Raw genomic sequence first — 117317 nt, 5'->3', positions numbered from 1 at the left:
GGGAGCGAGCGAGTGGGAACGCCGGGGGAATCTGGAAGTGGGAGGTTTGGTGCAGCTGCGGGGGCGGGGTGTGACCTGGGGCGGGGCCGGGGCGGAGCTCTTGGCCGGCACTCAAGCGGGTGGTGCCGCGGGGGACTCGGGTGTCAGCCCGGAGCTGGAGCAAGCTTGTCGGCTCCCAGAGGAGTTTGCGTGAAAGGGGAGACAAGCCAGCAGGTGATGCCCCTGCCTTTGCCAGGCCAGACGGGCGCTGCTCTCTGGTTTGTTGTCTTGGGAATGAGGCGCCCTGATCAGGGATGGTGCGGCCAGATCGATCGACCTTTGGGGACCTCTGTCTCCCTGTTCTTAAATCGAAGCTGGCTGAGGTCACTGCCAGCGCTGATCCTCGGGTGACCTCCTTCTCACAACCTCCACCGTGAGGACTGGACGAAGGGGGCTTGGCGTGGGTAGAGGCAGTAGGAGCTGCCAGGGACAGGGAGGAGAGACGATGCAGTCACTGCTGAAGTAAGTCAGGGTCTGAGAACCCAAACCCCAGATTAAAACAGATAACACAAATTAACAGAAAACAGGATAGGTTCAAGGAGAATCCTTAGAGACCGCTGGGCCAGGGCTTCTCCATGTCAACAGCCACAGCGGGGAGAGCTCTGAGGTTCAGGATATGGGAAAAGTGTCCACGAAATGCCAGCCTTCAGGTGACCCTAGAGGCTCCATGGGTCCACTTGGCCAATACTATGGGGGCCCTCAAGTCCTGGGCCTGCAGGGGAAAGCACAGCTTTCTATCAGCCATCTGGACTGAGTTGCTGCTTCTGGGCACAGTGACTCAGAGTCTGGGGGTCTGAGCACCTCTAAAGGCTGGGTTAATGGGTTCTGAAGATCTGCTTGGTGACGTGAATCAGGACAAGAACTGAAGGACGAAACAGGAGGACAAAAAAAGTACCCTGAGAGCGGTGCATGGAGCATGACATATGCTTGGGCTCCCACCTCTCTTAGAAGGCCACCCACTGAGCATACCCCATCCTCCCTAGGGGCCTCCTAGTGCTGGGCTGGTGAAAAGAGGGCAGAGAGGAGATGGGGCACGGGCACATCACTTCCTCTCTGGGCCTCAATTTCCCCATCTGAGACACATCAAACTCTAGGGAATCATAATGTCTTTTTCTAAGTTGTAATGTTGCACTGCAGAAACCTCCACCCATGGTTTTGCTTCTGTGGGTGTGACCAGCCTCACGTCATTCCCCACCCCAGGGACTCTTCATGTAGGAGGGGGCCCTCCAACACCCTCGTCTGCTCACACCACACTCAGCCACTTCAACAGGGCTGGCACAGCAAAGAGAACACCAAAGCAGCTCCAGCCCACCCAGGCTGGAGGCCTAGGGGACACCCTGTCATGCCGCACCTCCGAGTGCCTGAGTTCAACCCCCAAGGCCTCCACCTGAAGTCCTGGCTCCCACGCCCCGGAAGCATGAGGCATGAGCTGAGGGGACGCAGACTCATGATATCTTTAAAGGCACAGAGATTGCGTCCAAAAAAAGTGAAATGTGAGATTGTAAATGTGTCTGGAAAGCGCTGCAGGCCTTAATAGAGTTTCTTTCCATGGGGAGTGGAGCGTTCTCTTTTGGCCACTCAGCAAGTCCCAAAGAAAGAGGCAGCCAGCTGAGGTTCCAGCCAACAACTTGCGGGGCGGCACAGTTGGTGCACTGGGGGCTGGAAAGACAAGTGCCATCTGTGGAAGGGGAATGAGGGTTTTCATCCGGGGCTGCCAACTCATAGCAGCTTGGGGGGCTATCGCAGCCAGCCTGAGTGGCCCCAAAGCACCTGTTTTTGAGTGCTAAGCCTCCCCCACGTATCAGCAGGGACACCTTCAGTCCAGGGAATAGGAGGACCAGCTTTGCTAGGCTGTGCAACATGGGAGAAGGGTGAGGTGGGTAGCAGTGCCTGGTACATAGTAACACTGGGAATACACCTGAGGGTCTAGGTAGGGCCACGCCTGGAGTGATGGCAGCAACTGAGGTGGAGCCACCAGCTACCACTGCAGCTGGACCTGGGGGTACTGGCTGCCCCCCCAGGAGTCTCCCAGACCTTAGACGTCTCCATCAGGTCTGACCTCTTTGCCCTGCCCTTGCCTGCATTCATACCTCCGCCAGGACCATGCTGGGCCTTCCTGTACTGCAGACAAAAACCGAGGTGGCCCTGCTTACAGACCTCAAGGCACCCGGGCAGTCTAGACCTCTTCAGAGGGGGCCAGGTGCTTCCCACTTCTGTGTCCACGTCTCCTGCCTCCCTGCATGTAAGCCCCAGCCCACCTTTGCAGATTCTGGTCACCTGCAACACCTCCCCTAGCCATTCCGCATCGGCCTGGCCTCTCTGTGCCCAGTGTGGAGAATGAAGGTAAGTTAATGTGGAACAGTCATTAACAGACACGCATATGGTTTGATTGACACTGGATGGTAAACTGAGGCCCAGAGAACCCAGCAAATTAACCCAAAGGGCACAAAGCCACCTGGGGGTGGGAGAAGGAACACCTGACCCCAGTCTCATCCTTTTACCAGCTGAGCCACCTCACAGGTAATCTTGCTGGCCTCAGCACAGCATGAGAAGGCTGTGTTATCCCAGGAGGTCAGAGCTTTTTCTTGCAGCATAGCGTGCTCTGGCCAATGGCAAAGTGATCCCATATTTCTGTTGGAGAAGCCTGGGCTTGAGGCTTCCTTATTCCCCTGCCACAGCCACCTAGGTCTGCTTGGCACACTGTCTGGGAAAGGACATCCAGAGTACCAGGCAGAACAAGCTGTCACTAGTTCAGGGGCTGCAGTCACCCCGTGCAGCATGAGGGAGAGCACGGAGTGGTCCAGGCTGCCTGCATGGTCTCTGCCCTGTACATGTTCCTAACCAGAGTTATGGTCTCCAAGGGGCAGATGGGCACAGCTCCAAGAGGACCAGATCAGCACCAGGGCGGGTGTGTGCTCTGAAACAAAGCCCACCCCAGGAGGGGAAAAACAAGCTCTGAAGGCTCACTGACACTTTTGCAAACATCCAACTTCATGGAGACCCTAGCCCTGTGAACTTCCAGAATCACTCACAGCAATAGGTCCTGAGCACACTGATGCCCAGCTGGCAGAGGGGGCTGCCCAGGTCTCAGCACGACAGCAAACTCCTGCAAAGCTAGAGTGCTCACCGTGACCCCAGCCTGGGCAGCACGCCTTCCTGGGCCAGGCCCACCTGACATCTTCAAGGCCAGGTTTGGCTGCAGCAGCAAGGCCTCACTTGTCAACTCAGTGCCCTCCTCAGTCATCTCCTCCCAGGGCCAGAGCCAGAGAGAAGGGATAGAAGACAGGAGGAGGCCCACCTTCCCAGCTGATGCCCACCTACTCTCAGCCACTCTTCAGGCCTGAGTTGCTGAGCCGACAGCAAGATGAGAATGAGGTTTGGGGAGGATCCAGAGGGGCCAGGCTGGGGAGGTTTCACTGCCCAGAACCAGGGACAGTTCTCTCAGGTGGTCTGGAAGGAGTGGGTGAACAGCTGCTTATCAGAAAACATTACCTAATTGGGGTCTAACTGTGAAGGTTTATGGGGCCAGGCAGGGGGGCTCCCTGGGGGGCATGGTGAAAGCCGCTCATGAGTCATTTGAAACTGAGCCGGACAAAGAGCTTAAGGAGAAATGATCCCACCCAGTCTGCCAGCCATAGGTAGAATGAGCTCATGGACTCTGGGGCGCACATGAATGCGTGTGTGTGTGTGCGTGTGTGTGTGCGCGCGCGCGCGTGCGTGCGTGTGTGTGCATGAGAGAGGTGGCAAGAGGGAAGGGAGGGGAGAAAAAGAAGAGAAGAGAGAAAAAGCTGGTAGTCACATAGCTGGGACTCAGAAGCTGAGCTCCCCTCTCCACCAGGTTTGGAGCCGCCACTGTGGGCCGCGTTACTGCATGGGCAGACTGCCCCCTGCAGGTCGGCGAGGGAAGGGCCCAGTGTCTCAGTGGTTCAGCAATCCAGCCAGCATCCTGGTCTAGCATCCTCATCCAGCATCCCAGCCAGCTTCCTGGCCAGCATTCAGGCCAGCATGAACATACCTTCTCTGCGGTGCCCAGCATAGGACCTGTTCTGGGATATATGCCAAGTGGGCATGGAGTGTTTTCTCCAGTGGGACACCATCTGCTCACACCACTTCATCCTCTGTGAGATGTGTGTTGGAGATGGATGCATAATAAACATTTTTAACATGTTTATTCAAATGTTTAAAATTTATTTTGAAAGAATGGTAGATCCACATGCAACTGTGAAAAATAATAAAGAGACTTTTTGCACCCTTCACCTGGTTTCTCCCAATGATAACTTCTTGCAAACTATAGACAGTATGAGAATCCAGGAAACTGGCATTGACAAAATCCACTGACCTTGCTGCATGCACTCAGCTGTCTACATGTGTGTTTTGTTCTATGTACTTTTATCAAATGTGGAGGTTCACTTGTCTACCACAGTTACACTGAACATCTCCATCACTCCTGCCACACAGCCCCTGCTGCTGCTGCTAAGTCGCTTCAGTCGTGTCCGACTCTGTGTGGCCCCATAGATGGCAGCCCACCAGGCTCCCCCGTCCCTGGGATTCTCCAGGCAAGAACACTGGAGTGGGTTGCCATTTCCTTCTCCAATGCGCGAAAGTGAAAAGTGAAAGTGAAGTCGCTCAGTCGCGTCCGACTCCTAGCGACCCCATGGACTGCAGCCCACCAGGCACCTCCGTCCATGGGATTTTCCAGGCAAGAGTACTGGAATGGGTTGCCATTGCCTTCTCCGACACACCCCCTAGAATCTGCTGATCTGCTCTCCGTCTATCATTTTGTCCGCTCAGGAATGCTATATGCATGTAATCATACAGTATGTAACCTTTAAGGATTGGCTTTTGCGCTGAGAATAATTTCCTGGAGATCTGTCCATGTTGTCGAGTTTATCAATGTGCGTGCGCTCAGCCTCTCAGTTGTGTCCAACTCTTTGCAGCCCATGGACTATAGCCCACCAGGCTCTTCTTCCCATGGAATTTTCCAGGCAAGTATACTGGAGTGAGGTGCCATTTCCTCCTCCAGGGGATCTTTCTGACCCAGGGATGGAACCTGCTTCTCTCACATCTCCTGCATTGGCAGGCAGATTCTTTACCACGAGTACCACCTAGGAAATCCAAGTGTATCAATAGTTCCTTCCTCTGAGTTGCTTCCTAAGATTCGACTGTGTGGATATACCATTCGGTCATTGAAGAATACCTGGGCTGTGTCCAGCTTCTGGTTATTATGAATAAAACTGCTGTTAACATTTGTGTACAGGTTTTATGTGAACATAAGTTTTATTCGTCTGAGATGAATGCCTAGGAGAGCAATGGCTGCGTCATATGGGAGTTGCGTGTTTGGTTTTGTAAGAAACTGACAAACTATTTTCCAGAGTAGCTGCACTGTTCTATATTCCCACCAGCAATGCTCAAGAAATCCAGTGTTTTTACATCCCCGTCAGTATTTGGGGTTGTCACTGTTTTTTTATTTTAGTCATTCTAACAAGCATGCAGTGTCTCACTGAGGCTTTAATTTGCATCTCCCTAATGGCTAATAATGTTGAACATTCATGGATTTTATTGCCTCTTTGATAAAATGTCTGTTCATCTTCTGCCCGTGTTCTAATTGAATTTTTTAGTGTTGAGATTTGAATGCTCTTTGTATGTTACAGGTATGATTCTTTGGTCAGATGCTAGTTTGCAAATATTTTCTCCCAGACTGTAGTTTGTCATTTCATCTTCCTCACTTGTGCTTTTGCAAAGCAAAGCTTTTTAATATTTCCTTTTATTTTCATGCTTCGGGGGTTATGCCTGAGCTCTTTTCCTAGGCCAAGATTCTGAAGATTTTTTCTATTTTTTTAAAAATAAAAGTTTTATAGTCTTACAGTTTTAAGTCCATGATACATTTTGAGTTAATTTTTATATAAGGTGTAAGGTTGAGGTTGAGGTTCATTTTTCTGCCTATGGATGTCCAAGTGCTTTAGCACCATTTGTTATATAGGCTTTTTCCTCCACACAACTGCTTTTGTGCCTTATTCGTTAGAAATCAGTTGTGTATATTTGAGTGGAGCTATTCCTGGATTCACTGCGGTGTTCTGTTCGTGTGTGTGTCTATCCCTCTGTCTGATTTCTGGATCACACTGATTTCTGAAACAATATAGCAAGTCAACATTGCATAGGGTTATTCTTTCACTATAGTCTTCTTTTTTCAAGATTGTTTAGCTATTCAAAGGCTTGTACCTTTCCATAGTTTTAGAATAAGCTTGTCTGTGCCTACCAAAAAAAAAAAAAAAAAAAACTTACTGGGATTCTGGTAAGAATTATGCTAAACTTATAGATCAATTTGGAGAGAACTGACATCTTTGCTATGTTGGGTCTTCCAATTCATGAACACAAAATGTCTCTATTTATTTAGGTTTTCTTTGACTTTTAAAAATCATTTTGTAATTTCAGCATCTGCACATTTTGTCAAGTTCATAACTGAATATTTCATTTTCTTCAGAGTGATCATAAGTGGTACGGTATTTTACATTTCCACTTCCATGTGTTCATTGTAAGTGTATGGAAATGCAATTGATTTTTGTGTGTTGATCTTACACACAATCATGCAGAGCTTACTTAGTGCGGAAGGTTTGGATTTTATTCTTTTAAAAGGTTCATTGGGGGACTTCCCTGGTGGCTCAGTGGTAAAGAATCCAGGGGTCGAATCCCAAATGCAGGAGACATGGGTTCGACCCCTGGACCAAGAAGATCCCACATGCCTCATAGTAACTAAGCCCATGCACCTCAACTATTGAGCCCTTGCTCTGGAGCCCAGAAGCCCACAACTATTGAGCCCATGCGCTGCGACCACTGAAGCCCGAGAGCCCAGAGCCCATTCTGTGCAACAACAGAAGCCACTAGACAGAAGCCTACACAGCAACAAAGACCCAGCACAGCCAAAATATAAATAGAATTTTTTTTAAAAAAGAACAGCAACCAAAAAACATTCTTAAAAATAAAAATAAAAGGTTTATTGGGATGTCCTGCTATGTCATCTGCCAATAGGAATAGTTTTAGTTCTTCCTTTCCTATCTGTCTACCTTTCATTCCTTATCTTATTACATGGATTAGAACTTCCAATACTATGTTGAAAAACAGTGGTGAGAGCAGATATCATTGTCTTGTTTTCGAACAACAGAGGGAAAACTTTCATCTTTCACCATTAAGTGTGATGTTAGGGTTTTTTTTTTTTTTCAGATGTTATTTATCATGAAGGGAAATTCTCCTCAATTCCTAGTTTGATCGAGCTTTTTTTCATGAATGGATGGATTTTTTTCAAATGCTTTTTCTGTATTAGTATAAACATTTGATTTTTCTTCTTTAGCCAGTTGATGTGATAGATTACATTGATTGATTTTCAAGGATTGACCATTGACTCTCACTTGGCCATATTATATAATTCTTTTTATATATTTATAAGTTCATTTTTCTAATATTTTTACTGAGATTTTTTCCCCCTGAGTTCATAAGGAATATTAGTCTGCAGTTCTCTCTCTCTTTCTCTTTGGTACCGTCTTTCCTGGGTTTGGGTATCACGTGGGGTAAGAGTAACTTCCTAACATAAGCTGGGATATATTCCTGTCTCTTCTATGTCCTAGAAGAAATTGTATAAAATTGATGCTACTTCTTCTGAGCATGAGGATTTCTTTGGGGGAAAGGGGCTTTTATTTACACCAGTTTTTGAAATAGTTATAGGACTATTTAGGTAATTTATTTCATCTTGGTTGAGTTTTGGTAGTTTATAGTTTTTGAGGAATTTACTCATTTCTTCTAAGTTGTTGGGTTTATGAATGTAAAGTTGTTCCTAGCTTGCCTTATTATCTTTGTGATGTCCCAGGATCTGTAGTGATGTCCCTTGTTTCATCCTGATCTTGATGATTTGTGTCTTCTTTCTTTTTACATTCTTCAGTCTTACTAGAGTTTATAATGGTGAAGGCAATGGCACCCCCACTCCAGTACTCTTGCCTGGAAAATCCCATGGACGGAGGAGCCTGGAAGGCTGTAGTCCATGGGGTTGCTAAGGGTCAGACAGGACTGAGTGACTTCACTTTCCCTTTTCACTTTCACGCATTGGAGAAGGAAATGGCAACCCACTCCAGTGTTCTTGCCTGGAGAATCCCAGGGACGGGGGAGCCTCGTAGTGCTATCTATGGGGTCGCACAGAGTCGGACACGACTGAAGTGACTTAGCAGCAGCAGAGTTTATAAACGTTTTTTAGGGCTAGCTTTTAAAATTGATTTCTTAGAGACTTCCCTGGTGGTCTAGTGGTTAAGAATCTGCCTTGCAATTCAAGAGACACGGCTTCCATCCGTGGTTGGGGAACTAATATCCCACAGAGCAACTGAGCCCACCTGCCAGAACTACTAAGCCCGCACACTCTGGAGCCCATGCCCCACACTAGAGCATCCTGTCTGTGCACCACAAGGAGAGATCCCGTGTGCCACAACTAAGACCAGACAGTCGGATAAATAAATAAATATTTTTAAATGATTTCCTTATTGTTTTCCTGTTTAATTTCATTGATGACTGTTCTTAAATTATTATTTTTCTCCTGCCTTCTTTGGTTTTATTTTTCTCCTCTTTCTAGTCTCTTGAGACAGGAACTTAGAATATTAACTTGAGTCCTGCCCTCCTTTCTAGCATAAGCATTCAATGCTATAAATTTTACTTGCACTGCTTTAGCTGGATCCCACATACTGTGACATGTCACACTTTTATTATTTTAATTTCCACATATGTATGCATCAAACAACAGAGTCTCAAAATCCATGAATTGAAAACTGATAGCAGTGGGGGAGGAGCCAAGATGGTGGAGGAGTAGGATGGGGAGAACACTTTCTCCCCCACAAATTCATCAAAAGAGCATTTAAACGTCGAGTAAATTCCACAAAACAACTTCTGAATGCCGGCAGAGGACATCAGGCACCCAGAAAAGCAACCCAACTCTTCAAAAGGAGGTAGGAAAAAATATTAAAAACAAACAAAAAAAGAGACAAAAGAGGGAGGGACGGAGTTCCGTCCCAGGAAGGGAATCTTAAAAAGAGAGATGTTTCCAAACACCAGGAAACCTTCTCACTGCCGAATCTGTGCTGAGCTTTGGAAGCACAGAGGGCAACGTAACAGGGAGAAAAAATAAATAAACAATTAAAACTCGCAGATTGCGAGCCCTACGGTAACTCCCCCAGCGGAGAAGCAGCGCAGACGCCTGCATCCGCCATTAGCAAGCGGGGCTGGGCAGGGAGGTGCGGCTCGGGCTGCATCGCTGAGAGTAAGAATCTGGCCTGAATACCCTGAGCGCTATCTGAGCGAAATAATTTGGGCTAGCAAACCAGACTGTGGGATATCTACCACGCGAAAAGCCAGCCCTAACCTAAGACCGCCAGGCCCGCGCACGGAACAAAGGACTGAACAGAGATAGCCGGCTGCAGATCTTCCCCCTCCGGCGACAGGCAGCCAGAGCCGGAAGGGGGCAATCGCAGCCCCAGAGAGACATTATCTATAAAACTGTAAGCAGGCTTCTTTGCTAACTAAAACTTCTTGGGGGTCTGGACGGTCAACATCTGCCTGAGAAGGTGCGCCGGTTTTACACCCAGATAACCGAGTGGCGGGGAGGCGATAAGTCGCAGCATTGGTGCTCGCCAAACACCTCATCACCTGAGCTGCTCGGACCTGGGAAGAGCACAAAACGCAGGCCCAACTGAGTCTGCGCCTCTGAGGACTACCCGAGTGCCTGAACCTGAGCGGCTTGGACCTGGGAGGTGCATGCAGCCCAGGGCCAGCCTCGGATTGTTCCTGGCGGAACAACCTAGAGCCCGAGCAGTGTGGGCAGGGAGGCTACACGCGCCGTGAGCGGGGGCAGACCCAGGGTGGCTGAGGCACTGCGAGCCCACGCCAGTGTTATTTGTTTGCAGCATCCCTCCCTCCCTCCCCACAGCGCGACTGAACAAGTAAGCCTAAAAAAAAAAAAAAAAAAAAGTGTCCTCCACCGTGCCCTTTGTGTCAGGGCGGAAACCAGATACTGAAGAGACTAGCAAACAGAAGAAGATATAACAGAGGGAAACGCCTTGGAAGCTACAGGCAATAGATCAAAACCCTGTGGTTACTACGGACTACATAGGAAGGGGCATATAGATCTTGAGAAATATAAGTCTGACTAAGGAACTAGCCAAAAATGAACTGAACCCACAACACCCAAAAAAAAAAAAAAAAAAGCCCTAGATATATTTTTACTATTTTTACGATCATTCTTTCTTTTTTTTTTAATTAAAAAAAAAATTTTAAGTCCTCTATTGTTCCTTTAATTTTCACTTTTATAACCTATTACTTGGCAAAAAAAAAAAAAAAAGACCCTATTTTTTTTCTTCTTCAGCAAACTTCATAAATATATATTTTATAATTTTTTGACCTTGTTTTTGTTGTTGTTGTTGTTGTTTTTTGTTTTTGTTTTTTTCTTCTTTTCTTTAACATTGTATTTTTGAAATTCCAAACTCTACTCTAGATTTTTAATTTTCACTTTTTAGTATATGTTATCAATTTTGTACCTATAGTTTTTTTTTTAATATAATTTCTGTGACTTTTTTTTTCTTCTTCTCTGTTTCTTTCTCTTCTTCTTTTATATAACATTGTATATCTGAAATTCCAAACTTTACTCTAGATTTTTAATTTATGCTTTTTGGTATTTGATATCAATTTTGTACCTGTATTTTCTTTATAATTTTTGTGACATTGTTCGTATTTGTTTGTTTGTTTTCTCTCTTTATTTTTCTTCTTCTTCTTCTTTTTTTTTTTTTAACATTGTATTTTTGAAATTCCAAACTCTACTCTAGATTTTTAATTTTTGCTTTCTGGTATTAGTTATCAATTTTGTACCTGTACTTTCTTTATAATTTTTGCGACCTTGTTTGTTTTTGTTTGTTCGTTTTTTCTCTCTTTCTTTTCCTTCTTCTTTTCTTTAACATTGTATTTTTGAAATTCCAAACTCTACTCTAGATTTTTAATTTTTGCTTTCTGGTATTATCAATTTTGTACCTGTACTTTCTTTATAATTTTCGCGACCTTGTTTGTCTTTGTTTGTTCGTTTTTTCTCTCTTTCTTTTCCTTCTTCTTTTCTTTAACATCGTATTTTTGAAATTCCAAACTCTACTCTAGATTTTTAATTTTTGCTTTTATGTATTTGTTACCAATTTTGTACCTTTAAGGACCCAATCTTCAGGACCCATTTTTCACTAGGGAGTGAGATTACTGGCTTGACTGCTCTCTCTCCCTTTGGACTCTCCTTTTCCTCCACCAGGTAGCCTGTGTCTCCTCCCTAACCCCTCTCTACTCTACCCAACTCTGTGAATTTCTGTGTGTTCCAGACAGTGGAGAACACTTAGGGAACTGATTACTGGCTGGATCTGTCTCCCTCCTTTTCATTCCCCCTTTTATCCTTCTGGCCACCTCTGTTACCTTCCTCCTTCTTCTCTTCTCTGTATAACCCCGTGAACATCTCTGAGTGGTCCAGTTGTGGAGTGCACATAAGGAAGTGACTACTGGCTAGCCCACTCTCTCCACTATTGATTCACCTCATCTCATTTGGGTCACCTCTAACTCCCTCCTCCCTCTTCTCTTCTCCATGTAACCCTGTGAACCTCTCTGAGTGACCCTCACTGTAGAGAAACTTTTCATCTTTAATGTAGATGTTTTATCAATGGTGCTGTATAGAAGGAGAAGTTTTGAAACTACTGTAAAAATAAGACAGATAACCAGAAGCAGGAGACGTAAGTCCAAACCCTGACTCCAGGGAACTCCTGACTCCAAGGAACATTAATTGACAGGAGCTCATCAAATGCCTCCATACCGACACTGAAACCAAGCACCACACAAGGGCCAATAAGTTCCAGGGCAAGACATACCAAGCAAATTCTCCAGCAACAAAGGAACACAGCCCTGAGCTTCAAGATACAGGCTGCCCAAAGTCACCCCAAAACTATAGACATCTCATAACTCATTACTGGACATTTCATTGCACTCCAGAGAGAAGAAATACAGCTCCACCCACCAGAACACTGACACAAGCTTCCCTAACCAGGAAACCTTGACAAGCCACCTGTACAAACCCACACACAGTGAGGAAACGCCACAATAAAGAGAACTCCACAAACTGCCAGAATACAGAAAGGACACCCCAAACTCAGCAATTTAAACAAGATGAAGAGACAGAGGAATACTCAGCAGATAAAGGAACAGGATAAATGCCCACCAAACCAAACAAAAGAGGAAGAGATAGGGAATCTACCTGATAAAGAATTCCGAATAGTGATAGTGAAATTGATCCAAAATCTTGAAACTAAAATGGAATCACAGATAAATAGCCTGGAGACAAGGATTGAGAAGATGCAAGAAAGGTTTAACAAGGACCTAGAAGAAATAAAAAAGAGTCAATATATAATGAATAATGCAATAAGTGAAATTAAAAACACTCTGGAGGCAACAAATAGTAGGATAACAGAGGCAGAAGACAGGATTAGTGAATTAGAAGATAGAATGGTAGAAATAAATGAATCAGAGAGGATAAAAGAAAACCGAATTAAAAGAAATGAGGACAATCTCAGAGACCTCCAGGACAATATTAAACGCTACAACATTCGAATCATAGGGGTTCCAGAAGAAGAAGACAAAAAGAAAGACCATGAGAAAATACTTGAGGAGATAATAGTGGAAAACTTCCCTAAAATGGGGAAGGAAATAATCATCCAAGTACAAGAAACCCAGAGAGTCCCAAACAGGATAAACCCAAGGAGAAACACCCCAAGACACATATTAATCAAATTAACAAAGATCAAACACAAAGAACAAATATTAAAAGCAGCAAGGGAAAAACAACAAATAACACACAAGGGAATTCCCATAAGGATAACAGCTGATCTTTCAATAGAAACTCTTCAAGCCAGGAGGGAATGGCAAGACATACTTAAAATGATGAAAGAAAATAACCTACAGCCCAGATTATTGTACCCAGCAAGGATCTCATTCAAGTATGAAGGAGAAATCAAAAGCTTTTCAGACAAGCAAAAGCTGAGAGAATTCTGCACCACCAAACCAGCTCTCCAACAAATACTAAAGGATATTCTCTAGACAGGAAACACAAAAACGGTGTATAAACTCGAACCCAAAACAATAAAGTAAATGGCAACGGGATCATACTTATCAGTAATTACCTTAAACGTAAATGGGTTGAATGCCCCAACCAAAAGACAAAGACTGGCTGAATGGATACAAAAACAAGACCCCTACATATGTTGTCTACAAGAGACCCACCTCAAAACAGGGGACACATACAGACTGAAAGTGAAGGGCTGGAAAAAGATTTTCCATGCAAATAGGGACCAAAAGAAAGCAGGAGTAGCAATACTCATATCAGATAAAATAGACTTTAAAACAAAGGCTGTGAAAAGAGACAAAGAAGGTCACTACATAATGATCAAAGGATCAATCCAAGAAGAAGATATAACAATTATAAATATATATGCACCCAACACGGGAGCACCACAGTACGTAAGACAAATGCTAACAAGTATGAAAGGAGAAATTAACAATAACACAATAATAGTGGGAGACTTTAATACCCCACTCACACCTATGGATAGATCAACTAAACAGAAAATTAACAAGGAAACACAAACTTTAAATGATACAATAGACCAGTTAGACCTAATTGATATCTATAGGACATTTCATCCCAAAACAATGAATTTCACCTTTTTCTCAAGCGCACATGGAACCTTCTCCAGGATAGATCACATCCTGGGCCATAAAGCTAGTCTTGGTAAATTCAAAAAAATAGAAATCATTCCAAGCATTTTTTCTGACCACAATGCAGTAAGATTAGATCTCAATTACAGGAGAAAAACTATTAAAAATTCCAACATATGGAGGCTGAACAACACACTGCTGAATAACCAACAAATCACAGAAGAAATCAAAAAAGAAATCAAAATTTGCATAGAAACGAATGAAAATGAAAACACAACAACCCAAAACCTGTGGGACACGGTAAAAGCAGTCCTAAGGGGAAAGTTCATAGCAATACAGGCACACCTCAAGAAACAAGAAAAAAGTCAAATAAATAACCTAACTCTACACCTAAAGCAACTAGAAAAGGAAGAAATGAAGAACCCCAGGGTTAGTAGAAGGAAAGAAATCTTAAAAATTAGAGCAGAAATAAATGCAAAAGAAACAAAAGAGACCATAGCAAAAATCAACAAAACCAAAAGCTGGTTCTTTGAAAGGATAAATAAAATTGACAAACCATTAGCCAGACTCATCAAGAAACAAAGGGAGAAAAATCAAATCAATAAAATTAGAAACGAAAATGGAGAGATCACAACAGACAACACAGAAATACAAAGGACCCTAAGAGACTACTATCAACAATTATATGCCAATAAAATGGACAACGTGGAAGAAATGGACAAATTCTTAGAAAAGTACAACTTTCCAAAACTGGACCAGGAAGAAATAGAAAATCTTAACAGACCCATCACAAGCATGGAAATTGAAACTGTAATAAAAAATCTTCCAGCAAACAAAAGCCCCGGTCCAGACGGCTTCACAGCTGAATTCTACCAAAAATTTAGAGAAGAGCTAACACTTATCCTGCTCAAACTCTTCCAGAAAATTGCAGAGGAAGGTAAACTTCCAAACTCATTCTATGAGGCCACCATCACCCTAATACCAAAACCTGACAAAGATGCCACAAAAAAAGAAAACTACAGGCCAATATCACTGATGAACATAGATGCAAAAATCCTTAACAAAATTCTAGCAATCAGAATCCAACAACACATTAAAAAGATCATACACCATGATCAAGTGGGCTTTATCCCAGGGATGCAAGGATTCTTCAATATCCTCAAATCAATCAATGTAATACACCACATTAACAAATTGAAAAATAAAAACCATATGATTATCTCAATAGATGCAGAGAAAGCCTTTGACAAAATTCAACATCCATTTATGATAAAAACTCTCCAGAAAGCAGGAATAGAAGGAACATACCTCAACATAATAAAAGCTATATATGACAAACCCACAGCAAACATTATCCTCAATGGTGAAAAATTGAAAGCATTTCCTCTAAAGTCAGGAACAAGACAAGGGTGCCCACTTTCACCATTACTATTCAACATAGTTTTGGAAGTTTTGGCCACAGCAATCAGAGCAGAAAAAGAAATAAAAGGAATCCAAATTGGAAAAGAAGAAGTAAAACTCTCACTGTTTGCAGATGACATGATCCTTTACATAGAAAACCCTAAAGACTCCACCAGAAAATTGCTAGAACTAGTCAATGATTATAGTAAAGTTGCAGGATATAAAATCAACACACAAAAATCCCTTGCATTCCTATACACTAATAATGAGAAAACAGAAAGAGAAATTAAGGAAACAATTCCATTCACCATTGCAACGGAAAGAATAAAATACTTAGGAATATATCTACCTAAAGAAACTAAAGACCTATATATAGAAAACTATAAAACACTGGTGAAAGAAATCAAAGAGGACACTAATAGATGGAGAAATATACCATGTTGATGGATTGGAAGAATCAATATAGTGAAAATGAGTATACTACCCAAAGCAATTTATAGATTCAACGCAATCCCTATCAAGCTACCAACAGTATTCTTCACAGAGCTAGAACAAATAATTTCACAATTTGTATGGAAATACAAAAAACCTCGAATAGCCAAAGCGATCTTGAGAAAGAAGAATGGAACTGGAGGAATCAACCTACCTGACTTCAGGCTCTACTACAAAGCCACAGTTATCAAGACAGTATGGTACTGGCACAAAGACAGAAATATTGATCAATGGAATAAAATAGAAAGCCCAGAGATAAATCCACGCACATATGGACACCTTATCTTTGACAAAGGAGGCAAGAATATACAATGTAGAAAAGACAATCTCTTTAACAAGTGGTGCTGGGAAATCTGGTCAACCACTTGTAAAAGAATGAAACTGGACCACTTTCTAACACCATACACAAAAATAAACTCAAAATGGATTAAAGATCTAAACGTAAGACCAGAAACTATAAAACTCCTAGAGGAGAACATAGGCAAAACACTCTCCGACATACATCACAGCAGGATCCTCTATGACCCACCTCCCAGAATATTGGAAATAAAAGCAAAAATAAACAAATGGGACCTAATTAACCTTAAAAGCTTCTGCACATCAAAGGAAACTATTAGCAAGGTGAAAAGACAGCCTTCAGAATGGGAGAAAATAATAGCAAATGAAGCAACTGACAAACAACTAATCTCAAAAATATACAAGCAACTCCTACAGCTCAACTCCAGAAAAATAAATGACCCAATCAAAAAATGGGCCAAAGAACTAAATAGACATTTCTCCAAAGAAGACATACAGATGGCTAACAAACACATGAAAATATGCTCAACATCACTCATTATCAGAGAAATGCAAATCAAAACCACTATGAGGTACCATTTCACACCAGTCAGAATGGCTGCGATCCAAAAGTCTACAAATAATAAATGCTGGACAGGGTGTGGAGAAAAGGGAACCCTCTTACACTGTTGGTGGGAATGCAAACTAGTACAGCCACTATGGAGAACAATGTGGAGATTCCTTAAAAAACTGGAAATAGAACTGCCTTATGATCCAGCAACCCCACTGCTGGGCATACACACTGAGGAAACCAGAAGGGAAAGAGACACGTGTACCCCAATGTTCATCGCAGCACTGTTTATAATAGCCAAGACATGGAAGCAACCTAGATGTTCATCAGCAGATGAATGGATAAGAAAGCAGTGGTACATATACATAATGGAGTATTACTCAGCCATTAAAAAGAATACATTTGAATCAGTTCTAATGAGGTGGATGAAACTGGAGCCTATTATACAGAGTGAAGTAAGCCAGAAGGAAAAACATCAATACAGTATACTAATGCATATATATGGAATTTAGAAAGATGGTAACAATAACCCGGTGTACGAGACAGCAAAAGAGACACTGATGTATAGAACAGTCTTATGGACTCTGTGGGAGAGGGAGAGGGTGGGAAGATTTGGGAGAATGGCAATGAAACATGTAAAATATCATGTAGGAAACGAGTTGCTAGTCCAGGTTCGATGCACGATGCTGGATGCTTGGGGCTGGTGCACTGGGACGGCCCAGAGGGATGGTATGGGGAGGGAGGAGGGAGGAGGGTTTGGGATGGGGAACACATGTATACCTATGGCGGATTCATTTTGATATTTGGCAAAACTAATACGATTATGTAAAGTTTAAAAATAAAATAAAATTAGAAAAACAATAAATAAAATAAAAACATCAAAAAAAAAAAAAAAGAAAACTGATAGCAAGCTGAAAGGACATGTAGATAAATTCACAATTATAGTTGGAGACATCAACACCCCTTACTAGACAGAAAATCATCAAAAACATTTAAGAACTCAACAACCCATTGAGAAAGTTTTACATCACCTAACATGTATTCTTTCTAAATACCCATGGAACATTTGCTGAGATAGGTATCATATCTCATATGCAAAATAAACCCCAACAAATTTAAAAGAATTGAAATCATACATACAGAGTGTGTTCTCTAACCACAGTGGCATCAAACTAGAAATCAGCACCACAGAAGACACCTGAAGAGCTTCTAAACACTCTGAAACTAGACCACACGCTTATAAATAATCTATGGGTCAGAGAATCTCAAGGGAAAATTTTTAACATGTTTTTCAAATTTTTAGTTTTTAATTAAAGTGGAAGCAAACTATCCCTTGTTTGGAGAAAATACTTCACTTCTATAATCTACACCAAAGCAGTTTTCTGAATGGTCTCTTTTCTTCCCTTGGTTTATCCACAGCTCACAGGGACAATGTCACTCCAGAGACTCCCCGCATCTGTAGGGCCAGCGGAGAAAGTGGGCAGACACTCAGACCGAGACACCGTTCCACCGGGACCCGCAGACTGGGGCTTGGCAGAAAGGGTGCTGTTTGCACTTAGAGGTTATGCAGGAGTATGCTAGGTGCAGGCCGGCATCCCATTTTCAAAGTCCCAGCCTCATGGATGGGACTCCCTTTTGGGACTAAGGAGCACAAATCCTGCATCCAGACTCTTCCTGGCCCATTGAACCCATGCCTTCCTATCCTCCCAGGGAACAGCCTGGCTCCCCCAACCAGGCCTGGGTGGAGTTCTGACTCCATGACCACCATTTTCAGTCAGGTACTCAGACAAGAGGCCCCGGAAAGGTGTTCCTGTTCCATGGGGCTCACTGGCCTCCCCTAGTGGTCAGCACGTTCCCCAGTGGCTGGCCCCAGAGTTAGGGACTCACTCCAACATTTTCAGGTTCCTTTGAAGCCAGGAGGGACAGCTGTTAGGCTTAGCAACAGGGTCGAGTCTGCCAGCTGCCCTTCCTCTCTGGGAGCCCTGAGTGCCAAATCTCACTGCTGCTGAGTTGGAACCGCATTTCCTGTGGCTTCTTCCTGAAGACTCGGGCAGCCTGGACCGCGCCAGGAACATTTTGTGTGACATTTGGAAAAAGTAAGTGAAAGAGTGATATGCTTTTGTGCCCAAGAGGTGGATGCCAGACCTGCGATACCCTCTGTGGTCAGTGAGGCCACCCAGCTCATGCTGGGCCTCCTGGATTGGCTGGGATGTGCCTACCACAGTACAGAGGCCCACAGCGCCTCTTCTTAGGACACCTCCATCTGTTCCCATTCCTTCCTACCTACATGGACTTCCAAATGACCAGCTTCACAGAGGCACGCAAGTCAGCGCGGTGGCTGGTAAAGGTGCTATTTTAGTGTCAGTGAAGGGGGCTCTTCCTATCACAGCAGTGCCGCCAGGACACAATAGTCATCCTTTCAAGCTCAGGCTCAGAAGCTGGTCCCACCCTGTCTGTGTCCCTCCCAAGGACCAGGGCCAGCCCTAAGCCCAGTGTGAGGAGGGAAGGAAGCATAAATGTCCAGCAGGGTTGAAAACTGATTTAACAAGAACTAATGAACTAGTCATGTATGGATGTGAGAGTTAGACTGTGAAGAAAGCTGAGCGCCGAAGAATTGATGCTTTTGAACTGTGGTGTTGGAGAAGACTCTTGAGAGTCCCTTGGACTGCAAAGAGATCCAACCAGTCCATTCTGAAGGAGATCAGCCCTGGGTGTTCTTTGGAAGGAATGATGCTAAAGCTGAAACTCCAATACTTTGGCCACCTCATGCGAAGAGTTGACTCATTGGAAAAGACTCTGATGCTGGGAGGGATTGGGGGCAGGAGGACAAGGGGACGACAGAGGATGAGATGGCTGGATGGCATCACCAACTCGATGGATATGAGTTTGAGTGAACTCCAGAAGTTGGTGACGAACAGGGAGGCCTGGCGTGCTATGATTCATGGGGTCGCAAAGAGTCGGACATGACCGAGCAACTGAACTGAGCTGAAACTGAATGAACTATCTGAAAAAGAAAAAGAAAGTCACACCCAGACAGTGCGATCCATTCTCAAGTGACCATTATTCCTTCCCTCCAGTCCCTGTCTTGCCCCAACCCCACAAAGATGTTGGGAACCCCAATTGCTGACAGCACGCAGAGCTGCCCCTAATATCCCAAACCCTCTCAGAACTGCTAACACAACACCAAGCCCTTTAAAAGGCCCCACCTCCTCCCTAGGACACTTCAAGATTTCCCTTGGCACGAGGCCTCCCTGGCAAGTCAATGCACCCAATGTGGCTCCATTATGAGGGTGCCCCTGGTGGTCATCTACCAGACTTTATCAGCAGGTAGAATGAGCAGTTTGAATGTTCTGATCTTATCTTCTCCCACCTCCTAAATCTGCCTCTTGGACACAGAGATCAGTGATGGATCCCTTCTTTGATTCTCATATACGCAGATAAACTAATCCCAGGGCCATGCAAAAGCCATGCAGGGGGAGGATTAAACCCAGATTACATCTCTAAGCAGGTAGAGGCAACTTCTCCCAGTCCTGTGCTCCTTGAGTGTCAGGTGCCTTCCATGCCACCAGAGCACAGAATGACAGAAAGTGCAAATGGCTCACAGCAGCTTTTATGGGTCTGGGCCCTTTGTTCTGGAGCATCTTCTTAAAGCATCTTCCATATGTGCAAGCATTCTTTAAGCATCTTCTTAAAATCATGAATTGATCCAGAACAATACTGCCTTTGTTGCCCTTCACTTCCCTGGGATTAGTTTATCTATGGACATGAGAACCAAGGAATGAGATAAAGGCTACTGGACACCATTAACCATCTGAAGCAGAAGTAGCATGATGCTATTACCTAAGTCCATATAGTCACAGCTATGGTTTTCCCAGTAGTCATGTATGGATGTAAGAGTTGGACCATGAAGAAGGCTGCTGCTGCTGCTGCTGCTAAGTCACGTCAGTTGTGTCCAACTCTGTGTGACCCCATAGACAGCAGCCCACCAGGCTCCCGTCCCTGGGCTGAGCACTAAAGAAGTGATGCCTTCAATTTCTGGTGTTGGAAAAGACTCTTGAGAGTCCTTGAACTGCAAGATCAAACTAGTCAATCCTAAAGTAAATCAACTCTGAATATTTATTGGAAGGACTTATGTTAAAGCTGAAGCTCCAATACTTTGGCCACCTGATGAGAAGAGTCTACTCAATGGAAAAGACTCTGATGCTGGGAAAGATTGAAGGCAGGAGAAGAAGGTGGCAGAGGATATGATGGTTGGATAGCATCACTAACTCAATGGACATGAGTTTGAGCAAACTCTGGGAGATGGCGAAGGACAGGGAAGCCTGGCAAGCTGCAGTCCATGGGGTCTCAAAGAGTTGGACACAAGTCAGTGACTAAATAACAACAACCATGTTAACAAACCGTAGAATAAAAACCATATGATCATCTTAAGTCCTAGCCACAGTTATTAGAGAAGAAAAGGAAATAAATGGAATCCAAATTGGAAAAGAGGAAGTAAAACTGTCACTGTTTGCAGATACTATACATAGAAAATCCTAAAGAAGCCACCAGAAAACTCCTATTAATTGAGATCATCAATGAATTTGATAAAGTTGCATGATAAAAAAATTAATACACAGAAATCTCTTACATTCCTATACAGTAACAATGAAAGATCAGAAAGAGAGATTAAGGAAACAATTTCATTTGTCATTGCATCAAAAAGAATAAAATACCTAGGAATAAACCTACCTAAAGAGGCAAAAGACCTGCACTCAGAAAACCATAAGAAATGATGGAAGAAACAGAAAGTTACACAGACAGATGGAAAAATATACTATGCTCTTAGACTGGGAGAATCAGGATTGTCAAAATGACCATACTACACACAAAAAAATCTACAGATTCAATGCAATCCCTATTAAATTACCAATGGAGTTTTTCAGAGAATTAGAAAAAATTTGTACAACTCGTATGAAAACACAAAAGACCCAAAACAGCCAAAGAAATCTTGAGAAAGAAAAACAGAGCTTAAGGATTCAGGCTCTCTGACTTCAGACTATACTGCAAAGCTACAGCAATCAAAATAGCATGGTAATGGGACAAAAAGGGAAATATAACTTAATGGGATAGAATAGACAGTCCAGAGATAAACCTATGCACTTGTGGCTACCTAATCATGGCAAAGGAGACAAGAATACACAATGGAGAAAAGACAGCCTCTTCAATAAGCAGTGTGGGAAATCTGGTCAGGTATATGAAAAGAATGAAATTAGAATATACCCTAACATCATACACAAAAATAAACTTAAAATGAATTAAAGACCTAAATGTATGGCCTAATACATAGGGGCAGAACATAAGCAGAACACTCTTTGACATAAATTGCAGCAAGATCTTTTTTGATCCACCACTTACAGAAATGAAAATAAAAATAAGCAAATGAGACCTAAGTAAACTTAAAAAGCTTTTGCACAGCAAAGGAAAAATAAACAAAATGAAAAGACAGCTCTCAGAATAAGAAAAAATATTTTCAAACAAATCAACTGATATGGGATTAATCTCTAAAATACAGAAACAGGCTCATGCTGGTCAATACATTAAAAAAAAAAAAATACAATCCAATCCAAGAAAATGGAAAGAATATCTAAACATACATTTTTCCAAAGAAGGCACGCAGATGGCAAAAAGCACATGGATAAAGGCTGAACATTAGTTATTCAGTTCAGTTCAGTTGCTCAGTCGTGTCCGACTCTTTGTGACCCCATGAATCGCAGCATGTCAGGCCTCCTTTCCATCACCAACTTCTGAGTTCACCCAAACTCATGTGCATCAAGTCGGTGATGCCATTCAGCCATCTCATCCTCTGTCGTCCCCTTCTCCTCCTGCCCCCAATCCCTCCCAGCATCAGGGTTTTTTCCAATGAGTCAACTCCTCACATGAGGTAGCCAAAGTATTGGAGTTTCAGCCTCAGCATCAGTCCTTCCAATGAACACCCAGGACTTGCCTCCTTTAGGATGGACTGGTTGGATTTCCTTGCCGTCCAAGTGACTCTCAAGAGTCTTCTCCAACACCACAGTTCAAAAGCATCAATTCTTCAGCGCTCAGCTTTCTTTATAGTCCAACTCTCACATCCATACATGACTACTGGAAAAACCATAGCCTTGACTAAACGGACCTTTGTTGGCAAAGTAATGTCTCTGCTTTTCAATATGCTATTAGGTTGGTCATAACTTTTCTTCCAAGGAGTAAGCATCTTTTAATTTCGTGGCTGCAGTCATCATCTGCAGTGATTTTGGAGCCCCAAAAAATAAAGTCAGCCACTGTTTCCACTGTTTCCCCATCTATTTGCCATAAAGTGATGGGACTGGATGCCATGATCTTAGTTTTCTGAATGTTGAGCTTTAAGCCAACTTTTTCACTTTCCACTTTCACTTTCATCAAGAGGCTTTTGAGTTCCTCTTCACTTTCTGCCATAAGGGTGGTGTCATCTGCATATCTGAGGTTATTTCTCCCAGCAATCTTGATTCCAGCTTGTGCTTCTTCCAGTCCAGCGTTTCTCATGATGTACTCTGCATATAAGTTAAATAAGCAGGGTGACAATACAGAGCCTTGACGTACTCCTTTTCCTATTTGGAACCAGTCTGTTGTTCCATGTCCAGTTCTGACTGTTGCTTCCTGACCTGCATACAGGTTTCTCAAGAGGCAGGTCAGACCACCTGAACATTAGTTATTAAAGAAATGCAAATCAATGCTACAATGAGGTATCACCTCACACCAGTTAGAATGGCCATTATAAAAAAATCTACAAACATTGTTGGAGAGGACGTGGAGAAACGGGAACCCCCCTATACTGTTGGTGGGAATGTAAATTGGTAAAACCACTATGGAGAATAGTATGGAGGTTCCTTTTAGAACTAAAAATAGAGCTACAAGCTGATCCAGCTATCCACCTCCTGGGCATATATCCAGAGAAAACCTTAAGTTGAAAGGATGCATGCACCCTCACGTTCATTGCAGCACTATTTACAGTAGCCAGAACATGGAAAAAACCTAAATTCCCACAACAGAGGAATAGATAAAGAAGATGTGGTACACATATACAATGGAATATTGTCGATGTTGTTTAGTCAACAAGTCCTGTCCAACTCTTTGTGACCCCATGGACTGCAGCACACCAGGCTTCCCTGTCCCTCACCATCTCCCGGAGTTTGCCCAAGTACAATGGAATATTACTCAACCATAAAAAGGAATGAAATAATGCCATTTGCACCAACATGAATGAACCTAGAGATTGTCGTACAGAGTGAAATAAATCAGAAAAAGATAAATATCTTATGGTATCATTTATATGTGAAGACTAGAAAAATAGTACAGATGAATTTATTTGCAAAGCAGAAATACAGTCACAGATGTAGAAAACAAACTTATAGTTCTCATGAGGAGAAGGAGGTGGGATTAATATGGAGATTGTGATTGACATATATACACTACTATATATAAAATAGATAACTAATGAGAACCTACTGAGAGAATCTAAACAGAGAATGCTATTCAGTGCTCTGTGGTGACCTAAATGGGGAAAGAATCTTAAAAAGAGTGGATATATGTATATGTATAACTGGTTCACTTTGCAATGTAAAGCAGCTATACTCCAAGAAAAATTAATTAAAAGAATAAAAAACTTCTGTCTTCCTAAAGACAGTATTGAGAAAATAAAAATGCAAAGGATTAGACTGAAAGAAAAAATGTTCACAATTATATGTGTGTGTGTGTGTGTGTGTGTGTGTGTGTGTGTGTGACAAAGGTCTTACATCCAGGCTGTATAAAGATCTATTTAACTTACATGCAGAATACATCATGCAAAATGCTGGGCTGGATGAAGCACAAGCTGGAATGAAGATTGCCAGGATAAATATCAATAAACTCAGATATGCAGATGACACCCTAATGGCAGAAAGTGAAGAACTAAAGAGCCTCTTAATGAAAGTGAAAGAGGAGAGTGAAAAAGTTGGCTTAAAACTCAACATTCAGAAAACTAAAATCATGGCATCTGGTCCCATCACTTCATGGCAAATAGATGGGGAAACAATGGAAACAGTGACAGACTTTATTTTCTTGGGCTCCAAAATCACTGTGGGCAGTGACTACAGCCATGAAATTAAAAGATTCTTGCTCCTTGGAAGAAAAGCTATGACAAATGTAGACAGCATGTTAAAAAGCTGAGACATCACTTTGCTGACAAAGGTCCACATAGGCAAAGCTATGGTTTTTCCAGTAGTCATGTACAGATGTGAGAAATGGACAATAAAAAGGCTGAACGCTAATGAATTGATACTTTTGAACTCTGGTGTTGAAGACTTCTGAGAGTCCCTTGGGCAGCAAGGAGATCAAACCAGTCCATCCTAAAGGAAATCAGCCCTGAATATTCATTGGAAGGACTGATGCTGAAGCTGAAGCTCCAATACTTTGGCCACCTGATACAAAGAACTGACTCATTAGAAAAGACCCTGATGCTGGGAAAGACTGAAGGCAGGAGGAGAAGGGGATGACAGAGGACAAGATGATTGGATGGCATCACTGACTCAATGGACATGAGTTTGAGCAAACTCCAGGAGATGGTGAAGGACAGGGAAGCCTGGCGTGCTGCAGTCCGTGGGGTCGCAAAGAGCTGGCCACGACTGAGCAAGTAAACAACAAAACAACAAGTCAAAAGTAAAAAGACAATGATCTCAGTAAAACATGTTAAACACTCCAATAGATACGTCAAAGTGAAAAGATGGACAAATGTTGTTAGAAAAATGCAAATTAAAACCACAGTGAGCTATCACTTCACACCCACTAGCAGAACAAAAATTTAGATGAGTGAATAACATCAGGATTTTTGTTTCCAAGGGGTAACAGAGAATGGATTTACCTTCCGATCTAAAACAACAGCATCAAAGAATGGAAAAGAGAATAAATGGGTGAAATACGGAAAACAACAGATAGTGAGCATCCACACAGTGCAGGACAGTGATTCCTAAACAAGGGAAAGCAAGCAAGGTCATCTCCAGTGGGCTGTCTGGGGAGATTTCACATTGAGGCAAGGAGGAGGATCTTCCTGGTGTCTTCCAGAGCTGAGGATGCAAAGTCAGGCGTCTAAGGATCCAGACTGGATGGAGTTCACAGAACAGAGCACTGGAGAGGAGAGAGCTGCATGGAGAGGGTACCAAGACGTGCAGAGTGCTCCCTCAAGCCAACCATGAGTGCTGATCAGCACATGCGTGTGATGAAACCTCTGAAAGAATTAGAGAAATAGTCTCCATAGCTTACACAGGTCAGCAACAGTTTCTATTTCCAAGAGCCAGACTGGAAAAGCCTCATAATTCAGAGAACATCAAACAGCGTCATCAGAAGTACACGGCCTCGATGCCAGGGAAAAGTTAGCCCTAGACTAAATCCAGCTCAGGTCCTGACAAAGTTTAACAGAAAGCCTCAGAAGAAGTTTTCAAGTAATTTAGTTACATTCAGAATAAAGCTGAAGAATTTTTAAAAGAATGTAAAAGTAAGGTAAAATTCACAATGGCTAACTCTCAATTGAAAATTATCAGACCTGCAAGTAAGTAGAAAGAGGACCCATAGCGAAGAGAAAAAGCAGTCAAGCCACAGAAATAAGCACAGATGAGGCCGATGAGAAACGTAGCAGACAAGCACATCAGCACAATGACCACAGGGATCTCACGTATTTGTGAAGGTAGAGGGAAAACTAAACAGATGGTATTGTGACAAGGAGTATATTAAGGTGATGATACTTCTAAAGTTGAAGACCATGATATCTGAGGTGACACAGACACTGGATGTGCAGATCAGATACGGAAGAAAAGAATATTAGTGAACCAGAAGACAGAACACAGAAGAAAAGGATGAAAATATGAACAGAGAACTAGTGAGCTGTGGGAGAGCTTCAGGCAGACTAATACTTTTATAATTGGAGTCCTGGAAGGTAGGACACAGGTTTATTGTTAGGAACTGCTTATACATTTGTAGAGGCTGAGCACATCCACAAGCCACAGAAATTCAGGAAAAGATCACAGGCAGGTTCAAACCATGGGCTCTTTGAAAAGATCACTCTAGCCAGACTAATCAGGAAAAACAGAGAGAGACTGACAATATCAAGTGTTAGAAAGGTTACATCTCTACAGATAGTACAGATATTAAAAATAAAAAATATTTTTACCGAGCATGCATGCAGAGTTCATATATGTAGTTGAATAGCCAGGCAAAAATAAAAAAAATATATTTTTAACATTTATTGCCAATAAATTCTACAAGATCTATGAAATGGACAAGTTCCTTAAAAGACATAGACTAGCAAAGCTTATTCAATAAGAAATAGATAACCAAAATAGCCCTACATTTATTAAAGAAATTAAATGTATAGTTACCAATCTTCCTAGAGAAAAATTTTCTTCCTAAAAACACTTTAGGCCCAGATGGCTTCATTGGTAAGTTCTACGAGACATTCAAGGAAAAATGACAAAAATAATCCACAAACTCTTCTAGATAATTAAAATTGGAAACACTCATGAGTAGTGTATGAGGTCAGCATTATCCTGATGCCAAAATCAGACAAAGATATCAAAAGAGAAAATACCAGGCCAATATCCCTCATGAACATAAATGCAAAAATTCTTAACTAAGTTTTAGCCTATCCAATTCAACAGTATGTAAAGAAAACAATACATTATGACCAAGTGGGATTTATCCTGGAATGCCAGGTTGGTTTGACATTTGAACATCAATTCATATAATTCAGTATATTAACAGACTGAAAAATAAAAATCATATAATTGTCTCAATAGATGCAAAAGAATTAACAAATTCTGACATTTGGATAAAAACTTTCAGCAAACTAGGAACACAAGGGAACTTCCTCAACCCTTCAAAGGCATCTATGAAAAATCTACCAACATCATACTCGAATGCAACGCTGTGTGCCTGGTCCCCCTTATCAAGAACAAAGCAAGAATATCTACTTCACAACTTTTATTCAACATTGTCTTAGAGTTTCTAAGCCACTGTGACAGGCAAGAAAAAAAATGAAAGATATCTGGAATTGAAAGGAAGATTCAAAAATGTTTTTATTCATAGATAACACCAACATCTATGGAGAAAATCCTACAGAATCTATGGGGAAAAAAAAACTGCTATAACTAACAAGTGAGTTTAGGAAGGATACAGGATCAGTGTACTAAACTCAATAGTATTTCTACATACTAGTAATGGATAATGGAAATGGAAAATGAAAGAAATAATATCATTTAAAATAGCATCTATCTCGTAGACTAAAAAGAAACAGTTGGTCTAGAGGGCAAGTTGAAGGTTTAGGAGAAAGGAGAGATGATGGCTTAGCCTGGAGACAACGAGAACAAATGCTTGCTAAATCTTCTGGATGAAGTAGGTTGGTGGAAATTTCATCCTCCAAGGCAGGGAAGATGAAGGCCCCATAGCAGGTTGTACGGGGAAAGCTGATGGCATCAATTTCCTTGTAAAACCTGCTATACAACACGAGAGAAGGGGAATGGCTTTTGAAAGCAGGAAGAAGGAGCTGTGCTGGTAGGGGGAAGTGGGGATGCTAGGTGGAGAGTCTCAGCAGAGCAGGGAGACGGGGAGAAGCCTACCAAGAGGCTGATGGCCTCATAGGAAATACATTGTCAAGTCTCACTGGAGCCAGAGAATAGCAAAAGGGGAAGGGAGTGCTGATGAGGACCTTGGACAGCTTCAGCCCCTCTGCCCTCCCTACTCACATGCTTCTACGATCATGCCCCCACCCTTTCTGACCCGCGAACCCTGACTTGGAGGTATGTGCAGGCAACAGCCCAGCCTGTCTTGACCCAGGGAGATGGAGACCAATGGTAGCATGCTTCTCCCACCAACGCTGGTGGAGGTGCTGGAGATGATGCGGAGGGTTCAGTGCACCAAAGGAGAAGGCAATCTTGAGTGCAGAAGGAGTTGGAGGCTGAGTGACAGGCAGGCAGCAAGGATGCCACAGAGGAGGCATTCAGACCCTGAGTCTGACCCTCTGAATGCCAGCCCCATGGATCTTGCACTCAACTCCTCTGGGCCTCAGTTCTGACTCACATCCTGAGGAGAGTTGCATCGTGTCTCGAGTGGTTTTGGGATCAAGTGACTCTCACCACCTGCCTAACTCAGACCAGCCGGGACTGAGGTCACTGCCATTCCCAGGAGGAGGGTCAGCTGCACTCATTCTTGGGGGCGCCAAAGGCTGGGCAGGTGCTGAGGCTTGCTCCATCCACAGCTGAGCCCAAGCTGCACCGCCTACAGGAGATAGACCTACAAGCGGCCCCAAGCGTCCTACCCAGGCCGCCTCACTCGACATCTCCACAGGGTGGCAGTGCTGTCCCAGAAGAGGACTTCTGGCAGGCGGCTGCTCAAACACTAATGGCACCAGGGGAAGCGATCACACAAAACTTAGCACGTTAGAATGGCTGGGATAACATAACACCTTCACTTTACAAGTGAGCAAAGCCTCAGAGTCAGGCTTCTAGGCCTCACAGGAAGCCAAGATTCCGGGACAATTGATGCACAGATCCTAATGGTCACGATGAGCATCTAGGATTCCAGAGAGTCCATGGTGCTGATTTTAAAATTATTTTTTCTTATGGTTCTAAGACTCCACATGTGGCTCCCTGCTTTGAGAATCAAGTGATGCCAAGATCCGATGGCTCAGCTCTGGGCCCCATGATTCTGTGACTGAGTGATGCCAGCATTTCAAGAGTTCATTCATTCTGTTAAGCAGAATTCAGCATGTGGCTACTTGCCTGCATTCTAAGTCGATTCAGTTGTGTCCAGCTCTTTGCGATGCTATGCAATGGAGCCCTCCAGGCTCCTCTGTCCATTTAATTCTCCAGGCAAGAATACTGGAGTGGGTTGCCATACCCTCCTCCAAGGGATCTTCCCAATTCAGGGGTTGAACCTGTGTTTCTGAAGTCTCCTGTGTTGGCAAGCAGGTTCTTTACCATGTGGCTACTTAGGGAGTTAGAAAACTCAGTGGCCCTACTTTTTGACTCTTGGATTCCATCCTCCTCCTCCCGGCACCCCTCTGCAGAGATCCACAATTCCCACATCACTAGGTTGCCTCTGCCATTCAAGGAGGGCAAGCTCAAGGGTAATGCAGCCTGGGAATTCCCTGGAAATGCAATGGTTAGTACTCAGCACTTTCACTGCAGTGGCCCAGGTTCAGTCCCTGGGTCGGGGGTGGGGGGAACTAAGATTCTGCAAGCTGCATGGTGTGGTCAAAAAAGAAAGAGTACACCCTGCAACCAGAGCAGGCTCAGCCATATCTCCTGCACTCCCAGTCCTAAATGGAGGGGATGGAAAGTTAGGGTGCCGACAGAAAGACACAGGAGGTACGGCTGCACACAGAAGTCTGCATTACTGGGGATGTTTGCCAGCCTTTGACGATAGCTTTCCATGCAACATCCAGAGCCTTGGCTCTTGGTGATCCAGGAGCAGATGTCCTGAAAGGCATGAAGAATCCCTGGGGTGTGAGGTCTAGAAATCAGAATCCTTCTGCCCTCAGCCTCTGCCCCTTACCCTGAGCCTACTTTCTCTGAACAAGGAGGGAGCTGACCTAAGGTTCTGGTCACAAATCAGAGCCTCTGATCAAAATCAGAATGGAACTCTCAAATTGCTTCTTGGCCTTTTGGCTAAAATCAAGTGTAGAATGGAACTCTCAGGGGAATTTAGAAAAGGTAAGCATGTGAGGGGAGAGCCAGCTATGGGATGCTATCTTGAGACAGATGCATTTGTTCTCAAAGCGACTTCCTTAAACTTCTGCAAATGCTTTATCCAGGGACTCCAGAAGGCAGGGAACCAAGCCCACCAGGTACCTCACCCTTCATTCATAGGAATCAGCTCAGAGAGATGGACAGGCACAGACCAAGTTTGTTCTCCTGTGGACACACGCCCCCACGCGAGCCCTGTCCCTCCTGTGCCTGTGCACTCAGTGGCTTCAGGCGTGTCCGACTCTTTGTGACCCTGTGGACCGTAGCCCGCCAGGCCTTTCTGTCCATGGGATTCTCCAGGCAAGAATACTGGAGTGAGTTGCCATGCCCTCCTCCAGGGGATCTTCCTGAACCTGGGATTGAATCGGCATCTCCTGTGTCTCCTGCATTGCAGGCAGGTTCTTCACCTGCTGACCCACCACCCGGAACCCCCTCTCCATCCCAGCCATAAACTTTTCAGGCTTCTGCCATGCAGCCTTCAGAATTATGAGTCCCTCCATGAGGAATCAAATCTCGGAAGGACTTACATTGTCTACAGATATGCAAGTTTCAGAGAGACTGAGACCCCAGTCCTGCATTGACTCCTTCTGGGGATCTGGGGGGGGGCTATGTTATGAATGTCACCGAGCCTCCTTGCCTCCTTCAGAGACGGATGTTTCCAGGGGGCATGGATGAGACCACGGCCCCACAGCACTGGGCAGAGCCTGGGCACCCAGAGCATGTGGTGTTGTCACTGTCTTAAAGAGCATTTGGGAAGCCATCTCATCCGACTGCCTACCTTTACCGGGAGAATCTTCCAGAGGGACAAGAAGAGGTGAAAAATTCACTAGATTTGAACTGTAGAGGAGAGGTTCTTAGAACACTAACAAAACTACAAACTAACTTGAAAAGATGTGGGCCAATAGTAAGGACCAATGCACACACACATAGCAGGATTAGACACAAGGCAGGACACATGAAGAGGTGTACCTGCAGCCAGGAGAGCGATGGAGGAAGCAGAAAAGCCAGACGACTCATGCATCTCATGAGCGGCGCACTTAAGATTCATAGTTCCCAAAGTGCGTGCCGAGGCACCGTGGAGTGCCACAGCAAATTCCCAGGGCATTGCAGGATACTGCAAATGTTCAAGCAACAGGTAGCAATATGGTCATCTGGAGAACAGATACCTACTAGCTCCAGGTAATTCTGTCTCAGCTTGGATGGTGGCATCTTGCTTTGTGAAGCTCCGTTTCTGGCTTTTGCTGTGATTAGAAAGCAAGTACCAAGAGAAAACTGATGAAAAACAGGAAGCAAAGTGTCTCACCTGAGGCTGCAGCCACATGCTTCCCATGGGTAAGTGACTGCAGTTATGTGAGGATGAAATAAATATAGCATTTTTTTCCTTTTAACTTACATAAATTTCTTTTCCCAAGAGCTACTAACTAGTACATTATTTGGACCTATGCTATGCTATGCTAAGTCACTTCAGTCGTGTCCGACTCTGTGCAACCCCAGAGACGGCAGCCCACTAGGCTCCCCGTCCCTGGGATTCTCCAGGCAAGAACACTGGAGTGGGTTGCCATTTCCTTCTCCAATGCATGAAAATGAAAAGTGAAAGGGAAGTCGCTCAGTCATGTCCGACTCTTAGCGACCCCATGGACTGCAGCCTATCAGGCTCCTCCGCCCATGGGATTTTCCAGGCAAGAGCACTGGAGTGGGTTGCCATTTCCTTCTCCGATTTGGACCTAATAAAACTATACATAGCTAAACAAAACTATTATGCATTTTTTTGGCCTGAGGCAAAAAAGACAGAAAATGGACAAAAATTCTGCCTCTGAATATAAGCACCTCCCTCTGAAGAGCAGATGTCCCAGTAATGACAGCCCCACAGCAGGTCACGGAAGCTGCCAGAAAGAGCTTAGAACCAAATGGGCCTGGAGGTAAAAAGAGCACCCCTCCTCTGACTTTAGACTTTCACCCTTTCCTCTTGTAGTCCCTCCAAGGTCACAGCTGCAGGGCTTCTCAGCTACCCAAAGCCTCTCCTGTCTCCTCTCAACTTTAAAAAAAATTTTTTTGCCACTTTATTTTTTAATCCCTCAACTTTTTGAAAAAGAAGAAAGAGACTGATTAGTCATTTAGTGTCTGAAAGCCTGGCGGCCCTTTCCCCAGTACCGGAAGGATTTCTACCTGATACCTACCAGACTAGGATTCAAATGCTACCACGGACCAGGGTTCACTAGCTCAGAAAGCAAACTGCCCTCTCATCTGGGCTCCGGCCCCGACACTGGGTCCTTGCCCTCCCTTCCCCGTTTCCTAGCGGGGACCGCCAACGCTCCTGGGACCATACCTTCCTTCCCCTCTGGGACAACTCTGGAAGGAAGCAGCCCCAAGGGGCCTCTGGAAGATCTATGGTGAGGCAAAAAAAAAAAAGAAAAACTTTTCTCCAAGGGCATCCATAATTCTTCAGAATGTTGTATTAGACCTGAGACCATGGGCCAGTCCTAGAAGCTCCCATTGTGTGACAGCAGAGGGCGCTGCCAGGAAGGCCTCCTCCCCTTCACCTTCAGGGAAGGAACCCAGACTCCATGGCCAGCGTGAGCAGGGAGCAGCAGCGCAGATCAGACATGCCACACCACAAGGCTGACTCTGTCCTTAAGTCAGGCTGCAGAATTTCCAGCTGAACATCAGGGGGCAGGAAAGAATCCCATCGACTCAGCTATAATGGAAACATCCCCCTCCTGCCCCTGTACTTTTCACTACCCCAACCTGGGGACGGCCCCTATCCCCATGATCCTGGGCTACTCAAGGGGCTTCTATGATACCCAGAGAAGGCACTGGGATCCCCGTTTCTTCATGCCACAACCCCCATGAGAGCCTCACAGGGTCTGTGGAGGGCTGGTGGCCCTCGCCATCTGGACTCGGGTGGCACTGCTCTCCAGACTTTCCTCTGAGGTCCTGCCACCCAACTAGGGATCGCTGTTCCCCCTCTTCTCTACACTTACATGGGCTGTTTGAGGTCAAAGCCTCCAAAAAACTACAGAATGGCAGCAAAGGAAAAGTACCCTGCAAGATCAGGAATGTGGAAAGGGCCAGCTCGAGAAGCCCCCAGCGTGGCGCCACCATGCAACTTGCCCTGGCTACAGCTCGCCCAAAGGCGCACTGCCATGCACATTTTTCAGGGAACTCTAAAGACCTGGGAGTCTTCATGTGGGAGAGGAATCAGAGCAGTTATCTTTCTCTCTGTCTCTCCCTGCACCATAGGAGGCTGTCCAAGCTCAGGGTGCCCAGCCTCTCTCTTCCTCTCTACCACATAACTTAGGCAGAGAGCAGGGACCAAATGAATGGGCTGATTCATTTCCCAGTGGCTTAGAGGTAATGAATCCACCTGCAAAGGAGGAAACACGGGTTCGAGCCCCAGGTCAGGAAGATTCCCTGGAGAAGGAAATGGCAACTCACTCCATTGTCTTGTCTGAGAAATCCCATGGACAGAGGAGCCTGGTGGGCTACAGTCCACAGGGTCACAGGCAAGCCGGGACCAAATGAGAGAGAAGCAAGCAGCAAAGGAAGACTGGAGGGGCGTGGCAGATGAGGAGGCAGGAGGCAGGACTTCGGAGATAGCACCCACCAGCTCCGTCCTCCCGAGAGCCTGTCACAGTGGGACAGTCCACCGTTGGGTAGGACACAGCTATCCACTCCTCTTGTGTGTGAGCAGCCAGCAGCCTCTAATCCCAGGGCCCCACAGTTGGGGAGGGGGGTGGGAGCCTGCTGCATCAGGATTGGCCCCACCCTACGCCCACAGCCCAGGTCCCCAGTAATGCGATAATTGGGTGGGATTTTCACTGAGAGAGAGGGGAAGTCCAGAAGAGGACGAGCTAACTCCCCAATCTACCTCATTCCAAAACTCTTCCCTCCTTCCCTCTGCGGGTGAGGGGGCACGGTGACTCAGAGGAGGGGTAGAAGGACCAGGCATGCGTAGACTCAACTGGATCCCACTGGCAGTGCCTGGAAAAGGCAACACTCCTTGAAAGAGAATGGCTCTTGCTCCATATCTGCAGGACCCCACAAGCACCCACTACAGATGGGAAAACCAAGGTGGATGGGCCAGCATGTCATGGGGTATGGCCTGCCTCTAGTTCTCCAGCCCGTACTAAACCTGTAGGGTCACTAATTCACTCTCTGCCCTGAGAAGCAGCCACATGCCAGCCAGAGGCCTCTCGGTGGAGCCACACACTCTGCAGATCACATGGTGAGGCAAGGCTCAGGGCTCTGGAGAGGCAGATGGTTCACATGAAGAGACAATACAGAAGAGCCTGGAGTTGGGATTTTTATTCACAGTTCTCCTCTCAATTGCAAAACAGTAGCGTGGATTCCTGCCCCCCACCCCTTTATTCACAGTCATTGAGACTGACTGGGTCTCCTGCTAATACACAAAGTGGGGGAGAGAAGAGAAACTGGGAAGACCTCTTGACTTGGATCTTCCTATCCCCAAATAACTCTGGCTCCTGTCTCCCTGGGCTACAGATGAATATGCAAACAGAGCCTTGCAGTGGGCTAGGAGCTATAGAACTGGCTAGCCACTCTTTGTGACCTTGGATAAGTCACTTACCCTCTCTGGTCTTCCCTTTCCCCATCAGCAAAAATCATAAGGCTTACCCGAGTTGTCAGAAATCACTTCTGGCTGAAGAAGCCAGCAGCCCTGGGCAGACTGTGGTCCCAGAGCCTGGGCACCAATTGGCTACACTGTCCCTGGGGCCCAGAAGCGCCAGGACTGCTGTTCCCTTCCCTAGTGGTGTGTGGAGAGAACGTGTAGACCTCAACACCTGGACCCTAAACAGAGCTGGGCTGTTTCCCAATAGTGACCTTCAGAAACGTGGCTGCACCCTAGATGCCCACCCAGCAGCTGTCCCCAGGCAGGCCTCGCCTTGTCCTGGCTGCTCGCCATTGGCCCAGCTTCCAGCAGAGCCGCAAGGCGCAGCTCAAGGAGCCCAGCCTCGGACGAACGGGCCCCCAGTAAGGGGATGGACGAAATGGAGCGAACGGGCCCCCAGTAAGGGGATGGACGAAATGGAGCCGCAGCCCAAGCACCTGAGGGCGAGGGGCAGAGCGCGCGACGACACAGGAGCGGGATCGGCAGCGGGACAGCGCGTCCCACAGTGAGCGCAGGGAGCGCGGGGCTCCAAACCTCAGGAACCGTCCATGAGCCCCGAGGGGGCGCGGCCCGGGACCTCAGAGGGGTTACCTGCGGACTCTGTAACCTCTGTCCGGCCGCCGCCTGGCCAGCTGCCAGTCCGGCACAACGCAAACCTTGCAGCCGGCGCACCCGCGCACCCCCGCACACCCCTGGCACCCCCGCGCTCCTCGCGGCCACGGGAGGGGCGGGCGCCGCAGCCGCCTCCGAGCTAGCTCCCAGGGCCCCGCCCGCCCCCTGTCTGCCCCGCCCCGGCCCCGGCCCCGGCGGGCGCCCCCCGCGGCGCTGCCCCGCCCCCGCCGTCCCGCGCTGCCCCGGGCCCCGGCCCGCCGCCCGGCTGCCGGCCCACCTGGCTCAGCGCCGCCCTCGGAGCCCGCGCACCCGCGCTCACCCGCGCACCCCGCGCACCCCGCGGCCGCAGGAGGGCCCAGCGCCGCCGCCCGCGAGCTCCCAGGGCCCGGCCCGCTCCGGCGCCCGCGCTCTCGGGGCGGACTCCTGGCCCTCCGAGATCTCCCGCCCGGCGATGGCCCCGCTCGGATATTTCATATTCCTCTACGGCCTGAAGCAAGCGCTGGGCAACTACCCGATCTGGTGGTGAGTGAGCCTTCTTCACGTTCTCCCCGGCCTGTGTGCGTCCCCCAGTCACCGTCCCCTCGGGCAGGGCCCCGCGGTGGCCCGGAGCCCGCGCTCTGCCCTGCCCTCCTGTTCCGCGGGTGGTTTGTTTTCCTTGGCGGCCACTTTCGACCTGTTCGGGCCGGGGCTGGGACGCGGGTGGCGGAGTTTCCGGGGACATTGATCTCTCGGGCATAGAGGAGCTCCCGGCGTCGGACGGGGCGAGCAGTGAGCTGCGAGAGGCAGAAACTGGATCCACACGAGTGGCACGAACGCTTGGGCAGCCCGAGGTCAAGAGAAGCCAGGAGTACAAGCTGGGAGAGGGAGATCCGCCTGAGACTTTCCTTAAGGACATGTCTTACACACCACACACGCGCACACACACCTTAAAGCAAAGTCAGTGAGACAAGACCGAACAGCTCGAAGCAGCGTAGTTACGTAAAGACTGCGGGGACCCGGCCGGGAGTGGCGGGCGCACCGCGGCCAGCACCTGGCCCTGCTGCGTCTTCCTGCTGCAGTCCCGAACGAGATGTAAGAAGGGGCTTCGGGAGAGGTAAAGAGGGAGAAAGCATCGAGTTTGAGGGCTCCTTAGTGAGAGGCTCCGCAAACCCACATCCGAGACGTCTTCCACCCCCAGGCAAGACACATTCCCGTGAAACCCTCCTAAACCTGGTGATGGAAGGGCAGATGAACCAAGAGAAGGTCCTGAGGGTCTACAGCACAAATCCTGAGGGGAAGAGGGAAGCTACTTCGGTAGAGTCCCCACAGGCAAGGGTCACTCCAGCTCCCCAGGGGCGAGGGCAAGGGCTCTCTGAGATGCTCAAGATTTGACGAACACAGCTGGGGGAAATAAGGGAGCCGAGGGGCCTGAACGCGCCGCTGGAGGAGACCCAGATCAGAGACAAGCCTTCACATACACATGCGCGCGCACGCACGCGCACACACACACACCAGGAACTCTCTCCGACGGCTTGCCTGGAATTATAATAATTATGCCGAGGGGAAGTTGGGGCGGGGGGAGTCTGAGTGAGCCGAAGTACATCTAATCCGATAATAATTTTTCTCTTCGAGATTGTTCAGGAGCGGGGGCGCCCTAGGTGTGGGGCGCGGGTCCAGGCGCAGCCTGGCGGGACGGGGCGGGGCTCAAGAAGGAGGCACCGGCGGGTACGAGGGCTTGGGAGAGATGGCAGGGCGGCGGGGACGTGTTGCGGAGACCCCGGCGCGTCCCGCACCCGCGCGGCACCTGCAGCTCCTGGCTGCGGCGGGCGTGCCTACGAACGCGGGGACACTGACTCCCGGGGAACCAGAGAAGCGCGTCGGAGAGAGCCCTCGGCCGCCTGCTGCCGCGGGGGCCTCTAATTAGAACCCGCCGCCGCTGCATTCCTGGGCGCTAGAGGAAGCGCCTTCGCCCCCGCGCTTCTTCCAGACAGAAGGGCCCTGTCACCAGCCTCTGGCCACCCAACGCCGTTGAATGTTTGTCCTCTCGGCCCTGGGCGTCCCTGCCCTTGCTCCCCTCAACACACCTATGCCACCCCTTCCGCCTGGGCCAGATGTGTTCCATCTGAAAGATCCTGGGGCATGCTTGGTGCTTCCGGCATTCTCCAGGTGAGTGGGGAGGGGCGTCCTGTCCCCACCCCCTCCCTTTCAATGGCCCACCCAATCAAGAGTCTAGAGCAACTCTAACCCCAAAGGGCAGAGGGTGCCACGGAACCGCCCCCCCCCCCCCCCCACTTTGCTCTCCATAGGATTCTCGCACTCAGTGGTTCTCTTGTTTCTTGAGAAGCATCTTCGGGGGCCACAACCTCAAGGCTCATTGAGGACCAGCACTTTTCTCTCTTCCTTCCCTCTGCCCCCAGGCCATCTGGACACAGCAAGGATGTGGTCTGTCCACGGTGCACATGTGCATAATGGAAAGGAGGGCTCACAAAGAAAGAAATGGCGTTTAACAGCAGCAGGAAGGCATTCTATCTTCATATCCAACCTAATGGAGTTTCCCACAGGTGGCTCCTTCTTTTTTCTTGCCCACCCCCTCTCCTGCTTCCCCACGCCTCAGTGAGGCATTGGAGTTGGGGGGGACCCTCTCTTTATAACTTCTCACCTTCACACTCAGCCTGCCTAGTTGGTATTCCATTTCACCTTCCCTCCCCAAAATTAAGTCACCGCTCTCATCACTTCTCCCCACCCCACCCCCAACTCCTTGCATATGAAAGTGAAAGTGACAGGGACTTCCTCACCTGGAGAAACAAGGAAACAGCCCAAATTGGGAGTAATTAGGCTTTGAAGTTGGTGTAGTCTTGGTGGGAGGGTGGAAGGGGAGGAGGAGGTGGCGCTGCATCCCGTGGGGATTTAAAGAGCCAACCGCCTCCCCAGGACCATCTTGGAAGTGTCCTTCACCCTAGATGTTCAAGGTCCAAAGGTCCCAGCAGAGGCACAGAGAGACAGCCCTAAGACCAGAATGTTGAAAGTTGCAGAGACCTCCAAGAACATGTGTTCTGGTCTCCTCATGTGACAGAGGGGTCCAGAGAAGGGACCTGGGAGGTGACAGAACACAGGCCTGGGCACCTGATCCCAGAGGCCAGCCACCAGCATCCCACAGGGCCATGTACTGCAGACCTACCAGGAGGCACTAGCTCCCTCCCCCTCACTCCCCTGATCCAGACTGAATTCTTGTTTAATTAGAATTGATCAGAAAGATCTATGTGAATACAGAACAAGCATCATGGTCAAGGGGAACACACAGAAGCCTTGAAGAACTATACTCAGTACACAGCTGACGATGTGCTACAGGCACCTGCCGCCCACTTCACATGTCTGGGCTGATGGCATCTTGTGATCCCCTCCCCTCCCCTGGGGCTGACCCTGGAGGTCAGCCTGTTTTCTCCCCTGCCCTGTTCCCGCAAAGCCAGGCCCCTTCATCTCCTGCACCAGACTGCAACGCCCCATCGCACCACCTTCTGCCTCAGTTCTCACCTCCCCTCCACCCTCCCCTCTAACCCTCCTGGAGTTCCAGCAGCAGTGTCTTTACCTGCACAGACAGCCTGGCCCTCCTTGTCCTGTTGGTTCCCCTTTCCTGCCACCCAGCACCCCACCAGTCTCTGCTGTACCTAGACCTCCCCAGCACTGAGTGGTACCTGGAGTGGATGTCACCCCAGCTGACCCCGGAAATTCCCCGTGAGGCTGCGTCCAGTCTTCTCCCATCCCTGAGCCAGCTCAGCAGCCTGAGACAGACTCCCAATGCAGTGTTCTCGCTTCTCCCCACTCTCACTGCTTCTCCTCCCTCCCTAGCCCCCGCACCCCACACTCATTTGTATGCAGATGCCCTGCTCTGAGCATGTATCCAGACCCTAAGGAATGCCAGCTTGGCCATCACCCCTCCACACACTCTAGAACTTTCTCTCTGCACAACCTTCCCTGGCGTTGGCTCTACTGGTTCTTCACACACAGGGGTCTTCTCGGTCCCAGGCGGAACACAGGCTTCCCCCCGTGGACCCTGATGCTTGTGGGGCACAAGTGCGTGTGGAATTCAGGGAGAAAGAAAGAGAGCTCTGAAGGCGATATGTAGGACCCGCAGACTCAAAGGGTGTGTGGGGGAGAGTGAGGGGGGGGGGAGGGAGAGATGAGCAGTCACACAGAGGAGGAGGTTGCTCGTGTCAGACAACAAGGGACCTGGGAGGGCTGAGCGAGGCTCGGAGGCTTCTCACCCGGGAAGGGCCCAAGCAAGCCAGACTCCCTGAGCTCCCGGTCCTCTGTGAGCCCGCCCACTGCGGGCCCCTCCCCAGGGCAGCCCTGTCCCTCCTCCTGATTCTTCCTTCTCACCTTACCCTGTTTGTTTGCCCCTCTCTCCGTGTATGTGCGCGCGCCCTCTCTACCTCTGTCTGTCTGTCTCTCTCTGTCTCTCTGTGTGTCTGTCTGTCATCTCTCTCTGTCTATATTTGTCCCTCTGTGTGTCTGTCTGTCATCTGTGTGTCTGTGTGTCTCTACCTCTGTCTGTCTGTCTCTCTCTGTCTCTCTGTGTGTCTGTCTGTCATCTCTCTCTGTCTATATTTGTCCCTCTGAATCTCCGTGTTTGTCTCTGTTTCTCTCTTTTCCGGTCTCTGTGTCTGTCCCTCTCTCTCTCCCTGCAGCCCTGAGACTGGTGATGGTACCAGCTAGCCTATGAAACTAGAGAAATCCAGATGCCAGTTCGACACCCTTGGTGTTGTAGAATCTCAGGGTACTGGGAACAATGTTCCTCCACAGAACCACCAATGGGCATCCTTTTATTGAAGAGCAATGTTAGAAATGACCATAGGTAAAATATGTATGACCAGAAATCTTGTTTTATATCACCAAGTTGAGTATGCATCATCTTGATCCCTTGAAAGCCCACCATGGTACTCACTCCTTCCAGAATGCAAAAGTATCAACCACCTCTCACATCCAACTTGATATGACTTGGCCACCTACACACTCGGGACTCTGTCTGGGACTCAGATGGGGCAGCTTCTCCCACGCTAGCTAACCCTGCATTTCACTGGGCTTCTTGTCATCCTTTAAAATGATTCTGTTTTATTTGCACAAATCTCCTAGAATTCTTTGTGACAGCGAAGAGGGTGAGTAAATACAGTCAAGGAGGAATACAGTCTGGAGAGGCTATAAAATCTCACTTTTCACGGTGGGTCTCACTTACAAATCTCCAGCCTGGAAGGACGGAAGTTGCCCTGTTCCAGAGGGGCTCTGCCACCATCGTGCAGGCCAGGACAGGGAAGGCAGGGTTTGGGTATACCTCCTGTCCCTGAAAGTATCAGTTATATTCAAACTGTAGTCCACAGACCAGAGCCTATCCATGCATAGTTGTTCATGAAGAAATATGAACAGAAGTTGAAAATAGGTGTTCAGGAAGAATTACAGCAGTTTAAAAAATGTGTTATGTATTATTTTAGCAGACTTTTAATGTAATTTATAATAATGGATTAGGAATTTAAAAAACCCCAAACCCAAGTTCTGTAGCTAGTTTGAGAAGCTGAAGCCCCCACAACAGGCAGCTTCTGCCATGCCCAGGTCAAGGATCATTCCCCTTGAGGCTCCATCACCTAATACTTGTCATTTGCATTTTTGAGCCAAGTTTTAGAGTTTGTATTTACCCCTTTCAAGTGCAATCGAAGAACTGGAGCCTCCTGTTGTTGAGAAGTGTTGGGGGAACACCCCACTGCAGTTTGGTGTGTGAGAAGCTGCTGGGCAAGGAGGACTGGACTTCTGTGTGGCTCCAGCAAACCCTGGGAGCAGAGGCTATAGGTAGCCAGAAGGCAGATTTTGGTTCAGTATAGGAAAGGCTTCCTGGATCTGAGAGTGGTGGTAGTGAGCTGCCCATCCACGAAGGGGCAGAAGAAGAGGCTGAGGAAGGAACAGCCTGCCTTGGTTGGGGGGTGGGGGCAGGGGCTTCCCACAGACGCTACAGCGGCTGAGAATCCAAGGTTTACAAGACCCAGCTCCTCCCCCTCCCCTCCCAGCTCAGCCCTGCAGTCCTCCTGGTAAGTTCCCTAAACTCTGCTAGGCGCAGCTGGGATAGTTCACAGTTACACAGTGATCAATGAGCCCCCCCTGACATGCCTTTGCCCCCCACACCCCGACAGCGTGCCCGCCCCTCCTAGTGCCCTGCATCCCATCTCACTTCCTCCAGCCTTGCTCAGCTCATCCCAGATCTGACCATGACTCCTCGGCAGACTGGGCTGCATGAAGAAGTGGAGAATAAGGCTCTGACTCCGGCCAGGCTGCCTGATCCCTGTGAAACCTGTCCCCACCCCCACCCCGCTTTGTGGCATTGTCATAAGAATGGCACCTATATCACCAGGCTGTGAGATCCTTCGGGGTATGTGTTATCCTTCCCCACAACCTTGGCCCTTCACCCCGCGTAGCTGTTAGATAAGACTTTGTTGAACAAGTGAATGAAGGAATAAATGGGTGGAATATTTCCTATGAAAAACAGAAACTGTATTGGGTCTGTGCTTGGGGACATGAAAACATAGTTGACTGTTTTTACAACCCCCTCAACTGAACCCCTGGCTCTGGGGCTGGGTCCCCGCCATGTCCCAGGCCAGCTCTGCCTCGGTCTTCCTCCCAGTCTCTCCAGGTGACACCCTGGAGGTGTCTCACACTTTGGTGCTTCCACATTCCTTCCCCGACAAAACGTGCTGCTGCCGCCCAGGGAAGCGGGCAAATGCATGGCCGCGGGCACGGGAGCCTCTGCCCGCCTGCTGGGACTTGCGCGAAGTATGTGTCAGTAATCCCGGCTCGGCCCGGTGGGGCAGGAGAGGGTGCTGGGAGGGCTGCAGGCAGGGCCACGGCAGCCCAGGAGCTGGGAAGAGGTGGCCCCCGACACCAGGGATCCAGGTCCCGGGACGCCCCTCCTCATAGGCCCTCCCATTGCCGAAAGTGCTCCAGCTGCTAGGGAGGGGTCTTCCAGGTGAGAGAGAGAGGAAGGAGGCATGTGGGTCCCTCTGGGAGATGTCATAGTGGGTAGGGAGAGAAGGCAAAATCTGGAACGCCTTGGGGCAAATGAGCACCCTTGGGGGAGTCTGGGTCCTATGAGCCTCCTGAACAGCTCCATCCAGAAAGGACAGAGCCTACCCATCAAGCTGGGTAGCCATCAACCCACAAGGCAACCAGCCCATACTCAAGGCCTCCAGGCTGAGGATAGGGACCTGGGCCAGTCATGGAGAGGCCCTGACCTTAGAAGACAGCAGTTTAAAATGGGACAGTCACTCTGGAATCCTCATGCGTTACGAGGAAGGTCCATGGGACCAACCACGGTCCTCCTCCGCAGAGGCCCTACAGGCAGAGTGGGCAACAGGGGCCCCCAGATGAGGAATGAGCAGAGATCTGTGCCCTCGAAGGACAAGAGAAAGTGTGGCCGTGCTCTCTGGGGGTGGCCTCTTGTGGCCCACATGTGGGAGGCTGGGCAGGTGGAGTGGCAAGCTTCAGCCGGGTACAGAGAGGGCGCTTAGGAGCACTGAGAGCCCAGTGCACTTCCTGGAGAGGTGACCCTGGGTGACGTGTGGATAGAATGTGCCCCACCCACCCCCCAAGGGGTGGATGAACCTGCCAAGCCTATGACTCACTTCCCCTCCAGGAGTCTCTGATAGAATGTGCCCCACCACCTTCTTGGACAGATGGAGAAACTGAGGCCCAGGAAAGAAGGGCAAGAACAGTTCATTCAGTGAATAACAAGAGGTGGTGATCACATCCTTTCCCCTAAACCCAGCCAAGCCCTCCTCCCCACAGAGCCCTTCTCTCTTTGAGAACCGCTGTGAGGCCTCAGCTCTAAGCACACAGCCCTGGCAAGGGCAGAGCTGTGCCCGCAGTGCACAGGTACCCTGTGTTTGCTGATCTTGCAAAAAGAAATCAAACCAGAACTCTAGAGACCTGAGAGCCTGTGACTCCATTCTGAGTTGTCACAAGGATTTAGGCGCTCTGGTTGAGGGTCCACCCCCAAAGGACCCAGGCAGGGACAGCGGGCAGAGGGGCTCTGCTCCAGGTCCTCCCCTTGCCCTCAGCCTCTGTCCATGAGACGTGGCTTCTGTCCATGGGTCTCGCCGCACATTTACAGTAAACTCTGCTTGAGTGAAGGCCATCAGCCCAGGGGAGCAAAGCTGGTGCAGACGGGGTCCTGAGTGGCCTCCTTCCCCTACGTGCCACAGCCAGTGCCTCGCCTGTGTCTTGAGTAAGACCGTCTGGCAAGGCGCCTGGCCTTTCAACAGTGAAACTGTGCAGTCCTCAACAGGAGCAAACAGGGGCAGAGGGAGAAAAACCACTGGTGCTTTTCAGCAACAGGCGTGGCTCATGTGGCCCCAGCCATAGGCTGGAACTGGAGTCTAGGGGCCACTTTGCAAACTGCACAAGTGTGTGCTCTGGGTTGAAAATGATGCCCTCACCCGCAAACAAATTATTACTAAAAATTAACCAAATAATAGCATTCACAAAACCCTGGAAAACAAGCTCTTCATCTTACCAACTTAATACAGGCTTTTCCTCACTTTAGGTTCTTCTCATTTCGCTTACACATTTTTCATGGTCATAATAACAGTGTGCAGAGAAGACTGTGTTCTGTTTTTTAAGGCTTACCATCTTCCACTAAACGTTTTGTGATTGTGGGACCTTCTCAGCGGTGGTGCTAGCAGCTGCTCGGGCTTGTGGTGTGGGTGCGCTGTGATCTCCTTGCCTGGCCATTGCCCCTTTCTGCTGTATGGATGGCCCTGCAAGGAGAATCTCTCCAGAGCTGGAACCTAGGGTAAAGGCTCAGGCCTCAGAGAGGGATCCTCCCCATGTCTGCAGAGAAGGGATGCATTCAGTTTGGGACAGTCTGATTTTGAGGGGCCTTTGGGACAGCAGATGTGACATCCAGCTGGGCATTTAAGATTCCAGCTCCCAGCCGGGGGGTGGCTGACAGTGGGGATGCGGGCACTTCCTGGGTTGCCAAGCTGCACTTCAGGGCTGGCAGTAAGAAGGGGAATGGAACAGATTCCTCACGGGTGAATCACGGTGGCCAGGTGCCGGGTGAAGGAAATGGGCGCAGGGAGGCTAGCGGGGCCCTCGTGCCCTGCTGCCTCCCAGGAGGAGGGCAGCGCACCCACTCCTGCTTGGCTTTCCCCTGGGGCCACAGGACACAGTTTTTGTCCATCAGGGCAGGGCCGTTGACACCTGAAGTCATCATTGGCTAGAATATCCTGCGCCGGCAATGGCTGTGAGGAGGAAGAGATCGCGCCAGACAAGGTCAGGACCTCATAATGACCTAGATACACGGGCCAGAGGGTAAATGACGGGGAGACTGAAAAATTAACCTGAAGCCCCAGACACCCAGGTAAGAACTCAGAGTGGGTTCCTGGGAGATTAATGAGACCTTGTCCATGCTTGTGACCCCTCCAAAGAGCCCCTCTCAGCAAGACCCTGAGTTTGCCTCCTCTGGGTTTGGAAAATTCTGAAAGAGATGGGAATACCAGACCACCTGACCTGCCTTTTGAGAAATCTATATGCAGGTCAGGAAGCAACAGTTAGAACTGGACACGGAACAACAGACTGGTTCCAAATAGGAAAAGGAGTATGTCAAGGCTCTATATTGTCACCCTGCTTATTTAACTTATATGCAGAGTACATCATGAGAAATGCTGGGCTGGATGAAGCACAAGCTGGAATCAAGATTGCCGGGAGAAATATCAATAACCTCAGATATGCAGATGACACCACCCTTATGGCAGAAAGTGAAGAGGAACAAAAAAGCCTCTTGGTGAAAGTGAAAGAGGAGAGTGAAAAAGTTGGCTTAAAGCTCAACATTCAGAAAACGAAGATCATGGCATCCGGTCCCATCACTTCATGGGAAATAGATGGGGAAACAGTGGAAACAGTGGCTGACTTTATTTTTCTGGGCTCCAAAATCACTGCAGATGGTGACTGCAGCCATAAGATAAAAAGACACTTACTACTTGGAAGAAAAGTTATGACCAACTTAGATAGGATATTATAAAGCAGAGACATTACTTTGCCAACAAAGGTCCATCTAGTCAATGCTATGGTTTTTCCAGTAGTCATGTATGGATGTGAGAGTTGGACTATAAAGAAAGCTGAGCGCCGAAGAATTGATGCTTTTGAACTGTGGTATTGGAGAAGACTCTTGAGAGTCCCTTGGATATCAAGGAGATCCAACCAGTACATCCTAAAGGAAATCAGTCCTGAATATTCATTGGAAGGACTGATGCTGAAGCTGAAACTCCAGTACTTTGGCCACCTGATGTGAAGAGTTGACTCACTGGAAAAGACCCTGACACTGGGAAAGATTGAAGGCAGGAACAGAAGGGGACGACAGAGGATGAGATGGTTGGATGGCATCACCAGCTCAATGGACATGAATTTGAGTAAACTCCGGGAGTTGGTGATGGACAGGGAGGCCTTGTGTGCTGCAGTCCACGGGGTCGCAAAGAGCCGGACATGACAGAGCGACTAAACTGGACTGAACTGGGTTTGGAAATGGGTGGTCAGTGCCCTGCCTCAACATCATCCTTCCCACCACAGCACTTCAGGAATGTTCACCATCGTTACTTCCTTCTTCTGTCACCACTTGGCTCTTTTTAGGATCCTCACCACCCCCCGATGAGAGTTGAGGTCTGGCTCCCAGTGATCTCGCTTATGGTGGGCTCTGTGATACTAGGCTGGAGAGAAGCAAGTGGCCAGCCCCATGGAGACAGATGGGGCCCTGGAGGGCGGGGCACACTTCCTGGCCCCACTCCTAAGCCTGGCTGAGCGTGCTTTCCCCTGCCACTATAATGGAACTCATGTTCTCAGAGAACAGCGCCAGAAGTTGCTGGAAGCCTTGGGATTTAGAAGCAAAAATCAAAGGAAACTTTGACTGCCAAACCAAAGGGTTTGGACTTGAAGCCTCAGGAGGCTCCCTGGACTCAAAGTCCCGGGACTCAAAGTCAGGCTCACCTTCAGTGACCGCAGAATCAGTGGTTTTCAAATGCGAGCAAGAGACAGAAGCCCCTGAAGGGCCTGTCAAAGCAGGGCACTGGCCCCGAGGTTCTGATTCAGCAAGTCTGGGGCAGTGCTGCCGGGGAGCTTGCACGTCTGACAGGTTCCCTGGCACACATGCTGCCAGCCCAGGGCCACCCTCAGAGTGCCCCGCTCTGCCTCCAGCTGCCTAGTGTGTTGGCTGGGAAACCAGGGTGCAAAGGCCACACAACAGGCAGCGTGGACCAGCCAGGGGGCAGATGGGAGCCACCACACACGTTGCCCCTCAGTGACAGTTTCGTGCTAGAAACAGTGTCATATCAAATGCAGGAGCCCCACAGTGTTCTGTGTCTTTGGGTTTAGTGGTTTCTGTGTGGGGTTTGTTCATAAACATGACATTTACCTTACTCTCTGTCATAAACTGCATGTTCATGTTCCCCCAGATTTATACGTTGATCCTCCAACCCCTCAGTGTGATGGTATTAGGAGGTGGGGCCTCTGGGAGGTAATTGGGGTTAGATAAGGTCATGAAGGTGGAGTCCCCATGATGAGAATAGTTTCCTTAAAAGAAGAAGATAAGACATCAGAGTTCTCTGTCTGCCGTATGAGGGCACAGCAAGGAGCTGGCCAGCTGTGAACCCGGAGCCCCTCACCAGAACCCCATCACGTCCACACCCTCACCTGAGGACTGTGAGAAATGAATGTTCGCTGTTTCAGCCCCCCAATCTATGCTTTTTGTTGTGGTGGCCCACGCTCACCAAGATAACTGTTCATAAATGTTATCTTGTATGTACTGGTATTTAATATGTTTTAAGAGCATAATAGCATACTGGAAAGGGGAAACCAACGTGCCAAAACCCCATCCTGCTAAGTTAACTCATTGATGTTGGTCAGGTGTCTTTCTCTACCCCCAGCTTCTTGGTCCAGGAGATTCCCTGGGATTCCACTGACCAGGTTGCATAGGTTGGAGAGACTCATATAGTAGGCAGGGCCAGGTGCAGGACCACACAGGTGATGCTGGTGGGGCAGGTGGGCCAGATAAGCAGCTCGGCTTATGGAGGAAGAAAAGATTCCAGGGGCTTGTAAAGAAGAAGTAACCAGCCTCCAGGAGAGTGGTGGTGGGTCCCTGAGGAGGGGTGGTGCTGGGGGACAGAGGCAGAGGAAGGGGAGGAAGGGAAGAGCTGTCTAAAGGTTGTGGTGACCAGCCCTTGAAGGCGGCGGTGGCTTGAACCTGGAGGGGCCGCCTCCCTGTGAGGTTCTGTTCCTCCTGGCCTGAGCAGCTTTGAGGGCAAGAGAAAAGAGCCAGCATGAGCAGAGGACAGATGGGGAATATTTAGTCTTTGCTGAGTAACAAATGACCAGAGTTACGGCTTCACACAGCACCTGTGCGTTAGTTCACAGCTCTGCAGGTCAGAGATCTTGGTGGTTTGCCTGGGTTTCCTGCTCATGGTGTCTAGAGGCCAAAATCAAAGTGTTGGCCAATCTGGCAACACATTTTCTCCCAGCTGTCAAATTCTGGTCCTTGCGGTCTCCATGTTCTTGCAGCTGTCTGCCAGGGTGGTTCTCAGCTCCTCGAGGCTACTTTATGGTCTCGGAATGCAGCACCTTCATCTCAGAGCCAGCAACAGCTTCAGAGGCTGTTGATGTCTCTGACTTCTGCTACCAGGTGAAGGCTCTGCTTTGAAAGCATACTGTGGTTAGATTAACCCAGATTGGTGGCCCTGATTTGTGTCTGCTTTCCACTGCATGTCTGGCAGATATAGCAAGTGTACTCTGTCTGTATTCACAGTCCCAGACAGGAAGGTGGGTACTCTTGAGGCCTTGTGAGAATCTGGACTTGCTGGGTAGGAGAGCAGGAGAGCAACCACCTCCTTCAAGGTATGCACAGCCGTTCTCTGTCCCATCCCCTCAAACCACATGTGTGTGTGCCAAGTGGCTTCATTCATGTCCAACCCTTTGTGACCCTATGGACCATCGCCCACCAGGCTCCTCTGTCCAGGGGACTCTTCAGGCAAGAATACTGGAGTGGGTTGCCATGCCCCGCTCCAGGGGATCTTCCTGACCCAGGGATCGAACCCATGTCTCTTACATCTCCTGTGTTTGCAGACAGGGTCTTTACCACTAACACCACCGGAGAAGCTCAAATCACATGTCCCTTCCCAAATGCTCCTGGGCCATTTCCCTCTGGGTGCCAGTCCCCCGGGACAAGAAAATGATATCTTTATTTGTCCCCACCACTAACTGCAGTCAAACTCACCTTCAGTTATGAATGGAGATGACCAACTGCAACAGCCTTTGTGGTTTTCTGGGATGCTATCACCAGGGGAAAGCAGGCACTTTTGTCTCAGAGGATGATGGCAGTTGGTGCAGAGATTACAAAATGGAGTCGAGCCCTCAGCCCACCATGTAGACTCAGTAAAGAAACTCATGGTCCTGAACCACAAGCTTGTTCCCTGTTGTTGTAACCCGATGTCAGTCTGCTTGTTTGCTTATAACTGTTGCTTTCTTCTCCACCTGGGTCTGGGATGATGACTTAACTATAGAGCAGAGAGTTTCTACAGGCCAAACCTCCTTCTCCAAGTGCTCACATCTCACATAATCCGTTTATCAGGATGGAGACCTTGCTAGTGCACAGCCAAACACAGGCTGACTTCGGCAGTCTCTCCGTGAACATCCTTCTCTACTCCAGGATCTGACGCAGGAGTCCTGGCTGCATTTGGTGTTATTGCATTCTGTGTGCTCTGAGAGTTTGGGGAGCACAGAGCACCGAGGTGGTGGCACCCTGCAGTAGCAGCACTTCGCAGTTTACAGCATCCCCTCTCCCACTAAGCTGTCTCTAGTTCCTGGAGAGACCCTTAAACGGGACAGCGCATGGTTGTTCCGGGGTCTGGGGCCCAGAGTCCTGGTGGATGCTGCTCCCCACCAACCTGTCCAGCCCCCAGCCCCAGGTCAATGCACCTTCCACCTCCTCCCAGAAGATTATGGGAGGAAAGAGTTACAAATCTTCATCTTCCAAGTATTAACTGACTGAGGGTACCTACTTCCTCCTCAGATTAGAAATTTGAATCTTGGGAGTGTTGAGAAGATAGCACATGTCCAGTTTGGAGTTTTCTTCCAGCTTTATGGAGATACAGTTGACATATAACATTGTGTAAGGTTAAGGCTACATAATGAAAAGAAAAGTTATGTTAAGAAAAGTTATGACCAACCTAGATAGCATACTGAAAAGCAGAGACATTACTTTGCCAACAAAGGTTCGTCTAGTCAAGGCTATGGTTTTTCCAGTGGTCATGTATGGATGTGAGAGTTGGACTGTGAAGAAGGCTGAGCGCTGAAGAATTGATGCTTTTGAACTGTGGCGTTGGAGAAGACTCTTGAGAGTCCCTTGGACTGCAAGGAGATCCAACCAGTCCATTCTGAAGGAGATCAGCCCTGGGATTTCTTTGGAAGGAATGATGCTAAAGCTGAAACTCCAATACTTTGGCCACCTCATGTGAAGAGTTGACTCATTGGAAAAGACTCTGATGCTGGGAGGGATTGGGGGCAGGAGGAGAAGGGGACGACAGAGGATGAGATGGCTGGATGGCATCACTGACTCGCTGGACGTGAGTCTGAGTGAACTCCAGGAGTTGGTGATGGACAGGGAGGCCTGGCGTGCTGCGATTCATGGGGTCGCAAAGAGTCGGACACGACTGAGCCACTGAACGGAACTGAAATGAAGGTTAAGGTGTACAATGCAATTATCTGATGTCTGTCCATGAAATAATGATGTATATATTGCAAAACGATTACCACAGTAAGGTTAGTGAATACACTTTGGATATTCAATTTAAGTTTTTATGAACCAATTTATCCTTGAAGGCTCACCCAAAATTCAGTGACATCAGTTGGGCCCCTGTGACCTTTCTCTGCCCCATTTCTCCCACACACAGACTCCTCCCATGTCTGACAGGACCCCCCAACTTTCTGCCCTACGTGGGCAGGGTCTGCATTACCAGGATTCTCTTGGCTGCCCAGCTCTGGGACAGAGGAACCTTTCTGGAAATAATTCAAGGAACTTAAGGGGCCATCAGGTCTAGTGTGGGTGGAAGAGGGATCCAGCTGGGATTGGTGGAGGCCAGAACAGGGGCGTGGCCTCTGGGCTGGGAGCTGGCTGCCAGTACTCTGGCCTTGCTGGGGGACTGGTAATATGGGACCTGAATGGGAAGGTGGCCTGGAGAAGGCAGGGGCAGGGGTGCTAACCCAGCACCGCAACCTTGGGACGAGCCTGGGGAGGAGCCGTGAACTCGGGAGCCCCACTCTGCTTTCCCCTGGCAGGATGGGGAGAGGTGGGGAGGGCCCAGGTGGGTACAGGCTGTGGGGTTCTGGGGATAGGCAGCTCAGCCCCCACCCACAGTGAGCCCCAGCATCTGGCATCTGGCAGGGGGACAAGCACCTTGAGACTGGTGAGGACGAGAGAGTCTGCTTTTCTTTTTTTCTGTCTGAATTAAGTGGCCCTTTGTTTTTCCACTTGTTCTGAGTCTCCAAGTACATTCAGCCAGTAAAAAGAAATCCACTCAGAAATCAATTGAGTGGATTTTCCTTCGGACAGACCCTCTTCATCCCTTCTCCGGTTTGAGCCTGGCTGCCAGCAACAGAAGAGAAGGAGAGAACCCCACGAACCTCAGAAGACAGCCCCCTTCAGAAAGGCTCCAAGACCAGAGCCACAAAGGGCAAACCCTACCCTAATGTTCCATCAGGAAGCATTCAAACATCCAAAAAGATGCAGGACTTGAATAAAGAGCGTCTATGTACGCACAAAGCACATTTCGCTTGACCCAGTGTATTCCATACCTCACCATCCCTTCTATTCACCCACCTATTCACTGCGTGTTTTTATGTGACCTCAATCCACTCTTTCCCTGAAGACTTTGGCTGCTGCTGCTGCTGCTAAGTCGCTTCAGTCGTGTCCAACTCTGTGCGACCCCATAGATGGCAGCCCACCAGGCTCCCCCGTCCCTGGGATTCTCCAGGCAAGAACACTGGAGTGGGTTGCAATTTCCTTCTCCAATGCACAAAAGTGAAAAGTGAAAGTGAAGTTGCTCAGCGGCGTCCGACTCCTAGCGACCCCATGGACTGCAGCCCACCAGGCTCCTCCATCCATGGGATTTTCCAGGCAAGAGTACTGGAGTGGGGTGCCATTGCCTTCTCCATAGTGACCCCATGGACTGCAGCCCACCAGGCTCCTCCATCCATGGGATTTTCCAGGCAGGAGTACTGCAGTGGGGTGCCATTGCCTTCTCCGGAAGACTTTGGCTCATCATTAACTAGAGTTCAACACTTGTTTGCAAATCACATCCCATGTGGAGCGTCAAAATGTGGAACACATGGGTGCAAAACATTCTGAATCAGAGTGGAAGAGCCAGAGCTGATCAGGGCAGCCTCGCCTGGAGTGACAGCTCGTTCCTGCTTAAAAAATCCCTGGTGGTCCAGTGGTTAAAAATCCACCTTGCAATGCAGGCGACACCAGTTCAATCCCTGGTCCGGGAGGATCCCACGTGCTGCGGGGCAGATAGACTGTTGCCCCACAACTCCTGAGCCAGCACTCTAGAGCTCACGAGCCACAGCTAAGGAAGCCTGCTCACCCCGGAGCCCATGCTCTGCAGCAAGAGAAGCCACTGCAGTGAGAAACCCACGCACTGTAACTAGACAATAGCCCCCACTTGCTGCAACTAGAGAAAGCCCACTCAGAACAACGAAGACCCAGCACAACCAAAGATAAAGTAAAAGAAAGTGGAGTCGCTCAGCTGTGTCCAACTTTTTGCAACCCCATGGACTGTAGCCTACCAGGCTCCTCCATCCATGGGATTTTCCAGGCAAGAATACTGGAGTGGGGTGCCAGGGTCACTGTGAGAGGTACCACTCGGTGGAAACGGATGGTCAACCTGAGCCAGGAGCAGTCAGAGCCAGCCACATATGCCGGTATAGGCAGAGTGGTCACCGGGGCCAGGACAGGGATGTCTCAGTGGGTGAGAAGGCACAGATATTGGCTGAGGTAAGTCGGGGAGGTGGTGGAGGTGACAATGTTCTGAAAGAGAACCAAGGTCCGAGGAGTTTCGCCCTCTGATTTATAAGTGGGAAGTGAAGGGAACCGTTAGTTGTTCAGTCATGTCTGACTCTTTGCAATCCCATGGACTCTAGCTCACCAGGCTCCTCTGTCCATGGGTCTCCAGGCAAGAACACTGGAGTGGGTTGACATTCCCTTCTCTGGGGGATCTTCCCAATCCAGGACTTGAACCCAGGTCTCCTGCATTGCTGGTGGATTCTTTACCACCTTAGCCACCAGGGAAGTGGCAGGTTATCTGCAAAATCTCAGACGGAGCGTGGCAGAGGGCATGCAGGTTAGATGCAGTCTACCTCACCCGCTGACCCTCACCAACCCATCCTGGACATCTGAACTCAGCCTGGAGTGGGCAGAGCTAGCCCATCCTCTCCCCCCTGAAGTCCTCACCCTGCCCACTGGGGGCCTTCGAGAGCAGAGACTGCTGACCCTGGCCTGCATGCCACCTCTCAGTCCAAGTGCCAGCTTCCCCCATCCTCCCATCTGTGCGTCCGGCCCATGCTGGTCCATCAGGAAGCCAAACACCTCGGTCAGCACAGGGGTCCCAGAGAGACAAACCGGAGCCCCTACAGTCTCCGCTCAGAGCTGTCTGTGCAGGACAGGGTGCAGGACAGCGAGGCTCAGACCACAGAATACTGCCTAGAGAGGAGAGACCTCACAGCTGGGTGAGAGAAGAGGGCTGCCCTTTCTGAAAACCTTGTGGTCCCAGACCTTGGGGTGGGTGTGGGAGAAAGCTGGGGAGGGTCAGGCCTCAGGCACCCAGGATTCAATACGCTCTGCAGGTAATGAAGGAAGAAGTGAGGGAACAAGCCAGCTCCACAGTTGGAATGCCACTCCAGGAATACAGACTCAGGCAGGGCCATGGGGATGTCTGTGATATGTGCTGTGAGGTCATGGCTGGGTTTTAGCATGAGGATGTACAGGATGGAGACTGCACCCAGGGGCGGGTGTCAGATATTAGGGCACAGATGTGAGAGGGACCCAGGAGACCCGGAGTCTGGTTTGGAGGCTTCAGGTTTTCCCTAGAAATGGGGGCGCTAGAGATGGCCACCCATGAAAAGAAGGCTCAGCTCCACTTGAGCCCGTGGATGCATGGTGTCGTGGACATTCCCCAGGGAAAGATAGGTTTTAACTCGTAAGAGATGCACTTGATCAGGAAGGAAGAGCAAGCCCAGGATAGAGGTTGCCCAGGATAGAGGTTGCCCAGAAACGGTGGGCAGAATGGGCACAGGATGAGAGGATACCAAACTTGGGAAACCCTGTGTCCAGGACTTCAAGAAGTTGCCCTCTCCTCAGCCAGCTAACTGAATATAGGACTGCATAAGTGCTGCAGTGGGGAGGTATGGAGGGTGATGCTCACACAGGATGGCAGGGGCATTGTGGGGGATAAAAGGGACTCTGTGGACACGGAGTTCTGTCTCAGTCTCTGTGGGGTCCCTGGGTCCTGGTGCACACAAGGTTTGTTTGAGCCCTCTGAGCGTCTCTGGTGGGAATGGGGTTTGATTCTAAAGATGAATTCGCCCCTCCTACCGTCTTGCCGGGGCTTCTTCTTTGCCCTTGGGCACGGGGTATCTCCTACCCCACGTGGGATATTCTCCTTCAAGAATACACAGAGGAACTATACAAAAAAGATCTTCATGACCCAGATAATCACAATGATATGATCACTCACCTAGAGCCAGACATCCTGCAATGTGAAGTCAAGTGGGCTTTAGGAAGGATCACTATGAACAAAGCTAGTGGAGGTGATGGAATTCCAGTTGAGCTATTTCAAATCCTAAAAGATGATGCTATGAAAGTACTGCACTCAATATGCCAGCAAATTTGGAAAAATCAGCAGTGGCCATGGGACTGGAAAAGGTCAGTTTTCATTCCAGTCCCAAAGAAAGGCAATGCCAGAGAATACTCAAACTACCACACAATTGTACTCATTCACATGCTAATAAGGTAATTCTCAAAATTCTTCAAGCCAGGCTTCAACAATATGTGAACCGTGAACTTCCAAATATTCAAATTGGTTTTAGAAAAGGCAGAGGAACCAGAGATCAAATTGCCAATATCTGTTGGATTATTGAAAAAGCAAGAGAGTTCCAGAAAAACATATATTTCTGCTTTATTGACTATGCCAAAGCCTTTGACTATACGGATCACCACAAACCGGAAAATTCTCAAAGAAATGGGAATACCAGACCACCTTGTCTGCCTCTTGAGAAATCTGTATGCAGGTCAGGAAGCAACAGTTAGAACTGGACATGGAATAACAGACTGGTTCCAAATAGGGAAAGGAGTATGTCAAGGCTGTATATTGTCACCCTGCTTATTTAACTTCTATGCAGAGTACATCATGAGAAACGCTGGGCTGGAGGAAGCACAAGCTGGAATCAAGATTGCCAGGAGAAATATCGATAACCTCAGATATGCAAATGACACCACCCTTATGGCAGAAAGCAAAGAACTAAAGAGCCTCTTGATGAAAGTGAAAGAGAAGAGTGAAAAAGTTGGCTTAAAGCTCAATATTCAGAAAATATTAAGATCATGGCATCCAGTCCCATCATTTCATGGCAAATAGATGGGGAAACACGAAACAGTGGCAGACTATCTTTTTGGGCTCCAAAATCACTGCAGATGGTGACTGCAGCCATGAAATAAAAAGATGCTTACTCCTTGGAAGAAAAGCTATAACCAACCTAGACAGGATATTAAAAAGCAAAGACATTACTTTGCCAACAAAGGTCCGTCTAGTCAAGGCTATGATTTTCCCCGTAGTCATGTATGGATGTGAGAGTTTGACTATAAAGAAAGCTGAGTGCCGAAGAATTGATGCTTTTGAACTGTGGTGTTGGAGAAGACTGTTGAGAGTCCCTTGGACTGCAAGGAGATCCAACCAGTCCATCCTAAAGGAAATCAGCCCTGACTATTCATTGGAAGGACTGATGTTGAAGCTGAAACTCCGGTACTTTAGCCACCTGATGCAAAGAACTGACTCATTTGAAAAGATCCTGATGCTGGGAAAGATTGAAGGCGGGAGGAGAAGGGGACGACAGAGGATGAGATGGTTGGATGGCATCACTGACTCCATGGACATGAGTTTGAGTAAACTCTGGGAGTTGGTGATGGACAGGGAGGCCTGGCGTGCTGCAGTCCATGGGGTCGCAAAGAGTCGAACACGACTGAGCGACTGAACTGAACTGAACTGTGGCCACAGAGATGCGTGGGACAAAGTCCCACATTGACGGAGAGATGGGTGGAGACAGGAACTGTGCCCAGAGCCTGGTGTGGCAGGAGTAGGGTGCTGGCAGAGTGTGAGAGGATGGAGCTGGACAGATCTCACAGGACAGATCTCACAGGACTGTGCAATGAGGAGGTGTTCTCTCCGGGTCATCCAATGAGGCATCTCTGGGTGCTGAAGGGCATGGGTTGTGTGCCTTGAGGCAAGGCGGCCTCTGGAGATTTTGGAGACAAAGAGGGAAAGATATTAGGGTCTGATTTGTATATCCAGAGGGTAGGTTTGTTTCTCTGAGAGACGGTGATTCCTGTTTCCTCTCATTCTCACCACAGATGGATGGATCTGGGTTAGACTCAGAGTGGGATTTACTGAAAGCATCATAGTACAGGTGTGCGGCTTGCTGAGGAACACAGAAGCCTCTGTCCCATGTTCTTAGGCATGCCTAACCCTCCAGGAGAGAGCAGATGCTGAACAAGAGGAAACTCTGTGGGTCCAGCTGAAATGCTCACAAAGTCAGCCACCAAATAAAGGAAAGGGAAACAGACATTTCCACCTGAATCCCACCAGAGAAACCTACCAGATAAGCAGGGACCATCTTGCCAGGCAGAGGGGTCTGGGCCACACCACAGCAGAAATCCCAGTGGGAGGAGGAGATGGGACACTTAGAGGAGGAGAGAGCGCTGTGGCTAAAGGCCGGGTGAGCACAGGCAACACCTGTACTGCCCAGAGAGTGAGCAGATCTCTGGGGACCAACGAAGAAAGCACAGAGCCACCCCACACCCAGTGGTCCTCCTAGGTCCACAGGGCCTCCCGTGCGTTGGTCTTCTCCTACCATTCTAAACATTTTCATGGCCCTTTCTGAGAGACCCTGAAGAGCCTTTGTGATATCTGTGGTTGATGGGAGGCAGGCTTCAACAGATGGCCCCAAAAAGTAGCAGTGGCCACACAGTCGTTCACATGGAGCTTCCACCCAGGGGTGAAGGAAGCATTGAGACACAGGAGCCAAGCAGAGCTCTACTGACAAGAGCCCATCACCCTACAAACACAGATGCTCCCACAGATGACAGAATCATGGGTTATCCATCCAACTGGGCAGATACAACAGCGTGTCACCATGGGGCTGGGGAAGCTCATTCCCTCTGCCCTGGAAAGAGCCAGATGGTTCTTCCTCTGAAATCAAGGGGTAATCAAACCTGTCCACCCTAAAGGAAATCAACCCTGAATATTCATTGGAAGGACTGATGCTGAAGCTGAAGCTCCAATACTTTGGCCACCTGATGCAAAGAGCTGACTCATTGGAAAAGACCCTGATGCTGAGAAAGATTGAGGACAGGAGGAGAAGGGGATGACAGAGGATGAGATGGTTGGATGGCACCATTGACTCAATGGACATGAGTTTGAGCAAACTCCAGGAGATAGTGAAGGACAAGCAAGCCTGACATGCTTCAGTCCATGGGGTTGCAGAGAGTCTGACACAACTGAGTGACTGAACAACAATCACGAATAGTAACATGACTACATTTCAATCAGTTGCGACACATAAACATGTGTGTAACCAACAGCCCCATCAAACACAGAGCACTTCCTTCACCCCAGACCCTAGTAGTCCAGTAGAACTTTCCACAGGGACCAAAATGTTCTTATATCTAACCATCCAACATGGTAACCACAGGTCATGTCTAGCTAGTGTGACTAAGAAACCAAACTTTTCTCTCATTTTTTGTCATTTTGCTTAAATTAAATTGGCACATGTGGTGAGTGGGAACCATTTGGCAAAGCACAGCCTGAGATACATTTTCTCATGCCGCCTTTCGGTCAGGCCAGACCTCCCCTGAGAATGAGGAAACTATCCTGATTTCTGTATCTATCCACGGTGTTGCTGGGCCTTGGTCTCCATCAGAGGATTCGTGGTCACCCACACTGTATCAGGTCTCTCTTAAGCTCGCTGCCAGGGAGATCCCTGACCTTTGCAGCAGCAGACCACTCCTATTTCCATGTAGCATTCCTCTGCAAGAGTCAACACTGTTCATCCATGCTTCTGTGGATGCCTCCTTTGGTGGTTTCCAAGTTTTTCTCTGATGATCACAGCCCTGTGAATATTCTTGAGCACATCTTATTGTGTACATAAGCTTTTATATCTGCTGAGTAAATAGCCAAAAGCCTGCTGGAATGGTGGGCATGAGTTCAGTAGTGATTTTCACCTATATGATTTATTTACCCACTGCTGTGCCCCATCTCTGTGTGTGTGTGTGTGTGTGTGTGTGTGTGTGTGTGCTAAGTCGGTTCAGTCATGTCTGACTCTTGGTGACCCCATGGACTGTAGCCCACCAGGCTGCTCTGTCCATGGGATTCTCCAAGCAAGAATACTGGAGTGGGTTGCCATGCCCTCCTTCAGGGTGCCCCATCTCTAACTCCACTCTAACGGCAGAAAGCAGAGAGGAACTAAAGAGCCTCTTGATGAAGATGAAAGAGGAGAGTGAAAAAACTGGCTTGAAATTCAACATTCAAAAAACTAAGATCATGGCATCTGGTCCCATCACTTCATGGCATACAGAAGGGGGAAAGTGGAAGCAGTGACAGATTTTCCTTTCTTGGGCTCCAAAATTACTGCGGACAGGGACTGCAGCCATGAAATTGAAAGACACTTGCTCCTTGAAAGGAAAGCTATGACACCTAGACAGCATATTAAAGAACAAAGACGTCACCTTGTTGATAACAGTCCGTATAGTCAAAGCTATGGTTTTTCCAGCAGTCATGTACAGATGTGAGAGTTGGACCATAAAAAAAGCTGAGCACTGAAGAATTGATGCCTTCAAGTTGTGGTGCTGGAGAAGACTCTTGAGAGTCCCTTGGACCGCAAGGAGCTCAAAGCAGTCAATCCTAAAGGAAATCAACCATAAATATTCATTGGAAGGACTGATGCTGAAGCTCCAATACTTTGGCCACCTGACTCGAAGAGCTGACTCACTGGAAAAGACCCTGAGGCTGGGAAAAATTGAGGATAGGCGTAGAAGAGGATGGCAGATGATAAGATGGTTAGATAGCCTCATTGACTCAATGGACATGAACTTGAGCAACTCCAGGAGATAGTGATGGACAGGGGAGCCCGGCATGCTGCAGTCCCTGAGCTGGACGTGACTTAGCTACTGAACAACAACATGCCCTATCTCACACTGCTCTAGAAGTGATTGTCCTCCTGCCACAGACCCAGCAGCACCTCCTCTGGGCAGCCCCTGTACTGACTCAGCATCATCTGTATCCTTGAGTTCGGTTCTCTGTGTTCCTGAACTGTTTCAGGGTGCTGCTATCTCCACACCATTGGAGCCAGGACCCCTGCGGTTGTGCAGAGAAGCAGGGAAGCCTCCACCACTTCCTTGATTTCTTTTCTGTCAATCCACGTGCACATCACGATGTTTCGTGCTAAGTGTCAGGTACAGGACAGGGACAGGCTTCCTGCATGGTAGAAACACATCTTGCCCAAGGGAAGGGCCTGTGTTCATCCTCCAAAGAAAGTTCACCTAGGATAGGCCTGACTCCTGCTCCCGGTTCATGGGCCAGAAGGGCACTTCCCCTACTAACCAGGCCTCCTTGTCCTCCTCCCCCAGGTCCCTGGCTGTTGGGCCCCAGTACTCATCCCTGGGGACACAGCCCATCCTCTGCGCCAGCATCCCAGGCTTAGTACCCAAGCAGCTACGTTTCTGCCGGAACTACGTGGAGATCATGCCCAGCGTGGCAGAGGGCATCAAAATCAGCATCCAGGAGTGCCAACACCAGTTCCGTGGCCGCCGTTGGAATTGCACCACCATCAACAACAGCCTGGCCATCTTTGGCCCCGTGCTGGACAAAGGTACAGGCGGTACCCATCATGGCTAGCCAGGCAGAGGCGGCAGCCCAGGGATGTGGGTGCAGCGGGGCTCAAACCAGCTTCCCCCTCAGTGGGAGTGGGCACAAGCCAGTTCATTTCCTTTCTGCCTCTGTTTCTCACCTGTGCTCAAGCATAGGAACAGCACTTCCAGTCAGGGGGCAGTGCTCGTTACTATAGGGATCGCCCGTGTGGGTCCTTTCCAATGCTCACCCACTCTGGAGGGTGCTCCTGGAGTTCAGGAAGGGTATAGGATCACACAGAGATTCCTCCTGCTTCCCCTTTCCCAAAAAACAGTTACACAGTTTCACGGGGACAGGATTAACCACTGCAGTTTTCCTGAAGAAGCCAGGACTTCAGGCAGGTCTTAGAGAGAAAATACAAAAACAAACAGAAAACACAAAAAAAGGGTGAGGGTTGGGGATCAGAGAGGCACACAGCAGAAGTTATCCAGGGTCCTGGAGCCCGGGAAGAAGAGGAAGATCTGGCAGGCTGGGTGTTGGTTAACTCTTGGGGAAGAGCAAATTTGTACAAGACATAGGAGTTTAAACAATAATAATCATGTGTTGTCGGTCCCAACATCTGCAGTGTGGGGAGATGCAGTAGGCAGGGCTGGTCTCTGGTAACAAGAGACAGAGAGACGAGCTGATCCTCATCTCTCTTACATGCCTGGTGGCCCCTGCTGCTTCTGCACATGACCTGGGTTTGCTTAAATGCAGTGGCTGGGCCCTCCAGCAAGTGAGGAAAGAGGGAGGGAGAGAGAAAAAGAGAAAGAGAGAGAGAGAAAAAGAGAAAGAGGGAGAGAGGCTTCTTTCACTGAGCATAATGTTTTCAAGATGCATCCACCCGTAGTATGTTTTGGTACTGTATTCCTTTTTATGGCTGAATTATATTCCATTGTACGGATGGATCACATTTTATTTATCCAATCATCTGTTGATGGACAATTAGGTTGTTTCAAGCCTTTTATTCTCTGTTGTGAATAATGCTGATATTTCAAGTATCTGAACACCTGTTTTTCAATTCTTCTGGGTATATTCCTAGAAGTAGAATTGCATTGTAATTCTGTGTTTTGAGGAATTACCAAACTCTTTTTCCACAGCAACCACACCATTTGCTCTCCCACCAGCAACACAAGAGGGTTCCAGTTTCTCCGCATTATTGCCAATGTTTGTTATTCTTTATTTTTTTCTCCTTTAGCCCTCCCAGTGGATCTGAAGTGATGTCTCACTGTAATTTTTATTTGCACATCCCTTATGACTAATGATGTTGAGCATCTTTTCATGGGATTGTTGAACATCTGAGTGTCTTCTTTGGAGAAATGTCTATGCAAGTCCTTTGCCCAGTTTTTAATTGGGTTGTTTATGTTTCTATTGTTGAGTTGTCAGAGTTCTTTATTTATTTTTTTTTTTAATTTTTATTTTATTTTTAAACTTTACATAATTGTATTAGTTTTGCAATATCTAACACTAGACAGTTATCAGAAATATAATTTTCAAATATCTTCTCCCTTTATAGATTGTCTTTTCACTTTTATGACAGGGTCCTTTGATGTACAGAAGTTTTAAATTTTGATGACATTCAATTTACCTATTTAGATATCACATCAAAGTAAACATTGCCTAATCTACAGTTATTAAGTTTTACACTTATGTTTTCTCCTAAGAGTTTTATAGTTTTACTTCTTACATTTAGGTCTTTGATCTATTTTTAGTGAATTTTTGTATATAGTGAGAAGTTAAGTGTCAAGCCAGCTAAATTCTTTTGCATGTGGGAAACCAATTATTTCAGCACCATCCGTTCAAAAGACTAGTCTCTCCCCTATTGAATAGTCTTGGCACCCTGGTTAAAAATCAATTGTCCACGGATGTCTGGGTTTATTTCTGGACTTTCAGTTCTATTCCATTGGTCTACCATTCTTCCAGTACAACACTATTTTGATTTCTATAGTTTTATAGTATGCTTTAGAGTTGGGAAGTATAAGTTCTCCAACTTTATTTTTATTTTACAATTGCTTTGGCTTTGCTTGTTTTGGCTTTTGGAGAATCCCTTACAATTGCATATGAATTTTAGGGTTATTTTTTCATTTCTGCAAAAGAAGGTTTTTTGAATTTTAATGGAGATTGCATTGAATCTGTATATTAGTTTGAGAAGTATTGCCATCTTAACACTATTGTCTTCTAGTCCATGAACATGGGATTTTTCCATTTGTTTAGGTCTTCCTTAATTTTTCAGCAGTGTTTTATAGTTTTCAATGAATGAGTCTCATGCATCTTTGGTTAAGGCATTCCTAAGTATTTTATTCTTTTGATGCTATTATAAATGAAATCATTTCATTCCTTTTCAAATTGTTCACTATGTGTAGAAGTACAATTGATTTTTGTGTTTTGATCCTGTCTCCTGCAAATTTGATTACTTTTTTCATTAGCTGTGAGAGTTTGTGTAGATTCTTTAGAGTTTTCTATATATGAGATCAAGTCATCTGTGAATAGAAATGTTTTTGCTTTTTGCTTTCCAATTTGGATGCCTTTTCTTTCTTTTTCTTGCCTAATTGCTCCGGCTAGCACTTCCAGTACTATGTTGAGTATGAGCAATGAGAGTGGGTACCCTTGTCTTCTTCCTGATCTTAAGGGAGAGCTTTTAGTCTTTCACCATTGAGTACATGATGCTAGTTGTGAGTTTTTCATAACTTCCCTGTATTGGGTTAAGGAGATTGTCTTCTATTCCTAATCTGTTGAGTGTTTGTATCATGAAAAGGGTACTGCTGCTACTTCTGCTAAGTCACTTCAGTCGTGTCCGACTCTGTGTGACCTCATAGACGGCAGCCCACCAGGCTCCCCTGTCCCTGGGATTCTCCAGGCAAGAACACTGGAGTGGGTTGCCATTTCCTTCTCCAATGCATGAAAGTGAAAAGTGAAAGGGAAGTCGCTCAGTCATATCCAACTCTTAGCGACCCCATGGACTGCAGCCCACCAGACTCCTCCACCCATGGGATTCTCCAGGCAAGAGTACTGGAGTGGGGTGCCATCACCTTCTCTGAAAAAGGGTACTAGATTACATCAAATGCTCTTTCTGAATCAAGATGATCACGTGGTTTTGCCTTCATTCTGTTCACATGGCATTTCTTCTAAGAAATTCTTGCCCACAATAGTAGATATAATGGTCATCTGAATTAAATTGGACCATTCCGTCCATTTTAGTTCACTGATTCCTAACAAGTTGATGTTCACTCTTGCCATCTCCTGTTTGACCACTTCCAATTTACCTTGATTCATGGACCTAACATTCCAGGTTCCTATGCAATATTGTTCTTTACAGCATCGGACTTTACGGACACATCCACACCTGGGTGTCATTTTTGCTTTTGCTCAGCCTCTTCATTCCTCCTGGAGATATTTCTCCACTCTCCTCCAGTAGCACACTGGACTCCTACAGACCTGGGGGGTGGGGTCTCATCCTTCAGTGTCATATCTTTTTGCCTTTTCATACTGTCCAAGGGGTTTTCAAGGCTGAAGTGGTTTGCCATTCCCTTCTCCAGTGGACCACATTTTATCAGATCTCTGTACCATGACCTATCTGTCTTGGGTGGCCCAACATGGCCTGATTCATTGTTTCATTGAGTTACCCAAGGAGGCTGTGGTCCATGTGATCATTTTGATTAGTTTTCCGTGATTGTGGTTTTCATTCTGTCTGCCCTCTCATGAGGGCAAAAGGCTTGTGCAAGCTTCCTGATGGGAAGGACTTGTGGGGAAAACTGGGTCTTGCTCTGGTGGGTAAGGTGATGCTCAGTAAATCTTCAATGCAATTTTGTGCTGATGGCTGAGGCTGTGCTCCTTCTCTGTGGTTTGGCCTGAGACAGCCCAGTCCTAGAGTCTGCAGTCTCTATGGTTGGCTATAGGCTCGATGGCAGGCTCTAGGCTCTATGGTAGGGGTAATGGCGACCTCTTCCAAGAGGACTTATGCCAGCATGCTGCACCTCCCAGGACTACTGCTGCCAATGCCCCGATCCTGAGGCCAGCCGCTGTCGACCCACGCCTCTGCTGGAGACTCCCAGACTCTCACAGGCAAGTCTGGCTGAGTCTCTCGTGGGGTCACTGCTCATTTCTCTTGAGTCCTGGTACACACAAGGTTTTGTCTCTGCCCTCCAAGAGTTTGTTTTCCCTGTTCTGTGGAAGTTCTGTAATCAAATCCCATTGACCTGCAAATTCCCTGGGAATATTCAGTCTCTTTGCTGAATCCCCAGGTTGGGGAAGTCTGTTGTAGGGCCTGAAGCTTTCGTAACAGTGCAAGAACTTCTTTGGTATAATTGTTCTCCAGTTTGTAGATCGCCCACCCATTGGCTCTTTGGTAAGGTTGATGGCAACCTCCTCCAAGAGGATTTATGCCACATGCCATGCCTCCCAGGACTGCTGCTGCCAGTGCCCCTGTCCCTGAGACTGGCCACTGCTGACCCATGCTTCCACAGGGGATCCTCAGACACTAACAGGCAGGTCTGGCTTAGTCTCCTGTGCGATCACTGCTCCTTTCCCCGGGTCCTGGTGCACACAAGGTTTTGTCTGGGCCCTCCAAGAGTCTTTGGCGGGTATGAGGTTTGATTTTAAACATGATTGCACCCTCTCTACTGTCTTATTGTGGCTTCTCCTTTGTCTTTGGACATGGGGTATCTTTTTTTGGTGGGTTCCAACATCCTCCTGTTGATGGTTGTTCAGCAACCAGTTGCAATTTTGGTGTTCTCTCTGGAAACTGAGTGCACATCCTTCAATTTTTCTTATATATATATATATGCAAGATTATATATATATATACATTAATATACAGTATTTGTTTTTCTCTTTGACCTACTTCACTCTGTATAACAGGCTCTAGGTTCATCATCTCCATTCAGCTGACTCAAATTCATTCCTTTTTATGGCTGAGTAATAGGCCATTGTATAATATGACCACATCTTCTTATTCATTCACCTGTTGATGGCCATCTAGGTTGCTTCCATGGCCTGGCTATTGTAAATAGTGCTACAATGAACATTGGGGTACATGTGTCTTTTTCAGTTATGGTTTTCTCAGGGTATATAACCAGTAGTGGGATTACTGGGTCATATGGTAGTTCTATGTTTAATTTTTTAAGGAAACTCCATACTGTTCTCCATAGTGGCTATACCAATTCTTTTTTCTCCACACTCTCTCCAGCATTTATTACTTATGGACTTTTTGATGATGACAATTCTGACTGGTGTCGGTTGATACCTCTTTGTAGTTTTGATTTAGTATTTCTCTAAAAATTAGTGATATTCAGCATCTTTTCATGTGTCTTTTGGCCATCTATATGTCTTCTTTGGAGAGATGTCTATTTAGGTCTTCCACTCATTTTTTGATTGGATTTTTTTCTTTTATGTTGAGCTCCATGAGCTGTTTGTATATTTTGGAGATATTATTTGTATATATTAATTATATATATAATTTGTATATTTGTATATGTTAATTATTATTAATATTATATAAAATTATTAATTATATAAATTAATATATTATTTTGTATATATTGTATATATTAATATACATATTAGCTATGCATATAGCTAATATTTGTATATATTAATTTATTTGTATATATTAATTTCCCTTTCTGCTCTATTTGTATATATTAATCCTTTGTCTGTTGCTTAATTTGCAAATATTTTTACCCATTCTACTGGAGTTTCCCTGGTGGCTCAGATGATAAAGAATGTGCCTGCAATGCAGGAGGGTTTCCCTGATAGCTCAGGTGGTGAAGAATCTACCTGCAATCCTAGAGACCCCAGTTTGATTCCTGGGTCAGGAAGATCCACTAGAGAAGGGATAGGCTACCCACTCCAGTATTCTTGGGCTTCCCTTGTAGCTCAGCTGGTGAAAAATCCACCTGCAATGCAGGAGACCTGGGTTCAATCGCTGGGTTGGGAAGATCCTCTGGAGAAGGGAAAGACTACCCACTCCAGTATTCTGGCATAGAGAATTCCATGGACTGTATAGTCCAGGGGGTTGCAAAGAGTCAGACATGACTGCAATGTAGGAGTCAGGTTTGACCCCTGGGTTTGGAAGGTCCCCTGTAGAAGAAAATGGCAACCCACTCCAGCATACTTGCCTGGAAAATCCCATGGATAGAGGAGCCTGGTGGGCTACAGTCCATGGGGTCACAAAGAGTTGAACGCGACTCAGTGACTAACACTTTTTTTCCTTTACCCATTCTGAGGGTTGTCTTTTCATTTTGTTCATGGTTTCCTTTCCTGTGAAAAAACTTTTAAGTTTAATTAGGTCCCATTTGTTTATTTTTCTTTTTACATTTTCATTATTCTAGAAGGTGCAAGAACTTGTTTGCAAAAAAAGATCTTGCTGTGATTTATGTCAAAGAGTGTTTTTTCTATGTTTTCCTCTAAGAGTTTTATAGTGTCTGGACTTACATTTAGGTCTTTAATCCGTTTTAAGTTTCCTTTTGTGTATGATGTTGCTGCTGCTGCTGCTGCTAAGTTGCTTCAGTCGTGTGACCCCATAGATGGCAGCCCACCAGGCTCCCCTGTCCCTGGGATTCTCCAGACAAGAACACTGGAGTGGGTTGCCATTTCCTTCTCCAATGCATGAAAGTGAAAAGTGAAAGTGAAGTCGCTCAGTTGTGTCCGACTCTTAGCAACCCCATGGACTGCAGCCTACCACGCTGCTCCATCCATGGGATTTTCCAGGCAAGAGTATTGGAGTGGGGTGCCATTGCCTTCTCCAGTATGATGTTAGGGAGTATTCTAATTTCATTATTTTACATGTGGCTGTCTAGATTTCCCAGCACCATTTATTGAAGAGGCTATCTTTTCTCCACTGTATATTTTTGCCTCCTTTGTCATAGATTAGGTGACCATAGGTGCGTGGGTTAACTTATGGGCTTTCTATCCTGTACCATGGATCTATTTCTCTGTTTTTGTACCAGTACCATACTGTCTTGATTACTGTAGCTTTGCAGTATAGTTTGAAGTTTGGAAGCCTGAATCCTCTAGCTCCATTTTTCTTTCTCAAGATTACTTTGGCTCTTTGGGGTGTCTTCATACAGACTGTAAAAATTTTTGTTCTAATTCTATGAAGAATGCCATTGGTAATTTGATAGGAATTCCATGGAATCTGTAGTTTGCTTTAGGCAATATACTCATTTTCATTATATTGATTCTTTCAATCCAAGAACATCATATTTCTCTCCATCTGTTTGTGTCCTCCTTGATTTTCATCAGTGTTTTATAGTTTTTGGAATACAGGTCTTTTGCCTTATTAGGTTGGTTTTGTTATTAGTGTGTAGGAATGCAGGAGATTTCTATGCATTAATTTTGTATCCTACAACTTTACCAAATTCACTGACTATGTCCAGTAGTTTTCTGGTGGCATCTTAGGATTTTCTACATATATAGTATCATGTCATCTGAAAACAATGACAGTTTTACTTCTTCTTTTCCAACTTGGATTCCTTTTATTTCTTTTTCTTCTCTAATATCCATGGCAAGGACTTCCAAAACAATGTTGATGAGAATGGACATTCTTGTCTTGTTCCTGATATTAGGGGAAACGCTTTCAGTTTTTCACCATTGAAAATGATGTTTGTTATATATTGCCTTTTTTATGTTGAGTTTCCCTCTATGCTCATTTCCTGGAGAGTATCATAGATGGTTGCTGAATTTTGTGAAAAGCTTTCTCTGCATCTATTGAAATGATCATATGGTTTTTATTCTTTAATTTGTTAATATGGTCTATCACTGCATAGACTATCACACTGATTGACTTGTGTACATTGAAAGATTTGTGTATATTTCTGGGATAAATCCCACTTGATCATGGTGTATAATCCTTTTAATGTATTATTGGATTCTGTTGGCTAGTATGTTTTTAAGCATTTCCCAATGATTTTAAATCAATTTATTTGTAAAAACAGAAAAAGGAAAGAAAGAAATAAAACCATTAACAGTAGTACAGTCGATACAGTTGCTAAGGCATTAATAACTTATAAAAGACATAGTAGCTAGATACGTGGAAAAGGAAATGGCAACCCACTCCAGTGTTTTTGCCTGGAGAATCCCAGGGATGGCACAACCTGGTGGGCTGCCGTCTATGGGGTCGCACAGAGTCAGACACGACTGAAGCGACTTAGCAGCAGCAGCAGCAGCTAGATAAGTGTGTGTGTTCACTTGCTAAGTCATGTCCAACTCTGCAACCACATAGACCACAGCAGCCAGACTTCTTTGTCCTTCACCATCTCCCGGAGTTTACTCAGATTCACGTTCATTGAGTCAGTGATGCTATCTAACCATTTTGTCGTCCTCCATCCTCTTCTCCTTTTGCCTACAATCTTTCCCAGCATCAGGGGCTTTTCCAATAGGACAGTACTTCACATCAGGTGGCCAAAGTACTGGGACTTCAGCTTCAGCATCAGTCCTTCCAATGACTATTCAGAGTTGATTTCTTGTGGAATTGACTAGTTTGATCTCCTTGCAGTCCAAGGGACTCTCAAGAGTCTTCTCCAGCACCAAAATTTGAAAGCATCAATTCTTCAGTGCTCAGCCTTCTTCTTGGAGAAAGAAATGGCAACTCACTCCAGTGTTCTTATCTGGAGAATCCCATGAAAAGAAGAGCCTGGCTGGCTACAGATTATGGGGTTGCAAAGAGTCAGCCATGACTCAGCAGTTAGAAAGCAACAACAGCCTTCTTTATGGTCCAACTCTCACGTCCATACGTGACTACTGGAAAAAGCAGAGCTTTTACTATATGGACCTTTGTCAGCAAAGTGATGTCTCTGCTTTTTAATACTCTGTCTAGGTTTGTCACAGCTTTCCCTCCCAGGAGCAAGCATCTTTTATTATCACAGCTACAGTCACCATCCACAGTGATTTTGGAGCCCAATAAAATATAATATGTCACTGCTTCCACTTTTTCCTCTTCTATATGCCATGAAGTGATGGGACCGGATGCCATGGTCTTAGTTTTTTGAATGTTGAATTGTAATCTAGGCTTTTCACTCTCCTATTTCACCTTCATCAAGATGCCCTTTAGTTCCTCTTCACTTTCTGCCATTACAGTGGTATTATCTGCATATCTGAGGTTGCTGATATTTCTCCTGGTAATCTTGATTCCAGCTTGAGTTATCCATGCTGGCATTTCCCATGATGTACTCTACATATACATTAAATAAGCAAGATGACAATATACAGCCTTGGTGTACTCCTTTATCATTTTGAACCAGTCTGTTGTTCTATATCTGTTTCTAACTGTTGCTTCTTGACCTGCATACAGGTTTCTTAGGAGATAAGTAAGGTGGTCTGGTATTCCCATCTCTTCAAGAATTTTCCACAGTTTATTGTGAACCACACAATCAAAGATTTTAATGTACTCAATAAAGCATAAGTAGATGCTTTTCTGAAATTCCCTTGCTTTCTCTATGATCCAAGAAATATTGGCAATATAATCTCTGGTTCCTTTGCCTTTTCTAAATCCAGCTTATACATCTGGAAGTTCTCAGTTCACGTACTGCTGAAGCCTAGCTTGAAGAATTTTGAACATAACCTTTCTAGCATGTGATATGAGCACAGTTGTAAGGTAGTTTGAACATTCTTTGGCTCTACACATGGACATCACCAGATAGTCAATACCAAAATTAGATTGATTATATCCATTACAGACGAAGATGGAGAAGCTCTATACAGTCCATAAACACAAGACCTGGAGCTCACTGCAGCTCAGATCATCAGCCCCTTATTGCCAAACGCAGGCTTGAACTGAAGAAAATAGGAAAAACCATTCAGGTTTGACCTAAATCAAATCCCTTATGATTATACCATCAGTTCAGATCAGTTCAGTCACTCAGTCAAGTCCAACTCTGTGACCCCATGAATCGCAGCACGCCAGGCCTCCCTGTCCATCACCAACTCGCGGAATTCACCCAAACTCATGTGCATCGAGTTGGTGATGCCATCCAGCCATCTCATCCTCTGTTGTCCACTTCTCCTCCTGCCCCCAATCCCTCCCAGCATCAGGGTCTTTTCCAATGAGTCAACTCTTCACATGAGGTGGCCAAAGTATTGGAGTTTCAGCTTCAGCATCAGTCCTTCCAATGAACACCCAGGACTGGTCTCCTTTAGGTTGGACTGGTTGGATCTCCTTGCAGTCCAAGGGACTCTCAAGAGTCTTCTCCAACACCACAGTTCAAAAGCATCAATTCTTCGGTGCTCAGCTTTCCTCACAGTCCAACTTTCACATCCATACATGACCACTGGAAAAACCATAGCCTTAACTAGACAGACCTTTGTTGGCAAAGTAATATCTCTGCTTTTTAATATGCTATCTAGGTAGGTCATACTTTCCTTCCAAGGAGTAAGCGTCTTTTAATTTCATGGCTGCAGTCACCATCTGCAGTGATTTTGGAGCCCCAAAAAATAAAGTCTGACACTGTTTCCACTGTTTCTCCATCTATTTCCCATGAAGTGATGAGACCAGGTGCCATGATCTTAGTTTTCTGAATGTTGAGTTTTAAGCCAATCTTTTCACTCTCCTCTTTCACTTTCATCAAGAGGCTTTTTAGTTCCTCTTCACTTTCTGCCATAAGGTTGGTGTCATCTGCATATCTGAGGTTATTGATATTTCTCCTGGAAATCTTGATCCCAGCTTGTGCTTCATCCAGCCCAGAATTTCTCATGATGTACTCTACATATAAGTTAAATAAGCAGGGTGACAATATACAGCCTTGATGTACTCCTTTTCCTATTTGGAACCAGTCTGTTGTTCCATGGCCAGTTCTAACTGTTGCTTCCTGACCTGCATATAGGTTTCTCAAGAGGCAGGTCAGGTGGTCTGGTATTCCCATCTCTTTCAGAATTTTCCACAGTTTATTGTGATCCACACAGTCAAAGGCTTTGGCATAGTCAATAAAGCAGAAATAGATGTTTTTCTGGAACTCTCTTGCTTTTTCCATGATCCAGCGGATGTTGGCAATTTGATCTCTGGTTCCTCTGCCTTTTCTAAAACCAGCTTCAACATCAGGAAGTTCACGGTTCACGTATTGCTGAAGCCTGGCTTGGAGAATTTTGAGCATTACTTTACTAGCGTGTGAGATGAGTGCAATTGTGCGGTAGTTTGAGCATTCTTTGGCATTGCCTTTCTTTGGGATTGGATTGAAAACTGACCTTTTCCAGTCCTGTGGCCACTACTGAGTTTTCCAAATTTGCTGGCATATTGAGTGCAGCACTTTCATGGCATCATCTTTCAGGATTTGAAACAGCTCAACTGGAATTCCATCACCTCCACCAGCTTGTTCGTAGTGATGCTTTCTAAAGCCCACTTGACTTCACATTCCAGGATGTCTGGCTCTATGTCAGTGATCACACCATCAGGATTATCTGGGTCGTGAAGATCATTTTTGTACAGTTCTTCTGTGTATTCTTGCCACCTCTTCTTAATATCTTCTGCTTCTATTAGGTCCATACCATTTCTGTCCTTTATCGAGCCCATCTTTGCATGAAATGTTCCCTTGGTATCTCTAATTTTCTTGAAGAGATCCCTAGTCTTCCCCATTCTGTTGTTTTCCTCTATTTCCTTGTATTGATCACCGAGGATCATACCATAGAGGCGACCAATAGATTCAAAGGCTTAGATCTGGTCGATAGAGTGCCTGAAGAATTATGGACAGAGATTCATAACATTGTACAGGAGGCAGGGACCAAAACCAACTGAAAGAAAAAAATGCAAGAAGGCAAAGTGGTTGTCTGAGGAGGCTGTACAAATAGCTGAGAAATGAAGAAAAGCCAAAGTCAAGGGAGAAAGGAAAAAATACCCAACTGAATGCAGAGTTCCAGAGAATAGCAAAGAGAGAAAAGAAGGCCTCCTCAAGTGAACAATGCAAAGAAAGAGGAAAATAATAGAATGGCAAAGACTAGAAATCTCTTTAAGAGAATTGGAGATATCAAGGTACAATTTCATGCAAAGATGGGCACGATAAAGGACAGAAACGGTAAAGACCTAGTAGAAGCAGAAGAGATTAAGAAGAGGTGGAAAGAGTTTTATTGTTTTTGTTCAGCCACTCAGCCATATCCAACTCTGCAACCCCTTGAACTGCAGCACGCCAGGCTTCCCTGTCCTTCGCTATCTCCTGGAGTAGGCTCACAATCATGTCCATTGAGTCGGTGATACCATCCAACCATCTCATTCTCTGTTGTCCACTTCTCCTCCTACCTTCAATCTTTCCCAGCATCAGACTCTTTTCTAATAAGTCAGCTTTTCCCATCAGGTGGCCAAAGTATTGGAGGTTCAGCTTTAGCATTAGTTCAAAAGCATCAGTTCTTTGGTGCTCAGCCTTCTTTATAGTCCAACCCTCACATCCATACATGACTACTGGAAAAACCATAGTTTGACTCTACAGACCTTTGCTGGCAAAGTGATGCCTGCTTTTTAATATGCTGTCTAGTTTGGTCATAGCTTTTCTTCCAAGAAGCAAGAATCTTTTAATTTCATGGCTGCAGTCACTGTCTGCAGTGATTTTGGAGCCCAAGAAAATAAAGTCTGTCACTGTTTCCATTGTTTCCCTCTATTTGTCATGAAGTGATGGGACCAGATGCCATGATCTTTTTTGAATGTTGAATTTTAAGCCAGCTTTTTCACTCCCCTCTTTCACCTTCATCAAGAGGCTCTTTAGTTCTTCTTTGCTTTCTGCCATAAGGGTCATCTGCATATCTGAGATTGTTGATATTTCTCCCGGCAATCTTGATTCCAGCTTGTGGTTCATCCAGCCTGGCATTTTGCGTGATGTACTCTGCATACAAGTTAAATAAGCAGGGTGACAATATACAGCCTTGATGTACTCCTTTCCCAATTGGAACCAGTCCATTGCTACATGACCAGTTCTAACTGTTGCTTCTTGACCTGCATATAGATTTCTCAAGAGGCAGGTAAAGTGGTCTGGTATTCCCATCTCTTTCAGAATTTTCCACAGTTTGTTGTGATCCACACAGTCAAAGGCTTTAGTGTAGTCAGTGAAGCAGAAGTAGATGTTATTTTGGAATTCGCTTGCTTTTTTTATGATCCAGCAGATGTTGGCAATTTGATTTCTGGTTCCTATGCCTTTTCTAAATCTAGCTTGAACATCTGGAAGCTCAGTTCACATACTGTTGAAGCCTAGTTTGGAGAATTTTGAGCATTACTTTGCTACCATGTGAGATGGGTGCAGTTGTGCGGTAGTTTGAACTTTCTTTGGGATTGGAATGAAAACTGATCTTTTCCAGTCCTGTGGCCACTGCTGAGTTTCCCAAATTTGCTGGCATATTGAGTACAGCATTTTCACAGCATCATCTTTTAGGATTTGAAACAGTTCAGCTGGAATTCCATCACATCCACTATCTTTGTTTGTAGTGATGCTTCCTAAGGCTCACTTGATTTCACACTCCAGGATGTCTGGCTCTAGGTGAGTGATCAAACCATCATAGTTATTTGGGTCATTAAGATCTCTTTTGTTCTTCTGTGAATTCTTGCCATCCCTTTTAATATCTTCTGCTTCTGTTAGGTCCATACCATTTCTGTCCTTTATTGTGCCCATCTTTGCATGAAATGTTCCCTTGGTATCTCTAACTTTCTTGAAGATATCTCTAGTCTTTGCCATTCTATTGTTTTCCTCTATTTCTTTGCACTGTTCACTTTAGAAGACTTTCTTATCTCTCCTTGCTATTCTTTGGAACTCTGTATTCAGATGAGTGTATCTTTCCTTTTCTCTTTGCCTTTTGCTTGTTTTCTCAGCTATTCGTAAGGCCTCCTCAGACAACCATTTTGGCTTTTTGCATTTCTTTTTCTTGGGGATGGTTTTGATTACCACCTCCTATACAATGTCACAAACTTCCATCCATAGTTCTTCAGGTGTTCTGTCTATCAGATCTAATCCCTTGAATCTATTTGTCACTTCTACTGTATAATCATAAGGGATTTGATTATAGGTCATACCTGAATGGCCTAGTGGTTTTCCCTAGTTTCTTCAATTTAAGTCTGAATTTTGCAATAAGGAGTTCATGATCTGAACCACACTCACCTCCCAGTCTTGTTTTTGCTGACTGTATAGAGCTTCTCCATCTTCAGCTGCAAAGAATATAATCAATCTGATTTTGGTATTGACCATCGGGTGTTTTCCATGTGTAGAGTCATCTCTTGTGTTGTTGGAAGAGGTGAGAATACACTGAAGAAATAGACAAAAAAAAGTTATTTTCTTACTGACTGGGATAACCACGATAGGGTGGTCACTCACCTAGAGCCAGACAACCTGGAGTGTGAAGTCAAGTGGGCCTTAGGAAGCATAACTGCAAATAAAGATAGTGGAGGTGATGGAATTCCAGCTGAACTATTTCAAATCCTAAAAGATGATGCTGTGAAAGTGTTGCACTCAATATGACAGCAAATTTGGAAAATTCAGCAGTGACCTCAGGACTGAAAAATATCAGTTTCCATTCCAATCCCAGAGAAGGGCAATGCCAAAGAATTTTAAAACCTCAGTACATTTACATAAAATGATTCTAATAATAATTAAACAGGAAGCAATGAGCTTTTCTCAGTATTGATGTGAAAGCAGGCAGTTTGGAATTTAAAAATAATTGTTGACTCAAATAGTTAATGTTTATCTGTTCCCTTAACTTCCATAGTTTCTCAGGGAAGGCCAATTTTAAAATGTATTTTCCTTTTCATTATAAATACTTCAAGGAGAAAAAAGTAAAAACAATTTAAAAATTTAGTTCCTATTACCTGGCATAGTGATTTGGTATTTCTATATATTTCAAAATGATCCTTACACTAAGTCCAGTTACCATCTGTCAGTATACAAAGATATTATGTAGCTTTTGACTGTATATATTCCTCACTCTGTGTATTTCTTACCTGTGACCCACTTACTTTGCAACTGGAAGTTTGTACATCTTGATCTCTTTCACCCATTCTTTCCTCAGTATTTTCTCTAACCAGTAGTAAGAAAGAATTGAATTTGACCTGAGCCAACCTTCATAATGTTGGCTAGTATTTTGTTGAGGAATTTTTGCATCTATGTTCATCAGTGTTATTGGTCTGTAATTTTCTTATTTTGTGAGATATCTTTGTCTGATTTTGGTATCAGGATGATGATGGTGGCCTCATAGACCAAATTTGGGAGTGTTCCTCCTTGTGCAATGTTTTGAAAGAGTTTGAGAAGGTACAGTGTTAGCTGTTCTCCAAATGTTTGATAGAATCTGCCTGTGAAGCCATCTGGTCATGGACTTTTATTTGTTAGAAGATTTTAAATTGCGGTTTCAATTTCATTACATGTGATTGGTCTGCTAATACTTTCTAAGGCTTCCTGGTTCAACCTTGGAAGGTTGTACCTTTCTAGAATTTGTCCATTTCTTTCAGGTTGTCCAATTTATTGGCATATAGTTGCTTTTAGTAGTCTCTTATGATCCTTTGTATTTCTATGGTGTCCGTTGTGATTTCTGCTTTTTCATTATTAGTTTCATTGATTTGTGTCCTCTCCCTTTTTCTCTTGAGGCACCTGGCTAAAGATTTATCGATTTTGTTTATCTTCTCAAAGAACCAATTTTTGCTTTTGTTTATCATTGCTATTGTTTTCTTCACTTCCATTTCATTTATTTCTAATCTGATCTTTATGATTTCTTTTTCCTCCTTCTGGCTTCGGATTTTCTTTGTTCTTCTTCCTCTGGTTGCTTTTGGTGTAGGGTTATATTGTTTGTGATTTTTCTTATTTCTTGAGGTATGGATGAATTGCTATAAACTTCCCTCTTAGAATTTGCTGTGTCCCATAGGTTTGGGCCATCACGTTTTTATTGTCATTTGTCTCTATGTCGTTTCTGATTTTCTCTTTAATTTCTTCGGGGATCTCTTGGTTATTTAGCAGAGCACTCTTTAGACTCCATGTGTTTGTGGGTTTTTACAGTTTTGTTTTTTTTCCCCTGTAATTGATTTCTAATCTTACAGTGTTGTAGTTGGAAAAGATGCTTAATACAATTTCAAGTTTCTTAAATGTACTGGGGCTTGATTTGTGACTCAAGATGTGGTCTATCCTGGAGAATATTCCACGTGCACTTGAGAAGAAAGTGTATTCTGCTGCTTTCAGGTGGAATGTCCTATAAATATCAATTAAATCTATCTATTGTGTCATTTATTTATTTTTTTAATTTAAATTTATGTATTTTAATTGGAGGCTAATTACTTTACAATACTGTATTGGTTTTGCAAGCTTGTGTTTCCTTATTTATTTTCTGCCTGGATGATCTGTCCTTTGGTGTAAATGGGATGTTCAAATCCCCTACTATTATTGGGTTACCGTCAATTTCCCCTTGTATGTCTGTTAGCATTTATTTGTCTTATGCATTGAGGTGTTCCTATGTTCGGTGCATAGATATTTGTAGTTGTTTTATCTTCTTCTTGTACTGATCCCTTAATCATTATGTAGTGTCCTTCCTTATCTCCTACAATAGGTTTTTAAATAATTTCATTTATTTCTTTCCGTTTGACTGTGCTGGGTTTTTGTTGCATGCAGGTCTTCCTCTAGTTGTGGTGAGCAGGGCTCATCTTCATTGCAGTGTGTGGGCTTCTCACTGCTGTGGCTTCTCTTGTTGCAGACCTCAGGCTCTAGGGCACGCAGGCTTCAGCAGTTGCGGTGTGTGGGCTCAGTTGTTGCAGTTCCGGGGCTCTAGAGCACAGGCTCAATAGTTGTGGTGCCTGGGCTTAGTCGCTCTGTGGCATGTGGCATCCTCCCAGACCAGAGATCAAACCTATATTGCTGGCACTGACAGCTGGACTCTACCGCTGGGCCACCGAGGAAGCCCAGTAGTTTTTAAAGTCTATCTTGTCTGAGTATTGCTACTCCAGCTTTCTTTTGATTTCCATTTGTATGGAATATTTTTTCCAACCCTTCACATTCATTCTGTATGTGTCCCTAGGTCTGAAGTGGGTCTCTTGTAGGCAGCACATACATGGGACTTGTTTTTTTATTCATTCAGCTGCTGCTGCTGCTGCTAAGTCACTTCAGTCGTGTCCGACTCTGTGTGACCCCATAGACAGCAGCCCACCAGGCTCCCCCGTCCCTGGGATCCTCCAGGCAAGAGCAGTGGAGTGGGGTGCCATTGCCTTCTCCGATTCATTCAGCTAGTCTGTGTCTTTTGGTTGGAGCATTTAATCCACTTACATTTGAAGTAATTATTGATATGTATGTTCCTATTACCATTTTCTTAATTGATTTGGGTTTGTTTTTGTGAGTCTTTTTCTTCTCTTGTGTTTCCTGTCTTGAGAAATTCCCTTGGCATTTGTTTCAAGGCTGGTTTGATGGTACTGAATTCAGTTAGTCTTTGCTTGTCTATAAAGCTTTTGATTTCTCCATCAAATTCAAATGAGAGCCTTTCTGGGTAGAGTAATCTTGGTTGTAGATTTTTCCCTTTCATCACTTTAAATATATCCTACCACTTCCTTCTGGCCTGCAGAGTTTCTGCTGAAAAATCAGCTGATAGCCTTATGGGGATTCACTTGTATGTTATTTTTTGCTTTTCACTTGCTTTTAATACTTTTTCTTTGTATTTAACTTTTATTAGTTTGATTAATGTGTGTCTTGGCATGTTTCTTACTGGGTTTATACTGTGTGGGATTCTCTGCACTTCCTGTACTTGGGTGGCTATTCCTTTCCCATATTAGGCAAGTTTTTACTGTAATTCCTTCAAACATTTTCTCAGACCTCTTTCTCTTCTTCTGGGACTCCCTATGATTTGAATGTTTGTGAGTTTAATGCTGTTCCAGAGGTCTCTGATACTGTCCTCAATTCTGTTCATTCTTTTTTAGTTATTCTTTAGTTATTGGAGCTTCCCTGATGGCTCAGAGGGTAAAGCATCTGCTTGCAATGCGGGGGACCTGGGTTCGATCCCTGGGTCGGGATGATTCCCTGGAGAAGGAAATGGCAACCCCCTCCAGTACTCTTGCCTGGAAAATCCCATGGACAGAGAAGCCTGGTAGGCTACAGTCCATGGGGTCACAAAGAGTTGGACACGACTGAGCGACTTCACTTCTCCTTGGCATTCTCTCTTCCAGCTCACTTATTATTCGTTCTCTCTCAGTTACTCAACTGTTGACTCCTTGTAGAATACTTTTAATTTCAGTTGTTGCGTTGTTCATCACTGTTTGTTTATTCTTTAGTTCTTCTAGGTCATTATGAAATGGTTCTTGCATTTTCTCCATTCTATTTTCGAGATTTTGGAATATCTTTGCTATCATTTCTCTAAATTCTTTTTCAGAGAGAGTGCCTATTTCCTCTTCATTTATCTGATCCTGTAGATTTGTACCCTGGTCCTTCATCTGTAAGATATCCTTTTGTTTTCTCAATTTTTGTTTTAATTGATGGGTGGGACTGTTCCTGTTTCACTAGTAGTTTGGCCTGAGGTTTCCAGCAGTGGAGTTTGTAGGCAGTTTTGAGCAGAGCCAGGTCCTGGTGTTGAGATGTGGACCTTTAGGAGACCTCATTCCAATTAATAGTCCCTGAGGCCTAACAGTCTCTGTTAGTCCAGTGATTCTGACCCTTTTTTTTAAATTATGAAAGTATGATGACACATTCACAGGAGACTTGGAAAATACAGACCAAAGTTGCATACAGTTCTGCTATGCATGACAATTATTTTTTAAGTAGATAAATTAAGATTTTTGGTTGGAGTTTCAATAACAAACTCTCAAAAATTAATAGAATGAATATACAGAAAAGTAGAAGGGTATAGTAGAACTGAAAAGCACCACAGGTTCACTGATTCTTTCTTTGGCCTGCTCAACTCTGCTGCTGAAAACTTCACATGAACACTTTGTTTCAGTTATTGGACTTTTCAGCTCCACGAATTTTATTTGGATACTATTTATAATGTCTATCTCTTTATTGATTTTCTCTCTTTCTTGAGACATTTTTCTTCTGGTTTCCTCTATCTCTTTGAGACTATTTAGGACAATTCATTTTATTGTCTACAATGTTCAATATTTGTGCTTCCTCAGAGACAGTTCCTGTTAATTTAGTTTTCTTTTTCCTATGGATGGCCCATACTTTCTTGTTTCTTTGCATGCATAGTCATTTTTTTGTGGAAACATGTACCTTTTGAATATTATCATATGGTAACTCAGGAAATTAGATTCTTTTTCCTTTTCAGGGTTAGTTGTTGTTGTTGCTATGGGTTGTTATTGTATGTTTGTTCAGTAACTTTTCTAAACTATGTTTAATCACTGTATTCTACATTATATATGGTTCTCTGAAGTCTCTGTTTCTTTAGCTTAGAGTCAGCTAATTATTTGGCAGAGATGTCCTTAATATCCTGGAATAGCAACAAAAAAAACCCTCCCACTCTGCCATTTTGCTGATACTATTTTGTATCATCATTTGAGACCTAGCCTCAAAGGCTGTGCAGTCCCACATTCTGTGGGTTGAGGTAGATACAAAGACCTCCCCACCCCCAGATTCTAGGGTAGCGACACATCCCACCCTTGATGGCACATCAAGGTCACATTAGAAACTGGGACATCCCCGGATGTGGCCACCTCTGGAACATACCATCCACTCTAGGATGGGCCAACAGAGAGTTGATGGCTGAGATGGGTCCCCAGAGGCCACAGCTGAGCATGCCGTCAGTAGCTAGACTAGGCCATGGGAGACCTGAGTAGAGAGTGATGCCAAAGGAGGGCCGCTGGGACGGAGATAAGGCGGGTCACGTCAGCAGAGACCTGCTGGGGGCTCCTGCTGCAGTCCCAAGGGGCACTGGTGATGGGATGGCCAAGGCCACGTGCCTCTGCCACACACCCGCTTTCCCATCTTTGTAAAGGGCAGCCCCATCCTTCTGTTACTTTGACTTCCTTGTGATTCCTCTCCATCACAGGTAAAATCAGAAATACCTTCAGATCCAATCCTGAATCCAGACATCTCCCACCAAGCCCAGACACCGAGTGGCTCCTATACAACTGCTCGGTGCCATTTGCAATGTCCCTAAGGCCAAAAGAGCTGTGTCAAGCACACTCCCCACCACGTGGGCCTTCCAGGGTGCCCAGCTCTCTTGAACTCTCTGGCCCTGCTGCCTCTCTCCCTCCTCCTCTTCATCTTTCCTATGCCCCTCTCCATCCCAGTGGCCTCTTGGCTGCTTCCCAAACACGGAGGACAGTTCTAGCTCCACCTTTGCTCTTGCAGGTCCTCTGCCGTTGCTCTTTTCTCTGCTTCTGTATGATTTCCCTGTCCATTTCCCTCTGTCTCCTTCTAAATGTCACCTTGTCTCCATATCACAGAGCCCCATGCTGGCCTCTCTCTCCATCACCTGGCATCACATCCTGCTTCTCACTGTCCTCAGTCACATCACATCCATCGGCCTCCCCATGAGTACTGTGAGGCCCAGCCCAGCTGCCCTCTCTGTCTTGCCAGCACATGGCCGCTACATTTGGGAGGAACAAATGGCCTTGCTCAGCCCTGGTAACTGGAATGCAGAGGAAGGAAGAACAAAAGATATCTGGGAGGAAGACATACCAGGGCCTGAGACTGCTGGCACGCATGTGCACAGAGGTCCTGAGAGTGCAACTGAGCATGGCACGGATGGCAGGTGGGGCTTGATGGTGTTTGTTCAAGGGGCCAGGGCTCCTCGACATCAGGCAGTCATGGTCATGCCCCTCCAGCTTGGCTCATGTTCTCTAGAGTCAGGAAGGGGCCTGGGAGAGTCACACCGTGTGACCTTGAGTAGCAAGTCAGCTCACTTCCTGGAGCATTAGCATTCCCATCTATAAAGTTGGAGAATAATTGCCACTCAGCCAACTTCACAGAGCCACTGGCTGGGGTAATTACACAGCAGGTCCTGTGGGGATGGCCACTGCCATGAGTGGGAGAAGTCAGGGCCACTGGGTGATGTGACACATCGAGTGTGGGGGCATGTGTGCGTGAGTGTGTGCATGCATTTAAGTGCGTATGATTGTGTGTGTGGTTCATGTACATGTGGAGTCATGTGTACGTGTGTCTGCATATGCATAAGTGTGTATGTGTTCACATTTGTGCATGTGCAAAGTTGTGTGTAGCGTGCATGTGATTCTAATCGCAAAGAAAGGCAATGCCAAAGAATGCTCAAACTACCGCACAATTGCACTCATCTCACACACTAGAAAAGTAATGCTCAAAATTCTCCAAGCCAGGCTTCAACATCATGTGAACTGTGAACTTCCAGGTGTTCAAACTGGATTTAGAAAAGGCAGCGGAACCAGAGATCAAATTGCCAACATCCGCTGGATCATGGAAAAAGCAAGAGAGTTCCAGAAAAACATCTATTTCTGCTTTATTGACTATGCCAAAGCCTTTGACTGTATGGATCACCACAAACTGTGGAAAATTCTAAAAGAAATGGGAATACCAGACCACCTGACCTGCCTCTTAAGAAATCTGTTTGCAGGTCAGGAAGCAACAGTTAGAACTGGGCATGGAACAACAGACTGGTTCCAAATAGAGAAAGGAGTATATCAAGGCTGTATATTGTCACCCTGCTTATTTAACTTTTATGCAGAGTACATCATGAGAAACACTGGGCTGGATGAAGCACAAGCTGGAATCAAGATTGCCGGGAGAAATATCAATAACCCCAGATATGCAAATGACACTACCCTTATGGCAGAAAGTGAAGAAGAGCTAAAGAGCCTTTTTATGAAAGTGAAAGAGGAGAGTGAAAAAGTTGGCTTAAAGCTCAACATTCAGAAAACTAAGATCATGGCATCTGGTCCCATCACTTCATGGCAAATAGGTGGGGAAACACTGGAAACAGTGGCAGACTTTATTTTCTTGGGTTCCAAAATCACTGCAGACAGTGACTGCAGCCATGAAATTAAAAGATTCTTGCCCCTTGGAAGAAAAGCTATGACCAACCTAGACAGCATATTAAAAAGCAGAGACATTACTTTGCCAGTAAAGGTCCATCTAGTCAAACCTATGGTTTTTCCAGTAGTCATATATGGATGTGAGAGTTGGACTATAAAGAAAGCTGAGCACCAAAGAATTGATGCTTTTGAACTGTGATGTTGGAGAAGTCTCTTGAGAGTCCCTTGGACTGCAAGGAGATCCAACCAATCCATCCTAGAGGAAATCAGTCCTGGGTGTTCATTGGAAGGACTGATGCTGAAGATGAAACTCCAATACTTTGGCCACCTGATGCAAAGAACTGACTCATTTGAAAAGACCCTGATGCTGGGAAAGATTGAAGGCAGGAGGACAAGGGGATGACAGAGGATGAGATGGTTGGATAGCATCACGGTCTCAATGGATGTGAGTTTGAGTGAACTCCAGGAGTCGGTGATGGACAGGGAGGCCTGGTGCTGCAGTCCATGAGGTTGCAGAATCGGACACAACTGAGTGACTGAGCTGAACTGTGCGTGTGCATTAATGTACGTGTGTGTGATATGCGGTGTGTAGTGTGTGTGTGTGGTGCAGGCTTTCATGCTGTGCCATGGTCAGCGATGTTGTGGTGCAGGAAGGTATGGTCATCAATTTCACCATGCCCAGGAGGATCCAGACAGGAGCATGGTGCCATATGGGTTCCTGGCTCCAGAACCTAATGTGGATGTCTAAGGTTCCCTCTCCCCCATGAAAGAAGAAAGGCTGCCACCCTGATGGTGGAGGAAGGCTGCACCAGGTGGGGTCAGGCTCTACTGGCAGCCAGAGAAGGAAGAGTGGGTTCATTTTTGGGCTCTATTCTACCCCATTGGTTCATATGTCTGTCCTATGCCCAGGTCACATTGTCTTGATATCTGCGGCCCTGCAATAAGTTTGAAAACAGGGAAGTGTGAGTCTAACTTTGTCTGCTTTTCCAAGCTTGTTTCAACTCTTCAGGGCCCCTTATTTGGCTTTTAAGATCAGCTAGTCAATTCCTGAGGGGGAAAACTTGCTTTTTTAAAGGTTGCACTGAATCTGCAGATCACTTAAAGGAATATTGCCACCTTTAGCAGTTTTAAGTCTTCTGATCAAAGAACATAGAATGTCTTTATTTATTTAGGCCTTTAATATCTCAATGACATTTTGCAGCTCATAGCATACAAATCTTATATTTCTTTTGTCAGATTTATTCCTAAGCGTTTTTCTTTTTTTCTTTTTTATGCTATTATAAATGGAACTGTTTTCTTAACCTCATTTTTGCATTGCTCATTGCTGGTGTATAGCAATATGGTTGATTTTCAGATATTGACCTCTTGAACTCTATGGTTGATTTTCAAATATAGATCTCATACTCTATGTTCAAAGTTATCAAGTCTAATAGATGTTTCATGCATTACTTAGAATTTTCATGTCATTTGCTAATAGAGACAGTTTCCTCCAATCTGGACCCTTTTTATTTATTTATGTTTTTCTTGGTCACTTGCCCTGGCTGGAGCCTGCAGGACAATGTTGAAAAGCAGTGAGAAGAGCAGATGTCCCTGATTTCCTCCTGATCTTGGAGGAACAGCTTTCAGGGCCCATTGTGTTCTTAAAATTTAAAGATCTAGGTATGAGAATTACCCTTCACAAAAATAAATAGATAAAAGGGGGAGAGCTTTGATAGAACATGTCTCAATTCTTTGAATATTTTCTCAGTTATATATGCCAAAAATCTCACGGTGATGTATCAAAACATTTTTAAAATTTGTCAGCTTGTCATTCTACTGGGTCCTCTTTCATTCTGAAACAAGAAATTGGAAAGGCCTGATTTACACAGGCCTTGGTGTCCCAGTCTTTATAGCTGACACCAGGGCTGGACGTGGCCCAGGAAAACCGGGGGTGTCTTCATGGGTCATGTGGCAGATGGGTGGTCCTGGAGGGAAGGCCAGAGCAGAAGCAGTGATGCAGGCGAGAATGACAGTCAGGATGCCTTGGAATGACCCGTGCAGTCCTATAGGCCCTGGCCTGTTTCTATGTACCCCTAGGGACATGTGAACCTGCCTTGGAGACCTTTGGGGCACAGCATCACCCTCACTGGCCTACAGGCCTTGTCCCTTTTCTGCACCTTCAGACAAAGGATCCTGTCGTGCTCGACCCCAAACTGCAATCTCCCAGCCATGAGCAAACACACAGGCACCTTAGTCAGGATAGCTGTGGTGACAGGCAGGACCCTAACTCCCTTCTGTGTTACCCACACCAGGGTGCCACAGCACCCATGCCCTCTCCCTGGTGACTTTTCCAAGTCTCCATTGTAAACGGACCTACGCTGCCAGTCCAGAAGCTGCCTGCGCCTGCTGCTTCCCGGGCCCCACAGTCCAAAGTGGGATCAGTCTTTGTGGCCCCCATTGTTGCAGCCTCCATCCTCTTCAGAGCCGTCTTCTCTTTAGCTCTCAGCCCACAGGGCCCACCTAGGGGACCCCTCCCATCCCCCAGGGCAGCTCCTAGTTTCCTGGCTCCATCCTCAGCATCACTCTCCCGGGACAAGAGCTGAGCCCTGTCTGGCGAGGGGCCCCCTGCCATGCACAGCAGGTTCACATGGCAGGCACATAGGGCAGTACCAAGGTTTGCTCTGGCACAGAATGGTTACTTCATAAGGACATGCTGAGTGAATGACTGAAGGATGAGCACGTAGGCTTGAGGGTGCCCATGCAGGCAGGCTTCTCTGGGGAGCGGGAACCTGAGCTAGATCTTAAAGAGCTTTCTTTTTATTTAAAATATGTATACAGTGCTTTTGAAGCCATGTGTTAGGGTGTTTTACACACAGCAGTAAATTGAATCCTAACACCATCTCATGAGCCAGCACAATGGTTATAAGTTAAGGAAACAGTGATACAAAGAATGGGCTGGGCCAGGACTCCTAAGAGAGCACCAGCCTATGGGGGGTTGGGAGTTCTGTAGAGGCTATTCAGGTGAGAGCAGCCCTGAAGGTGCCCAGGGCCTGCGTCAAGGAACAGGGAGCCACCAGCTTCAGGGCTGGAGGCCCAGGAAGCTCCCCCTCCTTTGCACTCCCTCTCTTCCTCGAAAGCCTCTCAGAGGGAGTCTAGTCTCCAGCAGACCTCCAGGACCCTCGTGTGCCTTGGTGTCCCTGACCCTTCTCCCCCACATGCACCCTTCCCGAGCCCACTCTCTCTCTTGTCTCTCCCTCATGGGCACTCTCCCCTGCATTCTCCCCTTCACGTTCACTGCTCCGTCTCTGTGCTCCTCCCTTTGCCCTTTGCCTTCCCTCTTCTCCCTCCTCCCCTCAGTCTCTCTCCCTCTTTCTGCCTCCATTTTCAGCGGGGTGAAAGTCACCTCAGCTCCATTCGCCCTCATCACTTGGTCTAACGGGAAAGGGAAGACCTCTCCCCCCGTCGCTCGCCACGGGGCTGAGAAATGGCCGGATGCATTGTGGCGCAGAGCTGAATGGCCCAGGAGGAAGGAGCCTGCCAGGGGCCCCAGAGAGAGGCCAGCTCTGGGAGGCCATTGTGGAGGCCCCCGCCTGCCCACCCGGCCACACTCACAGTAATCAATCTGATTGGATTAGGGTCAGGGCGACCCTAATCGTGTCAGAGGTCACTCGGGCTTTGTGGCAGGGTCCATGGGGCGCTTGACCACCCCTGCTGAGGCGGCCTAGTTGAACAAAGCTTAACACTGCCAGCTGAGGAGTGGGGCCCAGCCCCATGTGGAGGTGTGCGAGTGTGTGCGTGTGTGAGCATGTGTGTGGGGGTGAGGATAAGAGGGAAAGAGTGTGTTCCTGTGTCCTGCTTCCAGCGCGCTCACTCTCTCTCTCTGTCTTTCTCTCTCTCTCTCTCTCTCTCTCTCTCACACACACACACCACTATCTGCCTGCCTGGCCTGGGACTGGAGACTGGTTGGTCAAGTGGACCCCTGAGAAGCTGCCACCAAGGAGCGTGAGGTTGGGCGGCAGAGGCGAGCCTGGGCTTGGAAGAAGTACCCTCCTCTCTCATTTGCACAGTAGCAGGACAATTTAACCTGCACTGGGCAGAAAGCATTTGAAGAATTTTGAGTGCGTGGAGGCTGGCACATGATGCAGCTTATCTGTCCCTCCTGGACACCTGGAGCACCAGCTTTCCCTGAGAGCTGGCCGACACCCACTCTTGACCTCCAATGAGGTGAAGGGAGCGGAGGCCAAAAGGCAGGGAAGGCAGGTCCCAGACGTCAGCGCTTTCGCAGACACTCTGGAGGAAGCCCCGCCGGGACCACGCCCCTCAGGAAGTGGGATAGCCGGTCCAAGGTCCAGGCCAGTGGGTTTGAGGGTGGCGCATACTTTGAGGGGCCTGTGTCGCAGCTAGGTGGGGCATTTGCACCTTAGAGAAGTGGAGGGGGCCGTAAGAAGGTGACTCATCCATGGTGGAAGCATCTCCCGCTGGTGTCCCAGCGCGCAGCGTGAACAGGTGGGGCCTGGGCCCCAGTTTCATCATCAATGACCTCTAAGAGGCTGGGCCTCCGCCTGGGTCCATCCACTAGTTTAGTGCCCTTGGGACAGTGTCCTTGCCAGTGGCTTTCCCAGGCACCCCCCCAAGCCAGGGCCTCCGAGGCTTCCCTAGGGCAGAGACTGGAGGAGCCGCTCAACCCTGCCTCTGATTCCAGACTGTGTGCCTCGAAGGGTCCCTTCGGGGTCTCAGGACCTGGAGGACACAGTGCCTGAACATCTGCACTCTGGTGGGGCATCCTCATTGGCAAAGAGGGCCTTGCTACTGGTAGAGGTGGGCCAGTCCTCGCCTGAGTCCTCACCCACTGGACCTCACCCACGGGACAGCTGAGCTGGGGGCCCTGGCTGACCCCTTCAAAGCACATTATGTCAGAATCCCGGTTGGTTACTTGAGGTATAGTCTGTGGTGTCAGTCGAAGTCTCAGTAAGTGTGTTCTGGGTGCCTGAGGTCTGCTCTGGCTCCCCAGGCCCTGCTTATCCCCTTACAGCCCTCCGCCCATGCGCTTGGGCAGCCCTGGGATAGGCAGCCACATCTGCCTCCCTTCTACCCCCTTTTCCTTGCGGGGCCGGGCTGGAGAGAGCCGGAGGGGGATGGCACAGCCTGTCCTCTCCCAGGCAGAGCCCCTTCCCTTGGCCAGGCTCCAGGGGGTGGTCTGTCCACCTCCCTGTGTGTCCTGGCCCGATCCTCGGAGGGTCGGAGTGCAGGCACGGGGCCAGGGCAGGACGGCCGGGCCGGCACCAACCACGGGGCTCAGGAGGGGCCAGAGAGAAGGGGGGCCCTCCAGAGAACCAGCATCCCTGAATCCAGGTTGCAACCCCTGACCCCCATCGGAAAGTGTTTCGGTTCACGGTGGTTGGGGGGCTCCGACCGTCTCTGCGGCCGCCCCTGTATATCATTAACTCTCCCCAGTTGGGGGTGTGTGTAAAGGGGCCAGGAGAGACCCCGGTGACACCCTGCCGGGCCCGGCTCAGAAAACAATATCCCCACGAAGACGACAAGATTAAGCACAAGAGAAAAGTGAAAATGCTGCTGGCGATTCACACGCCCTCAGGAGTGCTGTGTTAAAGCGTGTGAATAGTGAGCTCCCCTCGTGCCCCAGGCCCCTGGGCCGCGCATACCTCCCGGTTGCTATGACTGGCTTGCTATGGCCTAATCGCCGACGAGGGGGAAATTCATATAAAATATCGAGGGCCATTGTGGGCCTAACGCGGCGTGACAGTGGCTCACAAAGCCAGATTCATTAGCCCCAGCAGGTAATCAGGACGCCGGCCGTGCTGGCGGCCGGGCAGTGTCAGGGGCCGCTGCTACAGTGGGGCGCAAGCCGCATTCCGCTCTCAGGTGGCTCCATCCTTTGTGCAGGACGGGCCAACAGGATTACCAAATGCCATTGCCCATTGCGACACCCCCTCCTAGCCACCCCGCCAGCTCTGAGACCAAGGAAGGTGGGCTGTGTGGGAAGGGGGCAGACTGCAGGCTAGGGGCTCTTGCCAGTCTTTCGTCTCTCCTTTCCTCATGTTGGAGCATTGCTAGGGGGAAGAGGTAACAACCTCTGAATGCTCTGAACGTGCTCTTGAGGCCTTGGTGGGCCAGGGAGACTGACACGGAGCATTTGCTGGCCTCTCTGCACCTGCACAGGCATTGTAGGACTTGCTTGTCTTTGCGGGGGGTTGGTTATCCCTGGACCTGCTCCTCTGCATCCCTCCCCTCCTACAGCCTCTCACCTGTCAGGTACGCAGAGGCCTGAGTCTGGCCAGGGAGGCCGAGAGGGAGCCATGGCCGCTGCCTCTGAGTGTGTGCTGGGGATGTGGCAGAGTGAGGGCGCTGAGTTGTTTCTATGTCTTGCCAGGGATGCTCAGGAGGCAGGTGGGAGCAGAGAAATGCTCCCACAGAAGCTCCCGTGGAGGCTCAGTGTCCACAGGAGCCATTTGCCCCAAGCTGGCGTCTCTGCAGGCCTCTCCAACTGTGGGCACCAGCACGTGCCACAAAGAACTCCTTGCCTGCAACCCCGGGGAGACCCAAAGGACCCCTAGCTGAGTAAGGGCAAGCCTGTGGGATGGGGGAATTTGCCTCACAGAGCTGGTGAGAGAGGAGCTTCCCTGCAGCGTAGGAGAGTGGTGGGGCGAGGGTCCAGGGCTCCCCACCCTGAGCAGGCGATTGTGGTTACAGCCATGGTCCTGGCAGGGGGAGGGGGTCTGCATGGAGGCAAGGAAGCCTGCCTCCTACCTGCATCTCCTCTGCTGATCCACTCCAGCATCAGACAGGAGGTCTGACCCAGAAGTCAACATTGCCCGTGGAAGAAGTAGAGCCCCAGGTCTCAAGGGACCACAGGGGAGGCACACCCAGGTGAGAGAGGGCTGTCTCTCAGGCCAGAACTCAGCCAGGAGGCTTTGACAGGCAGGTCCTACAGCTCTAAACGAGGAGTCACATCCCACCCTGCCCCAGGCTGAGTCCCCACCCAGCTACCAGATGATAGCAGCCAAGCCCCAGGGACCAGGGCCTCACTTCACACAGAAGCCAGGCCAGAGATGCGTAGCCCACTGCAGGAGCCTGGAGTAAGGGGGAGTAGGTGATGCCCTCCGTATTAGCCCTTTCCATGTCCCTCCAAGGGCAGGGAGTGTGTCAGGGACACCCTTGCCATGGTAAACCCTCTCCCTTCAGAACCCTGTCCTAGGACCTCCTTTCCAGATGCCTCTTGGGTCTGGCCACCTTCCTGAGGAGGGGCTTAGGAATCTGAGACCATAATGGAGCTTGAGTTCAGCACAGGAATGTATCAGAATCACCGAAGGATTCTTCACAGATATACATGCCCCCTCCCAGAACTGCAGCCCTGGGTCCATTGGTAGGTCTGCGGTGACCACTGCTGGGGCATCTAGTTACCCTCAGAGCTTCTCAAAGGGTCCATTGTGTGGACCCCACAGACAGAATGCCCCAGGAGCTTGATTTCATTGGTCAGTGGTCAAATTTGAACCACAGTCCCCTTCCAGGAACTTCCCTTCCTGAGAGGTTACACTCATTCCTCAAAAAAGGGATCCATGGCCCCTTCAGGCCAATGGGACCATCCCAGGAGCCCTAGGCCATCCCCTCTTTCTCATCCAGGACCAGCCTCCCACAGCCTTCCCCTCCCAGGAGAGGACTGGTGGGTCTCTCCCCATGCCCTGTGGCTGCAAAGTATGGGGCCAGCCTAGCAGGGCAGGTGGGTCCTCCACCTCCTGAAAGCCACAGCTATGGAGACAGCCTGGTGGTCATGGAGCCCATTGCTGGGGGATGCAGGAGCCTCTGCTGGGCTCAGTGCCCATGGCTGGGCAGCCTGGGACCTGGGCTGACTGCCCTGGGGCTCTACACCCCTCTCGGGCTGAGAGGGCCTGCGGGACCCTTTAGGGTGGCTCAGCAGAGACGAGCCACCTCCTTTGGTCTGGACCAGTTATAAAAGGATGTGCAGGCCTAGGGCAGGGAGGCCTCTGGGTGGTGCTTTCCTATCAATCCCTGATAAAAGGGCCTTCTGGGTAATCTCCCAGATGGAAAATCATCTCTGGGACAGAGGTCTTCTTGTCCACTCAGACCACAGTCAACACTTAATAAGTAGTTGCTAACCACTGGGGAAATGTTAAAGACAAGGACCTTGGAATATTTTTTGAACTTTCTTCAGCATATAGGACTTTGGAAATAAATCCTTTTTTGAAGTAAAAAAAAAAAAAGGTCCTTTTCTGAAATTATGCTTGTCATTTCTTATGTATCTTATTCTCTCAAAAAAGTGACAAAATTTCACAGTCCTATGTAATTTTTAGTACTTTTTAGTACTAAATTTTAGTACTAAATTTTTAGTACTTTCCAAGCCTATGAAATCCAAATCTGGAAACAGAATTTATTAGAATCCCTCTAGAGTTTAGAACTAGAGTTTTAAAGTTCTGAGACCCAGAGAAGTAAAGTAACCGCCAAAGCCCATCTCACACGTGACACTCGACCCTGGTACCCAAGGCTGCACTGGTCCCGGTGATGGTGCAGCCATGCCAGACAACTCGCGCTGCATGTCCCTCCCCCATCACCCCCGCCAGGACTGCAAGCTCTTACAACATAGTAACCTGCCGCAGATTTTACCTCCGCCCATCCATCCATCCACCATTCATCCATCCATCCATCCATCCATCCATCCATCAACCCATTATTCAGGCATCATCCACTCGATGTCCACCACCCACTCATCCATTCATCCATTCATTCATCCACCCAGTCTCCACCATTCACCCATTCACTCATCCATCCACCGTCCATTCATTCAGCCACCCCTCCATCCCAAACCTGCCCCAGAGCTTACATTGCCAAGCTTATTGTGTGTCCTTTCCCCCTATTCTCTTCATCATAAACTGTAATCTCCCAGAGGCAGGTGACCCAGCACAGCCCAAAGCAAAGAACCTGACTTGCAATAGCAGGGCCTCCCACTAAAGGAATGCAAAGATTCCTCTGGTTCACCCTTCTCCTCCCCAGTGCACGATTCCCTCCACCTAACAGTAGGTCATTCAGTTTGTGCTTAATTACCACCAGAACAGGTAGCTCCTTCAACTTTCAGAAGTCTAAGTTGTTAGAAATTTCATCAGAGCAGCAATCCACTTTCTCACAGATTTCTTACTTTGGTTCTTGAGAATGGGCACCTTGCATCTTACTTACCTTGTATTTCTAGTTGTGAGCCCAGCGTATGGCTCATTATAGACTCTCGGGTCCTGGGTGGGTGGATGACTGTTTTGATAGATGGATGATGGGTGGTGAATGAATGAATGGATGAGTGATGGATGGATGGATGTATAGATGGTAGAGGGATGGTAGATGAATAGATGGATGGATGGGTTGATTGTAGATGGATGGATTGTGGATAAATGAAAAAAGGGTAGCTCATCGATCCTTTGAATAAACTGAATAAATAATTGCTAATGAAACAATTATTAGCAATTAGGAACAAAAAGCCTCTTGATGAGGTGAAGGAAGAGAGAGAAAAGGCCAGCTTAAAGCTAAATATTAAAAAACTAAGATCATGGCATCCAGCCATATTACTTAACAGCAAATAGAAGGGGAAAAGGTGGAAGTAGTGACATATTTCCTATTCTTGGGCTCTAAAATCTCTGAGGATGGTGACTGCAGCCGTGAAATCAGAAGATGATCACTTCTTGGCAGGAAAGCTGTAACAAACCTAAACAGTGCATTGGAAAGCAGAGACATTACTCTGCTGACAAAGGTCCATATAGTCAGGGCTATGGTCTTTCCAATGGTCACATACAGTTGTGAGAGCTGGACCATAAAGAAGGCAGAGCACCAAAGAATTGATGCCTTCAAACTGTGGTGCTAGAGAAGACTCCTGAGAGTCCCTTGAACAGCAAGGAGACCAAACCAGTCAATCTTAAGGGAAATCAAGCCTGAATACTCGTTAGATGCTGAAGCTCCAGTATTTTGGTCATCTGATGCAAATAGCCGACCCATTGGAAAAGTCCCTGATGCTGGGAAAGATTGAGGGCAGAAGGAGAAGAGGGTGTCAGAGAATGAGATGGCTGGAGGCATCACCGATGCAATGGCCATGAACTTGGACAAACTTCAGGAGATGGTGAGGGACGGGGGGCCTGACGTGCTGCAGTACATGGGGTTGCAAAGAGTCGGACACAACTGGGCTACTGAACAAAAATGAAAAAATATCAAGCTTCTGGGAAAGATGGTTTTCTTGATGGAAGTTACTTGTCTTACAAAAAGACTCTTTTAGGAGATTCTCTTTCTTCTTCCTTTTCCCGATCAGAGATTGCAGTGTGGGAATGAGTCCTGAGCTGGCACAGAGCAGGCCTGAGGAGCCCTAACAGCTCGTGTAGGCACGATTCTAGCAATGCACCCCTCTCTTATAGGCTGTGTCCCTTCCTTCTCTCTTGACCTGCCATAGCCCATTCAAAAGAAAGCATTTTGCTGGTGATGGGGATATTTCCAGTCTCATCTCCAAGAACCAATTTCTCTACCCACAGGCAGAATGGTTCTCTCTCCTTATCTGTGTGTGTCTGCTGTTTGTGGCTAAAATTTTGCTGTAACTGGAGTTGCTGCTGTGCTTTTCCAGCCCATGACCTCAGGAGAGCCCTGTGCCCCTTCCTCTCTAAGCTGAGACTACTCTAGAAGGTCATGAGTTTCTTGGTTCAAACCTTTGTGGAAATTTGATAAAAAACAATCTATCCAGAAAAACACACGAGTTTTCAGACATGCCCTGGAATTCAGCTCATGATTTGGGGAAGGTTATGTTCTGGACTTTGTTGGTATGTTACTGTTACATATTGACAAGAACTTTAGGTTGAAAGACTTCTGTAAGTCTACAATAAACCTTGTTTTAGGGATAGAGTAAACGAACACGTGGGCTTCCCTGGTGGCTCAGTGGTAAAGAACCTGCCTGCCAAAGTAGAAGACTCAGGTTTGATCCCTGGGTTGGGAAGATCCCCTGAAGAAGGAAATGGCAACCCACTCCAGTGTTCTTGCTTGGTGAATCCCATGGACAGAGGAGCCTGGAGGGCTACAGTCCATGGGGTCACAAAGAGTCAGACATGACTGAGCGACTAAAACAACAAATGATGAACACCCTAAAGCTTACCTATGGTTTCCTGGGTTAAAAGCCCCACAGCTGTGGGATGGCACCTGGGCATTCTGGGGGTCTTATACACAGCATCAGAATGTGTTTTAACTTTTCCTTTGGAAATAATTGTGTAGACTTACAGAAACATTGCAGGAATCCAGATCTCCTCCCAGGCCTCCCCATTGCTGACATGACACAAATCCAGCTAGATCCATCAAAACCAAGATCCGTCACTACTAACTAAACTCTAGGCTTTACCCAGATTTCATCCATTTCTCCACTAATGTCCCTTATCTGTCCAGGATCCCATCCCAGGTCCATGGGCTCCTCAGCCCAGCCCTTGCCTTTCATGCTCTTGAAACCAGGAGGAATTTGGTTAGACCTTTGCGGGTGTCTGATGTTTCCTGATAATTAGATCTTTAAAATGCCTCAAAGAGGGTGGAATTTCCTTGGGACACTATCTTAGGAGGCACATGGCATCCACCCATCTGTTTTCTGTCCCGTTGCTGGTGACGGCAACCCCGATTTCTCTGGTGAGGAGGGACCTGTCATAGTTCCCCAATGCAAAGTTTCAGGTTTTCCCTTTGTGACTGATCAGCTTCTCTGGTAACTGCTTAAAGACCTGTGTCTTCAATTTTAAAAGGATTTTCAGAAAGAACCATCAGAAAGATGGTCAGAAAGAACCATCTTACTTTTTTTTTTTTTTTTGGCTTATGGTCTGTATTAGGCTTCTTTTCCTCATGAGCAATTTGAAGGCCAGCTCCACGGTGTCTTTGGTCCTCAGATCTTTATTTGTGAGGAGCCCCTCTCCTCCTTTGACAGAAAAGGAAACTGAAGTACCCAGAGAAGAGAGAAGTGTGCAGGCTCACACAGACAGAGCAGGGCAGGAATGAGTTTTTCCCTCTAAGTTCAAGGGGGAACACCCCTCCCAATCCCCGCACACGCTTCCCCTCAAGTTGTCTGGAAGCCCTGGACTGTTTGCCTGAGCTTGCTAAGCAGAGATCTCCAAGCCCTGTGCAGGGCAGGGCAAAGCCCCAGGCCCGCTTTCTCTCCCCTTATCTCAGTAGCTGGAGAGGGGAGGTGAACAGGGGCTAGCAGAGGGTGCAGAGCAGAGGCAGAGACAGGAGGCAGAATCCTCCTACAGGGGCTCGCCCTGGGCCCTCTGGGGACAGGCTCAGAGGGACCTGGGGGGGCATATTTAGGACTCAGAGACTCTGAGCCTTGAGAAGGGCCACCAGAGAGCACACGGTAGAGGAGGCATCAGGCTGTGTGCAGTGGGTTCCAGGAATACCCAGGACATACTGGCTCTACCCTGCCCTGGGAAGGGTGGTTAGGAACCCCCAGACCTCCAGCTCACAGCCCCTAACCCAGAGTCATTGCATGGGCAGGAGGGGAGACACCAGACCAGGACCCTGGAGGGGTGAGAATCATGTTAGCCCAGCCTCCAAAGAGTTGGAGGTGAGGGACAACCTGAGTCCTTGAGAAGACAAAATAAGGGTGTGGGCTCTGCTGAGTGGAAGAACAAGAAGGAAGGGGGTCTGTGTCCATGTTGTGTGTGCCTTGAGTCAGCAAGAAGTGGCTCCAGGCTGCCCTGAAACTAATCAGGTTTATTATAAAAGGATAACAGGACAGGGGCTTCGTGTCTTCAGAGGCAGATGTCTGGCTGATGTCTGGGAAAGAGGACAGGGAGGCAAGCTGTCCTGAATTTGTTCCAGGACAAGCTGAGTAGGGAGGGGCAGAGAGGCAGGTCCCCTGGGGTGGGCCTGTCCAGGTGTGCTCAGACCCTCCTGGACTCCTTGCCCCAGCCCAGGGCCTCTGCCCTCTCCTCTGACCAGTCCCTTGCTCACCAATAACCATCTGTGGGATGGGCCTGGGGCTACAGATTAGAAACAAAAAGTGAACATGACACAGCCCCCACCTCAGGGAGCTTTCAGGCAGAATGAGTTGTGAGATGGTCCTCCTGAAGCCCTTGGGGAGCCCTAGCGCTCCAGGGCCAGGCGTGGACTGAGCCAAGACTGCATCCTTGGATCCCCAGGGAGCAGGGATGGGGACACAGCAGACTCACAGCAGCAGAGAAGCAGCTGGAAAGAACCCAAGGGAAGGACGAGGGCTGAGTGTGGCTGGAAGCTAGGGAGTAGTGATCAGGGCTGAGAGGGTAGCAGGTGGGGCAGAGTCAGCCTGTGTGTGAGTCAAGCAAGGACACAGTGGCAAGGACTGGAGAAGGGGCTTGGCAGGGCCAGATGGGCTCTGGACAAAGCATTCCTCCTACAGTATGTATAGGGGGATGTGCATACTTGGTGAGTGTGTGCATATATGTGTGTGTCTGTGTGTGCATGCGTATATGGGTATGAGGTGAGTGTCTGTATGTGTGGATGGGGTTGGGGGAAGCTGGAAGCTGGAGGCGCCTGTCCCAACTAGTATCCTCTTCTGGTGCAAGTGGGAGATTCTGAGGTCTGGACTCATGGTTGAGAACAAGGAGAGGCAAGATGGGCCACGGCCATTTCAGGAGGCCAGAGCAGCCTTCAGACTTGGGTAGATCCCAACCAAGCTGTCAGTGGGAGGTTGATGGGGGAGAAATGGGGAGTCCTTCCTGGGTTTGTGACTGGGTGCTTGCCACCTGGGAGTTTCCAGAAACAAGCAGGTGTCCAGGCCTGCTCTGGGGAAAACATGGGGAGTATATAGGTTGGCTGTGGTCTGCAGAGGACCATCCAGAAGTGTTGGCAAATCCATAGAAAGAAGTCACCAAAAGCAGGGTGGAGCCTTGCAGCTATCAAGAGGCTGGTGCCTAGGGCACTTTCTCAGACACATCCCACTCTGTGTGTTCCTAGTGTAGGAGTAAACGTGCTTTTCTCAGGTGTGTGTGGATGTGTACAAAGCTGTGTGGCTGAGTCTGAGTGTGTGCACACTGCTGGCCGGAATCCTATCTTACCACTTCCCTGACTCTGCTGCCTGAGTTTTGGGACACATATCCTTGGCTGCAAACCTGGGAGCAGGTAAGACCATGCAGTTGGAGGAAGTGTGGGATGCAACCCCAAACCTCTGCTTGCTCCCCAGGGTGGAGCCCCCTCTCCATCCCCCTCCCAGGGAAAAAGCCTCCTGAGCGTTGATGTGGAGTGAGGAGGTAGCGGCCCCCTGGGATGACTCTCCTGTAGCCATTTCGAGCCCTTGCATGGCCCAGGCCTGTGGTGGGGCCTCTGCCCAGGAAGAGCTCAGGGAGAAAATGGGGCACATACCCCTTGCCAGACACAGAAGGCCCTGGTTGGTCCTGTTCCTACATCTCTCCAGCTCACTCCTCAGTCCATAGCAATTTTTTTACCTGGGATTTTAAAATTCTTGCTCATCAGCAGGTAAGCTCCATAAGGTTATCTTGCTCCCTGATGTTTCTCCAGCAGGGTTTGGCAAACAGCAGGTGCTCCACACACATGTGGAATGGTGATTTGAGGAGTGAGTGAGTTCTATCAGTTCATACAGGACCCAGGGTACCCGCAGGACCTGGTCCTGCACCTGGAGCATATCATGGCTTGGTGCCTTGAGGAAATGTTTGCACACACTCAGGAGGCATGATGCGTTGATGCATTCATTCATACTGTCTGGGGAAGCCTGGCTGAGGATCCAGCCTCTGCAAAGTCCAGGCTGTCCCTCACATGCCCTGTATTTCCCTCTGGTCCTGCCAGCCCAGCCCCTCCCCACCTGGGGCCCTGACTTTGTGAGCCCCCATGCAAAATACCCCTGCCTCCTTTTTTTCCTCTGCCGACTTCCTGCCTGTCCTTTGAGACCAGTTCCTCTAGGGTTCTGTCTGCCAGGGTGAGGCGAGGCCTCCCACACCCAGAAACCCCCTGCAGCTGGCCTCTCCAAGGCAGGCCTCTGCTGACTCCCTCACATGCCTGTCTGATCCAGTTCAGCCCCACTGGCTTTTTCTTCCTAAGCTTCAGCCACCCACCATTGGCCTTCTAAAAACAAATGCCACATCCCCTGACTCAGTTCCTCCATGTGTAGAAGGAGAAGGCAGCATTCAGGGGCCCAGGAGCTCCAATATCAGGTCAGAGGCAGTCTGCCAGTTCCTGAGGGGCATTCAGCTCCAGACCCAAGCACGAGGGGCCAGTATAGGGCAGAGTGCACTTGGAGGCACTGACCTTCAGACGGCTCCAGAAGAGGTGGCCCTTCCGCTGGGCCTCTCAGTACCTGGTGTCTGAAGTGAAGAAGGGAAGGGTGTGCAGGCAGTGAAAGAGGCACAAGTGGGCAGCGTGTGAGCTGGGAGCCGCACCCTGGCAGGGCTGCTGGAAGCTTCCAACAAGGACATCTGGGCACAAGGGCTCCACCATGGGTTAGGAGAACACTAGAAGGAGTATCTGCCTTTTGTCTCCCTTTTAATCAATCCACATAATTTGAGATTCATCCACTCTGTCTTTCCTGGTATGCTAAGTAGAATTCCACTTCATAAATATGCCACAGGTTTTAATTGAAATATAATTGACATATAACATTATAATTAGTTTAGGTGTCCAAAATAGTGATGGGCTTCCCTGGTGGCTCAGATGGTAAAGAATCTGCCTGTAATGCAGGAGACCCTGATTCAATCCCTGAGTTGGGAAGATCCCCTGGAGAAGGGAAGGGCTACCCACCCCAGTATTCTTGTCTGGAAAATCCCATAGACAGAGGAGCCTGGCAGGCTACAGTCCACGGGGTTGCAAAGAGTCAGACACGACTGAGTGACTAACACTCCTACTACTACAACATAATGATTCAGTGTTTGTGCACACTGGGACATGATCACCACAAAAAGTTTAATTAACATCCATTACCCCACACAGTTACAAGACTTTTTCTTCTGATGAGAACTTTAAGATCTATGTTCTTAACAATTTCCAAATATACAGTATAAATTCTAGTTGCCATCTGTAACCCACGACTTATTTACCTTATGACACTATTTTTCATCCGTTCACCTGTTGATAGACATTTTTGAACTCAGTTTAGGACTATTACAAATAAAGTTGCAGTGACATTTGCTTCATGGTCTTTACATGAACACAGGTTTTCTCCAGGGTTAATACTTTAGAGGCGAATGACCAGGTCATAGGGTAGGTACATGTTTTCAAGAAGCGGCCAAATCGATTTCCAAGCGGGAAGCACCACTCTCCTTCCCAGCCAGCAGTCTACAGCGTTCTGATTTCTCTACATCCTCACCAGCACTGGTTATGGTCTGACTTTCTGGTTTCAACCGTCCCTGCGGTTCTCCATGACAAGTGATGCCCAGCATCTTGCCTTGGCTCCTTAGCTCTCCGTATACTTTCTTTGGGGAAGCTCTCTCCCCTCCTTGGGTCCTTACTCAGGGACGCGCGCTCCTGTCCCACCGCAGCCCTGCCTCCCCTTCACTGTACCGCGGTACCGCCCTGCGAGTCTAGAACCCGACGCCCATGTGGGTGCCCAGGGCCCAGCCTGGGAAGAGGCAGCCGCGCCTCCCACGGCCAGCCCCACCCAGCCATGCCGGGTGCTGCCAAGCAAGTCATCTCTTTTCGCAGCTACTCGGGAGTCCGCCTTCGTGCACGCCATCGCCTCTGCCGGCGTAGCCTTCGCGGTGACGCGCTCTTGCGCCGAGGGCTCCGCTGCCATCTGCGGCTGCAGCAGCCGCCATCAGGGCTCGCCCGGTGAGGGCTGGAAGTGGGGCGGCTGCAGCGAGGACATCGAGTTCGGCGGGATGGTGTCTCGGGAGTTCGCAGATGCGCGGGAGAACCGCCCAGACGCTCGCTCCGCGATGAACCGCCACAACAATGAGGCTGGGCGCCAGGTACGTTTGTGGCCCCCTTCAGTCCTGGGGGTGAAGCAGAAATCCCTGAGACCACACCCCTGCGGGGCTCTGGGAAACAGAACTTTCTGAGTAGGATGTGTGCCGTGGCCCCCTGCGGGGTGTGGCCCGCTGGAGGCAGGGTGGTGGGCCATGGGAGGGATGTATCTGATGGCCAGACTGGGGGTCTGCTCACCTCCTGCCCAAGAGTGTCTGAAACACAGGGCTGTCCCGTTGCTCCACGAGGTCTAGGGCATTCTCACAGGATGGCAGGTCTGCCTGTGATGTTGGGGTCACAAGGAAGGAGGGACGGGAGAAAGGCCTGCTCCTGCACGTTCCCCGAGGGAGACAGCCAGGCTGCTACACCACAGTGTGGTAAGTTCTCCAATGAAGAAATGCACAGACACACACGCGCGCAAGGTGATCTGGGCATAGTGGAGAGGTCAGACCCAGACTGGAGTCTCAAAAAAGACTTCTAGTGACAGAGGTGGTGAGTGGAGACAAGCAGAATCATTGGCAGACAGGGAAGCCTGGTGTGCTGCAGTCCACGGGGTCGCAAAGAGTCGGACCCGATTGAGCGATTGAGTGACCGAACTGAACTGAAGTGAGATGAGGGGAAGCCAGGAGAGTCTCTGGGTAACCCATCGTGAAAGAATGCACAGGAGTTAGTTCAGGCGGAATATGGAGAACAGGGAAAGAAAGATGTGGGGAATGGAGAGGCTGCCAGAGACCAAGCTGTAAAAGGATTTGTGAGCCTTTTTGAAAAGCACTTGATTAGAGGGTCAGGGGGGAACTGCTGATAGGAAGTGATGTGTGAGGGGCTGGAAAATGTCCAGTAGAGTTGGCTCTGACCTTGGCCAGTGAAACTGGGGCATTGCAGAGGGCTGAAGAGAGAACATTTTAATTTCCAACAACAGGGAACTTGGTGACTCATGTTAATCTTCTGACTAAAGATGAGTACAAATGTAGGATGAGACTAAAAAGCACCATTTACAAGTATAGAATACTCACGTGATGCAGTTACCTGACTTATCACAGGCAAGAAGACAGTGCAATGCAAAGGGGGACATGGTCTTTTCAATAAAGGATGCTCAGTCAGCTGGATAACAATATGGTAAAGAATTAATCTTGACCCCTGCTGCTGCTAAGTCGCTTCAGTCGTGTCCGACTCTGTGCAAACCCAGAGACGGCAGCCCACCAGGCTCCTCTGTCCCTGGGATTCTCCAGGCAAGAACACTGGAGTGGGTTGCCATTTCACTTCACACCATATTTAAAAAAATCAATTTCCTGTTTCCAAATAGGAAAGAGTAGACAGAGAATGTTTAGAAGAAAATAGAAGGAAATATCTTTGTGACCTCGGAGTAGGCAAAGATTTCCTAAACAGGCCAAAAAAGCACTCATAATGAAAGAAAAATGTAATAATGCAGAGTAGTATTAAAATGTATAAAACCGCACCACCACGAAACTGAAAAGGCGATCCATACAGGAGGAGACATTCACAATATATATACTCAACCTGTATATTAAAGTTATAGTATAAAAAGAACTCTACAAAGTAATAAGAAAAAGACTGATAACTCAATAGAAAGTTGGCTAAAATATGGAAAGCCACTTCACAAAAGAAAATCTAGAAATGACCAATATGTGTGAATATGTGAAAAGGTGATCAATATCACTAGTCATCAAGGAAATGCTGTTGGAATACACGCCCTGGCAGGAAAAAAGATAACAACTGGAAGAGAGCATGATGGGAGTTTCCAAGGAGCTGGTGTTCTGAGGCTGGTAATTTGTGAAATTTGGTCATATTTCATGCTTATGACATATAAACTTTTGCATGTATACTGCTGCTGCTGCTAAGTCGCTTCAGTCATGTTCAACTCTATGCAACCCCACAGACGGCAGCCCACCAGGCTCCCCCGTCCCTGGGATTCTCCAGGCAAGAATACTGTATACTACACTTCCAAAAAAATAATTGTTAAGTGTCAAGTAGCTAACCATATAGTGAGGAATTAGCAGTGCAAAGTTCAGAGGGTGACTATAGCCTCCAAGCCTGGTGCCTGGGGCTGCATTTATCCAGGGGTCATTTGCTGGTCTGAGAAAAAAGTATATATGCTGAGCTGCACTTTCAGCAGCCTCACCGAGCTAAAAGGGACCATCAGAGGTTCTATGTCTGGGAAATAATTCCTCCGTTTAGGCGGGATCCTGAGGAGTAAAAGAAAACCTGAAGTAGACAAGCCCTTGTGCACATGTGCAGGCTAGCAAAATCTCAAAACTGGATTAAGGTGATCCCAAATTGCTGGTATCCCCAGGCACCTGGAAAAAGAAGATAAATCTTTTCCAGAGAATGATAACCTTATGATAGCTGATAGTTTTTTCTACAAACAATTTTTCAAACACAATGTTCAACACATGATCAAATATAACCTATTAAACGAGCTGGCGACAGAATGAGTGATAACCAGCCAAACAAAACAAAGCAGAACGAGAACAGCAACAGCAACAGAAACAAGAGTCCAATACTGAAATTATTAGACACAGATTATGAGAAAAAAATATGCTTACTTCCGTTCACAAAGCTAAAATGTAATATAATAGATTTGGGAAAGAATCGCAAAGAAACTGTAGACCTGAAAACTGAATGGGAGCTTCCAGTTAAAAAAAAGTGACAAACTAAATACAAAGGATTTTTGTCTGCAGTCTCCTAGAACATCACTAAAATGACAATGAATTAATTTTAAGATACATAACTAAACTATAGAGAACATGCAAAACAGAAAAGGGGACAAAGGTAATGAAACTTTGAAAGCACAAAGCAATCTCTCAGTACAGACAAGAAAGCTGAATATTAAGCCAATAGAAACTCTTAAACTAGATTGGCTTTAATCTTAAAGCAATCACCCCAGGAATTTCTAGTATCCGATATCTTGAGAAGTAGAGATAGATGTAGGGCTTGGAAACAGAAAGATTGGTTGAAATCTATTTTAAAAGCACTTTAAACCTACAAGCTCTTCTGTCCAACCTCTTGCATCCAGACAACACCCCTCCATCATCATGGCAGAAGCCTGGAGGCTTATTCCCTAATGAGGGTAAAGCAGATGATGTCTGGACTGCTGAGGGGGAGGCTGCCCAAGTGAAAGGAGTCTGTCTATATACACATTTCTCTTCTTAATCTCCTAGTACCACAGCCAATCTTGTATGCTCTAGGCGAGAGAATGGAAGATTCTCCCCTGAAAATCAGACCAATCCAAGAGGAGAGACTTGAAGATATTGATGTGGGGTTTCTCCTAAAAGCAACGTGGCCAGATCACTCTACAGTGAGGGTCTGAGTACATGAATCTCTCCTGTGTACAGGAGGTTCCAATAAGTTTTTGGTGTCCCACTTTTAAATACAGCAGGTAGTTAGGGATCACTGAACATGATGGCTTCCTGCAACCACAAAGATAAAGACCAAAATAAATAAACAAAAACCAAACTTATGGGAAAGAGACATTATAAAGAGAGATGAAAACTTCAAAAACCCATCACTATGCCCTGAGAGTTAATATACTGAATCCATAAAACTAGAATAAACTGTTAACTTAAAAGAATATCCAGGGGGAAAGGAGGCTCTTAGAAATTAAAATAGAACAGCAAAAAATCTCAGCAGAAAGGTTGGAAGACAGTTGAGACAGCCTTCCCACAAAGTAGAGGAAGAAGAAGAAAGACAAAGACCTGGAAAATAGGAAAGACTAGAAAATATAGAAGATCTGTCCAAGAAAGACAATGATGAACATGAAGATGAGGAAATTTGGTAAAGAATTAATACAAGAAGTTTCCCAGAGCTGATGACCAGAAGTTCAGACCAAACAGGCCACGTAAGTGATTAGCGTAAGAAAGGGGAAGACCCATGTCCAAACTCATTGTGAGGGCTTTCTTGGTGGTGCAGTGGTTGAGTCCGCCTGCCAGTGCAAGGGACATGGGTTCAACCCCTGGTCTGGGAGGACTCCACGTGCAGCACAACTAGGCCCATGCGCCACGACTACTGAGCCTGTGCTTTAGAGCCCCTGAGCCGCAACAAGAGAAGCCACCACAATGAAAAAGTCCACACACATCAATGAAGAGTAGTCCCCACTCACAGCAACGAAGACCCAGCACAGCCAAAAATAAAAATTTAAAAAGAAAACTTATTGTGAAATTCACAGCCTATGACACAGAGAAGCCTTCCAAACTTCCCAGAAGATTTGATTTCACGCAAAGGATCAGGAATCAAAATATCATCAGTGTTTCTAAGAACGACAGTGAAAGCTAGAATAAAATAGAGCAATACTTTCAGAATCCTGAAAGGGGGAAATATTTTAAGCCAAGACTTTTATACCAAGCTAAATCGTCTTTTCAACTTTTCAAGTAGAAAAGATTTGTTTGCAGACATGCACATTTCACAAAATTTACCAGAAGGGTGTTGAAAAAGATGTCTCCAAGAAAATGAAATCCATGGAACATCTGGTGTGTTTGAAAGTCTTGAAGAGAATATTTACATGACTAGAGAGTGTATGGAGAAGGCAATGACAACCCACTCCAATACTCTTGCCTGGAAAATCCCATGGGTGGAGAAGCCTGGTAGGCTGCAGTCCACGGGGTTGCTAAGAGTCGGACACGACTGAGTGACTTCACTTTCACTTTTCACTTTCCTGCATTGGAGAAGGAAATGGCAACCCACTCCAGTGTTCTTGCTTGGAGAATCCCAGGGATGGGGGAGCCTGGTGGGCTGCCGTCTATGGAGTCGCACAGAGTCGGACAGGACTGAAGTGACTTAGCAGCAGCAGCAGAGTGTGTATGAGACTGAATCTGTAAGTACATTAAAAACAGCAACAACAAAATATTTTGTAGAAAAAGAAAAGCAATCACATCATGTGGCTCAACCAAGTATGACATTTAACAAAGCCCCAACACTGTCAGCTTCCCTGGTAGCTCAGCTGGTAAAGAATCTGCCTGCAATGCAGGCAACCCCAGTTTGATTCCTGGGTGGAGAAGATACGCTGGAGAAGGGATAGGCTACCCACTCCAGTATTCGTGAGGTTCCCTGGTGGCCCAGTTGGTGAAGAATCCACTTGCAATGCTGGAGACCTGTGTTTGATCCCTGGGTTGGGAAGATCCCCTAGAGAAGGGAAAGGCTACCCACTCCAGTATTCTGGCCTGGAGAGTTCCATGGACTATATAGTCCATGGGGTCACAAAGAATCAGACACGACTGAGCATCTTTCATTTTCAACACTGTCAGCACCAAGTTTTGATCTAACTGGAACTATGCCATAGTTTTTGGAGTAGGGAGGGAGTTTGGAAAAACTGTGCATCAGAGTTGGGGTATAAGGTCCCCCCATGGGACCTCCATGGTGAGTCCATAAGACATAGGTCCATAGGTCCATAAGACAAGGCCAAACACTGAAAAATCAAGAAGTAACAAGTGAAAGTGTTAGTTGCTCAGTTGTATCCAACTGTTTGCAATCCCATGGACTGTAGCCCACCAGGTTCCTCTGTCCATGGGATTCTCCAGGCAAGGATACCAGAGTGGGTAGCCATTCCCTTCTCCAGGGGATCTTCCCGACCTAGGGATCAAACCTGGGTCAAGACAAGCATCTTATTACAGGTGCAGAGGTGCAAGGTGCTGCCCCTAGCAGGTCAGGAAAGTTCTGTTAATGAGAGTGTGGAAGCAGAACTCCTGTTTTTCTTAACAGGTCTTAGGAACTCTTGGACTCTTTAAAGTATATGCATATATAACTTTGATCAAAAGTAAAACTAAAACAAAAGACTTAGGAGGCAGAGATGGGAAGTGGCAGCTCCTCTTTGGAAAAGCTTGGTCACGAAAGAGAAGAAAATGGTGATTAGACAGAACTGGACTTTGGTGAGGGAGTGTAATTTACAGATGCCCCTAAAAAAGTGCCAGGATCAGAAGGAAGGGTTGAAGAAACAGCAAGGAGAGGGGAACAGGGTGGAGGAAGCATCTGGACACGGAGCCCACCTGAAGTCTTAGATCAGCACTGTTTAATATAGAAGTGTAATGAAAACCACACGGTATGTATCAATTTCTAGTTGCCACATTTTAAAAGGAAACAGGTGAAATTTGTTTTAAATAATAAATTTTATTGAGCCCAATATAACCAACATGTTACCATGACAGTAATGCAATCAATATTAAAATTTTGAACGAGATATTTTACATCCTCTTATGAAATCTGGGGATTTAGTGTGACCCAGCCTGTAGTGTGCCCTTAACAGCACTTCTCAGCCTGGGCCACCAGCCGCATCTCACGACCTCACAGGTGGCTATTTCTGATTACATCACAGGACCTTTCACCCCCAGCCCCACTCCTTCCCCCAAAGAAAGAAGGGAAGAGAACCTCGTGCTGGGGTGCCCACAGGAGAAACATAATGTAATTCTCAGCACTCCCCTAAGATGCAATAAACCCATTTTCCTGGGCCCTGAAGGTATTGTGCTCCCATTATTCAGATCAGGCCAGCCCTCAGACTTGCAACCCAGCCCATGCGCATCTCCTCTAGACCAAAGTCTTGGATTTCCCCAGTTAGAAGGAACCATTTCCCTTTCCCACCCCTGCACTTACATGTCACGTTACAGCCCCTTCACTGAACATAGATGGCCTAGAAGTAGACTCAGCCCAGGAGGGGGCTTCCCAGACCCTTCCGTCCAGGATCTTGGGTCTGCCAGGGGAACCACATCAAGGATAGCATTGGGAGAGGGTGCTCCGCCTGGGAGTCCCAGAGCTTTATGGAGCAGGTTGAGGGATTGTTTGACAGATGAGTGGAAGGAAGTCTAAGGCAAGGAGCACAGCCATCATGCTCCGGGGAGGTGGGGAGGTTGAGGGCCTGCCCTGACTCCACCGCTTGCCTGCTTCTGTAGGCCATCGCCAGTCACATGCACCTCAAGTGCAAGTGCCATGGGCTCTCGGGCAGCTGTGAAGTGAAGACCTGCTGGTGGTCGCAGCCTGACTTCCGCGCCATTGGTGACTTCCTCAAGGATAAGTATGACAGCGCCTCAGAGATGGTGGTGGAGAAGCACCGCGAGTCGCGCGGCTGGGTGGAGACCCTGCGGCCACGCTACACTTACTTTAAGGTGCCCACAGAGCGCGACCTGGTCTACTACGAGGCCTCGCCCAACTTCTGTGAGCCCAACCCCGAAACAGGATCATTCGGCACGCGAGACCGCACCTGCAACGTGAGCTCGCACGGCATAGACGGCTGCGACCTGCTGTGCTGCGGCCGCGGCCACAACGCGCGCACCGAGCAGCGGAGGGAGAAGTGCCACTGCGTCTTCCACTGGTGCTGCTATGTGAGCTGCCAGGAGTGCGCGCGCGTCTACGACGTGCACACCTGCAAGTAGAGGGCGTCGCCATCGGCGCCCGCGGGTTAGAGCTCCACCCGGCGGGGGCGGGGCCCCTCAGTGGGCGGGGCGGAGGCGGGGCTCTGAGGTAGAGCTCCTCCGTGGGCGGGGCGGGGCGGGGGTGGGGCTCTGAGGTAGCGCTCCCCCGGTGGGCGGGGCGGGGGCGGAGCTCTGAGGTATCGCTCCCCTGTGTGCGGGGAGGGGGCGGGGCTCTGAGATAGAGCTGCTCGAGCGGGGCGGGGTCCTTTATGGTAGGACAGAGTTGAGGTTCCTGAGTGGTATAAAGTTCTTCCCCGTCCTGGAGTGAAACCCAGGTCTTCTCTGGGGTTGGGGCTCCAGGGATTTAGCCTGCCATTACTGTCCCCCGAAGACCACGTGGTTCCATCCTCCGGACTTCATCTATGTAAAGGAGAATCTCCTGGCAGAATGAGCTGTGGAGAGCCTGTGGGGAACATCTTGTCCTCCTACCCCTCCCACTGAGGTCCGAGGTATATCCTCCAAGGATTCCTCCCTCAATGATACCTGCCAACGCTCTCAACCAGGCCCTGCGGAATGGCTGGGATTTGGGTCCAGGAGATAGGGCCTCGTGGCAGTAGGCCGAGGGAAGGCCTGGGACGTGCGGCCTAACTCTGTCCCAGCTGCTCTGTGCTGGGCATCAGACACCTAGGCCCTCTTCCCAGTGCCCTACTGTCACCCATGCCCCAGCAAGGCACCATGCAGCCTGGTCAGCTGTGCCCTCTACTTTGCCACTGACAGAGTCCAAGCCTGGTTCTCTCGCCTCCCTGTCTTCACGTTCCCACACGTACCCCATCTCATCCACAGGAGAGGAGCAAAGCCTCCTGTTCCAGACTTGCTGTTGCTGCCCTCATGGCCTCAGCACCTCTCTCCAGCACCCTCATTCACAGTCCTCTGTAAAGGAAAGGCAAGAAGGGGACCTAGACTCTCAGGCTGCCCAGAGTCACTGGGCTGCACTGCTGCCCAGGTCCTACTCAGCTCTATAACCTACCTTGGAGGCTTACCTGGTGTTGTTCGGGAGATTTGGAGTCGGAGGATGCCACAACACTGGTGCAACAGAGAGAGGACCCCAAGACCCCACAGGAGTGGTCTCTGCCCCAGCCCCTTATGGCCAGGACTGACCCCCAGGTCCTGCCGCTACGTCTATGGTACACCAGACCTACCTGCCACTGGCCATTGTGAAGTCTCCGGTGGGCTACTTGGCTTGGCCCTCATCACATCTGACTCATTCATCCTGTCTGGGAATGAGCAAGGCCGATGGACCCGTCAACTAATGCCCATAGGAACTGCCCACCATGTACTGCCATGCCAAGACTTTTCCTCCTCAGCCTCTGGTACTGTGAAATGTTGCCTGGCCCCTGTCCATGAGGGCCTCCTCTCCAAGCAGGGGGAAAGACAATGGAGGGACCTTCACACCCCACTAGGAATACGACCTTCCTCTCCTTGAATTTTGCATTTGTGGGTTTTAATTTTATTTCCAATGCTGCTATATCCACCATACACAGGAGCTAGACAAACAGATGCGTTGTTGTGGTTTTCCTTTTCTTTCTATGAAAGAAACTTTTAGTCATAGCTTGTGAGTTTCAAACAGTGGGGAAAGTAAAAACAAACAAACAAACAAGAAGAAGAAGAAACAACCAAACAAGCCTGTGGATTGTGCTGGATTTTTGGTGGTGGGTCAGCAAGGCATGGGACCTGGATTGGTCATGACCCTCTGGGAGGGGCCACGATGGGAGGTGGTGGTGGGCATGTTTAGCTCAGAGACTCCTGGGGGCTCTGTGGTGGCCTCCAGAGCCAGAATTCCAGAGGAACGAAGAAGGATGGTCACTCCAAAGAAGGAAGGAAACAGCCAGTGGTCTCAAAGTCGAGGGGGAGACAGATCTGTGAAAAGTGCAGGGAAGGAGGCCTGCCTGTTGCAGGGGATGTGTGGTACAGCAAGCAGGGCACCATGGCAGCCCCAGGTGGGCAGACCCCACGCAAGTCAGGAGTGCAGCAGGACATCCACCAAGTCAGCTGAAAGCCACTTCCCCAAACAACCACAACATGCTCACTCAGTTGACATCTGAGCACTAGCTACGTGGCCATGCTTCCTGGGCTTGGGGACATGAACTCTGTGTGGGGTCCCCTTCTCAGCCTGCCATGGGGCACTCTAGGAGCCTGGTCTGACTTGGAGGCAAGACATGTCCCCTCAATTGGAGGCTCACCAGCCAGAAGCCTGGAAATTAGGCAGGAACTTCTAACTGGGCCTCACCTCCTTCTGCCCCCTGCAAAGGCCACATTAGAAGTCACAGCTCTTGCAGCTGGAATCCAGTTGGGAGGTCATGAGGGACATCAATCGCTGGCAGAGAGCTAATGTATGAAGCCAAGAACTCTCAGGGGCTCCTTCCTGCCTCTGCTCATCCTCAGGCCTGAGCTGACCCTGGACCCCGGCCTCCTCTCCACCACAGGGCATAGCTCAGGTGTCCAAGAACTGGGAGGGGTCAGCAGTCTCTACATGTATGGTTGGCCAGATCCTGGAATCATGCTCAGAATTTTGGGATGGGGATCTTTCCAAGGCAAACAGAGAGAGATTTGAGGACAAGCAAAGCATACTGTTGGCAGAAGTGTCACGCTGTGCCTCCATGGCTATTGCCTACATCCACCCTCAATCCAGGGTATTCAAGGTATGCAGAGCTGGGTAGCCTTCTGAAAACTGAGGCTACAGGAGCCAGGGGATGAAGGGATGGCTTTCTCAAACCACACCTTCACCTCTTCAAGCCAAGAGCAGGGTCCTTGCTTCTCTCTGTGTCCCTCCAGGCTCTCTTCCCTACGACTACCACTGCCTCTGAGCCCTGCCCTGATATCTGAGCAGACCCACAAGGAGGGAGAAAGGAGAAGCAGGGGTGGAGGGGCATGCTGGGACAGGTGGGACATGGGGAGAGCTGATGCTGGAGCTGAGGGGAGGAGGCCTAGTCCCCACCCTCTCAGAGGTCAGACTCAGCACAGCCGCCCTGCAGGAGCCATATGCTAGAAAGGAGGGGGCTGGGGGCAGACGGGAGCCTCATAATCAGGAGGCTTGTGCCTGCTGAGAGCAGAGGGAGGGAAGCCCAGTTCAGCTGGCTCCATGGCTAGACATCAGGGCCACATGGTATCCTTGAGAGCAAAGGAATGAAGGGTGACCCTCTGCCAACAGAGAGCCAGAGCTGGCTGGCCAGGGTCCTGGCCAGGGCTGTGCAGACCCAGCATGAGCAAGAGTATCCACTCCACACAGAGCCCTGCACTGGGAGAGAGGGTTTGGGGAGCTGCCTGGTGGAGGGAGTAGGAGCCTTTCAAGGGAGGAAGGGAAGAAAGAGGAAACATGGTGATAGGAGGTCATGGCCTCATCACTCCAGACAGGACCTGCAGAATACCACCCCCATCACGCTAATGGCCACACTGGTCTTTGCTGCAGGCTCCAAGCCACTAAAGTCAGAGCCAGAAGACGTCCAGCAAGGCTAAAGGACTAGAGGCAGGGACTTCCCCACAGTCATCCCGTGGTTAAGAATCTGCCTCCCAATACCAGGGGCAGGTTGAATCCCTGGTCCAGGAAGAGTCCACAAGCCACAGGGCAGCTAAGCCTGGGCACCACAGCTACCGCAGCCGGCGCACCCTAGAGCCTGTGCTCTGCAACAAGGGAAGCCATTGCAGTGAGAAGCCTGGGCACTGCAACTCGAATAGCCCCCGCTTGCTGTGACTCGAGAAAGCCCTTGTGCAGCAACAAAGACCCAGAACAGTCAAAAATAAATATAAGTAGATATAATGTATATTTTTAAAAGGGACTGCAGAGAGACACAGGGTCTGAACTCCCAAATCCTCTGCTTTCACACTCCAAATCATTATCACCTTCCCAGGCTGGCACACCAAAGTCCCACCCAAGCCACTCGCCCTTGTTGGCTCGGGGCTCCCTGCCTCCTTCACCAGGCCCATTTCAGGGCAGGTCACCACTGCCCCAGAGCTGTAGCTGACCACCAGGAACTCCCTACTGGGGCCTCAAGGGGTCAGCTGGAGTCAGATGGACCGCAGGCAGACACTATAAAGAGGGAGACAGTGATGAAGTTCACAGGGCATTGTCCAGGCGTGGAGCACAGGTGGCCAATCTCACCTGCAGGCGTGAGTCACCAGCAGAAAGACCCCAGGCCCACACAGCCCACCAGTGAATAGAGCCAGATCAGACACTCCACACGAGGGTCAGGTCCTGGAGGTGGGGGGTGTCAGGGGCCCCCTGGAGCTGCCTATGGGCCGCATCCACAGTGCACAGATGGTACAAATGGTGTGGCACCTCTTAGTCAGGGTCTGGCAGGAGTTGCCCTAATTGGCACCTGCTGAAAACCAGGTGCTAGGGGCTCCACAGATGAAAGGGTAGGAGAGACAGGCTAGTCAGGGAGTGGAGGCACAGCCACAGGTCACAAGGGTGAGACGCCAAGAGAGGAAGCAAGGACACGGCCAGGCTTCCTGAGAGCAGAGGCCAGACACCCAGCAGGAAGGTGGAAGCTACCTGGGAGTTAATGCAGAGGTAGGTCCTGGCTACCTGGTCTCAGCTCTCCACCAGGTGAGGCACCAGGCCCCCACTCCCCATCTCTATGGCTCAAGGGCAGAGAGAGGCAGGACCCCACCAGAAGAGGAAGTGGTCGAGGGGAGCTAGCAAGAACCTGTGTGAATGAGGAGGTGAAACCCTCAAATCTCTGCCAGCCAGGAGCAAACCCCACCCAGAGCCTTAGTTTCCCTCCAGAGGAAGAGGAAGTGGGATGATGGGGCTCCCCTGGGCCTTTCTGATCCTGCCTTTTGCTGATATGGGATGCTCCATCTGGAGCCCTCTCTGGAGCCCAACTGGCCCCCTTCACCTGCCAACATCAGCATGTTCCCATGAACTCTGGGCCAGCCTCCCCACCCCCAGCCTTTGCCCTCAGCTCAGAAGGAGGCCAGAACACAGGGCAGCCAGCCTGCCTGGGCCTTAGAAGCCACCTCTCCGGGGAGTTTACAGCCCCTCCCGCCAGCCCTGAAGAAGGAGGAAATGGGCCTGGTGGGCCTGTTCACAGGTAGTTGAGACAGGAGAGGCATAACCATATTAAAGGCCCGGAGGTACCGGGGCCTCACCCCACCAGGGCCCCCCCTTGGCCCAGCTCCCTGCAAATCTCACACCCCCAGTGCTTCAGCTTTGAAGTTCTGGAGGGGGTGTGGTGAGCCCCCTCCTCCTAGGACCCCCACAGGCCCTCCCCTCCCCTCCGCCCTCTTCCCTCATACTCCCACTTTCTGGGTCCTTAGGACCTGTTTCCACACTTCAAGGATGCGCTGAACCATCCCATCCCCCCATGCTGGGCCAGAATCTCCAGGGCTGGGACCCTCAGAGCAACAGGTGCAGGGCTCTGGGTCACCAAGCCTGTTACAGAGAACAGAGGACCCCCAGCCAGGTTCCCTAGTCCTACACAGTGATGGCCTTCACCCCCTACAGCAGAGCTTGGACCGGATGGGCCTCAAGGTCCTGCTGCCATGCCTTTGCCCCTTTCCTGAGGGTCTGGTCTGGGGGACATGACACAGCCCATCCTGGGGTCCGGCCTGATGGCCTGGGGCGGCCCTGATCCCTCAGCTCTCCCCTGCAGTGGCCTAGCCCCACTCCAAACACCATGGTCCCTCCCCAAGCTGCCTGGTCCTCTTGCCGGAACCCATCTGCCGATTGGAACCCTGTGTCCCTTCATGAAACTCTCTGGTTGGGACTCCCAAGGACAAGGCATCCCAGCAGTCAGCAGCTTCCTCTCCAGTAGCCCCCTGGCCTCCTGGCCTGAGCAGGAGTAGGGCACCTCACGTGCCCGCGCTGCACTCCAGTCTCAAGTCCAGCTTCAGTCTGGACAGCAGACAACCTCCCAGGGTGACGCCCAAGCCTTAGAGGAACAGGACCGCATCTCTCCCATCCCACCTGGGTGGGAGTTCTTCCAGTCCTTCTATTCAGGGCACTGACAAGTAAACTGAGACCTGCTGGATAAAGCCTCTTTCTCCAGTGTGAGTTCATGAAGGCAAACTACCCCATTTTCTCCCTCCCTGTCCCCCCATAAAACGGGGGTATCAGGAGCAGCTAACAGAGGGCACTCCCACTTGCCACACTCCTCATCCCCACAGATGACCTTGGCCCCAGAGATCTGGGTGATGGGCCCTTCCATACCTTCCGGGTCATCTGGGAGGCTCCCAAGAGGAGGTGAGCACGTGGTGTAGTTTCTGTGGCTCTGACATCCTCGATCTGCGCCCCTTAGGCATCCCGTACTTCTGAGAGGTCCGTCCCACAGATGCCAGGATCAGGTGGGTACCCAGGGCACTGGGGAAGCCCTGGGAAGGGCCCCAGCCTGGGAGCCGCCACTGCCTGGCCTCGCAGCTGGGACAGGAGCTACTCAGAAGGTGCTAATTGATGTTTAGATCCAGGCTGGCTCCTCAATCACGTCTCTCTCTCTTTCTCTCTCTCTTTTTTATTTGAGTCTCTGGAGCACACAGTAAACAGTCATTTGGCTCTCAGGGCCCTGCAAATTGGTGTTTATGGTATAAGGACCAGGACTCGTCCACCCAAACAGCAGGCAGGGAGGGAGGCACTGGGCTGGCAGGGATGGCATGCTCTCCCGCCCATGGAGGCCCGACTCTGGGAAAGCCTTCCCTCTACTCTAAAGGAGAAGGCAGGCCTGCTCCCAGTAACCTTGATGCCTGCAGCCTGGCCTGAGGCAAGGAGCCAGATGGTTCACCCACCAGCAAAGGGCCAGCACTGGCCAGAATCCTGCTAGCCAGGCACTTGTGTGTTTGGAGGTAGTCAATACTTGAGGCATTGTCATTAACCCAGGAGGGCTTCTTGGAGCAGGTGAGTCTCTGTGACAGAGAGGACCCTCCAAAGGGGGCTCTGAAAGTTCATCAGGGCCCTCAGATTCCCTGGGGCTCCGTGTCCAAGCTTCTCCCAGGCTTCCATTTCCTTCAAGTTTCTCCAAGTCCCTATGGCAGATGTTAGGACCCTCTACACACACACCTTCTCCCAACCATCTTCAGAACTCAAGACAGGAATGTGGGCAGACCCGGGCCTTAATGCAAGAGGTTGAACGGTGGAAATCCCAGACAGCAGTGGGGAGGTTTTGGGAGAGGAGGGAGACTTCCCAATGTCTGCCCCTTGCCTGACAGCTGGGCTGCAGAGAAGCAGGCGGGCCAGCGTAGAACCTGCGGCTGGACTTAATAGCTGTCACAGGCTCCTTAGCTCCCTCTGCTGCCTACAAGTTGCAGGACTCATTCTACCTAACCTGGCTCACCCAGTCTGTCAGCCTGCAACCTACAGAAAGGCAAAGCCTGGGGCCCTGGGGAAGTTGTTTGATGTTTGGATTTGGGGAGGAGCACCATAGATCTCATGTGCTTCTTCTCTGAGCGCACTTGGAATTTTCAGGTCTGAGCTACGGAACAGAAAACCAGCCCCCTCCTCTGCTCAAGAACCTTCCGTGGCTCTCCAGTGCCAAGCTGGAGGTGGAGTGCCTCAGCCTACACCCCTCACAAATTGGTCCCACTCTGAGCTAAAGGGGCACCTCTAATCTATGGATGGAGAAACTGACCTGGGCAGGACATGACTTGCCCAAGGGCACTCAGCGTGTTAGTCAAGCAGAGTCTTAAGGAAAGCTGAGAACTCACATCATACATTCTGGTCCCATCTGCAGTTCACTCTCAACTTCTTCACTCTTGCCTCCATCCCTCAGTCTCAGGCATCTCCTGGCCTCTGCTGAGACCTCCTCACCACCTCACAGTCATAATCTTTGTGGTTCCTATATCACGGTCCCCCGGGACCCAGCTGCACCTTAGGGGCCCATGCAAGGCAGAGGAGAACCTGTGTATGTTGCATGTGGGGGAGGGATCTCTGGTGCCAAGCTGATCCATCCCCAGAGCTGCAAGCCTCTGCAGGGGCCCTGACCAGTTCCAAGGGCTCAGCTATCTCCCCAGCTCTAGGCCTAGCTCCCAACAGATCCACCCTTCCTAGCTCCAACCTCAGGCAGGCCAGTCTAAGTCAAATTATCAGAATGCCTCAGGAGAATGCCCCTTATCTGGGAGGAGATTTGGGAGTGGTTGGGACACCTGCAGCGGGCCATCCCTACATGTGGCCTCAGTATCAGCTGTCCCTGCAGTGATGCCAGGGGCTCCCTATGTAGATGCCTCTCCATGGAATCTCTCCCCACCTCCCACATCAGGGTCCCCAGGAGATGGCCACGAGGAAGGGTGTCCCAGGCCTCAGGATGACAGCGTAGCAGCTGGTCATGTTGCAAACAGGGAAACTGAGTCTGGGAAAGAGGCAGAACTTGTCCCAGCCTCTCAGTCAACAGCACACTGAGGACAGACAGAATCATACACTGCATCACCCCTGCTCTGGGAGGCCACTGGGAAGGGGCTGCATCCAGTGTGGGCAGCTCCAGCTGGGCAAGTGTCTAGGAAGGGTAGGTGCTGCCTGGGACAGGATCAGGGTTAGTCTGAGGTCAGAAGTCAGCCCGGTAGGTCAGAGTGGTCTGGGGCTGCCCCTTGCCTATGTCCAGAGGGCTGGTCTTCGTGGATGTCCCCCCAGGGTGGGGGATGGTGGCCTCACCCAGGCTCCTGGGCACATCTGCAAGTGCAGCATCAGCTCCATGGCCCCCAGCCACTGGACCATCAGGAACTGCTCTGGCACTTCCCAGTGGCTCACAACTCTGCCAGTGCTTGTCTGATAACTGCTCCTAGTGTATGTGGAGGTTGGCGAGTTCTAGCCTCTCAGATGGGGGACATGGGCACTGAGCCCACAGCTGATGCGAGGAACCCAGTGGGGCTGTTTCAGCACCCACCCACTCAGGCTAGGAGAACAGTGTGGAAGACAGCTCGGCTCAGCTTGTCCCAGAGTAGCCAAGAATAACAGGGATGGTGGCGACTCAGGTGAGGGTGTGGCAGGTGAGGACACTGAAGGTAAGAAGGATGCTGTAAGTGAGGGTGATGCAGGTGGGAAGGATGGGGTACAGGTGGGGCGGATGCAAGTGGGGACCCTGCTGCTGTGGCTGCCGCAGGTGGGGACAATGCAAGGCAGCGAGCTACAGGTGGAGTTGCACACAGCGCAGGTGTGATGCCTCAGGCTCGGACACACTCACAGGTGGTTCAGACTCACTCTCTGCCTCTCCCTGTCACACGGCTTGCCCTATGATGGACAAAAAGAGGGGGCAGCTCAGCCAGCCCAGGCCCACAGGGTCCACTCCTGCTTTCCGGCCCAAGGCTGACGTGAGCAATGGGACAGGCCACCATCCACTCTGACATGCTTCCTCAGTCGGCAGCTTCAGGAGCAGGTGTGACCACTTCCTGTCTCCCCTCCCGTGGGGCCTGGGGTCCCCGAGAACGCCACAGGGTTGACAGTATGAGGACATACCCGGGCCCTGGAAGAGGACCAGAGGTCTCTCCAGGGCTCCTCCTGCAGCTCAAACCCAGCCTGGCCGGATGTGCTGCTGGGTAGCAGCACCCAGCAGCTAACACCCAGTCCAGACAAGCTCCCAGCATGGCCAGCGGTCTCCGGCTCTGGGTCCAGTGTCCAGTGTCCTTGTCCAGTTAATGAGGAATAATGCTCATTCCAGAACCAGAAATCATGCTGGGCCTCCTCACACTACCTGGCCTGCCTGCTCAGGTTCTCCCATCCCTCAGCCTGGCTCTGCCAGGCCTCTGGACCTGGACTGCCTGCTCAGGTTCTCCCATCCCTCAGCCTGGCTCTGCCAGGCCTCTGGACCTGGACTGCCTGTTGCCTTGATGTCCAGCTCTGGGCAGGCAAGCAGGCAGACATCCACCCCTTTGGGCAGCAGCAAGACACTCTGGCCATTTCTTTTCCCATCTATGACAGAACAGTGTCTGCTTTTGTCAGGGACTTGCCTTCCTCGGCCTGTCCGTCTCCCTCTCTATGACCAGACCTTTGAAGGATCAGATCACAGACCCTGATGTCCCTGGCTGATCACCTGGAAGGCTTCTGCCTCCCCACTGGCCTCTCTCACAGGGCACCCACCCCTTAAACACACCTGAGGAGCCAGGTGCCCTTTAGGGTGACCTTAGCCTCTTCCCTTAGAGATAGCCCTAACGTGGGGTGGTTGGAGAAGGCAATGGCATCCCACTCCAGTACTCTTGCCTGGAAAATCCCATGGATGGAGGAGCCTGGTAGGCTGCAGTCCATGAGGTTGTGAAGAGTCAGACACAACTGAGCGACTTCACTTTGACTTTTCACTTTCATGCATTGGAGAAGGAAATAGCAACCCACTCCAGTATTCTTGCCTGGAGAATCCCAGGGACGGGGAGCCTGGTGGGCTGCTGTCTATGGGGTCGCACAGAGTCGGACACAACTGAAGTGACTTAGCAGCAGCAGCAGCAGCAACAGCGGGTGGTAGGAGGTAGCAGTCTGTGTAGGAAGAGGCTGGAGATCCCTCTTGAAAAGGGGGCTTCCCAGGGAAGGTGACCAGCTGGGCTTGCAGGTAGGGGTGGGGTGCTGAAAAGGGCAGGGCTGGCCCACCTTGACCTGGGAGCCAGAAGCAGCACCCAGCCCCCCAGGCTGGAAACAGGACCCGGCAGAAACAGACTGGTGTCCCCAGAGCCAGCCTGCCCTCACTTGGTGGAGACAGAAAGCCACTTCAGAGCCTCAGGATCCCTGCGAGATGTTCACAGTGTTGGAGAGACCAGAATGGAAAGCAGGGAGCTGGACCCCAAGCCAAGTGACAGGTGTGAAGGCCAGCCTTCTGGAGCGTGAGTCAGGGCATGCGTGGCAGATCCCGGCAGCAGACGCTGGACACCGCTACGCCTCAGGCTGGGCTTTTTAATTAACCTTGGCCACTCTGATGGGCCCCAATTAAGTGGAGAATGTGATGGCAGAGCGGGGTCAGGCAGAGAGATGGGTTTTAATTAAAGCACTGAAGGGTCCTAGCCAGGGTAGCGTTGGCCTAGGCAGGAGCGCCCCCACCTGACCGCCTTCGTCCTAATCTTGCTCCAAAGGATGCCACACCTCAGGTGGCAAGAATAAGTACTGCTTGCCCATGGCCAGGCATGGCACCCGCAGGGCCTGTGACCTCTCACCCTCTCTGCATGGCCCAAGATCAGGCAGCTCCTCTCGGAGCCACGGTCCCCACTGGCTTCCCCTCTTTCTGAGCATCTACAGTGTGTCCACTGTAAAGGCCCTGCTGGGCGGCAGAGCACAGAGAAAAAAACCATGAAACAAATGTGAAAGTGAAGCTGAAATTGGCTTAGTCATGTCCGACTCTTTGTGACCCCATGGAAGCCCTCCATGGACTATATAGTCCACGGAATTCTCCAGGCCAGAATACTGGAGTGGATAGCCTTTCCCTTCTCCAGGGGATCTTCCCAACCCAGGGATCGAACCCAGGTCTCCCACATGGAACAAATAAATGTATTAAAAATGTTCATGTGCAATAGGG

General features: G+C 48.2%; 1 protein-coding gene across 1 annotated transcript; it reads left to right on the top strand.

Moving 5' to 3' along the window:
• Positions 1-35993: 35993 nt before the first annotated feature.
• On the top strand, positions 35994-106778 carry WNT3A (Wnt family member 3A). The gene is made up of 5 exons (XM_061421394.1): positions 35994-36064; positions 59490-59731; positions 98237-98502; positions 105391-105895; positions 106693-106778. Exons 1-4 carry the CDS (start codon positions 35994-35996, stop codon positions 105868-105870), a joined length of 1059 nt encoding a protein of 352 aa, XP_061277378.1. The 3' UTR covers positions 105871-105895; positions 106693-106778.
• The last annotated feature ends 10539 nt before the right edge of the window (positions 106779-117317 follow it).

The sequence above is a fragment of the Bos javanicus genome, chromosome 7 (assembly GCF_032452875.1).
Source record: "Bos javanicus breed banteng chromosome 7, ARS-OSU_banteng_1.0, whole genome shotgun sequence".
NCBI lineage: Eukaryota > Metazoa > Chordata > Mammalia > Artiodactyla > Bovidae > Bos > Bos javanicus.
The sequence above is the reverse complement of the archived record's forward strand: the minus strand, read 5'-3'. Positions and strand labels throughout refer to the sequence as shown.

What these genes read in the sequence shown, in the direction of transcription:
- WNT3A (XM_061421394.1), top strand. Translation starts at nt 35,994, where the DNA reads ATGGCCCCGCTCGGATATTTCATATTCCTCTACGGCCTGAAGCAAGCG. An exon ending in GGCAACTACCCGATCTGGTG is followed by an intron (nt 36,065 to 59,489) that starts GTGAGTGAGCCT and finishes CTCCTCCCCCAG; the next exon opens with GTCCCTGGCTGTTGGGCCCC. An exon ending in ACAATGAGGCTGGGCGCCAG is followed by an intron (nt 98,503 to 105,390) that starts GTACGTTTGTGG and finishes CTGCTTCTGTAG; the next exon opens with GCCATCGCCAGTCACATGCA.